At 42.6% G+C, this 107,051-nt stretch overlaps 16 protein-coding genes, 1 non-coding gene and 1 pseudogene across 26 annotated transcripts in view; 8 read left to right on the top strand and 10 right to left on the bottom strand.

The window, feature by feature from the left end:
- The first annotated feature begins 2,380 nt into the window (after positions 1-2,380).
- Positions 2,381-11,410, top strand: LOC127781522 (disease resistance protein Pik-2-like). The gene is made up of 4 exons (XM_052308486.1): positions 2,381-3,439; positions 4,631-5,269; positions 8,657-9,632; positions 9,798-11,410. The coding sequence occupies exons 1-4, from the start codon at positions 2,381-2,383 to the stop codon at positions 10,619-10,621; spliced, it is 3,498 nt and encodes a 1,165-aa protein (XP_052164446.1). The 3' UTR covers positions 10,622-11,410.
- Positions 11,411-12,052: 642 nt separating this feature from the next.
- LOC127781519 (E3 ubiquitin-protein ligase IPI1-like) lies at positions 12,053-16,893 on the bottom strand. 2 transcript variants are annotated; one of them, XM_052308481.1, is made up of 6 exons: positions 16,573-16,893; positions 15,308-15,471; positions 14,995-15,053; positions 13,632-13,657; positions 13,181-13,547; positions 12,053-12,858 (listed from the first exon to the last, which is right to left on the bottom strand). In XM_052308481.1, exons 1-6 carry the CDS (start codon positions 16,727-16,729, stop codon positions 12,351-12,353), a joined length of 1,281 nt encoding a protein of 426 aa, XP_052164441.1. In that variant the 5' UTR covers positions 16,730-16,893; the 3' UTR covers positions 12,053-12,350. The 2 variants fall into 2 exon arrangements, with proteins under 2 accessions (XP_052164441.1, XP_052164442.1); XM_052308482.1 differs by lacking the exons at positions 14,995-15,053; positions 15,308-15,471; positions 16,573-16,893 and adding an exon at positions 14,040-14,988.
- Positions 16,894-18,345: 1,452 nt separating this feature from the next.
- LOC127781521 (uncharacterized) lies at positions 18,346-19,419 on the bottom strand. Its single transcript, XM_052308484.1, has one exon. The coding sequence runs from the start codon at positions 19,219-19,221 to the stop codon at positions 18,700-18,702; it is 522 nt and encodes a 173-aa protein (XP_052164444.1). The 5' UTR covers positions 19,222-19,419; the 3' UTR covers positions 18,346-18,699.
- Positions 19,420-24,654: 5,235 nt separating this feature from the next.
- On the top strand, positions 24,655-28,065 carry LOC127781520 (probable protein S-acyltransferase 7). The gene is made up of 6 exons (XM_052308483.1): positions 24,655-24,818; positions 24,918-25,192; positions 25,954-26,136; positions 26,487-26,792; positions 26,930-27,163; positions 27,259-28,065. Exons 2-6 carry the CDS (start codon positions 25,085-25,087, stop codon positions 27,700-27,702), a joined length of 1,275 nt encoding a protein of 424 aa, XP_052164443.1. The 5' UTR covers positions 24,655-24,818; positions 24,918-25,084; the 3' UTR covers positions 27,703-28,065.
- Positions 28,066-30,240: 2,175 nt separating this feature from the next.
- Positions 30,241-32,943, top strand: LOC127782794 (pentatricopeptide repeat-containing protein At2g29760, chloroplastic-like; annotated as a pseudogene).
- Positions 32,944-33,755: 812 nt separating this feature from the next.
- LOC127782795 (DNA polymerase zeta processivity subunit) lies at positions 33,756-35,707 on the top strand. The gene is made up of 5 exons (XM_052310065.1): positions 33,756-33,888; positions 34,001-34,081; positions 34,182-34,294; positions 34,825-35,014; positions 35,130-35,707. The coding sequence occupies exons 1-5, from the start codon at positions 33,861-33,863 to the stop codon at positions 35,339-35,341; spliced, it is 624 nt and encodes a 207-aa protein (XP_052166025.1). The 5' UTR covers positions 33,756-33,860; the 3' UTR covers positions 35,342-35,707.
- Positions 35,708-36,983: 1,276 nt separating this feature from the next.
- On the top strand, positions 36,984-42,935 carry LOC127782590 (retinoblastoma-related protein 1). Of its 2 annotated transcripts, none has more exons than XM_052309861.1 (18): positions 36,984-37,299; positions 38,049-38,153; positions 38,268-38,395; positions 38,484-38,580; positions 38,695-38,741; positions 38,966-39,158; positions 39,262-39,328; positions 39,438-39,620; positions 39,728-39,921; positions 40,004-40,880; positions 40,976-41,111; positions 41,196-41,268; positions 41,410-41,586; positions 41,721-41,840; positions 41,929-42,064; positions 42,149-42,261; positions 42,391-42,506; positions 42,602-42,935. In XM_052309861.1, the coding sequence occupies exons 1-18, from the start codon at positions 37,183-37,185 to the stop codon at positions 42,753-42,755; spliced, it is 3,033 nt and encodes a 1,010-aa protein (XP_052165821.1). In that variant the 5' UTR covers positions 36,984-37,182; the 3' UTR covers positions 42,756-42,935. The 2 variants fall into 2 exon arrangements, with proteins under 2 accessions (XP_052165821.1, XP_052165820.1); XM_052309860.1 differs by having other exon boundaries at positions 42,146-42,261.
- A 1,683-nt stretch (positions 42,936-44,618) lies between these two features.
- LOC127781127 (uncharacterized) lies at positions 44,619-47,937 on the bottom strand. The gene is made up of 5 exons (XM_052308033.1): positions 47,899-47,937; positions 45,797-46,624; positions 45,506-45,664; positions 45,086-45,350; positions 44,619-45,009 (listed from the first exon to the last, which is right to left on the bottom strand). Exons 2-5 carry the CDS (start codon positions 46,610-46,612, stop codon positions 44,975-44,977), a joined length of 1,275 nt encoding a protein of 424 aa, XP_052163993.1. The 5' UTR covers positions 46,613-46,624; positions 47,899-47,937; the 3' UTR covers positions 44,619-44,974.
- A 4,905-nt stretch (positions 47,938-52,842) lies between these two features.
- On the bottom strand, positions 52,843-52,923 carry TRNAL-AAG (transfer RNA leucine (anticodon AAG)). The gene has a single exon. It is a non-coding gene; the product is annotated as a tRNA-Leu (tRNA).
- Positions 52,924-53,061: 138 nt separating this feature from the next.
- LOC127782948 (chitin elicitor receptor kinase 1) lies at positions 53,062-57,659 on the bottom strand. Its single transcript, XM_052310241.1, is given in 11 exon segments — positions 53,062-53,491; positions 53,590-53,688; positions 53,776-53,914; positions 54,027-54,124; positions 54,212-54,363; positions 54,445-54,538; positions 54,691-54,780; positions 54,983-55,173; positions 55,581-55,725; positions 55,971-56,011; positions 56,769-57,659. Coding segments are annotated over 11 exon segments (1,872 nt in total). The 5' UTR covers positions 57,427-57,659; the 3' UTR covers positions 53,062-53,326.
- Positions 57,660-60,406: 2,747 nt separating this feature from the next.
- LOC127782327 (UPF0481 protein At3g47200-like) lies at positions 60,407-62,501 on the bottom strand. The gene has a single exon (XM_052309483.1). It carries the CDS (start codon positions 62,451-62,453, stop codon positions 60,918-60,920), a length of 1,536 nt encoding a protein of 511 aa, XP_052165443.1. The 5' UTR covers positions 62,454-62,501; the 3' UTR covers positions 60,407-60,917.
- A 258-nt stretch (positions 62,502-62,759) lies between these two features.
- Positions 62,760-67,091, bottom strand: LOC127782326 (glycine--tRNA ligase, mitochondrial 1-like). Its single transcript, XM_052309482.1, has 9 exons — positions 66,429-67,091; positions 65,452-65,834; positions 65,225-65,342; positions 64,850-65,044; positions 64,500-64,724; positions 64,210-64,269; positions 64,006-64,086; positions 63,495-63,900; positions 62,760-63,312 (listed from the first exon to the last, which is right to left on the bottom strand). Exons 1-9 carry the CDS (start codon positions 66,939-66,941, stop codon positions 63,077-63,079), a joined length of 2,217 nt encoding a protein of 738 aa, XP_052165442.1. The 5' UTR covers positions 66,942-67,091; the 3' UTR covers positions 62,760-63,076.
- A 4,841-nt stretch (positions 67,092-71,932) lies between these two features.
- LOC127781150 (uncharacterized) lies at positions 71,933-79,703 on the bottom strand. 6 transcript variants are annotated; one of them, XR_008018930.1, is made up of 9 exons: positions 79,464-79,701; positions 79,278-79,375; positions 79,101-79,168; positions 78,692-78,780; positions 78,368-78,589; positions 76,295-77,317; positions 75,166-75,388; positions 74,269-74,460; positions 74,050-74,174 (listed from the first exon to the last, which is right to left on the bottom strand). XR_008018930.1 is itself a non-coding variant. In XM_052308060.1 (8 exons), exons 1-8 carry the CDS (start codon positions 79,607-79,609, stop codon positions 72,193-72,195), a joined length of 1,647 nt encoding a protein of 548 aa, XP_052164020.1. In that variant the 5' UTR covers positions 79,610-79,703; the 3' UTR covers positions 71,933-72,192. The 6 variants fall into 6 exon arrangements, 1 of the variants encoding a protein (XP_052164020.1); XR_008018929.1 differs by having other exon boundaries at positions 74,051-74,179; XM_052308060.1 differs by lacking the exons at positions 74,269-74,460; positions 75,166-75,388 and adding an exon at positions 71,933-72,836 and having other exon boundaries at positions 73,825-74,160; positions 77,076-77,119; positions 79,464-79,703.
- A 272-nt stretch (positions 79,704-79,975) lies between these two features.
- LOC127781151 (OVARIAN TUMOR DOMAIN-containing deubiquitinating enzyme 1-like) lies at positions 79,976-84,693 on the top strand. Its single transcript, XM_052308061.1, has 8 exons — positions 79,976-80,409; positions 81,774-81,839; positions 81,950-82,033; positions 82,107-82,229; positions 82,875-82,927; positions 83,086-83,135; positions 83,208-83,308; positions 84,051-84,693. The coding sequence occupies exons 1-8, from the start codon at positions 80,167-80,169 to the stop codon at positions 84,303-84,305; spliced, it is 975 nt and encodes a 324-aa protein (XP_052164021.1). The 5' UTR covers positions 79,976-80,166; the 3' UTR covers positions 84,306-84,693.
- A 3,022-nt stretch (positions 84,694-87,715) lies between these two features.
- On the top strand, positions 87,716-96,496 carry LOC127782227 (ADP-ribosylation factor GTPase-activating protein AGD3-like). Of its 2 annotated transcripts, XM_052309328.1 has the most exons (19): positions 87,716-88,117; positions 89,005-89,081; positions 89,307-89,407; positions 89,730-89,800; positions 90,128-90,190; positions 90,283-90,327; positions 90,659-90,724; positions 90,808-90,855; positions 90,955-91,050; positions 91,136-91,177; positions 91,693-91,905; positions 91,989-92,120; positions 92,234-92,461; positions 92,553-92,639; positions 92,733-93,065; positions 93,731-93,873; positions 93,963-94,056; positions 95,282-95,778; positions 95,909-96,496. In XM_052309328.1, the coding sequence occupies exons 1-19, from the start codon at positions 88,073-88,075 to the stop codon at positions 96,021-96,023; spliced, it is 2,496 nt and encodes an 831-aa protein (XP_052165288.1). In that variant the 5' UTR covers positions 87,716-88,072; the 3' UTR covers positions 96,024-96,496. The 2 variants fall into 2 exon arrangements, with proteins under 2 accessions (XP_052165288.1, XP_052165289.1); XM_052309329.1 differs by lacking the exon at positions 90,955-91,050.
- Positions 96,497-97,401: 905 nt separating this feature from the next.
- On the bottom strand, positions 97,402-100,781 carry LOC127782266 (uncharacterized). Of its 2 annotated transcripts, none has more exons than XM_052309392.1 (8): positions 100,678-100,781; positions 100,186-100,590; positions 99,962-100,070; positions 99,839-99,913; positions 98,953-99,126; positions 98,707-98,883; positions 98,155-98,358; positions 97,402-97,964 (listed from the first exon to the last, which is right to left on the bottom strand). In XM_052309392.1, exons 2-8 carry the CDS (start codon positions 100,254-100,256, stop codon positions 97,755-97,757), a joined length of 1,020 nt encoding a protein of 339 aa, XP_052165352.1. In that variant the 5' UTR covers positions 100,257-100,590; positions 100,678-100,781; the 3' UTR covers positions 97,402-97,754. The 2 variants fall into 2 exon arrangements, with proteins under 2 accessions (XP_052165352.1, XP_052165354.1); XM_052309394.1 differs by having other exon boundaries at positions 97,404-97,964; positions 99,839-99,883.
- A 301-nt stretch (positions 100,782-101,082) lies between these two features.
- On the top strand, positions 101,083-101,481 carry LOC127783145 (late embryogenesis abundant protein D-34-like). Its single transcript, XM_052310388.1, has one exon. It carries the CDS (start codon positions 101,083-101,085, stop codon positions 101,479-101,481), a length of 399 nt encoding a protein of 132 aa, XP_052166348.1.
- Positions 101,482-106,182: 4,701 nt separating this feature from the next.
- The window catches only part of LOC127782268 (uncharacterized), a 3,443-nt gene continuing 2,574 nt past the window's right edge, over positions 106,183-107,051 (bottom strand). Inside the window, exons 6-7 of the mRNA XM_052309396.1 lie at positions 106,978-107,051; positions 106,183-106,897 (exon numbers count right to left, since the gene is read on the bottom strand). The exon at positions 106,978-107,051 is cut by the window's right edge and continues 130 nt beyond it. Coding sequence (XP_052165356.1) covers positions 106,688-106,897; positions 106,978-107,051 — 284 coding nt within the window. The 3' untranslated portion in view covers positions 106,183-106,687. The remainder of the gene's footprint in view (positions 106,898-106,977) is intronic.

Genomic DNA, 107,051 nt, shown 5'->3' with positions numbered 1-107,051 from the left:
CGGGGGGGGGGGGGGGGGGGGGGTTTGACGAATTGCGTCGGCGAAGATACGCTAGCGGTCGGGGTGGCGTGGATCCGGTGTCTCCGGCACCTGGGAGACGCTCCGCGGAGAGGGAATGTGGGTGGATCTAGACGGCAGCGACTCCCTCCAGAAATCGAGCACGGGCTCGTGCGGGCGTGGAGAGGAGGCTGGGGTGAGCGGCGATCTAGAGTCAACACTAGGCGAAGGAAGCTTTGGCCGGCGGAGGATCGAGTGAGGAAAATATCCCGATGTCCGGAGGTCGGGGTCCTCTCCCTAGGGTTTCCCCGTGGATTGGGCTGGGAAATCCCTATCTCGTGGGCTTCCAAATGGACAGGAAATAAAGCCCGTGGAAATTTTCACCGCGGGCCTTTCTCCCAGGGGAATGGGCTGGGATCCCCCGGGATCCCGGGCTGCCAAAGGAGGCCTTAGGGGCAACATACGGAGTATTATAGTACTTGCCCTAATGAGGTTGATTCTGGTACTCCGTTTCCTCTCCTCTGTGTAATAAATTCTTAATTAATTTTGATTCTATGTAAAATATTATGGCATATTTGGTTTGTGATTGGTCGCACCTGTGGATTGACCTTCAACTATTTGGCGTTATAAGAATTACATTTCGATTCAATTTCTTTTTTTCTAACATAAGTTTTAAATTTGAGTTAAGAAAATTCCGTCTGTAAAAATTTTGAAATTTCCCAAATTTCGATGATTTCAGCCCCCATGGCAAAGAAAAAGGAACCCATTTCGAAACTACAAACCTAGGCAGGATGCAGCGTCCAAAACCACAAAAAAAAATTGAAGGGAAAACAACACTAGGTTTTACCTTTTCATTGAATATAGCGGAAGAAAAAAACAACCCCTAAAGACAAGAAAGGTAAAAAAAACTTTGTACACTTAAAATATTATGCATGGAGGGGCAGAAGGTCCTGCAAATGCTTTGCTCCTGCCATCGCCCAAGTTCACGCCTCTTCCTTGATCTTGGCAAAGAGGAAAGGTGACGTGGCCTCCTTGTGCTGAAAGATTCGTTGGTTCCTTTCCTTCCATATCTCTCAAACTATGAGGAGGATGAGGGTGCGAAACCTCTCTGAGAAACACCTATTGTATTAGCTAGTGTCTTCCACCAATCTTTGACAGTTTGGGTCGTCCCCCAATGCCCAGGGTCGAGCTGCTGGTAAGTCCCCTAGTCGGCTACCATGCTCCATATACACCTTGTAAAGCACTCAGCTTAATTAAGTCCTTGTTCGCTCTATCTCCTCTTGATGATGAATGCTCACATGCGTCACGCGGACAGCTCCACAAAACCTGCAACGACGTGCATCTATCACTGATGCCAGATGTTCGTGCTAATTAAGAATATGCTATCAACTTTCAACTCGAGATTTGATAACTTTTAACTCGGATTTAAAAACTTTCAAATCGAGATTTGAAAACTTTCAAGTTAAAATTTAAAAATTTTCAAGTCAAGATTTAAAAACTTTTCATCTCAAAACATTCGAAAATACATGTGTTAAAGATTAAAAATAATAATCAGAAAAAAGTGCAAAAGGAAAGAAAAAATCGCGAAAGAAAATAATCGTAAAAGAAAAACAAATAGGGCGCGGGAGGGGGACCAGATGCGCGCGCCACTAAATTGCTGGCGCTAATCACGTTTTTTTCCGTTTTATTCGTTTCTGACGATACCGCCCGTCTCTGATCGACACGTGTACGTGTGCGCCAGGAAAACAATTCTCGGGTATGCGCTAATTAGCGATCCCCTATGTACACACGCAAACTTTGCTTTTAAATTCTCAAAAGAAACGTGTTATTAGTATTTTCAAAATTCAAAATCTCTAAGTTCAAGTTATATATATATAGGTAGTACTCGGTGGTTAGTGTGTGGATAGATTTTGCTCGTAGCAGACAGGCAAAGTATCTTCATAATAACATAATGCGTAAGCCTTTTGCTTCAGTAAAGAGCTCATGTGTGTGTGTGTGTATATATATATATAGTCGTATATATAGACACTCCACATGTGAGGGGGCATGCATGTGGTTTGTTTAATTTATAGCGCAAATCCGACCCTTCGCAGCGACGTTGAGGCATCACTGACAGTCGTCGCGACCTCCAACTATAATGAACAATTTGAATACTTAATTGACGAAGTCTTACTATGAATAACGATTTCTTTAGGGCTTGACACTTCACAACAGGTACCACCCCTGGCAAGTCTTCATAAAAAAAACTTAGCTTACTCTTGGTCTTGTTGCTGGGCTTCTCCCTTTTAAATCCATGATAAGTTTAGTTCTGAATCGGCACAAACACTAGCATTGTCACAAACACACACAAAAACACATTGGGATTTGGGAGAGGAGAGCAACCATGGAAGCCACGGCGCTGAGCGTGGGCAAGTCCGTGGTGAGTGGAGCGCTTGGCTACGCCAAATCCGCGTTCGCGGAGGAGGTTGCCCTGCAGCTCGGCATCCAGCGTGACCATGCCTTCATCAGGGACGAGCTCCATATGATGCAGGCTTTCCTCATGGCCGCGCATGATGAGCGCGACGAGCACAAGGTTGTCAAGGCTTGGGTGCAGCAGGTTCGCGATGTCGCCTACGACGTCGAGGACTGCCTCCAAGACTTGGCCGTCCGTGTCGGAAAGCCATCTTGGTGGCGCAAGTGCAGCCCAAGCATGCTGCTTGAGCGGCGCAGTGTGGCCAAGAAGATGAAAGAGCTGAGAGCCAAGGTCGAGGATGTCAGCCAGAGGAGCAACCGCTACCGGCTCATCAATGGCTCTGGCTCCAAGGCTTCAACTGATGGCGTGCAGTCTAGGATTGCCGGTGCAACGACCATGTCTGAATCTGAAGAAACAAGGCGGCAACAGGACAAAGCTAAAGTGGATCTTCTTCAACTGATTAACTCCAGTGACGACAACCTAAGAGTGATCGCGGTATGGGGAACAAGTGGTGTTAACGAGGATACATCAATTATCAAAAGGGCCTATGATGATTTGAGGATAGGAAAGAAGTTTGAGTGTTGCGCCTGGATGAAGCTTATGAGTCCTTTGAACCAAACAGAGTTTCTACATAACATTATCAGGCAATTCTATGTGAATTCTCTTCAACAATCTGCGGAAGCAAAACAAGAAGCAGCTGATTTGGTGGACCAAATTCCACACAAGATGGCAAAGGTGGATGAAGTTGCTCTGGTAAACAAATTTAAGAGATATGTCAATCAGAAGAGTTGCTTGATTGTTGTGCCTACTGGCGTATCCACCATAGAAGAGTGGGATATGATAAAGAGGTGCTTCCCAAGAGAAAATACAAGGAGCCGAATCGTAGTGTGCACAGAGCATGTTGAAGTTGCAAGAATGTGTGTGTGGCGGGACAGTATACCACCAGAGTACAAGAATTTGTCTGAGACTCTCTATGCTTTCTATCAGAAGGTAATTTTGGAAGAGCTAAAATCTCTAACTGTTACAACCTCATTATTCTTGTAGCTCAACTTCTGAGGTAATTAAATTCCACTTAAATAGGATCAAATATATATATGATACTTAATACTTCTTCTTCTGTCCTAAAATATAACTTTTAAAGTTTAAATTTGCCTTAAATATAACTAAGAGATATAAAGGGTGAATTTTGGCCTAAAACTTCCCATGCTACGTCTATTGATGCACATAACCCACACCCCGCGCGCCCACTACAATAAAAGGTATTTTTTTACATTCCACTACAATCCTTATTTTCACTGCCTCCGTTACAGAATATAAACATTTTTTAGGTAGACACGGGTATTAAGAAAGTAAGTAGAGATTATTATACAATAGTTATGATTATTGAAGAAGAGAAAATAGGTAAAGAGAATGAATATGATTGGTTGAGAGGAGGTGGTAGATGTAGAAATAGCTTAATTTTAAGATAAATTACTGTGCTAGAAATAGCTATATTTTGAGTTGTGGCAGTAACGAAAACTGTAGAGATGGAGGGAATATTAGTTAGTCGATCCCGAGCACCGAAGAACCAGCTCGGCTCACGGCTTGCTTAGCCCAACGTACTCTAGTTGGCATGCTGCTGTTACCCAGATCATTGTTTCGTATGTATATTTGACGACTACATTCAAAGCGATTCACATGAGAATGGAATTTTAATCGAAGAAATTTTCTATCCTCATGCCGTGAATTAGCAACAGCTAAGCATCAAACCTTGCATCTGAACATTATAATTCAGATTCGAAAATAGGACAATCTGATATTTACTAATTTAGAAATTGAAAACGATTAACTCATAAAAAATATTTCGAAGTTGCACATTATAAAAAAAACTGTAATTAATACTTCAGGCAAGCACAACTCGTATTGAGATCCAAACCATACAAACATTATTTATTTAGTTTCTCATATAGTCCAAAATCTTTTAGGCCTTGTTTAGCAGGCCTCATTCCCATCCCATTCTCCCTGGGTGGGCCAGGATTCCATGAGGGATGGGCCAAGATTTCTGGCCTGCCAAATAAGGCCTTATAAGTTTTTTTTTTGAACAACGTAGAAATAAATTTACAAGCTTTAAACACAAGAAAAAAATTGTCTTTGGTTAAGGAAGGATATATATACACCTAATTCTTGTTCACTTGTGTGTAGGGTTCTCAAGACGGAACACTCTTAGTGGAGCCAAGTTCTAGCTCAAACATAACCACCACTAATGGTAATAATAACCTCACAGCTAATAAAAAGCTCGGTCGCATAGAGACGATGATAGCAACCTTGGAGGAATCTCAGCTCATTGGTCGTACAAAAGAAAAATCTGACATTATCAAGCTAATTAAAAACCAAGCGAGTCAACAATCTCAAGTGATCTCTATTTGGGGAATGGGTGGCCTTGGAAAAACTGCTCTAGTCCAAGATATATATCGAAGTCAAGATGTTAGCAATATTTTTGATAAGCATGCTTGTGTTACAATCTTGCGACCTTTTAATTCTGGGCAAGTCATTCACAGCTTAGCTAAGCAGTTTACAGATGAGAATGAGAATGGGAAAGAGAGAGATTTGTCCAAACTCTTAGAAGGAAAGAGATATTTGGTTGTTCTCGATGATATATGGGATACCAAGGAATGGGATGATATAGTGGCGCATTTGCCCAACAAAGCTGGAAGCTGCATCATAGACACCACAAGAGAAGAGAATATTGCTAAGCATTGTTCAAAAGAAAGAAGTAATGCACATATATACAAGCTCAGCGGACTAGAAAATGATCAAGCACTCCAACTCTTCAATAAAAAGGTACGGATGAAATCGCACTACTGCAACGCGCTATTAATTTCACTTGTTATTACATATTCAAAACAAATAAATAATACTACCTCCATCCCAAAATGTTTGACGCCGTTGACTTTTTTAAAAATGTTTGACCGTTCATCTTATTTAAAAAATTTAAGTAATTGTTAATTCTTTTTCTATCATTTGATTTATTGTTAAATATACTTTTATGTATACATATAGTTTTACACATATCACAAAAGTTTTTGAATAAAACGAACGGTCAAACATGTTTAAAAAAATTAACGGTATTAAACATTTAGGGAAGGAGGGAGTATATACGAGCTCGGTAAGCTAGAGAATAATCAATCACATCATCTCCTCACGAAAAATGTACTGAAATAATATACCATGCGCTGCTAATTGTTTCGCTTAATATTACTACTCCCTCCGTTTCACAATGTAAGTCATTCTAGCATTTTTCATATTCATATTGATGTTAATGAATCTAGACATATATATCTATCTAGATTCATTATGTCTAGATTCATAACATCAATATGAATGTAGGAAATACTAGAATGACTTACATTGTAACATGGAGGAAGTACATTTTAGTCACTATTACTGAGCACGCTTAGCTTTGGCAAATATCACCATGCACATTGTGTAAGCAGAACCTTTTTTATGGAAATAATCAAATAATATAGTGATGCAGCCACATCATATAATAAATGTATGTAGGTCATGTATTTCATTTTTGCTACTTTCAACCTTGTCTAATTTTGGTAATGCCCAAATTTGAGTAGGATATAGAAAGATTAGGTGAAGTCTGAATTGAGGCTTTACAAAATTTTGGTAGAGTTTGCTGAAGTAAAAAGTTCCAAAATTACCAAACTTTAGCAGGGTAGCGATGGTAGTGGTGTGTTGGTTCGATGCCTTGCAAATTTTAGTAATTAATGTCAAATTTTGATAAGGTTGAAAAGGCAATACACACACATGCCACAAATTTTAGTAAAGCCCGTAATCCACAAGTTTTGGGATATCTAGTGTATCCAAGGTTATCGGAAACAGATGTGAACAAAACTATGAACACCAATCATAAAGTTAAAGTGATACTTGAGACTATTCGAGGATTATTTTTAACAGAAAGACCATTCGATCGTTTGCCAATGGAATATTTAGGGTGTGTTCACTTTGTTGGAAAAAACATGCTAGTAAACTTTTGACGGCCAAATTTTGGTAAAATTGTGCAGTGTTTGGTTTAGGGCCTTACCAAATTACAAAGCTAACAAATTAAACACACAATTACCATCAAAATTCTACCAAATTTTAGTAACTCCACGACTTAGTACTATCAAAATTCTACCAAAAAACACTACCCAACCTTATTTTACCCTACCAAAATTAAGTAATACCATAATTTGGCATTACCAAAGTTTGATAAAGTTAAAAAATGGTAGCAATACTAAACAGACCCATAACTCTGATAGGCTTGTGTTAATAATAGTGTGTTTTGTATGTTGCCCTTTCCAGTTTTGTTAATGCTGAAGTTGAACATTATTGCAACAAAGTGAACGCACTCTTAATTCATAAATCTTAAGTTTAGTTGTTCTAAATTCTTGAAAATTCTCCTTTTGTTGATTTTAAGTAAGTGGTTTCTCTTAAACATCAGATTTTATCTGATCCAAAAGTGAGATAACAAAATTAAATCGATTGTGCACATCATGTATCGCCCATACTGATATATGCCTCCTAGCATCAAGACCATATCCATATTTATTGGCCAGATTGTTGGGACAAAGTCGGAAGTAAATTTTAAGAATGTTGACAGTGGTGGACCTTAATTAGTTACATATTCACCCTCTTCTTCCTCCGACTCTCTCTCTCTCTCTCTCTCTATTGGTTGGGTTCGGATGAAATGCCACACAATACAATGCACCAGATAAAATGTCACTCAATATGTTGCCCGGATGAAATGCCACTTTGGAGATTTTTATGCCCAACATGTCCCTGGAGAGAGGGAGAGGGGAGGCTCGCCGGGCGGCACCAAAGGCCTCGCTGGGCGGCGGCGCCGGCCGGCGGGGACAACTTGGGGAGGAGGATAGGGCGGACCTATCGCTGCGCGGCTGCTGCTGCTCACCGCGCCGTCCTCCTCCCCCAGCCACCGCAGTTGCCGCCTCCTAGCGAACACGCGGGTAGGCGTGCTCGTTGCCCAGTCCTCCTTCCCCGCGTCGTCGCTTCCTCCTCCCTCTGCCCCATCGTCCTCGCTGCCACTCGCCCGCCGCCCTATCCTCCTCCCCCCGTCGTCCCCACCGGCCGCGACCGCCGCCTCTCGGTGAGGCCTCCTGCGCTGCCCGGCTGGCACTCCCCTCTCCCTCTCTCTCCAGGGACATTTTGGGCATAAAAATCTCCAAAGTGGCATTTCATCTGATAGGCAACGTACTGAGTGGCTTTTTATACGATGCATTGTATTGAGTGGCATTTCATCTGAACTCAACCTATAGAGTGCCATATCGTCCGTTTTCTCACAGAGACGATGGGTAGAAATAATCAGTAACAACAAGCAGGAAGCGGCAATGGCTCCGCGAGCTCGAGCAGCAGTGGTGCCAAGCAAGCAGCAGGGAGCGATGCATGCAAGGTTGGGCGAACAACTGGAGGAGGAAGAAAGGGGCAGTTTGGTAAATGTAGCAAACGAGATAATCCCTCTAACTATATGGCAAAAGAGAATGCAATATAGTCGACATAGTAGAAGAAGGATATATACCATCCAATTACGTGGCAAAGCTGCAATTTCTCAAGGAAGGGAACCATAGGATATTTATTTATAATACCCATATCCCTTATTGATATATCTTCCTCAATCGTTGACCGTTGGATAGGAAGGTCGATGGTATGCATTAGACAAAATTTATATGAGATTTACTTATAATGAATATGCCGTATTATTGATCTTCACCAAAGATTATTTCTTATATGAGAAGGTCTAGCAGATCCCTTTATGAGAACTTAAGTAATAGAAACTAGGAAACTCAATCCTTTCCATTTTCTTCAATTAATATGGAAATTTTTAGTCTCCATAGTGAACGGGTGTCTTCTTTTCAAGTCATCTTTAGATAGATATATAGATATGATAGAGAACCTAATCAAAGAAAATGAAAGTTGGACAACTTGATTAATGAAAAGAAAAAACACCTAAGAGATCGAAAGTCTAATACATGTGTCTGGAAGCCAAACATGATGTCAACAGCCCTCGGTTGTTAACAAGGTGGAAGATATCACCACAAAACAAGGAAGAGATATAGAGAATTCATTAACTAACTGAGTACACACATACGTGCATAAATATTTAATTTAATTTAATTTAATTGGCATGCATTAGTAAAGTACTTCAAACTGTCTCACTTTCAGGTATTTAAGGGAAAGACAAATTTGGATGAACAATATCCTGACTTAGTTGAACAAGCAAATCTGATCTTGAAGAAGTGTAATGGACTTCCCCTTGCAATAGTCACCATAGGTGGTTTCTTGGCAAACCAACCAAAGGCTGCTTTGGCGTGGAGGAAGATAAATGAGCATATTAGTGCTGAGCTTGAGATGAATCCAGAAATCAAGACCATTAGAACAGTCCTGCTGAAAAGCTACGATGGTTTACCATACAACCTCAAGTCATGTTTCTTGTATCTGTCCATCTTCCCCGAAGACCACAAGGTTAGCCGAAAACGTTTGATGCAGCGATGGACTGCTGAGGGTTACACAACGGAGGCACGTGGCAAATCTCCAATAGAAATAGCTCATGACAACTTCACTGGGCTCATAAGTAGGAGCATGACACTACCGGTTGCTCAAGAATCAATTAAACCTGAGAGAGGAATAAACTATTGCCGACTACACGATCTCATGCGTGAAATCAGCATCACAAAGTCAATGGAGGAAAACCTTGTGTTTAGGTTGGAGAATGGTTACAACTCAAAGACACATGGCACAACACGTCATCTTTCCATAAGCAGTAACTGGGAGGGAGACAAACATGAGTTTGAGAGCATAGTGGACATGTCCCGTGTAAGATCATTAACGGTGTTTGGGAGATGGAAGCCATTTTTCATTTCTGAAAAGATGACAATGCTCCGAGTGCTCGACTTGGAAGACACGAAAGGTCTAGTCAATCACCACCTCGAGCACATTGGGAACCTTCTTCACCTAAAGTATCTTTCTCTAAGAAGATGTGATGATATTTGGCAGCTGCCAAGTTCGTTGGGTGACCTAAAGCAACTTGAGTTACTAGATATCAGAAGCACGAAAATATTTATGCTGCCAAAAACATTTATCAAGCTTCAGAAGCTAAAATATCTTCATGCGGGTGGAATAAATTCAGTGGAACAGAAAAGTCTAGCAACAAGATGTGTAGAGGCTTTGAAAATCGAGCCAAAATTGTGTGCAGCATGTTGCGTACCACGGCTCTTGCATATAGATGGCCTCAACAGGCGTGATGCATGCAACTATTCATGCTGCCTTGCACCCAGTGGTGTTATGATGGGCCTACTAGACTTAGACGACGAGCCAATTCCTACACTACCTCGAGGGAGCAGGAAACTGAAAGGCCTGCATACACTCCGCGATGTGCACTTGGCATGGGGAAACACTGTTATACAAGAGATAGAGAGACTCACCCAGTTGTGCAAGTTAGGCGTGGTGGGCATCAACAAGAAGAATGGTCCATCCTTCTGTTCAGCCATTTCCAAGCTCAGCCAGCTAGAGTCATTATCAGTGTGTGGAGATCGGAATCAAGACCTACGTGGATGTCTGGACCACGGCACGTCGTCGTCAACCTCGCTTCCTCCGGAGAACCTGCAGAGCCTCAAGCTGGAGGGCAAGCTAGGCGAACTGCCACAGTGGATCGGGAAGCTCCATAATCTCGTGAAGCTAAGACTACTTGACACCAGACTGGAGGATGTTGATGCCACCATCAAAGTCCTCGAGGCACTGCCAAGCCTGGCCATCCTGCGCCTGTCGTGGAATTCGTTCAACCATGATGTGGTCCATCTCAACTTCCACCGGGAGCAGCAGGAAGCCACCGCAGTAGTATTGTTCCCGAGCCTGAGGGTGCTGCAGCTGCGTGGGATAGGTGACGGCCTCAAATCAGTGCAGTTTGGAGGAGGCGCAACCCCCAAGCTTGAGCTGCTGCAGTTTAGTCATAGCCCCGGCCCATGCGGCGTTGGATTTATGTCGGGGCTAAAAGAGCTCAAAAGTCTCAGGGAATTCATGCTGAGTGATAGACAGTACAGGGACGACTTTGTGAAAGACGTGGAGGAGCAGCTTGCCAACCACCCAAACCCAAACAAGCCCCTTCTCAAGAGGTTCAGTGTATATAACTAACACCAATGGATCGATCGATCGATCGAGGGTGTATTGCTCGCTCGATGTTGGACGGTACGCTGCAAGCCCACTGTAAAGTTTGACATTTGAGCTGTATCTCTTATTCTTATTTATCTACAAGTCTGAGTGTTCTAGTTCAGTGACTCATATTGTATTACTGCTGCTCATATCGTGTATATATACTCCAGTTCAGTAGTAGCAGATGTACTCTCCTTCAAAAGAGAATAGAAACAGATCTTGTGTCTCGCCTTGTCCTAACAATAACATACGCGAGCACTGATCTAGCTATTGTTGTATTCGTGTGTTTAGTCCCGCGTAGCCTGGCATGCAGGTTCATTATTCAGTTATGTGTTGTATTCGTCAGTGAGTGTGTTCTACTGCATATATATATGACTGAGTTATACGTGCATATATTTTGGCAGTCATCTCATGATGTATTGTTGTCTCTATGTTGTCCTTCTGAGTCATCATGTATCTTAGGGTGTGTTTAGTTCCTGAAAAAAGTTGAAAATTTGAAGAAAGTTAGGAGTTTGGAAAAAAAGTTAGAAGTTTATGTGTGTAGGAAAGTTTTTGATGTGATATGATGTGATGGAAAGTTGGGAACGGGGAAACTAAACACGGCCTTACAAACTCCTAGCTGTTCATCTACCTACTGGCTACTGCTCTCTTCCTCAGTTCAATATTTTGAGCAACTAATCAATCTACTACTGTTTCTCAGAATAATTGGATTGCTCAGCTCTGCATCACCTGATGAAACTATGTAAAGTGTAAACATACATACAAGTTCAATTCCAGTACTCTTCCATATCCGTAGCCTTTGAATCGTCAAATTGTTCAGGCGCCTTCCATCGGACGTGCATGCGTTTTACATGCTCGCATATGGAGGTCGATTCCTGGATTTCTTTTCCTCTTCTTTGTATATAATACATTCTGAAATTATTTAGCATCTCTTTGGAGACATCCAATAAAACTGAAACGATGTAGCTGCATGTAAAAGATTGCCATATATTGCCTCTATCATTTGACAAATTTGGGTTCCGATTGTCGATAACAAATTAATACTTACCACTCAACGTATTGATGTGGTTTAATCAGTTGTTATTTCGGCATGTCATCACCATTTTATAAGCCAATATTGACATGTCGAGCTCCCCCAAAAGAGTGCCACACAACTAGTATGTAGCTATTTAGCCACCAAGAGTTCATTTGCACAAAATCTCTCCAATAATTGCATCAGATTGCATTGCAGAGTCAAACATGTTGCAGAATGCAGCTCCAGCACCACAAAAATGAAGTGCAGAGGAATAGATCACCAAACATTTATTTTTTTTTGAACAAAGATCACCAAACAATTTTACTCAGCACTAGCAGTAGTAACTTACTATACATACGAAAACCAGCCACTAGACAGCTGCATCCAGACACATACGATTTGAGAGAAGCACCTGCATCAATGGCATCACAACTATGTTCAACGGCAACAATCGCTGCTTGGTACAGTTTAAGCTTATGTTTCCAAATAGTTTCTGCCCATTGCAACAAATGAGATAGGATAAAGCACAACCCTTAATCAAACCTAGGGCTGCCAGCTAGAAAACCCTAAATTTCGACAACAGAAGCAGCATCATTTCGTTCCTTGGAAACAGCAGCATCTGATTCCTCATTTTCTCTCGGAGCAAATAATTCCAACTAATTTTGAGATATACACAAACAACGAGGAAGATAACCTTTACAAGAATGGCGGCATCCTCTGGGGATGCATGGAATGATATCCACTATCTGGGTGGCTCTGCGGCATTCGCTCCCCGGTGGGTCTTCGAGTAAAGCCTCCATGTGTATGGTTCTGCATGGGATTGAAGGTGCCCCACCAGTGAGATTCACCGTCAGCTGGGATCCAGGGAAATGGGGTAAAGCCCTCCTGGCCCCACCCATATGGCCGATCAACAGGTCTAGAAACAGCCTCACCATCCGAGGAATTGCTCCTGTTCACAGGAGGAGCAAAGCCATGGTGTCCTCCAATCTCAGCTGAGGATGATGCTGCGATGAAAGATGTAATTGTTAAAGCCCTAGGCCTAGCCCTTCTAGATGTAGGGGGGAATGGGCTGCTCTGCAATGAGTGCATTGACTGTTGATACATGTGTCCCCTGGCACCATGACCATGGCCTCTAGTCTCGGCCATAACAGCTGGCACAGACCCTAATGGTGTAACCATATTGCTTCCGTTGCGAGGTGTGGGCCTGTAGTGTTAAACATTACAAGAGGTCAGCAAGGTGGTTAAGATGGCAAAACCTTAAAGAAAAATTGCCATGAGTTGCATTACCAAGCTATCATCTATATTCTTATCCTTAGAAATAGCCTACGGAATCATCAGGCAGACCAACAATTCTGGTTACAGTGCTTATAAATAACATATGCAAGTAGCCAAGTACTTAGGTTATCATTGGTCATCAGGCACTACACTATCTATGTACTGAAGCATCTGTACTTCTGAACATAATAGGGTGAATCTGTCTAGAATGTAGAAATAACAAGTTTTATGATGTTCCCATAATCTTATACCTGTGAACTAGGGGACGGTGATGTGCATATGGCCTTGTTCTCTGTTGGCTGCTGCTGTCATATCTCGGCAATCCTATACCAAATGGAGCTACAGAATGATCAGGAATGCCTGACACAGGAAGATTGCTCATATAGCGGTGGTCATTGTCATGATTTCTTGACTCTGTTGCATGGAAAACTTGTGTATTGCTCAAATCGTGGGCTGCATGGCCTTCCAAGCTAGTTGGATGCCGATGAAATGAACTGCTTTCGGCACCAGAACTAGAACTAGAAGGGACATGCACAGGATGGAGAAAACCACGCAGTGCAAGGTAAGGGCAAACAAGAGAACTGCTAGCAGCATTTGAATGATCTCCAACTGTATGATCTTCATGAAAGGAAAACAAAAAAGCAATGAACAAGATTGAAAATTGAAATCAAAGATGTTAAAAGTTCAAGTAGACATGCTTACAAGAAGTTTGTTCAGCTTCACCCTCCCTGCAAATAAAGTGGCAACTAAATTCAGAACTTGAAATTTTAAAATATACTCGTAATTCTTTTAGAAGAATCTGAGGTTCCAAATTCCAATCCATCATAGAGCAAACAACATAGATCTTGTAACACAGGAACTCCAGTAAATTACAACTAACCAGGGCTATGCACAAATACAGTGGACAAGACAAACATCTTGATATATATATTGTGCTGCCACTTCATTAAAAAAACAAGAGCCGAAATCTAATAACTGACAACAAAATCTAGACGACCATTAAAAAAAAGTGCTTGGTGAAAACTGCAAATCAACAAGCAGGGATGTAATTATGAACAGCTTAACATTAAACCTCATCCCATATCATGTGTAACAACTGAGTTGCCTTACGAATAGTGAAATGGTTGTTCTTGTTGCTTTGGGTATAGCATTGGTAGAACCATCTTCGGGGCATGCTTGGCCAGCTGGATCCAGGTTGGCTCCAAACAACCAGGAAATATCCTTAGCTGTTCGGGGCAGGTGGCTACCTTGGAAGCAGAAAGAGGAAGGTCGGAGGGTGGTAAAACAGGCATTGAAAGAAAAACACCTTTACTGGGTTGTGCATCATGGAAAATACTGAGATGGGCCAGTTCGCTTGGCAACTAAGTCCATAAATCCTTCTTGGCCCTACCCAATCACACTGGACACTTCAGACATGAGACCATCGAGGACCCAAGTGTTGGTGCAGTAGTCATTTTGTGCAGGGTACAACCATGCAGGTTGTCATCAAATCAATGGCATGTTTACTTGTTTTTGACAGGTTACTATTTATGACTTGGTAACTACTACCCCTGAGGCCCTGACCCAAAATATAGAAACCTAGTAATGAATGGGACGTCCTAGTAGTATGAATCTGGATAGGAGGTGTGTCCAGATTTGTAGTACTAGGATACGTCCCATCCAGCACTAGGTTTCTATATTATGGGACAGAGGGAGTACTTATGATCAATGCAAAATCAAGTCGTACCTACATATTTTAATAATAAAAGTTTATCATGGCCAGGTCTCCAACATTTCTATTTATGTTATTAGGTTTCTTCGTTTTAGGAAGATGAGTTAAACTCATCCTGTGGCATTGGCCTTTATTTTAGTGCTCACTGACACGAGTGCAGCAATCAAGAAGGCAGTACCATATAATCTATTTAAAAAACTAACACCAACATTTAATTACCAACATGACATACGACAAAACAGAATATTCTCTTACTAAAATTAGTACTATGACCAAATACCTGCTCTTGCTTGTAAATCATTAATTGCATATTCAATGACCCATACATATTGAGATAAGAAGAGACATGCTTACTCAAATACAGATGCTAGCTGGGTGAATCCACTAAAGGGGCACCATTGAAAACCAAATGGCTGTGAAACAGAATAATTAGAAACAGGAGACAGGTGAAATGATGTCATACTTGTCTACATACCAAAACTGAAACCTGTCTTTTGCAAGGGTAAATTGGATGCAAGGCTGCATGCAACTCATTAACATAAGACAAATAGCTCCAGAGCATATGATATGCAAAGTAATGAAACGTCATTATTTACAAAGGTTGAACAGGAATTGGCATGCCAATTTTTTTCCCTATATGCATATTAACTCTCAGCTGAACACTTACAATATCTGAGGTGATGTCATAGGTTTCACCAGTCACCCAGCCACCTATATCAATATCAGGAGATGGATGGTGGCCACTTGCGTAAAGCCAGCGGCCTTTCTCAATCTTCCGACAATTAGGGCATTGCATGGCCCCTTTTGCATTAAATGCCGATCCAATGCAGTCTAACAGGGAAAAAAATGTTAGTTTAACCATCTGTGAAGGGCGCCAAAGTTTATTTTTATACATGCATGAAGATGTACACAGATGAGGCTATGAATACATGCTTGGCTCATAAACGATCCCAAGCCAGAATTTGAAAAAAAAAACTACACAACAGCAATTTAAAACAAAATAAGTTATAAGTGGCTTTTCACAAAATATAAATTACATGATGCTTCCAGAAAAAGTTGAATTTGTTTAAAGATGGCTACAAATTCAAACAATTCTCTACATTGTATGAGCATAACATATTCATTTGCATGACCGCATGGTGTGTAGTTGTTACCATAGTTCGAAGATGATCAGGCTCATTCTAGAACAATGCATTAGTATGCATTGCATTATATGGTAAAAGCAAGAGATTAGCCATGGAACTTGAAAAGGTCTAATCTGGTGCCCGAATTCTATATGTGCCTTCTTATTCTAGTCCCTCTATTCCCTACATACAAGCATTGCTTGCACCATATGAAAGCATTGCACGCGATGTCCAGCCTACGATCAGCAAACCAAAGAGGCCTTATTTTCATATACACACCATGGATAACACATAGAAGCCATAGATCAAATTGAAACAGCAAGCACCAAAAGCTTACAGCTAGAACAATATCTCGTATTACCACTACAAATTCGCTCCTTTTTTGTGTTTCGACTGTCTGGCTGAGCAGAGATTGAGATGCCACTGTAGGCAATAGACTCAGCACCAACGCTGCCAAATCGCATCAATCGGCAAGGAATCGAACAAGTAAACCAACATAAATTCGCGTCAAATCCATGCTTAAAATTAAAATTACCGATTGACTAATGCCGCAATCCTTATGGTTTTTCTTTTTTTTTCCCCTCTCATTCCACTCCATCCTCCACACATCACATCTGCAGCTCTCCGCGAATTCAACCACACCGATCGCCCTAACTACAATTAAAATTTCTAACCACTCAAATTTCGCATCTACGTCAAACCACCCTCCGTGAGAATTGAGCCAACCCCGACCGTTCTCCCACAGATCCGGTCCAGAAACGTGCACGCCCGGGGAGAGCGCGGGAGCGGGAGCGGGGGGGAATCTGACCTAGGTGGAACTCGTGCCCGCATTGCAGCCTGGCGACGGACCTGCCCCCGGCCACCACCGGATCCAGGCAGATGGAGCACGACGCGCCTCCTCCTCCTCCTCCTCCTCCTCCTCCTCCCTCGGGCGGCGGCGGCGGCGGCGACCTCTCCAGATCCATCACCGCCTGCCTCTCTCTCGCTCGCTCGCGGGAGAGGAGAGGAGAGGAGAGCAGAGGTGAGCTCGTGGAAGAGGAGAGAGAGGAAGGGAAATGGGGAGGTGTGTCCAAAGGAAGGAAGGAAGGGAGAGATGAAGAAGATGGAGGGAGGGAGGAACTAGGAAGAAACGATGGGGGATTATTTAGAATTAGAATGGGTAAATGATGTGTTTGTATCTATCTAATCTCATTTTTATATCCTAATTGGGAGTGTAATTTTTGACATGTGTTTGTTGTTTTTGTTGTTGGGTTTTTTTTTTTTGGGTGTGTGTGGTGATGAGGTTTGTTTTTGTGGGGATGGATGTGCTTGGTCGTTGTGGTGTTAGTAAACGGTGAACGGTGTTATTTTTAGCTTGTCTAAAGTGGATGTGAGCATCAAAGTAGTATCGAAGTTTCAAGTAATATTTTCATTTCATGAGCCGGATTACTTGTGAGGCTATTTCTTGCAGGATATTTAGGCCCTCAATGTTTGCGCATATACAGATAATATGTTATTCAAGGTATTAACAAAATAATAATAGTTTGTGAGTAGATTTTGTATATATACCCTTAACGATTTAGAAACCAATGCTACAAAATAAACTTCAATGAAAAACTTTCAAATCATCTTCAAAATTAAGTTTTGAAATTAAATTTTTAGCAACAATTGGTTTCATATAAGGCAAACGATGGGGGACTTATATTGTGCTCCCCACATACTATGTAACATAAGATCAGATAACTAGATAGTACATCTACAATTGAGGGCACTACTGATAAACGTGGTCTTTCGGCTAGCTCCACAAGGTGGTGGGCTAGCTGACCTGTGTTCGAAATATCACCCTTTCTAATTATTTGATATTAGGTTATTCCCTAATATTCGCGTTTTTAATTCAGGGCACTACTAATACTTCTTTTGTTCCACCCTTAATTTCTTGTCTACTAGCCCTTCTATAACTTTTTATTAAAAGATCAGCATATTCTTTTTACTTTTTAAACCCTATAATAACAAAAAACAATATCTACGTATATAACCCTAACCTACTAGCGGAACCACATGTCAGTCATCCTACCCCATTTTTTCCCTTCCCTTGCCTCTCCTCTCTCTCCATTTCTGTGGGCATCTTCTCCTGCCTCAGTGCCTTCCTCACCTCCCTCTGCCTCTTCCCCTTCGTGAACCAAGCTCGGCGGTGCGCACTAAAGCTCGACAGTGGCGGATTGAGCTCCGATGGCACGGACCAAGCTCCGGTAGCGGGATCAAGGTCAATGGTGGCAAATTGAGCTTTGGAGGCGGGACCGAGCTCTGGGGACGTGGATCGAGGTCATTGTTGCTGGTAGGCTCCTCCCCTGTCATGCTTGTTCTCCCTTCCGCAATCCTATCTACCGTTGGTGCTCGAGGCTCTGTGTTAGAGTTGGGTTGGGTTAGTGTTGGAGGGAAGGGGAGAAGGGACCATGTCATAGGGCCTTGATTGCAGTCAGATCATCCGTGCCTTTGCGGGTTAGGGATGAGGGGCTTTGCAGGGGCACCGCAGGTGCCGACATGAAGGGGAATCTCCTAGCTGACAGAGTGGAGGTGAATTCCATATCACTGTACTATGAATGGCCTTAGGCATGAGACATGATTTTTATAAGAGTAAATTGCATTCACAATATATCATTTAGTGGATGGGTGTAATTTATAGTATAGTAACTTGATAAGTAAGCATGCTTGGAAGGTGATTGCAATCCACTATAAGAAAGCATGATTCTTGTAAGAACAAAAGATCAGAACAGGGATTAGAGCCAGTGGTAGATGACCCACCACTGATCAATTTGCCTCAGCCAAATTAATTCAATCTAAAGCAAAAAAAAAAACAAATCAAAGCTAAAATATCACACGCTGAAATTAATTCCAGACATGATAAATCTTCAGGGTAACTAATTAATGGACTAATCCACCATCACCGACGGGTTAACTAAAAGCTCCGGCGGTTGGCGGCCATGCGGTGGCGGACTCGCCGTATGAACATGTCGGCGGCGTGGTCGATCTCCTCCTCCATGTCGAACTCCTCCCCGTCCCCCTCCCGCCGCCTCCTGATCACCTCCATCACCGACACGGCCTCCTCGCCGCCGCCCTCGCCGTCGTCGTCGTCGTCGAACATCGAGTGTGTCCAGTCGGGGTAGCGCGCGCCGTCGTCGTCGTCGACTTCTTGGAACAAGGTGGCCAGCTCGGAGAGGCCAGCGACGTCGTCGAGCGTCATCTGCTCGTCGTCGTCCTCCGCCGCTGGGAGTCGGCCGCCGTCCGGCGCAGCCGCCGCCGGCGGCGGAGCGTTGCCCGGCATGAGCGCGCGAAGGTGGTGCGAGATCGCACCGACCACCGCCGTCCTGCGGCGGAGCGAGGCGAGGAAGAGGAGCCTCGCCCTGAGCACGCTGGCCTTCCCCCTCAGCGCCACCACCGCCTTCCTCAAGAACTCGGCCACCTTTCTCATCTTCTTCATGGCTAGTAGATCGATCAAAGCTAGACTAACTCTCTTTTCCAGATGATGCCAAATGCAACAAACAAAAGAGAAGAGAAAACAAGATTGTTCTATAGATGATCAGGAGACAAGAAATCACTAATCAGTTTCAGATGTGTAGTACATTACTGAACTGAACTGAACTGAACTGTACTTTGTATAGATGAGACAGCAAGAGGGTTCAGGTTCAGAGACATGTGCCTTGTCCTAAGGGCACATGAGTTCATTTATAGAGGAGAGAAAGTCTCAGCAAACAGGTGGGATTAGTGTGCATGCAACCTGTCATTAAGCAGTCCAAAACTTCAGATTAAGCAAGGAAACTTTTGGAGGCAGAGATAAAAAGCAAAAGGCTCGACATATACCAATTAGAGAAGCATTGTTATATTGGACTTTGACACCAAAAGCTAAGGACACCTGTTCCCAAGATCTCACATTATCTATACTGGTTTTGCATTGAGGGTTCACCATATGGCAATTCAATTAAATTTCTATTGTTGATTTAGTTACTTAAAGCCAAAGGATGCATATTACTAATACTAGTCCACTAAAGGCATTATTTTTTTCACTTATACTTATGCTTATCGGCTAAAATTTAATTTTTCAACCTTAAATTTGGAGCTGATTTTGCCCTTTTTTTCTTCGAAGTTTATTTTCAGCCTTTGCTTTTAAATCGTTAAGAACACATATATAAAAGTTTTATTCACAAATTACTTTTCAGCAGCCCAGTTGATTAATTATTTAATTTTTTTAGATAATTGATTAAACTGGCCTCTACATCTAAAGGATGCACAGTCTAATTATTTAATAGCGTGTTTCATTGTGATTCATGCCAAGATAAAAAACTACACCTTTCATTTTGCTTTGTGCTTTGGATGAATTAAGCAGACTATTATAAAGTGGCTTAATTATCTGACCACCCCAATTTGCTGCTTACGTGAAGCCATGACCTACTGCATGCTGATCACATCTTCGATACGTTTCGATCGATCAGCGTACATAACATGCCTGCCTAACTGCATTCCTTTATCTGATTCGTGTTGCACTTTTCTGTAGCTCCATATGTATCTGAACTCTGATGCAAATCATTGGTCTGCTCCATTGTCAGCAACAAGCTAGAACACCACCGTATCTGGAGCTTGCTTAGTGCAGCAGTAAAGGTGATCACATATAGCAGCAACCATACATAAACATGTGTGTTTTGCATGCTCTGAATTATAAGAAAATTCTTCCTTTCAAGCATGTATGTCTCTGAATTTGTTTTTTCAATTTCAAGCAGTAATTTTGGGTGACATGTTTTATCTTCGCCAAATTTTGGCTTCTGTTTTGGATCAAGTTGGTGATATATCTTCTACTTTGGAGATGATGATGATGGTGCATGGAAAGGGGGAAGAGTTGCAAATGCTTGTACGACAAAGAGTTCCCTGCATGTGTACGTTTGTCGAATGAGATAGAGCAGATCAAGTTCTTCAGCTGTAAAGGAGAAAAGGTGGTTGAGGCATTGCGTAGGAGAGTTTAACTCTATCTCTCTCCCCCGCGTCGCTCTCGCGCGGGCGGCTCGGGAGGCGAAAAACCCTAGCCGCCCGCGCCTCCCCTCTTCCCCCCACCTCGCCGCCGCCGGAGCTCACCGGCGGCGAAGCCGGCAGCGAGCAGGGATGGCAGCGGCGAGGCCCCTCTCTTCTTGGCGTCTTCTTCCTTGGCGCAACGTGGACGGGACGAACGATGAAGACCCCCACCGCGGTCGGAGTTGGCGACGTCGACGTCAGGGCGGTGTGGGGAGGCGGCGGATCTGGAGTCCCCAAGTCCGGATCCGGCCATCCTCGCCTGAATCTCGGCGCGAGGCGGCTAGGGGCGGCGGTGGCGGCTCGGCAGCGCTGTCGCGGCTCGGCGACGGTGGCAGCTCGGCGGCGGTGGCGGCGGTGCCGGCCTGGACGCGGAGGCGGATGCGGTCGGGGTGCATGGCGGCGGCGTGCGGCCGAACCGTGCGGCGGCGGCGGCTCGGCGGTTGGGAGCGGCGGCGGCAGCGGTTGGGAGCAGCAGCGGTGGCAGCTCGGGAGCGTGGCCCGCCCCATGCTGGCGGCGGTGCTGGCGTTGGTCAGCGCCCTGCCACCTCCCCCGCCCCCGCCTCCGCTTTCGCTGCTGCCGGGCCCTATGGCGTGGCTAGGCCTTGACGGTCGGGCAGCCGGGCTGCCGCGGTGCCCTTAGCGGCCAGGTAGCGGCGCAGCGCGGCTAGGTGGGGCAAGGAGGCCGGACAAAGGGGGCGCCGGCGGGTGGCGCCGGAGCCGGAGCGGCAGCGTTTTCGGCATTGGTGCAGGCCCAGATGGCAGTGCAAAGGGAGTTGGCGGCGGTGGGTTGTTTTCCTCATTGTTGATCGGCACCCTCGCCCTTCCTAGAGCTCCTCCCCTTCTTTGTGGGGAGTTTCTAGGCTGGATTGAGGCGGCAGTTTGTCAGTGGGGGAAGCTCAGGCCGCTGAAGTAATGCCACCTAGTCCCGGGTTCTCCTTCGGCCAGATTTGGCGAGGAGGCCGGCGGGTGGTTGAACGGAGGGGTCCTAGGTCAGCTCTTAGGGATGGTGGTTCGATGAAGTCGGCCGACGGAGGGGCGTCGGTTCGGGTGTGGCGGAAGCCATGTGCCGCCGATGTTCAAATGGTGGATTCGGATTGGGTAACGGACCACGGCGATATGGGGTTCCGAGCGAAAGCTTAGCCCAATTTCTTTGGGCCAACAGTGACTTCGCCTTCAGGCATGGTAACCCTCCTGAGGGCACTGTTGAGGTACCCTTCCTCCCTCGGCAAGGAGCTCTGGGTGAAAACCTTGTCCAGTTCTTTGGACGGATGACGACGACGTCTTTCAGCGTCGTGACCCTCGTGAGGGCGTCGTTTTAGAGTCTTCTTGTCGTGGTGGTGTTGTTGGCCCGGTGGCGATCGGTCTCGCATAGCGATGGCCGGTTCGGTGCTTGGCTTCCCTCTCTATAGCGTGTGTTTAGGCGGTTGGCACATGGTTCGGGGCGTGTGCTCTGGTGCACATCCTTCCTCGACAGCCAGCTGTCGATGTAAAACTTTTCTTGTAACCTTTTCTTCCATCTTAATTACATTGAATGACCTCCTTCGGTCATTCCGGCAAAAAAGAGGAGAAAAGGTGAAAGGAAGTGGTTACAATTATCTACTCGGGTACTTCCTTGCTAAGTAGCATGATGTTTTTTTCTACACGTATTTAAAGCAGTTGTGCTGACTACTGACCCAAAGACAGATATTTTGGGCATTTTGAGAACATTTTTCACCTAAAATGGTTTGAGCATGTGGTCTTGTTCCTTTTAGGATGAGTACCACAATTTTCATGAACAATTAGTATGCAGATTTATGTACTTACAAAGCTATATTATGCTGTGACTATTCAAGTAATCTCTAAATACATGCTTAGATGTTGGAACTAACATGTGTTTGTTTTTCCTTTTCTGTAAGAGCTCTGTTTATATTTCTTCTCAAAGCTGGATCATAGAGATCTCTATCTAAAGAAACATCATATGGAGGATAGAAAACATCTGTTTTCTTGATTTGGGTCTTTCCAAGCAGGCCTAATTTTGTTTTTCTACAAAATGACCAATGTCCATTTAGCAATAACATATGTTCACTGTTTCCTGGTCTTTGCCCTTCTTTCAAGTGCCTGTTAGGCTTTCCAGGAAGAAATAAGACTTATTAATCAAAAAGCATTAGCACTATAGACACTTAATTCTCCCTTAACAATGACAACCTGCACTTTCACCAGCTTAATTTGTCCACGTCACCTCTCAAAAAAGAAAAGGTTAGTTCAACCAGAGAACAATCTATAACATCTTGGACATTGTGGTTCATTCAGCCAATCCATATGTGGAATTGTGGATTGTGGTAGCAAGAGAAGGCCTTTGCAACTCAATTCTTATGTACTCGTTGGCTTATCAGCCGCAACTAAAATTTGAATTTTAAAACTTAATAGAGTTGATTTTAAAACTTATCTTAGTCATCTTTTTTTTTTCAACCTTAGCTTTTAAATTGCTAATAGTATATATAATTTTTTTTATTTGAACTTTTTTTGGTTCCCTCATTCTTTTTTCAACGGCTTATCAGTCATAGCTTCTGTTCCTGAAGGCAATTCATCATAGATGGACAGAAATCTTACTTTTGTCCTGTTCATTCCGAGCGTTATACAATAGTAGTACTAAAACACAGTGTCCACTAGCCGATAACCACGGCACTTGTTGCAAGAAAGAGCACTTGACTGATGATGCTTTTGACTATATGCTTTTGTCTTCCTTTTTTTTTTCCCTCCCTCTGTAGAGGTTTGAATTAAAGTGTGAAAGGTGAGTAATGTAATGGAAAACAAACCTAAGTGTAATGAAAAAAAAGTTTGGTACTCACTTTGACTGTAAATACCAATCGTTTTAGACTTGTGCGCGTAAATTAAGGAAACCACTCAAATGACTCAAATTTGCTTCATTTATTATATCATATCTTTTCTACGCACCATTTGTTCATGAGGGGTAGCATTTATTTAGCAAGGTCAAATACGGAATAACAGACTCGGATTTTCTTTTATTTATATCGCATCGAAAATGATGTGTCATTTATTTGTGTGAGAGAGAGGTAGCATTTATTTAACAATGTCAAATAGTACGAAATAATAGTTGCAAAAGTGCCTGGAAGGCTGGAAGTCCCGAAATGACTTGCATTTAGCAAAATAATTGAGAAGGTGAAAACAACATTCATAATCTGAGGGAGTAATATTTTCCTAGTGGCATCGTATACTAGTACTATGATTTATCAAATTAGGTTGGATGATGGTGTACAATGCAACTTGCACTGCAACCAAAGCTTGTTCCCTTTGCCTTTTCTTTACAAAAAACACACTGCTCTGAGTTCATGTCCTCATGGAGGCCAACAAGTTTGCCGCCTTTTTTTTAGCAGCTTATCTTCCTATGTCTTTTCCAACTCAGGTTCCTTCCATCTTTTTTCCTTGCACGCTTGCAAGCACTACTTTACCATTTCTTGAGGATGAAAATGCAAATAATTTACTGCAAACGGCTACTAGTAATCTACTCCCTCCTTTTCAAATTGATCATTATATAATAGAATTTAAAATCTCTTAAATTGATCATTGTATAACCATATGGAGATGGATTTCATTAGAATACAATTAATATAGCATGAAAGAATATGTGCATGTTAAGGTGTAATTGGCATGGTGTTTTAATCGATGTATACATTATGGGAGAACATATGCATGGTGTCTTAGATTGATGTGATTTAAATTATCTCTGTCTTGGTGCATAAATATATATATGATGATCGATTTGAGAATGAAGGGTATCATACAGAAATAGATAGTTTCTGGGGGGTTGAAATGAAAAAGAGGCAGTTCAGTTCAGTCTTCAGAAATTCAGAGCCAGTGGAAATCATTCCACTCCCCTTCAAAACTCGAGTCTTTGGCTTCTTCCTTCTTGCGATCCCAAGGTGACATCACCACCACGCGCCGCCGATCCTCTCGCCGCCTCGAGCTCTCGAGCTCTCGTCCCCCATTGCTTCCGGAGAAGCGGACCTTGTTCTCGAGGTAGGTCTCGCCGTCTCGCGCCGACTCGTTCCATGCGAGTCCCATCTCCTCTCTTGCTGGGATCCGTGAGAGCCGCCTGATTCTTTCTTGATCTTGCAGGTGGTGGGGTGGGTGCCCATTTCGTCAAATCTCGGAATCTTTGAGGTTTTCTCGTGACCTGGGTTTTGCCTTTGGGACGCTGAAGATTTGGGGTTTTGCGAGTTCGATGAGGCTGCTTTGGTGAGCTTGTGGGGGGGTTCTTGGGGACAGTCTTTGCAGGTGTGGAGATGGAAGGGAGGATGCAGGGGAAGGCGCCGCTGTCGGATTCCAACCGGCGGATCATGGACACCGACGCGCCGCCGCGGCGGGTGTACCAGGCGTGGAAGGGGAGCAATGTAAGGAACTTCTTGCTTATTATACTCTTTATTGGTTTGTGATTCTGCAATTTTATGATAAAATTGGTGAATTAAGGGGGAGATAAATCCATGTTTTCTGTGACTCTGTTGAGTGTTGACTGGTATGATGGTGTTAATACATAGGTGCCATTAGATGTTGGGGGTTTTAATAATGGTATCTGAGAATTTGGTCAAGTGGTCATAATGGTGTGGATACTAGGTGCCATAAAGGGTTAAGGTACAGAAGACATGTGTGTGTCAACTGTTTAGGTGTTTGTTGATGTGTGCTGTCAAGTACCATGACATACATGAGATGTTTCGTTCTCATGGAGACTATCATACTGAGAGTGATAGATGGTAGGCATTGATGCATTTATGCATCTTCTTTATAAACACATCAATAATTGGAGCTCTGATGTATATGATATTTATTGGCTACAAAAAATGAGTGAGAAATAGAAATGGAAACTTTAGAGGACTTCTTTTTTATAAACTTGACTGATGCGTATTTTCCTAACCCGGATACTGGCATATTCATATGTTTTCAGGTTAATAAACTCATCTATTTTTGTTCTCTTTATGTACTAGCATGGACTTATTAGATTCATTTCTAAAGATTAGAGATGCAGTTCTTATTAAATACAAGTGGAAATTGGAGTTTAATTAATAACTATATTCCCTTTTTAGCTTTTTATGGTATTGTCTTCTTCTTAATGCTTCTATAGGAAAAGAATTCATGTGTTCTTTGTTTGTTCTTGCAGATATTTTTCCTTGGAGGGAGACTTATTTTTGGGCCTGATGTGAGGTCACTCCTACTCACAGTGTGTTTAATTGTAATTCCAGTGATTCTCTTTGCTGCTGTTATTTCTGGACAGCTCGCCCATGAGTACCACAACCAAATTGGAGGTTGGGTTGCATCAGTAGCTATCATCTTTACAGCATATGTAAGTTTGTGAGACAAGTACATACAGTCAACTACACAACCATTATAGATCGTTTTTATTCCTTTTCGGAAATTTAAAGTCATCTCTCATAGACCTACCACAGCCATGCTGATGCACCATGATAATAATCACATTCTTGTCATATGTTACAAATCTTTCTTAAGAATATCTTGTCATATCATCCTCTAGGAGCATCACTCCTTTGCATTTTTTTCACCATGTTTAGGATAACGCAATCCATAGGGCACTAGGATAGAAGGTCATATTAATTGTATATTTATGGGAAGCAGGATGGCAGCTGCGTCTGTAATTTGGCAATATAACCAATCTACTGTTGCTCTTATGTGCAGATTATTGTCCTTCTGCTTCTCACATCTGGCCGGGATCCTGGAATTATTCCTCGAAATGCTCATCCACCAGAACCTGAAGATGTTGGTGAATCCTCCAACTTATCAGAGTGGCCAGGTGGTCAACATGGTTCGACGGGTTTACCTCTCACCAAAGATGTTCTTGTTAATGGTGTTTTAGTCAAGGTCAAATATTGCCATACATGTATGCTATATCGTCCACCAAGGTGCTCCCATTGCTCAATCTGCAACAACTGTGTTGAACGTTTTGATCACCACTGCCCTTGGGTAGGCCAATGCATTGGAAAGGTATATATTACTTTGTGTCAACGAGATCACTGGCTGTATTATTTTCTCGTAATGTTTAGGGTGTATTGGTCTGCTACAAAATACTAGTAATAATCATGCATTATTCTACTAATTTATGCCTTTTGATTATCTTGCAGAGAAACTACCGATTCTTCTTTATGTTTGTGTCTTCAACAACTTTACTATGCGTATATGTGTTTGCATTCTGCTGGGTCGATCTCAGGATAATAATGGACACACATAGATGCAAATTAGGGAGAGCTATCATGAAATCTCCTGTCTCTGGCATTCTCATATTATACACATTTATCGCTGTGTGGTTTGTTGGAGGGTTGACCTCATTCCACCTCTACTTGATTTCTACCAATCAGGTGAGTGTTTCTTCAGTACATGTACAAATTAGGTTTATTTACAATTTATGTACAAGCTACCGTATTCAATGCTCATCCAATATTAATAATTGCAGACAACTTATGAGAACTTCCGATACCGCTACGATAGGAAAACAAATCCTCACAACCGTGGACTGGTCCAGAATTTCATTGAGATCCTGTGTTCAAGAATCCCCAGCTCCAGAAACAACTTCAGGGCAAAAGTAAAGGAAGATTCTGCCACCTTCACCTCATCACTTGGTATGGGGCGGGCAATAAGTCCGCCGAAGATGAGTGTGGACCTTGAGATGGGAATGAAAAGGCAAACTGTGGCCATGGAAGAACTGGAAGACTTACACAGCCAAATCGGCAGTGCTATGGGACTGGAGCGATGCGGCACTGAACCCCCACATATTGTCGGTCGAAAGGGCTGCTCTGAAATCGCAACCGACATAGAAGCATTTGCTGAAGAGTTTGGCCTGGAACAAAGGTTCACTGAGAGGAAGAAGATTGAGCAACGTACAAGTCATAATCCATAGCAGATTCCTCCCAATCCTTCTATAACCTTCAGAACCTCAACTAAAAGCGGCAAAATCTTGGGAGGAAAGAAAAGTAGGACAAATGTTAGATGATATATTAGTTTTCTCGGCTGAAATTTCCAGCCAATTTTTCTGTCTTGAGCAACTGGTGTTGTTTGTACATCAAGTGGTTAGTGTTTAACAATACAGACATGGTGAAGCATTGAAGCCAAAGGTTTTGCTGTACTTCTGGAATGCTGGGTCTATGTACTGTGAGTCCATCTGCTGTGCTGTATATTTGGCAGTGTGCTACTGAATTTGTATTGAAGTCATAGCCAGAAACATTGATCAGCGAAGTGTATTCTATTGATCAAATTTCCTCTACCCATTTCCCTTGATAATATATTGCATCAACTAGGTAACAACAAAAAGAAAGAATTTCAAATTTGTAATTGAACTGCATAGTCTCATTAACACATATTCTCACAGCAACATATCAATATATTCGCAACTTATGTGGTTGTCATTGTTAGACACGTGAAGTATGCAGAGGAATGTGAGAATGTCAAATTAGACTATGGTTCATGGCCTTTCCTGTTCCATGCAAGGATTTGCTTTGCTGCTACCTGTATGCTCTTGGCTCTTTGCTCCTTGCCAGGGTCAACTTTGTGATAGCAACCGGCCTGAAGATTTTGCAGAATCTCCAAAAGCATTAACTTTCTTGGATGCCTCATGCAACTGTTATCTGAAAGCTACTTATCCAAATCTTTTGTAGTTACTTTCACAGGTATTACCTATACATGGTTTTCCCTCATGCCTCAGCTTTAGTGATGCAGGCTCCGGCTGCATGTTAGTGCACTTTTCTATAACAAACACAAGATAATTCTGATTTAGTGTTCTGGATGAAGATTTTATTATAATGTAAACATGTTATATGCAAATTATCATCTTGCACCTTCCATATTATCTTCTCTAAAATACTGTGAAGAGGAGATGAAGCATTCACCAAGATCACTCATCACTGCTCACTAATTATGCTGTACTGCCTCTACAAGATAAATATTCTTGGTGCTGTCCAAAGTCCAAGCTCCTAAAGTAAGAGACTCCAGCTGGTGCAACTTGGACAAGGATGTAAAAGAATATGAACATCTCTCTGATTTGAAGAGATGACTCACCTGATTTGGAGAATCCATTAGCATCCTTTGTGGCCTTTATAAACCCAGGCATTTGCATGGCTTCTTATCAGACAAGAACCATGAAGTGATATTCAAGGACTTCATCTTCTTCTCCCTCAAAGGTCTCCAAGAGGAGGACTTTGAGGCAGAGGAAGAGGATGCTCCTTTGCATCAAGATTTTCTCAGCAACTGATTTTCCAAAAGATGAACAAAAAGAATGCCGTGTGCACTCAGATTTGTTCATTAGACTACTAGCTATTGTTGATTTGTTATCTCATCACCATCCTTCTGCCATGTGGTTTGGAAGAACTCTGGACTTGTTGCAACTTGCAAAGGTTGTCTTCAACCAGTTTGACAGTCCTAAAAACAATGTATTTTGCAGAGGTATTCTTCAACCAGTCTGACAAAAACTGCATTCGAAGTTTTGTTCTGTAAAAGAAAATTTTGAAGGCAGATTATTTACATTGTTGAGGCGACTTGCTCCAGAAATTCGATTTCCAGCGTAGCTTGCAGTTTTGCCTTTGGATAGATATATGTCACTATGCTGCTGTTAAATTGTTCTTGTTTTGTCTTATTTATCCCTTTCAATTGCTACTTCTTGTATGCTCTTGGCTCTTGCTCATTGCCACTAAAAATATGCCATTTTAGATAAATAACACTACTATTCAAGATATCGGCTACGTACCACTAGAATTTAGGGAAACTGAACCATGCCACTCCGTCGCGTTTTCCGTCAGACTCCTAGACGTGGAACCAACATGTCAGTTCCATCTTTCTCCATCCTCCCTCTTCTTTCTTCTCCACGTATAGTTGAGGCTACGGAGACTTTTGAGGAAAACGCGATGGAGTGGCATGGTTCCAATTTACTCAAATTCTAGTGACACGTAGCCGATATCGTGAATAGTAGTGGTATTTATCTAAAATAGCATATTTGTAGTGGCATAGATCCAAGGTCTAGGTTACCACATGAAATTTTGGAACGTGTCATGTAACTCCGGGTGTTATGGTCCTAAAGTTTCACGAAAACCACACCATTATCCATTTTGACTTTTGACATACTCTTGTATCAAAATTTGACAAAGTGGACGTAGCATTTATACAATGGATAAAAAACTTAAAAAATTGAGATGTGATTGTAGAACTAACAAATGTGAAATTATCGATAATGTGATTTCGTGAAACTTTACAACCATAAATACCTATCTAGGCATAATAGGTGGGGTTTTATGAAATTTACTCCCTCTCTCTTTTTGAGAAAAGGAAGAGAGCCGGATGGGGAGGCCTCGTGGACGGGCTGTAACTCGTGCCGGGCCGTAAGGAGGGTATATGCCAGCCTAGCCTAGCCCATGTAAGCGCACGTGTTCAGGCAGCCCATGATGAGGTGAACCTGAGCCGGCCCAGCCACCAGATCGTCTCTTCTTCCTTCCACAAAAGCAAGAGGTTCCCCGGAGAGCGCGCCGCCGGCGACAAGGACGACGAGCCGCCTCCCCGCATCGCGACCCCGCCCTATCCTCCTCCTCCTCCTCTGTGCGGCCTGCCCCCCTCGCGCGCACGGCCGGGCCGGCGAGGGGTTGACGTGACGCGGCCGGTCGACCTCCTCCTCCGTCTGCAAGGTATTCATTATTGTTTTCTCTTCTCTCGTAGCCACCTCCCTCCTCCGCGCGCGCTTGATGACTGATGAGGCGGCGTGACATAGATTGGAAATCCGTCCGAACTTGGACTGGTTCCCTTAATCTCGTTCCCTCCAGCGCACACATCTAGTTTCTGTTGGATTTCATTGGTTCGTGGTGGTGGTGTTAGACTGTTAGTACAAATAGCATGTGTGTTGTTTCCAAACTAAATATTTTTTAGGCTTCTGCTGAATCCTCATGCCGCACGTTAGGTTCACCTTGATAGTTTTTTTTTTATTTTTTACTTTCTTCAAATATGATGGAAGACCAAGGATTCAAGGATGCAAACAGCCATTGAGTAAATAAAAGCATGCAAATGGACAGAATACCCGCTGACTCCCTTGAGCTAGCTGGCATATGCATATTGGGGGTCTTTGTATTGCTAGAATGTTACTTCACCAATACAAATTACAATTACAATATTTGTTTATCAAAGATCATTGCGTTTTTCCAAGCTGCATAATTTCTTCTTCATTCTTGTACATAAGTGACAAGCCCATACACAAGAAATTATCTCTTATGGCAGGTTCCTTTTCCATGTAGGTTTTGATGTCGGACAACAGTTTACGATATCCCAATAATATCTTAGCTGCAGTATAACACCACTGCCCCCATTCTGTTGCCCTCAAATCAGCTCCGTTTAGAGTGTTTAAATGTGCTTATCTTCTCGGATTCTCAATGGGAAGACACGATATTTCTCCACTCTCAGAAGCTCGCACACTGAAAACAAATGTATCCTCTCTGTCCCAGTCTCATCTCTCACACCATCATCTCCCCATTCTTCTCTCCCGTGCAACCGTCTCGGGTCTTCTCCTTAAGCTACCGCTGGTCCACTCTGTCCTCCGTTCCCTCTCTTTGGGGCCTACCCCATCGCTCTCTATCTCCTTCCTCTCCCTACTTCGCTGCTTTGCCAACATGACACTTGATAACTACTCCCTCAACATTGCCATCTCTGCTGCCGCTCGCCTCCCATCAGTTGTTGTTGGCTCCCAGTTTCATGCCCTTTCTTTGAAACTCAGCCTAGCTTCAGATACATTCGTCCTTAATGCTCTTATCAACATGTACTCATCTTGTAATTATCCAGCTTCTGCAAGGTTAGTTCTTGATTCTGCTCCACAAGGGGCCTCTGACGTAGTTTCTTGGAATACAATCATAGCTGGATACATACGAGGTGGGATGCCTAATAAGGCGTTGCAATCTTTTCACCAAATGGCCAAAGAACAAGTTAGGCTGGACGAGGTCACTCTGTTAAATGTGCTGGTTGCTTGTGCAAGGACAGGCGCAATGAAGGTTGGGAGGCTTTGTCATGCTCTAGTTGTGCTGAATGGGTTTGAGATAAATTGTTATATTGGATCCTCTTTGGTTAGTATGTATGCAAAGTGTGGTATGGTTGAGGAAGCTCGCAGGGTTTTTAATAGAATGCCTGAAAGGAATGTAGTTTGCTGGACCTCAATGATTGCTGGATGTACACAATCTGGTAGGTTTAAAGAGGCTGTTGATCTGTTTAGGGACATGCAAATTGCTGGTGTGAAGGCTGATGACGCTACAATTGCTACTGTTGTATCATCATGTGGCCAGATGGGAGCACTTGACTTGGGACGGTATCTCCATGCTTATTGTGATGGTCATGGTTTAGGGAAAGAGCTTTCTGTGAAAAATTCGTTGATTGATATGTACTCGAAGTGTGGGGATGTAAACAAGGCCTATCAGATATTTCGTGGATTGACAAAGCGGGATGTGTTTACTTGGACAGTAATGATAATGGGCTTTGCTATGAATGGTCTCTGTGTTGAGGCACTAGATTTGTTTGCACAGATGGAAGGAGAAGATAAGGTTATGCCGAATGAGGTCATTTTTTTGGGTGTGCTAACTGCTTGCAGCCATGGAGGTTTGGTGGAACAGGGGTACCATCACTTCCATCGCATGTCCAAGGTCTACAACCTTGTGCCAAGAATTGAACACTATGGATGCATGGTCGACCTTTTGGGACGTGCGAAGCTGTTGGCAGAGGCAGAGCAATTCATTAAAGATATGCCTGTCACTCCTGATGTGGTAGTATGGCGATCATTGTTGTTTGCCTGTAGAGCTTCTGGACAGGTGAGGCTTGCAGAATATGCAGCAGAAAGAATTGAACAGTTGGAACCAAAAAGGTGTGGAGGGCATGTTTTACTCTCTAATGTATATGCTACCACATCAAGATGGGTTGATGTGAATAATGTGCGGACAGGGATGGACAATAGTAGGACGAGTAAGAAGCCTGGTTGCTCTTTCATTGAAGTCGATGGATGCATACATGAGTTCTTTGCGGGAGATGAGTCTCATTTTGAGACAGAAGCTATAAACAACACTCTTTTTGGGATTAATGAGCTACTAGTGGCGGAGTCCTTCCTAACGTAAAAGCTTAGGAGTTCCATGTCAACCAAATATATCCATTTCAAATGTACAATGCTGTGGTTTTTTTTATCAGCCTATGGAATGATGAAATTGAAAATCTGTCTTCACTTTTGCATTTCCCTCCAAGTTGAGAATTTTTCCTTTCCCAGGTTCTTTACAGTGTTGCAACTAGCACTGAGGGGAATATACTTAATGTGGTTCTGTTGGCCACAATTTCTGAAATATTTCTTTTTCATACTGTAGCCCCAGGATATTGCATTTGCATTTACTCCCTTTTTGTGTATAGTTTACTACCACCTACAATTACTAAAGGTGTTTCAATGAGAAGTGAAAACTAGTTAGCGGAACAGTTATTTATAGTAGGCAACTCTGTAGCTGTTCCTCAATCATGTATTCTTACTAACCATTAAACAGAGAGTTAGGGATATCTGATTTTTACGGTGATTGGCGAGATGAATCTCTGCTCTGCGACTTGTGTTGTCCTTCCAGTTTTTTGAATCTTGCCTTTCAAAACCATTTCACGTATAGTCACTTGACTGATAAGATGATATGTTGGCCATAGTTTCGTTCTACTACTATCAGTGAGAAGTGTGACTGTCATTTTGTCATGTTTCATGTTTTGCAAAATATGGTAGGCCCTACATAATAGTCATTATTGTTGACTGGAAGTCTGATATGCTGCAAGGGCTAAATGAAACTAGCAAGCTCTCATTGCATACAAACACTCAATATAGCTATTGCCATTTGCTTGTTCCTTTTCATTTGCTCTTTATCTAACGGTCTTTTGATTTAGAATCGAACTCTTCTTTCTATGTTTTGAATCATCTGGTGCAGTTTCAAATATGCCCTCTGGCTGGTGGATTATGCCAATCATAGGGGCATAATCAACAGAAGTTTGTGACAAATCCCCAAATTCCAGAATTCGCCTGAACTGAACCATATGGACAGGAAAAATCAAACTCCACAAGGTAAAACATACAGATGCTTATAAATAGTTAGACCAGTGGTTCCTGAAGTTAGGTTGATTTTTTTAAGGAATGCCTTTTGTCCTCTCTGCTAAAAGCTGGGTTGACTTAATAGGTCAAATAGCACAAGTGATTGTGGATTTTCTAGAGGTAGCTGTCAGTTGTGTTGTCTTCCTCAAAGGCTTCTATCCTTCTCGTAAGAATTACTCCTATTTTTTACTTATTTCAGATTGTTTGTCAATATTTGCTATCTGTAAAGGCTCAGTTCGATTAAACATTTATCTGACTATCTGTAGGTGCATTTGAGAGGAGAAGGTATATGAACGTAGTGGTCCAGAAAGCAGTGCACCCCCAACTTGCCGGTTATATCCACTCTGCTACTTCTGGCCTCCTCCCTTTCATTCAGAAGGTTCCTCCTCTAAATAATTGACTAATTGTTCCTCGTTGTTGCATTGCCTGAACTAGCTTATTTCTAGGTTGTGGTCATGCGGGTACAACATGGGAAGATAGATAACTAGGCATTCCCTAGATATTGAATTCATTTTGGTTAATGCAAACGCAATTATGCAGTATAATAGGTATCCTGTCTGACAGACTTGAGATTTTCCTTGTGCACATTGTGGTGGTGTTTGATTATACCTTTTTATATTGCATTGGCTGATTGGTTATCACAACTCATTGCAATTTATGAGAATAATAGGGAAACTTGCTAATATATGGATCTCATAGTTCTACCTTAACTCATTATGCATATGCTTTGTTCTAGTATCTGTCATGTGCGAAGGGAAGTATGGCAACAATTTTGCGTACTTATTTCAGACCTGAGTTACAGTATCGAACACTCTTGGCGTTCATATGAAGAGCATTTTGGAAATAATTTGTGCTGATTCTTTTTTTTCCCGACTAGTGAATAACCATAATTTTCTCACAATAATCCAGGGATTGGTTGAGAGGGTTGTAGTCATCTTCTACGACAAAGCGCATGTGCCAGTTGAGAAGTTTGTGTTCAAGCTTACAGTTAACCAATCTTATTGCTCCAAGGTAGAGGAGGCCAACCTGGAATTCGCTCTGCGAGCTTTCTTGATCAAACTGACTGTTGCTGAACCCCTTACTAGACCCCTTCCATCAGGTACTCAATCTACATTACCCTTTTCTTTCCATACTATGTCCATATTTTGCTAGAAAGGGGAACCATGCTACTAGAAGATCTCTCAAGAGATGCTTGCATTCTGAATTGGTGATAGATGGCAGCTGGGAGATCACTGCATACTTCCAATCCCTCCCTCCAGATGGTGAGAAGGAAGCTCAGCTGTGGATCCCTACAGACACCAAGCAGTGGATGCAGCCTCCGCAGATAACCCCAATCAAGTCCATGAGCTGTGATCCTGTGAAGATGCAGCTTTACCTGGAACAACCTAGCCCCAGAGAACCCAGGGATCCACCAACTGAACCCTGAATCCGTGTTCGTCCTGTATATTAATTTGCTCGTGACCTGAACAAACGCTGAAACATTTTGGTGGTAGTTTGATACAGTCATCAGAGGGTATATTTAACTAACATATGCTCCAAATTACAAACTAAGCTAAAAGTTACTGGTTCAGAACTCTTGTGGTCATTTGGATTCCATTTCTGAAACAATTACTCCTACCCGACATACTTGTACTCGTAAGGACAGCATGGTTGAATTTCACCCAGTGGATTATTATCAGTAGTGAGATGTAATAATAGTACAGTACTGATGATAACGTGTGTCTGAGAATGTTCTGCTGCTGCTGGTATTTGGCATCAGTGACCGGACTAGGACTAGCTTCCATTCTCCTGAAGTATCCAATGGATAAAGAAGAGACTGGAGTACGACTGGACCAATGAAAGCAAAGGCAGCCGAATCCAGAAGAGAAGAATCCGATGGCGTGAGTCGTGTCGTCGTGTACGCGACGTGACGCGACGCTGCCACTGCACGCCGTATTGGATTCTCTCCTTGGTTGGGTGCACCGGCGGCGATCGTCGCCGGCGGCCCGCTGCCCTGCCCACGTCTTGCCGTCTCCTTCTTCATGTTCCTTCTATGGCACACGACACCTTGAGCTCAAAATTGAACTAACCAACGTCATATATTTATGCAAGGAGGTACGAGTAGTATTAGAAAAAGTTCAAACAGCCATCGGATAGAAGTTTGCCTAGCACCTCGAGCTTAGAACCGGACATCCAATTCCTTAAACTTTACAATAAACAGTATTATAAAGTTTTAGGGGGTTGGATGCCTATTTTAAAGTTTAGTGTTGACTTTCATATACTCCCTCCGTTTCATAGTGTAAGTCATTCTAGCATTTTTCACATTCATATTGATGTTAATGAATCTAGACATATATATCTATTTAGATTTATTAACAATATAAATGTGAAAAATGTTAGAATGATTTACATTGTGAAACGGGGGAGGTAGAGTTTAGGAATGTATGTCAACTTTTTCCTTTTATATTTGAAGCAGATAGATTTTTGGACATAAGTTTAATATAGAAATAAGATTTTTATATTTTATAATGGAAGGAAAATCTTATAAAATATAATGAAAGTTACGAGTCAATTTAGATAAAATTTTCATTTAAATTTGTATGAAATTTCTATTTTCGTAGACAGAAAATCTTCTATACTTTGATTATGCATCATTTGTTAAGTGAAATTTATTCAATATAAATTGAAAATGTGTTAAAACCGATGTACTGTACTACATTTTACCAGTGCAAATTGTTTTTTAATCATATCATCATCTTTTTTTACTTGGACGCATCTGCACTATGCACTGCATCCGTCAAAGGCGCACGTGGCTACGGATCCCGACAAGCCACGCCGCCCTCCTGCAAAGCGGGACCCATCCTCTGACTCCCCCTTGGGCCCCGCCGCTTTGCCACCCAAATCTCCCGCCATTTCCCACCCCTCTCCCGCCAAAACTAACCAATCCCCGCCCGCCCATCGCCACGTGTCGCCCTCATGGCCCCACCGCTCAGTGACACGGGGATTCTCGTTTTGCCGCGCAAGCCACCCGCGAGAGAGATAAAAAACGGCAGCGCGCGCGCCGCGCGGAATTAGGAATTTTTTTTTGGCGCGCATTCCAACCAAACGCCGCTCGCTTCGCTCCAATCTCCATCTCCTCTCTCTCTCTCTCCATCTCCATCTCCACCGCGCAGGCGAGCGCAACCCTAGCGGCAGCGCGCGTAGGGCTCGTCGTCTCCTCCCACCGCCGCTCGCCGGAGAGACTCTGGTTTTTTGGAGGAGTTTGGTTGGTGGTTTTCTTGACGGGGCATGGAGGGTGCCGCGCCGCCAGCGAGCTCCGGGTCGGAGGTGACGGGTGCGGGCTCGGGGAAGGTGGACTCTGGCGGCGGCGCCGCCATGGAGGAGCGGTTCGCCGATCTGTGCAAGGTACGGCCCCTCATCTGGTGCGGCCTTCGTGTGGTTGTCTTTTCTGGACAGTGTCTGCTGCTCTTTTTTTTTACCCTGGTGATTAGAATTTAGATGAATGTTTCTGAGTGAAGAATGATGGGTGGTACACCTTTTTTCCAGTAGATTTGTTGTTTAATTTGGAGTTTTCTCCAAATTTATGTTGGATTGGGTTCTCGCTTAGTTGTTATCGCCTTTATTTTGGAGGAAAATCTATGAACTTTTTGAGATTTGTTGTCTGTTTTTGGGATTCTATTCTCGTGCCATTGATTTGGATTGTTGCAACAAATTTTTGGATGCGCTAACCTTTCCTGTTCTTGTTTGGTGTTTTTTGCGAGTAGATTTTGGAAATTTTGTTTTACTGTACTCTCCCTTTTGCTCCAATCCCTTTAAAATCCTTGATGGAAAGGCGCCTGTTGATAGTATCTTCGCGATGATTACTTCCGAGTCCAGTATTTGAATGATCTTCTGGTGATAAATTTTGTATAGGTGGCTAATTTACCAAATTTCATAAAAAGAATGATCTTTTTAATGGCGTGTTTTCTTTTTTCTGCTCTAATAATTTGGGTTTTACTGTCTAACTTTACCTTTGATTTAATATGAATGGTGTTTTGGTGCCTGTAAGAAACAATATGGATGCATTCAGTGTTCAATTTCATCTCTGCTGTCTGGCTTGTGATGTTTTTCTGAATATTTTGCTCAATTTCTGAATTCTGATTGCTGGTTAGCAGAGCAAGCTTGGGCTGGACGAGAGCATAACGAGGCAGGCAATGCAGCTGTTCAAGGAGAGCAAGAGCATCCTCCTATCCAGCATGTCATCCTTGGGCAGTGGATCGGTAAATTGCAAATTCCTCATCTGTAGTTTATAAACTTCATGCTTCCATTCTGCCACAGGGGTTACAACTAAATAACTAATGTATGTGTTTCTGCAAACCATGGTGTTAATGTAGCCTGAGGAGATCGAGAGGTTCTGGTCTGCTTTTGTTCTTTACTGTGTGTCAAGGCTTGGCAAAGCAGGCAAAGGGAAGGAAGATGGTGGCATCTCACTGTGCCAGATATTGAGGGCATTTAGTCTGAAGTAAGGATATGCAAGTTTTGGTTTGCTGAGGATCAGTCATGTTCTCCAATGCGCTAATTTGATTATTGACTCTATTGTTTCTTTGCAGCATCGTCGATTTCTTCAAGGAGATGCCACAGTTCTGCATAAAGGTTGGGTCTGTTCTGGCTGGTCTATATGGTTCAGATTGGGAGAAGAGGCTTGAGGTACCCGTCCAGATTTTGTAGTATGCTCCCCTGTTTGAAATCTGAATTCAGAACTGAACACATGTTTGTGTTTGCCCTGTTACCGACTAACGCATTTCTTTCCCTTATGATCAGTTGAAGGAACTGCAAGCGAATGTCGTCCATTTAAGCCTGCTAAGCAGGTAAATCTGTATTTTTATGTCGCATCTGTCTTTTGCCTGTATTATTGTTTCACCTGTGGCTACTTGTAACCTAATTTGTCCTCATAACAATTATGTTTGATGTACCTTTGTTCATTTCTTTTTGTGCTTGTCTCTGTTCTGGATTTGCTTTTTCATTAGTTTCCTTTCTGTGACCATTATGACTCATGTGTTGGATAAATTAAAACAATGCTTGTTTTGTTCAGGTACTACAAGCGTGCCTACCAGGAGCTGTTCCTATTAAATGATGCCAAGCCACCAGAAAATTCTGCAGAACCAAATGCACAAGCCTCTGACTATTATCGCTTTGGATGGTTACTTTTCTTGGTGTTAAGAATCCAAACATTCAGCCGATTTAAGGATCTTGTTACATCCACAAATGGACTAGTTTCTGTGTTGGTAAGGATTTCTACCATGATCTTTTTTCATGCAACAAGGTAATCGATGCATTATGTTAATAAAAATGTAACCAATGAATGCTGTTTATTCCATACGCATGCAGGCCGTACTTATTGTTCACATTCCTGTGCGGCTAAGGAATTTCAATATCAAAGAGTCTTCTAGTTTTGGTAATGACAATCAACTCTTATTTTTTACAAATGTGTTTGCTCTCTGTACTCACATGTTATGGCAGTTATGATTCGAAACTAACGGATAGTGTTTCTTGATCTGAATCAGCCAAGAAGTCAGACAAGGGAGTAAATCTTATTGCTTCCCTATGTGAAAAATACCATACATCAGAAGATGAGTTGAGTAAAGCAATCGAGAAGACAAATACTCTCATAGTGGATATTCTGAAGAAGAAACCATGTCCAGCTGCTTCAGAATGTCAGCAGGATAGGTTGTCTTTTATTGATCCAGGTATGAATGTGATCTGCAAACACAATTATTTCCATAGTCGAGGTTTGTGTTTCAGGAACTTGTTGCCATCCATCTCAACTTCCTTGCTTCTTTGTTGTTTGATGCAGAGGGCTTGACATATTTTAAGAATTTGCTCGAGGAAGGCTCATTGAAATTAAGTTTGCTAATGCTGGAAAAGGAATATGAGAATGCAATTAACACCAAGGGAGAATTAGATGAGCGCATGTTCGCAAACGATGAGGACAGCTTGCTTGGCAGTGGAAGTCTGTCAGGAGGTGCCATCAATTTACCAGGCACAAAGGTAATTAGTGTTAAGCCTACACATGTTCATTCAACTTAAAACCCCAAATCTTATGTTTTAACTTTACCTGTGGGTATTGCAGAGAAAGTACGATGTTATGGCCTCACCTGCAAAATCAATAACAAGTCCAAGTCCGATGTCTCCTCCACGGTTTTGTGCATCCCCTACTGGAAATGGCTACTGCAGCTCAAAAATGGCTCCTATCACCCCAGTGAGCACAGCCATGACAACAGCCAAGTGGCTTCGGAGCACAATCTCTCCCCTTCCTTCAAAACCTTCCGGGGAGTTACTGCGCTTCTTCTCAGCTTGTGATAAGGATGTGACAGATGACATTACACGCAGAGCCGGTATTATACTTGGAGCCATATTCACAAGCAGTTCTTTCGGCGAACGTATATGTACCAGCGTGCGAAGCACAAACAGGATTGATGCTATCTGGACAGAGCAAAGAAAAATGGAAGCACTTAAGCTATATTACAGGGTTCTGGAATCAATGTGCAGAGCAGAGACTCAGATCTTGAGTGGGAACAATCTTACATCGCTTCTGTCTAATGAGCGATTCCATCGGTGTATGATTTCTTGTTCTGCTGAGTTAGTGCTGGCCACTCACAAGACAGTCACAATGATGTTCCCAGCTGTGTTAGAGAAAACTGGCATAACAGCTTTTGACTTGAGCAAAGTCATAGAGAGTTTTGTTAGGCATGAGGATACACTTCCACGAGAGCTGAAACGTCATTTGAATTCACTTGAGGAACGGCTCCTGGAAAGCATGGCATGGGAGAAAGGCTCATCAATGTACAATTCTCTGATTGTTGCCAGGCCAACACTATCTGCAGAAATAAACAGGCTAGGTTTATTGGCTGAACCAATGCCATCACTTGATGCCATTGCGGCGCACCATAACATTTCACTCGAGGGGCTGCCACCTCTTCCCTTTCAAAAGCAAGAACATTCACCAGGTAGCCCACTGGCATGCTACCTCATGTTTCATTGCCTTTGACTTTAAAATATATGAAAGAATGGTTGAACTTACAAATTTTGGTATTTCTTGTAGACAAGGATGAAGTTAGATCTCCCAAAAGAGCATGCACTGAAAGGAGGAATGTGCTGGTGGACAACAATTCATTTAGATCACCAGTCAAGGATACCCTCAAATCAAAGTTGCCTCCTCTCCAATCAGCATTTTTAAGGTTTACATCCCTTCCTGATTCCTCTTTAAAGTCATCAGCTGGTTGCTCAATTGTCTTTTTTTTTTTGCATGTTCTTGATTTCAGTCCAACAAGACCTAATCCTGCAGCAGGGGGAGAATTATGCGCAGAGACAGGAATAGGTGTATTTTTGAGCAAGGTGAGTGTCTGACCATACTTTTTGTTCAAAAATAAGTGTCTGACCATAATTTATGTTCAAAAATAAGTGTCTGACCTTAAAGTGCCTTAATATGCACTAAAATTCTTACTGATCGCACTGCAATGTTTTTGTCCTGCGCAGATAGCAAAGCTTGCAGCTATTAGAATCAGAGGTCTTTGTGAAAGACTGCAACTTTCTCAGCAAGTCTTGGAGCGAGTGTACTCCCTTGTGCAACAAATCATTAGCCAACAAACTGCTCTATTTTTCAATCGGCACATCGATCAGATTATACTATGCAGCATATATGGAGTTGCTAAGGTCTGTCTAGAAATTACTCCCCTTGCAACAAAGAAAGATTTTCGCTTGTTATGATTGCTAGTATATCTATCAATTGCTGTTTTTCCAGATATCTCAGTTAGCACTCAGTTTTGTTTATTGGTCCATGTGTGCAGATATCTCAATTGGCACTGACATTCAAGGAAATTATTTTCGGCTACAGAAAACAATCTCAGTGCAAGCCACAAGTTTTCCGTAGTGTTTATGTTCATTGGGCATCACGAAGCCGCAATGGGGTAACTGCACTTTCTTTTCAATGTTTCAAGAATTTTTTATGTTTAAATCGCAATTATTCTGAAAGTGTGTTTACTCTAATGGCATCAGAAAACAGGGGAGGACCATGTTGACATTATCACTTTCTACAACGAAGTATTTATTCCTACTGTGAAACCTTTGCTGGTTGAGCTAGGGTCTGGTACTAGTCCAAACAAGAAGAATGAGGAAAAATGTGCTGCTGATGGTATGCTAATGTACTTGAAACAAGTTTGATCATTGTACTGCTAGAATTTAAAGGCTTTTCTGAAAGTGCTTGCCATATTAGCAGGTCCATATCCAGAATCTCCTCGGCTATCTCGGTTTCCAAACCTTCCTGACATGTCTCCCAAGAAAGTTTCTGCTGCTCATAACGTATATGTTTCACCCTTACGCACATCAAAGGTACGCCTCAAGAAATAAACTGATCTCTCTTGTGAAGTTTAATGTTGCATTTATACTGACCACCTGAATTTTAACTGTAATGGTAGTCCTTGATCAATGCTGTGACATTGCTATAACTGAATGTTTCAGATGGATACTTTGCTTTCCCCAAGCTCCAAGAGCTATTACGCCTGTGTAGGGGAGAGTACTCATGCATTTCAGAGCCCCTCCAAGGACCTTAAGGTTATAAACAACCGCCTAAACAGGTAAAACTTGAAAGAAGCTGGAAAAGAAGTCATTTTATCCTTATTTCACTAGTGAGAGGAAAACTTGATGTCCAAACTATTCTCAATTTGTGCAGTGGGAAGAAAGTCAGTGGAAGACTGAACTTTGATGTTGTCAGTGATCTGGTTGTTGCCAGAAGTCTCAGCGATCAAAATAGCGCATCAGCAGCAGCAACAACAGCAGATATCGCCACAAAAACACCAGTGAAATTGGAGCAGCCAGACTGCTAGTTGTTTCAGTTATACTACATCACCTGCCCAATACAACCTACTGACGGAAATGCTAATCTGTTAGGTTTCAGCTGATCTAATAGTTAGATGTTCAGAAGCTCCATTTTCTCTGTTTATGTTTCCTGACATGGGGAAATTTCCTCAGTGAGCAGCTCTTGTCTTCTGTCACATATAAAAGAGCTGCCCTGAGATCTCCCTAATTAACCTGCCTCACTTTACTTATTTAGCCTTTTCTCTTTGAAGAGTTGATACTACAGTCATGTAATGTAGTAGTAAGTTTAACAGCTTTTGTAAATGAAATTTGGTTCTTGTCATGCCGGCTTAGTTGTGAATTTTTCTTGCTGGTTTCTTTCGGTTCTGTCATTGTGTGTTACTTTTATTGTTACCTGTCAGCATCTTTACAGTATTCAATCTGCATATTACAGCAGGACGTTTTTTTTTTTTCATGGGATGAGCTTTTACAGGTCGTTCCAAATCAGATTGTACGACTATTAAGCTGTGGTTGTTTGCTAAGTCAAAACCAAGAAAATTATGCAGCATTATTAATTCGTCCTTGTATTTTTCATTGCCTTGTCTTGCAAGAACGCTGATACTGTGCCAGCGCTACATACATTGACAAAATTTGCTACAGGATATTTAAAAAACGTGTAATTAGCTGATACCCGCAACATTATTTTATTATTTTGGAGGAAAAAGGAGAGAGAAATAGCTATGTAAATACGGTTATACCCTTTAATTTTTTTTCTTTTTCTTTATTCTTTTCTTTCTCATTCTCTCTCCTCTATGTTCTTTCTTCTTGCTTCTCTCTGGATCCCCTTTCTCACTACGCGAGTGCAGGAAGCCCCTAGCGAGGTTGCCGGCGAAGAACGATGATGCCGGAGTGAGATGAGCGCCGGGCCGCCGCCGCTGCACTTGAGCACCCACTCCGACACAACCGCGGTCCTACTCATGTCCTAGCGCTCCGCCATGAGCACGACAGCGTCGCTCATCGCCGAGCCAAGCACACAGATGAGCGCCGGCGGCCGGCAGCGCGTGGCGGCGAAGCCGAGGCCACGACGACTTGACTGCACGTAAACCCCCCCCCCCCCCCCCCCCCCGACAGCGAACGTGGCTGGCACCACCGCCGCGGCCGCGGATTGCTACTCCGCCACCTGGCCTGTCTAGGAAGAAGGAGAGGGAGAGGGGACTTCCATGTGGGGCCCACGTTGGAGTTATTTGAGCTAAGGGCAAACTTGGCTTTAATCATTGTTTCTATCTCCTTTTCCTTCAAAAATAATAAAATAATGCTGCGGGTGTCCAGCAGCCAATTACTAATTTTTTGATGCCATACAGCAAATACACGTTTTTACAGTGTCCTCTAGCTAATTACACGTTTTTTGGATGTACTATAGCAAATTTTGCCATATATATTTCCATCAACTTGTTTGGACTTGATGTTGATGGCATCAGGAATAGTTCGTTAGCAGATAATTGACACAATTAAATTAAATAATCGTCTTAGATCAACGCACAAATCATCCTAGTTGTCCCTTTCCTGCATTGTTCTGGTCAAATCTGTCACTGTCTGGATGACACAAGGCATACAAGAATGAGAAGAAATCTAGGACAACAACTGGTTGCAACACGTACGATGATGTCTATCTGAAAGTTTCTTTTATTATTAATTTATTATTTTTTTAAGGAGACGTACTATGAAAGCTACAGAATCATTTCAAATCAAAAAAAGGGCTACAGAATCATACTACAAAATGATAGAGTTTGGTGGCTAATGCACTTTTTTTTTACGCAAGCTAATGCACATTTCAATAGTGTGTATGTGGATTTTGATGTTAAATTTCATTGGTCTGCAAGAGCTCAAGTATATAGATCATGTTACATGCATACATAAGCCAGTATATAACTATTCATTCCATTACCTAAAAACTATATACATAAATACTGTATACACCAGTATATAACAGTACAACAGTACAAGAGATTGTACATCTGGTTCCCAGTACTATTATGTGGAGAAAGATGTCTGCCAATGCCATTGTATATGACCCAGTTTGATATATTAGTGCCGTAGTGCCACAGATCATCAGAAACTACTGATGGTTCATCAAAATGACAGTTCATCAAACAACTACTCCTATGGTCTGCCATAGTTCAACAAAAAAATCCAGGCAACTTATTTGCTTACATCTATGCATCATCTTCTTTAGGTCCAACTTGAACATTCAGAGATTGCTCGTCAGCCATGTCGGTAAGCACCCTACAAATGCGCAAAATCAGCATCAAGATTGCAAGAAATGGGGCATGAACCATGTTGATGATTTTGTTCAACTTACATGGAACCGGGAAGCTGAAGCACAGAGCAGGCTTGGGAGCTGGCTGTTCTTGCTCTGCAACAAGGATGTAGAGCAGGCCCATGACGCCGGTGTGCTGGCGGTCACTGCTGTAGTTGGAGACGACGGTCAGCACCTCGCCATCACTGACCTTGACAGATCCCGGCTTCGGGTAGCATGTTGACATGCCGACGATGTAGTTATCTTCATTGCCAGCCTCTTGCCCATTGCCATAGCTCGGAATCGATGCACAAAGCAGACGTCCATCCTGCAGTAAGTAGAAAATGCTGTCAGTTTGTCGTTCAGAGATGAGAATCAAAGAGATTTCAGATAAAAATCTGTCCGGATTGCGACGAGTTCCATATAGGATACGTCAAGTGATGCATAAGCAGATTGGTTAAGACATTTGTGTTTATCCATTACCTGACCGTGTAAAGAGGCACCAATTCCACCTGAATGCTGGTGCGCGACACCAAACACGATATCGCCTCCACGGGGTATTACTTCTTTGGTTACTTTAACATCAATGCACTCATTCTTGGCCCGGTTTTCTGGACTGCATTCCTCAACTTGGTACTCAACCTGAACAAACAACATTTAAAATCATAAACAATCTAATCTACCGAATGTTTGACAATGCAAATTTCAAGCAATGAGAGAAGCTCTCAATATGTGAAACAGTACCGATTCCATATTAAACTTTTATTTGCATACCTTGCAGGCAGTTCCGGATTTTTCATCAGGCGGAGAAGTGTCAGTAACATCAAATATGTAAATCTTGACTGGCACAACCGCATCACTCCAGTCAAGCCACGTCACAGTGTACCGCAAGAACAGCTTCCGTAGCTCACCGTTGAAACCTTCCTTAACCTTGCACTGCGTCTCATCATAGCAGCAATATAAACCACCAATGTAGTCCTTTGGGAGTTTGCGCCCATACTCATCGATCGTCATGTTGTAAAGATCACACTTGCACTCGGTGCATCCTAGCTTGTCGATCGCACCCCTAGTGTCAATGGCATGCACATTGATCAACCATTTCTCCTCATATCCTTCAGGGGGGTTCTCTGGATTACCAATCTCTATGCCGTAAGGATCAGGTACCCATGTGGCGGTGTGGCGAGTCTCAGAACCAAGGCCGTAGTACTGGCCTAATGTTTTCTTGCACACACCGGAGTTCCTTGCAATGATCCCCTTGGGTAGCTTTTGTGCGTCGGCGCTATCACTGTTCTTTAAAGCATAGTATGGTTCCACAACCCAGTGATGCAGGTAAGTCTCATGGAGCGGAACAGGGACGCCATTCTCGTCTACGACTTCAGCGTTAAAGCTCTTGAGAGCAAGGTGGCCTCTAGGGAAGGGGACATCATAGTAGAACTTGTTTGAAACTGATCCAGGGTGCAGGAAGAATGCCGGAGACAGAAACGTCTTGGATTTCAGTAGATGGCCTCTTACATTGAGAGCTTCCAATGGAAGGGGAGCAATAACAGATAAGAGTGCAATGAGCAGTACAAGAATGGTCACCCTTCTCATCGTGCCCACAAGCTACAAAATTTGGTAAAAATCAAATTAATTAGGAACTAAATGACAACTAAACGAACTCTTCGGTATAATAGGGATTGATTCATGCAGAAATTAGCAAGTGGGAATAAGAGAAACTATTGAAATATCTGGCAACTTTGGATCACAAACATCATGTGCTGATGTTACTTGATAGGACCACTTTATACAACTATTGTACTATATCTATGTGGTTCTCTGTCAAGATCAGGGTTCGAGATACTGGTTTGTCTAGAATTACCAGCACCCAGTGAAATCCAGATACCAGACCAAAAAAATATATAAATATTTTGACCTGTACATCCAGTTACCAACCAAAGAAGTTCTAAATTTGAATTTTGGTCTGAATTCATAACATTCTGTCTCTACTTCTCTACGACGTTGTAGAGGCCCATAACCCATTAAAGACTTCATTATCCAAATCTAAATAAATTCCTGGAGAAAAAGAAATACTTCACGATCCTACCGTACTAGCTATAAACATAACAGATGCTAAATGCTACTAATAAAGGATACTGAATATATCTGGGAGCAAATTAGGAATTAAAGATGGCTTGCTGCAACCAACAACTGTAGTAGTAATTACTAGCCATGGCTGTATGAAAATTATTCGACCTCCCTATAGCTGGTGTGAAAGAACTTACCAAATGTACTTCTAATAGTATTAAAACCAAGAACTTTCAGTGTAACCCGGGACCCACAAGGGCACAACTACTGCAATTTTTTAAGGCAAAAATATTCAGATGCTTTGATAATTCAGACAGAATTTTAGCATTGGTGCCGTGATGATTCCATTTCATATTCCCCCAGGTCATTTTCGCAGACCACTTGTCAATTTAACTACTTCTACTCTCGAACTTCAGGAGTATATAATATCATTCACACACACACACAAAAAAAAAAAGAAATGATAAATTACTACTACCTCCAAGAAAAGATCCTACTACACCATCACACCATGGCCAACTCGTCCTGATCAACGAGGAACAGGGAAAAGGACACCTTCACAAGATGCAGAACCAAAAGCTACACTCCTAAGTAGGAAACTAGTATAGATGAATACCACTAGTAGCTATATGAACTGGGATAATCCAAAGACTCAAAATCTTTTAATTCCCCTTGCCAAAAAAAAAAAAAAATCCTATCAGCACCTCATGAGAGACCGCAGAACAACAACAACAACAAATCATATGAACCAAACATCACACAATATAAGAGATAGAGAGATGGGAAAGGAGATGGAGAGTGGGGAGCCATACCGGAGCGGAAGAAGAAGAAGAAGAAGCAGATGAGCCGCCCGAAAGAGGGAGGAAGAAGAGTCTCTCAAGTTTATAGGGGGCAGTGGGGTGGGGGGTGCGGTGGGGCCCACCGTGCCCGCCACGTGGCGCCGATTACGCCAGTGCTTGCGTGTTGGGCTGGGGGCTCTCTTGCTACTCACCCTGAGTTTGCTACTACTCGCTTTGGCTGATTAAATTTAAAAATCTGGAAAATAAAATAAAATCAAATTTAATTAATTTAAAAAGTAAAAAAAGGGAGCAAAGTATGAGAAAACGGAGGAAGTAGTGATCCGTAGGGTGTGGCTAGTTAGCAAAGTACTCCCTCCATCCCATAATATAAGGGATTTTGAGTTTTTACTTGCACTGTTTGACCACTCGTCTTATTTAAAAAAAATTAGAATTATTATTCGTTTTTTTACTTACTTTATTATCCAAAGTACTTTAAACACAATTTTTCGTTTTTTATATTTACACAAATTTTTTGAATAAGACAAATGGTCAAAGAATGCCCCAAAGAAAAAAAAAACTCAAAATCCTGTATTACGCGACGGAGGGAGTATCATGTGGAGAGATTTACGCGGATATGCTACGCGTGTGCACGATTGTCCATTGCCTTCTAGAAGGATTTTATTGCTGCTAGATATATGTCTTGGTTTTTGTCCATTGCTCCCATTGTTTTGTTTATCCGAAAAAATCACGGCCATACATATTGGCAAACGAGATACATATCGTTTTCCTATATAATGTAAAAAATACATTACCTATTATCTCTCTCCATTTATTATTTAGTCGTTTTTATTTTTTTCTAGTCAAACTATTATAATTTGATCAAGTTTATAAAAAAATAGCTGCATCTACAACATTAAATTAGTTTTATTAAAACTAACATTTAATATATTTTTATAATATGTTTATTTTATGTTGAAAATGCTACTATATTTTTTATAAATTTGATCAGACTTAGAAAAAGTTAACTTAAAAAATTTAAAATGACTTAGGAGTAATAAACCGTAAGGTTGCAATTTTGTTAGGAGCCTAATACTTCCATGTTAGCTACCATATTAGAAAACATATGGCATATTTAGTTGTTGCAACTTCCAACCTTCCTAAATTTTGATAGAAACACACTTTAACAATCACAACTTTATTAAGTTTTAGCAGTTAAGCTTCCTCTCTTAAAACTTAACCAAGATTTGGTAAATGCATCAAACCAATCAAAGCTAATGATGTCAAAATTTGGTAATGATAAAACATGTTAAAATTTGGTATTACTAAAATTTGATATGATTAATTTGACCAACATGGTGAACAAGCCCATATTATATGGCTTTATAGGCACTGACAGTATTGCAAATGTTCGTAGTGCGTAACAACATCCACTGGTAGAGAAACCATCTTTGGTCGGTCGATCCAAATCCCCAATAGTCTCGGTTTCATTAAAAACTGAGACTACAAATGATTTTTAGTCCCGGTTAATAAGAGAAAAATCTTTAGTCCCGGTTGTTGTTACCAACCAGGACTAAAAATCATCTTTAGTCCCGGTTGATTCCATGTCAGGGCCCTAGGATCTTTAATCCCGGTTAGTAACACCAACCGGGACTTAAAATAGGTTATTAGTCCCGGTTGGTGTTACTAACTGGGAATAAAAATCAAAACACACTATATAATCCCTAGTACCGATCCTCTTTTCCCGTCCACACAACAAACTCCTCCCTCTATCTCTTTTTTCCTCACTAACTTCTTATCTCTTTCCTTATCTCTAACTCCCCTCCTCTACTTCCTTTTTCCCTTCACCCCATAGCACCCTAGTCTCCTTCCTTTTTTCCCGAAGAAGCGTGCAGGCGGCCGGCGCGGCGGCACGGGGGGCCACGCGGCGCCGGCCGGCTGGCGCGGAGGGGAGGAGGGAAGGCGGCAGTGGCCGCTGGCCGATTTTTTTTAGATGTGAATCTGTGATTTATTTGTGTGTGAGATGTGAATCTGTGATGAATTTTTTAGAACCTGTGATGTAATTTTTTTTAAGAGTTTGTGATGTATTTGGAGATAATCTATTTTTTTAAAGAGTTTGTGATGTATTTGGAGATGATCTATTTGAGGATTTGGAGATGTTCTATGATATGTCATGATTTGGATTTGGGAGGGGATCTGGGAGGGGATGGTGTGAAATCAATATTAAAAACAGAAAAAGAAGAAAAAAATATCTTTAGTTGTGGTTGGTGTTACCAACCGGGACTAAAGATCAATCTTTAGTCCCGGTTATTTGAACCGGGACTAAAGATCGCGATCTTTAGTCCCGGATTCGTAGTCCCGGTTAGAAAACCGGGACTATAAGGGGGTTACGAACCGGGACTAAAAAACACTTCTCCACCAGTGATCCTGCAGAACATCATGTATAACCTCAATTGTTTTTCACCATAATATATCTTCTTCACCAAAAAAGGGCAAAAAGGGTATACTCTCACTTGGCCAAATAAAACGCAACGACAACGATCTTATAGTAGCACCAAAATTCGTCTTGGCAACCATATTGTCCAAAGGTTCGAGCAGTGAAATGACACGACGATGGCATATACTTGATCCGTTTCACAATATAAGTTATTTTAGTATTTTTTATATTCATATTGATGTTAATAAATCTAGATATCTAGATAGATATGTTTAGTTTCATTAACATCAATATAAATGTGGAAAATGCGTTGTGAAACGGAGGGAGTATATATTAGTAGCATCTAATCTGTGTACTGCTTTAGATATACTACTACTGACACACATCAACTTATCCTGAGATACAATATCCACTTTAAAGTCTGTTTTTTCATCTTGTAATTGATATTCACAGCCTAAGCTATAATGGGTCGTCAGTCCAGGTCATGATCCAATCCTATAATCCTCTTCATATTGTTACGATCGTTACAGTTATTGTCCCACACATCAATACATATAGTAGTGTTATTATTGTAAAGGAAATGACCCCTCCTTCATCTTTATCGTGTCCGTACGTTTTATTTTCGGCAAAATTTGCTACAGTACATTCAAAAACACGTGTAATTAGTTAGGGGATACTGTAAGATCACGTATTTGCTGTAGGGCATCGTAAAAATCTGGTAATTAGCTCCTGGACACCCACGGTATTATTTTATTATTTTTGGAGGAATAGGAGAGAGAAACAGCTGTGTAAGTACGCTTATACCCTTCGGATTTTTTTTCTTTTTCTTTATTCTTCCTTATTCTTCTCTCTCTCATTCTCTCTCTCTGCTATTTCTTCAAGTAAGCCCGAGGAAGAGCGAGAGCCCAAGTGGAGGCTACCGGTGCATCACCCGCCGCAGGCGTCGGGGTCGGCGAAGGTGGTGGTGGGGGTGAGATGATGATGAGCGCGGAGGAGAAGTTCGTGGCGGGGGAGGTGGTGGCGGCACTGCGGATGGTGGAGATGGGGATGGAGGCAGCAGCGAGGGTGGTGCCGGTCACTGTCATGGCCAGGATTGTGGCGGCTCTGCGGGAGCCGGCGATGGCAAGGCTTGAGGCAAAGGTGTTGCTGGATGTGGGGTCCACGTTGGATTCATTTGAGCCAAGGACAAACTTATCTTTAATGATTATTTCTCTCTCATATTCCTTTGAAAATAATGAAATAATATCGCGGGTGTCCAACAGCTAATTACTAGTTTTTTCAATGACGTATAATAAATACGTGTTTTTACAGTGTCCCCCGCTAATTACATTTTTTTATGTCCTTTAGTAAATTTTGCATTTATTTATTTCTTGCCGCCACGTAATGATCGACGGGAAGTGCCGTCGCCGCAATCCGCATAGCTAGCTGGTCATGCTTTCCATGCTTCACGTGTGAGATAGATGCACTGTGTATTATTCGAACACAAGGATTTTTACATAATTAATTTTTTGGTAATTAGTTTACTTTTCATTAAATTCTTCAAAAAAATCCTTCATTTAAAAGGAGATATGATTAGCCTAGCTAGTTTGAAAAACAGGAGCTTTTTTCGCTCCCACAATATTTAAACTCTTTATTATAGTGGAATTCGAAGAACAGAAAGAACAAAACTGAAAGTAGACCCTCACATGCAGCAGCAGAAATTGTAATGCAAAGAGCACATCGGGCCAAAAATGGGCATTTGCAAATTTGCCACTGGTTTTTTCAATATTGTAAGGATGCCACTCGAATGACAGTTCTAGTGGCATTTTTGTAATTTTCTAGTGGCAGTTTTACAATATCAATTCAAAATAGTGGTAAATTTGCAATTGTCCCTTTCAAAAACTTATTATGAAACCGTGCTAAAAACTTATTTCAAAAATAAACCGTGCCATCGGTTTTGATGCAGAAATATTGGACTTCAGCACTAAACCTGATGACGTTGAAGTCGTGATTCATTTTTTAAATAAGTTTTTGAAAATGGTTATATTGTTAAATTTTCGGCACAACGGGAGAGGAGGAAGGTCAGCCAGCCAGCCAGCCTATTGGGCCCAATTGACGGGTAATCCAATATGGGCCGTGTTGGCATCGAGCCCACTAAGCTGGCTTCAGAGCATAGGCCCATGAAACAAATCGGCCCACGTAGCGCTCCTCACGTTGCTGGGGGTTCTCTTCTTCTTCGGTTGCCCTGCGCGGAGGCGCCGGTGGCCATGGGGATCCTCGTCGCCGGCCGGCCGGCCGCCTCCGCCGCCGCCGCCGCCATTGACGCGGCTCTCCTACCCCTCCCCCGCCGTAGGGGACTGGAAAGAGAATAGGGAAGTCGAAGCATAAATAATAGGGTCTGCAAAATCCACTGTCCAATCCAATAAATTTACACGATGCCACGGAACAACAATGAAATTTACTGCTCATCCAAATTTGCATGTCCTGCACCAATCCGAGAAATTTGTGAGCAGATAGAAAAGATGTTTTGTTGGCAACAGGGGAAATAAAAAGAAAAATAATAATGTTGAGAGTGGGATTTGAACCCACGCCCTTTCGGACCAGAACCTTAATCTGGCGCCTTAGACCAACTCGGCCATCTCAACAGTTGATGATACAACTGATGGATCAATAATTTTATTTTCTGCATCCATCATTTGCCAGCAAGTGAAGCATCGCATGAGCAATACAAGGTTCAGTGGATCCTTTTAAAAGGCTGCTCAAGTAGGGGGAACTATAATATCTACATGATACTCCCTCCGTTTCACAATGTAAGTCATTAACAATGACTTACATTGTGAAACGGAGGAAGTAATATTTATTTATTTCCATTGGAATGTAGAAGTCAATATCTTACATATAGCCTTCCAGATGTCTAAGGTCTCTAAGTAGGAACAGCAAAAAAGAAAAGAATAACAAAGATGACAAAACAATGTAATGGCTGTCATTACACACTTCAGATGAGCCTGAATGTACAATTTTCCCAGTGTGCAGGCGGCACCAAAGTCACTATCTCCCGGACATTAGGTTGACCAAACCTTGGTTCTCATACAGGTTGTTCATGTCCCAGAACTCACTTGTGGATGAAAGCGTCATCAGCGCGACGACCACGGATCTCATTGAAGGCCTTAGCTTGGGGTCTTCTTGTGTGCACACCTTTGCGAGTTGTGTCAGCTGCAAAATGCAATGGATTTCTTTAAGCCTTCAAGTATTTCATCAACCACACAGGAAAAGCGAATATGCAATGGCATTTTTTTCTGCATGGTTTTAACCTTGAGAATGGAATCAATAGGATAATCTTCTCCTAGCTTTGGATCAATCAACGTCCTAAGGCCTTCCTTGGGATCTGGCGAGTTGAGGGCCTCCTCAAACTGCAGTTTTCAGTGCTGTAAGTAATGGACTGTTTCTTGAAAGAACAATGGCAGAAAGTAACTAGTTAATTGAGCAGGGAAAATCACCAGATAAACCAGCCCCTTTGAATCACTTGAAGATTCGGTTGATCTGACTATGGCTTCTTTCGCTGAAATAAGTTCGTAGAGGACAACACCAAAGGCGTAGACGTCAACCTTAGGAGAAACATCTCCATATCGAGCATACCTGCAAACAGCATGTTCCATGCATATAAGCTTCCAACGCAGATTCACAGATGGGGTTGCTCTGCAATTTTGCACCCATATCTAATGGGCAAACAAAAATTTAAGAGACATACTCTGGAGGCATGTAACCAAATGTACCAACAACACGTGTGCCTGTGGGCATTGATGTACCACCAACTTCTGTAAGCTTTGTTAAACCAAAATCTGCAACCTGAAAGGTATACATAATAATTACATGAAGGATAAAGCAAAAAAAATAAAAGGAAAAGGAACACGTGAAATCGTGAATTATTCCAACCTTTGCCCGGTAGTTCTTGTCTATTAAGATGTTTGCTGATTTTATGTCCCGATGTATGTATACTGGAACAGTATGTTCATGAATGTATTCAAGACCTCTTGCTGAATCTAGTGCAATTTGAATCCTGGCAGCCCAAGACAAAGGTTCATAACCTATTACAAGAGTGAATAAGATTAATTTGCAGAAAGCATCAGAATTGGCATGACCAACTTATTCAAGAGGCAACACAATACCCATTCCACGCAAATGCTGGCTCAAGTTGCCATTCTCGATAAATTCATAGACAAGGAACAAAGAGCTCTCGATGCAATAACCAATCAAACGCACCTGTATGAAAATATATCAAACATTGAGAATGGAAGAAAAGAAAACAGATTAACCTGAATGCAGACTACCTATATGTATTTATGCAAGGGAACAGGAGGGGTGGAAAAGATTCTTCTGATGCCTAGGAAAAAATATATTAAAAAATCACTTACCAGGTTCAGATGATGAACATGTGTCAAAACCTTTAATTCAGCAAGGAATTCATGAGTAGCCTGCATGTCCATTTTCTTGATGGCAGCTTTCTAGAGAAACAAGAGAAACAGGGAAGTCATTTTAGAGCAAAGACGATAACAGTAGCAAATGATCACAATGAATGGATCATCATAACTGTGTCTTATTTTGCTAGTACATGTCCAACCATTAGATGATGGCATGACTAGAAGATGATTTTGGATTGGAAATGTACTTTTGTTACATATTCATCTGAGAAAATTTTGAGCTAACCTCGCCTCTAAGTTCAGCATAATAGACAGCACCAAAACCACCTTGCCCTATTTTATTGCCAATACTAAACCCCTGTGTAGCATTAGAAAGTTCATCATATGAGAACTCTACTGATTTGTCAACTGTAATGCCTGCAACTGGTGAAGGGCCAACAATTGTTGATGGGGTAACTTTATCCATGGATATCGTACCTGCTGGAACAAAAACAGTAGTATGTTAGAAACAGAGGAAATTCCATTCTATTGTACTCATCAGGAAGGAGAAAAATCACTCAGGGAAGAAGCACATTCAAAATTACACTTATAAGCCACACAAGAAAAACTCTGGAGTAAGAGTCCCCTAAAACAAATTCATGGGTACCAAAAAAAATCTACTTACTCCACTACATCCCCAGGCCCATGAACAAAATAACCATTTAAATCATTGCAAAATAATCACTTAAAAGGACAGTACCAACAAACTAAGCCATTGCTGATATGAACAGAGGGCAAAATTAACTTGCAGGTAAAATCAGGGCTTGCATACGCCTTTCTAAAGAATAAATATCTGATGAAGGGTCAGAGACATAGAGTTCAAATCTACATAAGCTTATTATTACCAAGTTGTGTGGAATCTTCAGATGATTGAAGCAGGGTGGCCTGTTTTGCCTTTCTCCTCCTATAGAATATGATATACAAGAAGATGGCAGCAAGCACAACGACACCAGCCACAACACCTCCTGCTATAGCTCCTGCAGAAGCTCCCTTTCCTGATCCAAACAGTTCAGAGTTAAGTATAGCATCATGGTTCTCTTGCAAGAATCAACGGCTTCCAATTTTGCTTAGCGGAAACCTTCATGCAGACGCATAATTAGCTTGCAAAGGACAGAAGCTGCCTGTACTGCACAAAATGAGGATACTTATCAGCATAACTGCAAAAAGAATAAAAACAACAGGAACAATAGCAATGCAATCCAAGTGGATAGGACTATACAACAATCTATCAGCACTTACCCTGGTGATTTCAGAGGTCGGTAACTTCCACTGGGATCTGAAAAACCAACCACAGTAAACCATATTAGCAAGATTACATCAATCCTACAGAGTATATAATTTATGTTAATTGTTTTGTTGAGAGGAAAAGGAGATGCAATTAATTGAATTGAGCCTCAATTATGCCAACTGAGTATCAGCAGAAGGATCATCGATGATCACACTTGGAATCTTATAGAGCCATATCGGGAGACCTTTGGTTCCATTTTACTAAAACAAAGTAATTCCAGTCAATTTTGTTTCTCAAAATTAACAGTAATGCCAAGATGATTCTGAGCCTCATGCTTATTGAATTAGCATGCAGGTAGAATTTCCACGAAGCATAAAAGTAATTCCAAGCTATTTGAGCGTCAAAAAGGGCATATGAAGGATGATAGTGTGTGGGGAGTACCATAGACAGAGTTCAATCGATCAGTTCAATTGTGCAATAACGCAATTGCAAACACAACCAATATAACTCCAACAATATAGCTGCTATGCACTTCCCCCTTTCTCCCAGGTAACTAATCCAAATCAATTTCAGGGCACCCAGTCTAAAACTGCTTCAAATAACCGCTCATTTTCTAGCTAGTACAAACCTACCAACAAAAAAAATCCCCTCAGTCCCCTACAGTAACTAATTGCCTAATCCCTAGAATTCCTCAATTTTTCATCAAAATGAACTAATGAAATGCTAAATTTGAACCGAATTCCCCACAATTCACATGAAACAGAAGCAGCAGCAGCATCCATAAGAGGAAGCTGCGAAACCTCACCTTTGACGGGGATGTACACGATTCCGCTCCCCGTGGCGGTCTCCATCCCGGGGTTGTACCTCCTGACCACGTCCAGCTGCGACGAGAGCCCGTAGGTCGCCGCGACGGAGGCGAGCGTATCCTCGGCGCGGAGCGGGTAGGTGAGGAACAGCCCGTAGTCCGGCGAGATGCTGGCGTCGCCGCAGGAGCAGTTGACGGTGGCGTTGATGACGGCGGTGTCCGGGATGTTGTTGGGCGGGTAGCTGTTGGTGGCCTGCAGCCACTCGGCGGTGGTGAGGTTGTTGTATTTGGCGGCGACGGTGGTGTAGGTCTGGCCGCGGGACATCTGGAAGGGGAAGGCCCCGGCGAGGTAGGTGGCTCCCGGCGAGCCCGGTAGCGAGCGGCAGCCGCAGGTGAAGTAGACGTTGACGCGGCCGCCGACGTTGATGAAGTCGAGGTTGGGGATGTTCGGGTTGTAGGGCGCGAGGCTGCGGTAGTTCGCCGCGCCGATGCCGAAGAGATCCGCCATGTTGGTGACGTTCTGGTTCGGCGTCACGTAGAAGGAGGCCAGCGCGAGGTCGCACCCGGCGCTGCACCCGTCCCCCGCCGCCGTCACCGTCCCCGCCGCGAACGCCGCGGCCGCGAGGACGAGGACTAGGAGGGAGGTGGAAGCTTCCATGGCGGGCGGGAGGTCGCTCGCGACGAAACCCTAGCCGCGGCTGAAGCGTGGAGCCATTCGAGGCGGAGGTGGAGAAGGAAGAAGGAAGAAGACGACGACGACGACCAAAACGCGGGGGAAGTTTGACTCCCGCTTCCTCAAGTGGGCCCCGCCTACTACAGCGCAACGTATCAGGCTGACAGGTGGGGCCAGGGGGGAGTGAGCTAATCAGGGCACGACGCGTGGCAAGGGTGGTCGGCGCCGGGGAAGAAAGGGAGGAGAAGAGCACAACGATGGCGGCGGCCGCGGTCAAAGCAATTAAATCGTACTACTACAGATCATTACAGCTCACTCTGTGTGTTCTTTGCTTACGGATGCTTAGCTTAATTAGTTTTTTTTGGTTAAATGATTGAACTGCTTAATTAGCACGGGATGGTGTCTCATTCAGCCAGGAATAATGTGTTGCTTGAAGACAAGAGGATAATCGTGTGCTTAGCCACTAACCTTGACTCCTTAAGTATTCTATATTCGAGGTCTGTTTGACACAGCTCCACTCCGAAAGTTAGAGCCCAGCCAAATAGATTCAGCTTCATCTAAAATAAAAGCAGAATTAGATAGAGCGCTATCACAAAACAAAATAAACTAGATATATGGAACTGGGTTTATACTGCTCCACAGCTTTTCTTCAGACCCAACCTCTAAAGTTAAATTTAGAAGTTGAGGGTCCACAAAACAGACACTTCTAATTACGGAGTAGATATTTGCATCCGGATTAGAGAACGCACAAGAGCATATCGTATGGTAGATGCTGGGTTGTCGGTTTCCTCATTGGCATTGCTGACGCACACAATTCTTAACTTCTGTCCTCTGTTCAGGACTGGTATGTCACGCACGGATTTGGATCCGGTGCAGAACAAGTGTGACTGCAACACGCGTGGCCGTCTGCATCACTGTATGCTTGTGAGCTCTGTTGTCTTTTTTTTTTTCGAAAGAGATTGTGAGCTCTGTTGTCACTGTCTGTCCATTGGATTATAGCTAAAACAAATTATGAAGGTTGCAACATCTAATATAATTCATGTGCAATTAAAAAGGAACTTTTTTTTATAAGTTGCAGGGCCTGTTCACTTTGATGCCAAAAAAATCCTTACCAAATTTTGGCATTGCCGAAATTTTAGCAACTATGCCAAAATTTTGACAAGATTTGTTATATAGTTACTAAAATTTGGCAACAAACTAAATGTAGCCACTTTTTAGCAACTTTACCAAAATTTGGTAAGGTTGAAAATGACATCAAAGTGAACAGGCCCGTAGTGTGTGTTAATGTGCCAGTTAATTGGTGTGTGTAGTATGCAACAGTTAAGACATCGGCTTTGATGACCTGTGTTTGGGTTTTCACTTGGACCATCCGGCTGGAAGAAATGCAAATTGTACAAAAGGAGACAAGCAGCAGTGAGGGTGGCGGCTATCTGGAGCCAAGCTTTGACTGTAGATCTCCTTCTTCTTCATCTAGCTTCTTATCAACACCAACCTTGAGTTTTATCTAGACTACTACAGCTATTCACTTAGTTTGCTACTCCCTCCGTTTCACAATGTAAGTCATTCTAGCATTTCTCACATTCATATTAATGTTAATAAATATAAATATATATATTTATATATATATATATATATATTTAGATTCCGCACGGTGGCCGAGGCAATGACTGACAGAAGATGGATCCAGGACATCAGTTCCGCGTTGGGTATTCAAGCGATCCTAGAGTATTTCAAGCTTTGGGATTGCCTTCGGTCAGTGCAGCTTTTCGAAGAGCCGGACTCTCTATCTTGGCGGTGGGAGACCTCAGGAGAATACTCTTCCCGCTCGGCTTATCGTGTTCTCTTTTTTGGAAGAACTCGTCTCCAGCACAAGCCAATTTAGCAATCTTTGGCGCCCCCTTGCTGTCGCTACTTCCTTTGGTTGGTAGCTCTTAACCGTTGCTGGACAGCAGACCGTCTCCGGAGTCGTGGTTTGTCGCACCCGGATCGATGTGTTCTGTGTGATCAATGCGAAGAGACGATTGATCATCTCTTGGTCGCATGCCCGGAGTCGCGGCAACTGTGGTGGGTTGCGCTCAGAGCTATCGGGCATTCGGAGTGCTTACCGCTCAATGAACACTATTTCCTCTCATGGTTGTGCGACTATCGCAAAAAGATGGTCAAGGAACATCGCCGGGGTTTCGACACCATCGTGACGTTGGTTGCATGGGCGATCTGGAAGGAAAGAAACAATCGAGTCTTCAACCAGAAGAAAAGAACTTGGGCGGAGGTTGCAAGGGTTATGACGGGTGAAGCGGAGTTTTGGCGGCTAGCTAGAGCTGCAATCTCCGTTTTGGTAGCTCATGTTAGTGGAGAAGGGTCGCAAAATTTAGTTGGAGATTAGGCTTTTGTTTCTTGGTTCTCCTCCTGTACCCTGTCCCCTTCGCTTTGTCTTTTTGGCCCGCTTTGTACATACATTTATTCCTTCTTAATACAAAGATGCGCTCCTTGCGTATTCCCAAATCTATCTGATTCATTAACAACAATATAAATGTGGGAAATGCTAGAATGACTAATATTGTGAAACGGAGGAAGTAACAATCTGGTATCAGAGCTTCGTATGCTCATCTCACTCTTTGGTATAGCATTACAATTCCTAGGAAGAGGCCTAGATACATCACCAAGCAAGCTGCCATAACAAGCAAGTGAGTTGGATATAATGTCAAGGCGGATTAAGGAGTCAAGTTGAGACAGGTGGAGGTAGACTACAAAATGAGAACTGTTAGCTCTCGAGATGGAGATAGAATTGTGGATACACAAATCCAGAAGATGTTCTTAGTTAGGACTTGAGAACGTGCAGTCCAAGGTGATGCCCAAGAAGTGTTGGATGATTTGCTATTTCAATCGATATCGTGTCCAACCTCGCCAGTCTATAGTGGTTACATCCATCACTACTACTATGGTTTTTATGGAGTACCAAGGCAAGGTCGTGTTCCAAACTATAGTGTGGACAATTTCTTATTAAGGACAATTGCCAACATCAAGCAAGACATACTAATACCCACCAGGGACACCGGGTGTTTGTGAATTGCCATGGGTATAACAATAGAGTTAACAATACTAAGGTTGTGGGCTTGTGTTACCCACCAATCTTGAGTTGTACTCAAAAGCTTATAGCTACCGCCTTAGTTAAATTGGGTTGCTAACAATAACCTCTGCTCTACTAATTCCTTTCTCCAAACATATATAGGATTTTAGATGGATGCATGTTATACATCTGGGTACTACGTGTAGGATGTATCACATTTATCGAAAATCTCGAATGTATCCAATCTATCTAAAATACATTATAGTTTTTGGACAAGATAGTACTACATGTGTAATTAAAAAGATGTTACTATTTTACAAAGTAGGATTATGTGCTAATGATCTCTTCCAAGAATGGGATTACAAAAAGGTAGTACGATACGATACATGTAATAGTGTGTGAATTGTGATTAGGTGGGATGGTAGTAGGGTAGAACGGTGTAGACGGTCTGGACGACGGTGAGGAGGAGGAGGAGGACGGCGGCGGCGGCGGACATGCTCGTCCACGGGTTGCTGAAGTAGTCGTGCGCCAGCACGGCGCGGTGGCGGTTCCAGCTCCGGCCGCAGTACTCCCTCACGCCGCCGTACACCTCGCCGTAGCAGTTGTTCACGGCCTCCGGCGGCGGGCACAGGTGCGCGTAGAACGCCGCCGCCTCGTCCACGTCCCCCCCGGCGAGCACCCCGGCGCGGTGCAGCGCCTCGGCGTCGCGCCGCCCGTCGGCGAGCGACGCCATGAGGAGCGCGTAGCTCGCCACCCGCTGCATCTCCCGCCGCCCCCGGCTCTGCTCGTACGCCACCAGGTTGGCGAGCATGGCGCGGTTCGCGTAGTTCTCCGCCGTCGGGATCTCCATCACGCCGCCGCGCCGGTCGAACGTGACGTCCACGAGGCTGCGCGGCGACGCCTTGGCGCGGAACGTCACCCCGGCGTCCTGCAGCTCAGTCGCCGGCGGCATCTGCCATGGCACTCGCTCGTGGATTGGCTTCGCCAGCCACTCGTCCCAGAACGCCTCGTCCTCCTCCTCCTCCTTGCCGGCGGCGGCGCCGCCGCTGTCGCTCGTCCTGTCCTCCGGTGGCAAGAACCAGTGGTAGTAGAGGTGGAGGAGGTGGAGGATCTCGCCGTCGGGCGGCCGCGCCGTGGCGGCGTCCTGCGGGGTGTCCATGGTGAGGTACTTGGCGAGGAGGTTGGTGACGAGGTAGTCACGGCCGAGGCCGCCGGTGGCGATGTCGTAGAAGCGCTCGACGACGAAGAAGGGGAGCTGGTTCTCGAGGAGGAAGAGGTCGTTGTACACGTTCTGCATCGCCCACGCGGCGTCGACGAGCGCGTCGGCGGCGCGGTCCTCGCCCTTGAGGAAGAACTCGACGATGAAGCAGCCGTCGAGGAGGAGCATCTCGGCGAACTCCCGCGGCGGGAGCGCGACGGGCTCGGCGTAGCGGCGGCGCGCCGCGGGCTCGAGCTCGCGGGCGGCGCGGGCGTAGGCGGCGAGCGGCGCGTCGCCGGGGTTGCGGGCGAGGAGGTCGCGGAGGTAGCGCCACTTGTGCTCCTCCATGGCGCGGAGGCGGGCGGCGCCGCGGTGGAAGGGGCCGACGGAGACCATCTGGGGCTCGTAGAGGTGGCGGTTGCGGCCGCGCATCGGGCCGGCGACGCGGAAGATGGTGAACGGCTCGCTCTCGTGCGCCTTCCCCGGCAGCGCGTCCACCCGCCGCTGCATGCTCGCCGCCATCTCCTCGGCCTCGGCGTCCGCGCTCTCGTCAATCCGGCGCTGCACGCGCGCCGCCATCTCCTCGGCCTCGGCGTCCGCGCCCTCGTCAAGCCGCCGCTGCACGCGCGTCGCCGTCTCGTCGGCGTTGGCATCGGTTGAGCTCTCCTCGGAGTGTTCGTCGGTGTCGGACACGACGGCGCTGCTCTCGTCGCCGGCGGCCTGCTCCGGCCAGTCAGTGGGACCCATCGTGAGACCAAGCAAGCAGTTCAAGGATTATGGCGGGAATGGTCACAAGGTGCGGCAAGTAGTAGGGGGTTAAAAATGCAATGGAAGAGAAAATTGCAGCCTTTATAGTTGGACTAATCGAAAACAATATGGCTTAAGCAGCCTTCCTTGCTGAAATTCTCATGTCACGACAGTGAGAAATCAACGGAGTGAGTGCAAATTCTCCTCATGTTAGATATGATTGAATTTTTAGGCAGTCAAAAGATTCACCTTAATCCTTAAGCAATACTAGAGACAAGACAATCTGAGTACAACAACTAAGAAAAGTAATAACTCAAAGCTTCAGCTCGTTTGTTGGAACTTTGAAGGTAGGTGAACAATTCTTGGTGCGACCTTACAAGTTAACAGGACGAATTCAGCAGAAAATCAAATGCTATGTTCTGTATTGCGAACATGTAAATCAGGTGAAACTTTTGAAAGAGAGCAAAAAGAACAATGGAGAGATGTAAGGGCGTCCAAGAGTTGTATATTTGTGCATGACAAACTTTGTTCTTGCCAGATTGCATGAAACCAGGAAGAACTATTTCTCCTCAAGTCAATCAACGGCCATTTGGGGTGCTTCTTTGGAACAGGGTTCAGGATTTTCACTCCTGATCACCTTGGGGACCAATATGACTGGGATACTTGAATGAAACATCCGCCCAGGTGCTTTGCCCGTCTGTCAGCTGCTTCACCACTGATGCCACCTCGTCGATGCCAACTCGGATCTGCTCCTTGCTGTCCCTCTCCCGGATTGTCACACTTGTTGCAGAGTCGACTGTTACCGCAAAAGGAACACCTATCTCGTCTGTCCTTGCGTACCTTCTCCCAATAGAAATGGCTGCACAAGCACATGACATACATAAGCTCATAGAGTAATGCATAAACTAGCATGAATTTGCATATTACACTTCCCATCATGGTAATAATTTTGAACTCAGATGTTTTTCTTTATTGTCAATTAGATGTTAATAATATCTTCAAGCAACAGTGGGAGAAGCTATTTTCATATTATATACGTACCAGTAGTGTCAATAATATGTGAGATGCCTGCTGTTGTTAGTGCTTTATCAATAACTTTCGCAGCGTCGTCAAACTCCTGATTCTTCACCAGGGGGAACACAGTGCATTTGATAGGAGCAACAATAGGAGGGAACCGGAAGACATTCAGTTGTTCCTCTTCTGATTTGCTAGGTCTTGTGTAGAAGGAATGCTCAAATAGACAGTAGATTATCCTCCCAATGCCAAATGAAGGCTCAATGACTGATGGGGTGAAGACTCGTTGGTGTTCCAACTTCTTTTCCATACTGATCGATACCATTTTCTTGGTTATTACCACATCCTTTCCAAGAGTACACACTTGGAAATTTGTTTCTCCCTTAGATTCAAGAGCAGCTTTCATGTCCATTGCTTCTTTCTCTCTCATAGCCTGTCAGACCGAGCATGAAGTCCATAAAACAAAGTTGTCATTTTGGTAGAAATAAGAAAACTGGCAAGAAATATAATAAAGACAATGGCACCAAAAAAAAGTTACCTCCAATGCTTCAACCACCATCTTTTGGTTCCCCTTAAAAGCAAGCCCCAGGTCTTTCTTTGAGGGCACTATAACAAGTTTCTGCAATGGAAAATAGTAGCAACAGCAAGCAACTTAGCACAAGTCTAATACACATTATTTAATATGTTACAAAATGACTCCTGCAGAAGAATACCAAAGAATCAGACATGACAGTTAACTCACCTCAACCTCTCTAGGCTTTGAGAATTTTTCATGAGCAACAAGTGGAACACCACTTTTGTCCTGTGGAACAGCAACAAGGTAAGCACAATCAACATTAGTACTAAAATAAAACACGAAACAGTGGTCAGTAAATATAACATGATTGTTAGCATATGGACTTTGCATATGAAACAAGCAACATGAACTCTGGATGCAACATAACCAATGAGGAACTCAAAATCCAAGTGCAGCATATCCAAAGAGCTACACATAATATGTGCAAAAATATTCAAGAGATGTTGTAGGCTTACAGAATGAGCTCGCAAATCATACGCAGATCTGTCAGCAATGCCCACACATTCTATCCATCCGTAAGAGCACTCAATCTCTGCATCCCAACAGTCAGCAGCATAATGGGCCATCTCATTAGGTAGATGCTGCCTGAAGCGTAGCCGGTTTTTATCAATACCCAAACGTGTTAGGAAAAGATAGACCCTCCCAATGAAGTAACCAAGTGTCTCATTATTAACAGTTCCCTGTAGAAGCAAGATAGAAGTTTTGAATAAGACAGCTCGGAGAAGTAACACCTCTTAATACAAAAAAAGAGAAACATGTCAAATTCAACAACTGCAAATTGGTCAGCAAGGCAGTGATGATGTACCTTTGAAACTGCTTCCCCAAGCTTCACTAACTTGGCTGACTCCCCTGAAAGTTGCAGCTCTCTTGGAAACATCAAAAACTCCAAATCAGCAACATCAACAAATTTTGGGTGAGATTTATCCTCAGGATCCACAAAGTGCTCAATCTCGGCTAATGTGAATTCACGCACACGTAGAAGACCTTGTCGTGGAGAAATCTGATTTGCATGGTATAGAAACAGTGAGTATAACACAAAAGAAAGAACCCTCTAAGAAACCATGGCATAGTGGAGAGTTTCCTAAGCATAGTTAGCTATAGACCTATAGTCAATAAGTCTAGACTCCAAGCATATAATCGAAATGCAGAACGCAAAGACAAAATGTATCAAAACACATACCTCATTACGGAATGCTTGCCCGATTTGAGCTGCTGCGAAAGGGAGCTTTTGCCCATTGTAATAGTACAAGTCCTTGAAGTTGACAAAAATACCCTGTGCTGTTTCTGGTCTCATATACCTGTTTGTTCACACAAAATTGAACACATTCAGCCAATCAGCATAACAACAGAATTAAACAGTGAACATTAATCTCTTGGGTTAAAAAAAGTGAACATTGATATTCTTACCCCACATTAAGACCGGTAGGGCCAATGGATGTCTGGAACATAAGATTGAACGGGTAGGGATCAGAGAGCGGGTTCTTAGTATCAGGGGCAACAATCCCATATTCCTTAATCTTTGCGCCAAGTTCATCTGCTGAAAGGTCATCCAGGACAGCAAGAACATGCTTCAATTCAGCTGCCTTCTCCGGGGACAAGGTGAGATCCTTCTCAAGCTTCTCCTTGCAGTGATCTTTCAACAGGTGGTCAGCACGGTAGCATGTGCCTGTCTTCTCATCCTTAACCATGAGGTCAGTAAACTTCTCGACATGCCCCGATGCCTTCAACACAACCTCAGGCGTCACACAGGGGCAGTCAACCTCCAACATGTTCTCCTCCAAAACGAAGTGCTGAAAAGAAAAGAATGAATTTGGTGACTAAAATCTTTAGTACCCAACATAAGTAAAATCAAAATAAAAAGTTATCAAATACACAAAACCAATTCCAAACATATAAAAGCTATTCTTGCAAAACATAGCAATCAATAACACAGTGTCACATGGTTAACTAAATAATTCTACTTTCAGGTCACAATCTCCTATTGGTAGTGCACATTCACTGGCATAAGTTGCATTTTTATCAGAACGAAATATATCGGACTAGATCAGTGCTACGGAGTACTCTCTAGTTAATCTAAACAAACCTGAACACGTCAATTGAGCTGTAAGAGCAGACACATTTAACCCTCAACAAATGAACTGAACAAGCATGAACAACAAGTCATATTTGTGAGATTAAGTGAATAAGTTAGTACACATTCACTGGCATAAGTTACATTTTTATGATTTTATCACAACGAAATATATCAAACTAGATTGGTGCTACGGAGTACTATCTAATTAATCTAAACAAACTTCGGATACATTTAACCCCCAACGAATGAACTGAACAAGCGTGAACAACAACAAGTCATATTTGTGAGATGGCTCCGCTCGCGGCCTGACCTGCCTCCAGAAGGCGAGCACGTTGGCCTTGACGGCGCAGCCAGGCGGGCCGTAGTCGTACAGCCCGGCGACGCCGCGGTAGATCTTGAAGGAAGGGATGTAGAACAGCTTCCTCTCCAGCGTGTTCACCACCGCCTGCCGCATCTCCTCCCGCGCGGCCCCGCCTCCTCCGGCCCCGACGGCCGCCTGCAGCCTCCGCGCGGCGGCGCCCGCCTCCACCTTGAGCGCCTTGAGCGCCTCGACCGAGGCATCCACCTCGGCCTTGGCCGCAGCTGCCCCCGCCGCCTTGAGCGCCCGCACCGCCTCCGCCTGCGCGTCCACGGCCGCCTGCCTCTCCGCCAGCGCCCGGCGCAGCGCGTCCTCCGACGTCGTCGTCGAGGAGGCCATCGAGACGATCCGGCGGCGAGCGGCGGCGGCGGCGGGTGGGGAGGCGGCTAGGGTTGGGGTTCTGGGTTTAGAGGGTCCGAAAAGCGAAGGGGAGAAAATCCGGGGGCGGAATCGCATAAAGACCATCGACTCGATGGCTGGCGACGACGACGGTAGAAAAGATCGTCGCGATGTTGCGTTTTAGTCCCTGGGTTTTGTCATATTTGCGTGTGAGGGGTACGTGGTCCTCGATGGGAGGAGTGATCTGGGCCGTTGGATCCCTCGGATTGGACGGTGAGGATGGAAGGAGAGAGGGTTTGTCAAAAAGAAGGGGGGAAAAAAGGCGAGTGGTGCGCAAAAGGGATCTGATCCGATCCAATCCTCCGTTGATATGCTCTCCATGGTTTCTTTCATCCCTCCTCTTGCTCTTGACGAGTGTGACGTGATTCATTTCATCTTCTCTTAATTCTTGGACCGTGCAGACAGTAATTCTCTATTGCCACCTCCGAATTTTGTTAATATCCTTTATATTCCATAATCGAGAGAGTACTTACTAGCAAGGTTTACAAAACCGTACGGTTATTGCGTTGTTATCACGTGTGGTAACCTTCTCGGTTTTTAAATCACGGTATACCTCGTTGTAATCGTGCGTGTTTCACGATAACCGCCGAACTGTGAGTTGGCGGTAATCCCATCCTCGATGTTTTTGTAAATTCTGCTTGGCTGCTTATCAGCAAGCCAAGTGCTCTATTGTTTGCTCTTTAACTTTTTGTAAATCTTAATGTTAGAGTTAATTATGATTTTTTTAAAAAAAATTATAGTTTGCTTCCTTCGTCTTGTAATAAGTTTTTTTTAGTTCATTCCAGTTGTACCAAAATATGTTCATTTTTAAGTAATTATTACATCGGAGTTTGTGAAAGTAAGAAATAATTATATTAAAAGTAGATAAAATGCGAAATATAGTATCGTTGAAATTTCATGAAGTAGAGGTATTATAGTCTTTTTGTTTTTTATTGGTATGTCCGTATGTGTGAGATGAGTGAAAATGAATTTATTTTAAATCGGAGGAAGTGTTTTTTTAGCGTTGACTTAAGTCCTCATAATACATACATAAATATTTTACTTTTAAAATAAATTTTTTATTAATAAACGTTATGGGCTGCAAATATGTATCTTATTCGTTTGTAAGAAGAAGAAAAACATAATATAATCAACTTAACTTGAAATATGCATCATGCAGTGCCATTAATCCATTATGGTGGTAGTAGTAGTAGTACTCCGTAGATTAGATCAATGGCAGCAAGGATTTGACCATTTGAACGTGTACTTGCTTTCAAGTCAAAGTTTAGCGAGGCAAGTTGACAACTAGTCAAGACAATTAGCCCTGTACGGTCAATCTAGACCATGCATACGACCTTGATAGCGCACATAGGGTCACACAAACAGTTAACCAGTACTATTATGTCAAGATAATGACAGCCGTACAAGTCAAAATGCACAGCCCCTATAAAAACAAATGTCAAAGGAACAGTTATTTAGAAACTTAAATTCTAAGATGGAGTCTCAAGTTTTTTTTATATAATAAGATGGAGTCTCATTTAGAGGCATAGTTAGATACAATCATATTTAGAGATGGAGATAGTACATTCCCAATGACACTGGCCATGTGCATCGTTGAGGGATATAGAGGTCAGACTAGTATTTACTATATTATCTAGAAATATTGGAAGAACAACTATGTTTGCGGCTGCATGTTGCTACCGGTTGATAGCCGTAATATCTCTACTATTATAAAAATTGAAGATGTTTTTCCGGTATTTTAGTACGTCATCCATGTATGGGTCGATTTATAAGTTCGTTTGCTTTTAGAAATACATATCCGTATTTGAGTCGTTTTTTAAGATTGATCACTTTTGGTAATATAGAAGGAACCATATAAGAAATCTGTGCTAACTTGAGACGGTTGGACTCCTAACTGCATCTCATAATTTTCTAAAAATATATATATCCAAGCGAACTCACACAATATGAATTTCATCTTAACTAAATCATATAACAATAATAATATTAAAATAGACTTCATCCGTTGCAACGCACGGGTATTTTTTCTAGTAAAAAAAAGTAAAAGGAGATATTGCTAGATTTTAGGTGGCTGAAAATTTGTGAAATTCAGTTACCTAAAAACTGCACAATTCTAAGCCTAAAATTACATGATATGCAATGTGTAATTTTACCTTTTTAACTACAAAGTTATTGTATTATATGGTTTTACTTTATTTTTAGTCGAGTTTAAATTTTCCTACATACAATTTTGTAATATTTTATGAAATGAAAATATCTTTCATGTGGTTATGTTTTTCTTTAAAAAAATGTAAGTTAGAATAGTTTTTTTTTTGCTTAATCTACGAAGGAGCTATGAGAACCGTAGTGATTATGCAATAAGAAAAGTGATTGACATTTTTTAAGACACCTTAAGGACTTGCTCATTTTGTCGCCGCTTTCAATCTACCATCGTTTAGCAATACCAATTTTGATATGTTTTATTTTTTTTGACGGTTTCTGATATGTTTTATTGTTACCAAAATTCAGTAGCATTGCAAATTTTGGTTGAGTGCCGTTTGAGAACAGGGGAAGAAACATGCACGGGCAGCTAGGCTTGAGCCCTATGCCTGGCTCCATGCATGATCCCCATTGTATGTAATCTTGAAAATACCATGCAGTTTCTAAAAATATTTGAACTCCAATTAGTTTAACCTTACGCGTGTAGATTTTCTAGCTCCGCCACTGTTTGAGAGTGCAAAAATTCACATTTGATACTCCCTCCATGCAACCTAGAATAGAATGAGATCCATTGTCCTAGGATAGGTTTCATACCATTCTAGATTGCTATATTTTTAGAACGGAGGTAGTACAGTAACAATGATAAGGATATGTTTGATTTGTTGGCGTAGGGTTGCAATTGAAAACAAATCAAACAAAAATCTTAGACACGCCATAGTAAAGATATTGGTACCCATTATATCTATGCGGATATATAATACATGCACTAAAATATGGGTGTGTGCAGCTAGCAGAAACTCAGGCCTCAGGGTGCCTGCCTAGCTTGGTTTTTGTTTAACCGCCCTAGCAGGCTGGCACAGATATGATTATTAACGATCATATACACATATATTAGGAAATGATCTAATATTAAATAATTAAAAAGGGTGAGCACCATGTTATATAGCTAGCCAGAAAACTCGTTATTAACTATCATAGATTAATCAACAAGTGATGATCGAGTCCAGATTAGACACTATTACGACATGCTGGAGAGATAAGGATATGATGCCCTCACAACACACACATCTTATCTTGTTCAGCTCATCTCCTCCCCGGACGATGCATTGCATACAGAGATCAATCGTCAGTAGATCCTTGCAAGTTGTAGTAGTACGTGTTATTATCGGTCTCAGCTCAGATTTTTATTTCCCCGGGCATTATATTCCAGTGGGCGACAAGTACTGGAATTAGTTACACATTAAATTCCTCCTATCTTCATCAGACTTTAATATGTTTTACCATCTATTTTATTTCTAACGTCAGTACACGCGCTATTTAACGTGCACATGCGTGAGTGTTCTATTGTTCCGTACGCGTTACATGAATAAACCTTAGGATAAGCTCAGTCTCTTTCTAAAAAAGGGCATATGATTCATTTCACTATTTTTTAAAACGGTGCAGTTCCGCACCATGATGTTAATTAGGGTTTTCTTCAAGTTTTCAAAACCTGGAATCAAGTTTTTTTTTTTTTGCTTGATTTTGAACGAACGGAATTGAGTTAAGTTGGAGGGTTTCGACTTGACTCAATGAAGGGTTTCTTTGAAGAAAGATGGAGGAAACTGAACACCGTGAAATATCCCGATTCTATGTCCTTTTTCTAACGTGTAGGTTTGTATATCTTGATCTTAGGTTTAGAAGCTAAGATTAGGTATGTATTTTTGAATTCGACTAGGGAAATGGACTTGCCCAAGCACTTGCTCGAGATCAGATCCGAGGACAAATCAGACCGGAGCGAGGTCATGACTGAGCGGATGCCTCTCAGAGAAGTGAGCTTGGAGACCATATCAAATAGTGCGAAGTTCCATATTAATATAATAAAAAAATACAAAACTATAGGAAAAACACACCAATACATGATGTCTATTCCTTGATTCCTTGGTTACAGTTTCTTTTAAGGCAAAAGCCAGAATAAATTTCACTATTAAAAACATGATGATGACTACCGAATGCAGCTAGCTCTAACAAACGGCACAACACACCGCGTCCTAGTACACTGTACACCATCCCACCTGATCATCCCACCAAACCATCACAATTCAGTTCAACATAGGCGAAGACGAAATAAGGATCATCCCACCAAACCATCACAATTCTATTCAACATAGACAGGACGAAATAGGGAGCAACGAAAAAGGAACTCGTCTCTTCCCAAGCCATGTAAAAATTACACTACATTTACTTTAGCTTTTGTAAAATTTTAAAAGATTACTACTGTTGACTCATACCAAATAAAATTCAGTGTTTCTGGCTCAACCACTTACTCCGTTTCCAAATAAGTCAATATTAATAAAAATGTGACAACATAATTTGATAGATCTAAACATGTTAACTTATTTTAGAATGAAGTATATACTAGTGCAAGTACTTCATTCATCTCGAAATATTACTACCTAGTCTCTGATTGAACATTGTGATTCCTTGGATTAGAAAGTATCCAATCGGAAACTACGTAACAACATTATATGACAGAGGAAGTACATAATCTGAGGGTGTATTTAGTTCACGCTAAAATTAAAAGTTTAGTTGAAATTGGAATGATGTGACGAAAAAGTTGTAAGTTTGTGTGTGTAGAAAAGTTTTGATGTGATGAAAAAGTTAAAAATTTAAAGAAAAAGTATGAAACTACAAAGACGTACGGTACGGCTGGATGATGGTGAGATACATAGATATACTAGATGCAGCCGTTGGTTTCCCCCCTTTGTTCTGAGTTGAGTGAGAGCGATCCACAGAAATTCTCAGTCCAGTTTCAAAGGCATCAAGCCATCAAAGGCATCTTTGTCTCTAAGAATCAAGTGGATCGATGGAGCCACTTACTACTACAAAGTACAAACAATTAATTCTCCTACTTAATCTACATTTCAATCCAAGCACTGTTAAGTTGACATAATGAAATGTACACACTGCACTGTTCTATCTATTCATCTTTGCTACAAGATGATACTATCTATTTTCTGATTATATTAAAATTCGTGAACCATTTCCATTATTACAAATTAAGTTGTACTCCTAAAATGCAGAATTTCCCCCTGATTTTGTAAAGGGTTATCTATCTATGCTAATTTGAATAATCAGTAGATTAATTAGATGGTCCAAAGGGAGGCTTATAGTCAAGATCCTCGGATGGCGGCGACATCGACAATGACGACGACGACGACGACCGCCCAGCTGTCGTCGTTAGTCCGGCAGAAACCGCGGCGTGGAAGTCGTACTCCAGGTCGCCGCTCTGCAGTATGTGCGCGTAGCTGCTGAGGTCGGGGAACTCCTCCCGCGGCGGAGCGGCAACGGCGGCGGCTGTGGGCGCCGGTGTGGTGCTCTGGCCGCCGGCGAGGCTGAAGTGTGGCCTCAGATGCGCCGGCACCGGCAGTGGCGGTGGCAGCGGCGGCAGTGACGTTGGGGGGTGGTGTTGATGATGGCGTGGCAGCTGGACGGCGGCGATGCTGGCGCCGGCGACTTCGTCGGGGAAGTTGACCTTGGCCTTGGAGCCCTTGAAGCGGACGGCGGCGGCGTCGTAGGCGCGGGCGGCGTCCTCGGCGGTGTCGAAGGTGCCGAGCCACACCCGCGCAGCCTTCACCGGGTCGCGGATCTCCGCCGCCCACTTCCCCCACGGCCGCTGCCGCACGCCGCGGTAGCGCCGCCGTGGCGGCTGCTGCTCCGGCGCCGTCGCTGCTGATCCGCTCGACGACGGCAGAGGAGGAAAGCCGCGCGGCGGCTGCTGCATCACTGCGATCAACCCATCATGATTCATGCATATATCATGCATGTGCACAGCACACTGCACACACGGAAAAATTGAGGTAGAGATGGAAAGAACACTGAGACGTATCAAAATGAAGAATAGAGACATTAATTTAACGTCAAATTAACACTATTGCTGTCATGCAAGCATCATAGTACAAAATCTACAAGGAAGAGTCCACATACAAAGTCGACAGCTCTGTCTCACATACATACTACATCAATCGACACCAAACCGTACCTGGGTTTACATCTTATAAGCAACAATCCAATAATTCACTGCCATTGCCACGTTGAAGGCTAAAGCGAGCTACGTGTGTGCTTCACTTGCAAATAACAACGCATTATTTATTCTTTCTAGCTAGAAACTACTCCCTCCATCTTAAAATGTTTGACGCCGTTGACTTTTTTAAAAATGTTTGATCGTTCGTCTTATTTAAAAAATTTAAGTAATTATTAATTCTTTTTCTATCATTTAATTTATTGTTAAATATACTTTTATGTATACATATAGTTTTACACATTTCACAAAAGTTTTTGAATAAGACGAACGGTCAAACATGTTTAAAAAAGTCAACGGCGTCAAACATTTAAGAAAGGAGGGAGTACTAAAGCAAGTTCTATCCGCAACCACTGTACATTGTCACAAGCGCACCCTTTTGTCCCAAAGTTGATAACAGTATTTTGTCCCAAAGCTCATATGATTTCCCTGAAATTTTCTGGGCTATATAGACAATCATATATAGTATCTGCTCACTAATTTGAGCCTATGTTATTCGTCAGCATTAGTAAAAAAATTATAACAATTTCTTTTTGTATGTGTAGCCTTTTCCATTTGGTAATGCCTCCAAACTAGGTGATTCATGGCGAAGAAGATCGAATTATCTGGAGAACTACAATATACAAAGACAGAGGAAGTAGAAGCCATGTGTAATCGATCACAAAACCAAGTATCCAATATCGATCAGCGTACCTTGCTGTCCGAACATGGTAGCCGTGGCAGCTCGCTGCGGCGCAACCGTCACCGGAGGAACGGCCGTGGTCACCTCCGCCGCCGTGGAGCTGATGACGTGCGTCAGCGCCACGACGATGACGGCACTTTCGACGTCCTCCGCGAGCACCGTTGAGTGCCACTCGGCGCCGCCGGCGCCGCCGTGTGCTCCTCCTGTCACCACCGGAGACAGCGGCGGCGGCGGTGGCGGCTCGTCGTCATGGCGTGGAGGAGAGGAGCGGGCCCTCTTGTGCCGACCACGATGATGCCCTGTGTCACTAGCTTCTCGTAGGCGATCCACCCTGGTACCCTTGATCGCTGACGATGCAGAGCTGCACTGGTAAGAGGAGTAACTGATATATCCAGAGAAAACAGGACAAAGCCCATATATTATAAAGCTTTTGTGATGATGTGTCCAGCCCTCACTCGTGCTGCCTTAGCTTAAGGTCTAAGGAGATGGGAGAAGTGATAAGGATGGGACTCAGCTGCTACTGGAATAGCTTAGCCAGTCAGTGGGGGCACTTCAAGAAGCTGTTTCCTTTATAGCCAACCACTTCATGGTAAACAGCAGTGTGTACAGTGTAGTACTTAGCTGCATTGTAGTACCAGCTGGATCGTCTGTATATGAATTGATAAGACTCAGCTCTTCTCTCGTTTTCCATCTTTATCTTTGAATTATATCTATTAATTTATTTACGTACAGAAAGGAGTATACAGATTTATGTCCTATATGTATGCATGTGTATATCTAATAGAATTGAGTATACTGTATTTGAATCTGTAAATATGTATAAGCAGTCGGTTGCCGTGGACTGCAGGCGCCATGTATGTAGAGGAACCACATGCGATGTTTGTATGTGATGGTCCATATAGATAAGCATGTAACTGGTGTGCTTATCCAGTATACATGAAAACATTACAGAGCCAAATAGTTCTAATATAGTTCAAATTCAAACAAAACCCTTTCCCAGATATCCATCTACACCATCCATCCATACCCTTAAATTTCCTTATTTCCACTTCTTTATTTGTTTCAGTATGCACGTTTTGCACCAAAGAGTATGCTCGGAATCAGGAATATATTCTCCAAATTTTCAGCACGTGTTTACACAAATATGGTCTCAGATATTCAGATGGATAGTGCAAGAGCACCTCAATCGCTTAAATGAATACAATTATGCTAACTTGTAAGTATGATAGTGCAGAAAGCCAGAAACTGACAATTGATGCGTGGAAGACATACAGTATGACGCTTTGTCAATTCAGACCATACAATTATAGTAGCTTTGCAAGTAGATTAAGGTCCATAGCAAGATCACGTACCTAAAGTTGACCTCTTGATTTCCTTCAATAGAATATTGGCAATTTGCATTTAAATCTCTTCAAACCAATATTTCCTTGTTAATAATTTCTGATTGGAGCGAAGATAAGCTTTCATACAAGGCCGTGGGCATCCTCTGAGTTTGTATATGACTAAAGTACAAGACAAAGATGTGGGAAGTTTCTGCGAGGCTTCCTTCTCAGGTTAAGCCATTGACTTGAAGTCCTGCATGTTCACACAAGGTCAAACTATTTAATGACGTGCTTTTCACAGAAGAAAAATTACATCTAAATGGATTCAGCACTGCTTTCCCTCAAAGAAATGATAGGAAATGAATCAGTATTACGTATGTCACTTGCCGCTGCACTGTGAGTGGAGGAGTGAACTGCCATTGGTTATCTTCCCAACATTCAAGTGGTAGTCCAGAGCCCACATGCTCAGATACCAACCAATTATTCTTCCAATTTATCTAAGTGTACTGGTCAAGATGAAAACTAGGAGACAACCACTAGTACTACAGATTATTAGTGCTATGGAGTAATGAATATGACCCATGCAAGTTGAACATCTTGTTTAAGTGTTTTCATAATCATAACCCGTGGATAATTGGTGTACACTCAACAATCTTGGTTGATTACGCAACTACGCATCATGGTGTTCTCAGAGTAACTTTTTAAACACAAATCTCATTGACTCTAATCAATAGTTGCTGGATTCTGACTCTTCTAGAAACCAAATAAATAGTGCATCAAGAACCAAACAACTCCATATTCAAGAAATAATATCTAGACGTAGCTCTACTAACCTATAGTTAAAATAATCAGTCATCATAGAAGCATCCAGTTTTTTACCCAACTCTACAGAACAGAATCTGTAACTGTAATGTAATGCCTAGTGACAGATGAGCTCAATCATTAGTCACTACTACATCACTCACAATTCGTTACCTCCTGAGCATCATAAATTCCATCTATATAATCTCATGAATTTTAGAATTGCGACCTTGTGAGTATATTCAATTTAAAAATGACATTTTAGAACTAAAATGTAGGTCACTAGTTTTGTAGACACAATTCTCGTAATACGCAGGCAGAGGAAATTGAAAGTGTCTTTGCTACTATTTGAACTCACCGAAAAGTCAAAACAGTACGCAGGAGAAACAGAAGGCGGGCCAAGATGCATTTCTGTACGAGAGCCAGCTTCCCTCCACAGAGCCCAGCCACCATGCTGACTGTGAAATCCCATCTCACCAAGAACAGTTTCTTCTTTATCGTCAGCATTGCTCTCTATCGCAGTAAAATTCTCATCCATATTTGCACATCTGAAGATTCTGAAGTCACATATTAATTGCTGTTGATCAAACGATGGCAATCTAAAGTGGCCTTCGTTGATGGCGATCTAAAGTGGCCTTCGTGTTACAATTTGAACTCACAGAAGCACTGCTCAGGAAGGGCTGATCCCCTCCCCATGATATATTCCTCTCGATGGGCATCCCACATGGCCATAGCTAGTTGCTCCCCTGAAAGTCCAACAGCTGTGTAGTTTGCATAGGCCCTCCTACTCAAGACCAGAGTCTTCTGGTGCCCTTGCATTGTTCTCATCGCAGTTACCATCTTATCCATATTTCCAAAGAAGGTGGCAACATAAGCATCACTGCTGACTGAAACATAGTAATCAAGAGCGGCTTTTGTATTGCCATGCATCTTCTCAAAATCATCATGAGTTAGGAGGGATGATTTAGTGTATATATTTTTGTAAATGGAAGTGAAGCCCTCAAGTTCCATTAGCCCATCGCCAGCAGCTAAATAAATGTTTGTGTCTGTGGGAATACCTAATGCTTTAAGTATAAATGCTGTTTCACTTGGTGTTAGAGGGCACTTGCCACGGTTCCTCCACAGAAGGGCAGCCTCACCAGTCAATGCCTTCCTGTCCTCCCCACGTGCAGCTTCAATTGCACTGAGTGATTTAGAAGACAGACCAGTGTATACACATCGACTGTAGGCAACCATATCTGGTTCAAATCTCAGGTGAAGAGACAAGAAAGGTTTTGGTATGGCTTGGAGAAGCTCAATAGCTTTTGTTTCCACATTCTTATTCAACCGCAGTGCATTGTAGCAGCCTTGGCAGTAAGAAGCTTTCGCGTATGAAGGATTTCTGAAAAAGAGGCATATACATCAGCTTGAAGCAAAGCCAGACTAAAAAGAATAATTATGGTAGCAAATAGTTCAAAATAAAATCATTGGCACCAGTATAAAAGCTATAACCCTATAAATAACACTAACTATTAAACTATTATCTGTCTTATGCCATTGTCTCACTCAGAGTGCATTCTGTGGAACATACTAAGGGTGAGTTCTTTTCTACCCTTTCCCAACTTCTAATCCCCCGTTTTCCACGGCACGCTTCCCGAACTGCTAAACGGTGTGTTTTTTGCAAAAGAAATTCTATAGGAAAGTTGCTAGGAAAAAAAATCATATTAACCCATTTTTCAAGTTTTTTTAGCTAATTTTATTTAATCATGCGCTAATGACTTTGCTCCATTTTGCGTGCATGGGAAGACTTTCTCAACTGGTGGAAACGAACACACCCTAAAAATATATTGGGCAGATGGCAATCTTTACGAGTAGAACAGTGAAAACTAAACGTAAATTTACCAGGGCAAAAGGAAAATAAGAGTAGGCGAGTTGAAGTTGTTGCTGCTGTCATAAGTACTATCTGCTAAATGGGCACACTCCTAGCATTATTAGAACTGAGAAATATCCCAAGCAATGAAAGCGACAAAAAAGTACCCGTTTGAAGACATGATTGACATGGTCACATCAAACACCGGACATCAACATCTAAATGTACATAACAAGGCCAAAATAATTTTCGATGCTGGTTGGTGCTACCAAGTCCCACGTATGATACTTAAGAATCAGTCATGAATATTACAAATCAAGTCAAACTACGTTATGTATTGAACTCTTATAATTACTGCAACATATCACACTGGAATTTCCTATGGTAATACCTCGCCAGCCTTATCCTACCCATCCCTTGCAGTATATTAAGAGCATCAACAACAAACATGATTCAAGACAACTTTTATTAACACTGAACAACATAAATTGGGAACAAAACAAACCACTTGGAGGCATGATTAGGATAATCGGTATTAAAGAACTGGACATCACAATTCACAACTAGATGTTGAAATAATACCTGTCTCTTCTTTGGCTCATGGCAGGTGTCAGTGAAATATACTGATGCTCCAAGAGAGCTGGAAGCACCGTTTCCACGTAATCAAAATGTCCTTTTCGTTTGCTGCAATCAACCTTAAAGGGCTCTTTTGATGCTATCTCTTCAGGCATGTCCTTCACAACTTCCACATAACCTCTGGTTTGCTCAATGAAGTAATCAACATCGAAAACGTCTGCAAATCCACTGACAGAGAATACCAATAAGTGATGAACTACCTTTTGAACAGAAATAAACTGCATAACTACAAGTAGCACAGTCGTTCATCTTGTAGAGTGATTCTCATACCTAGATTCATTCCAGTAGGCAGCAACCTCAAACTTGGGCAGAACCATTGTTGCGTTGAGAAGGCGCGCAACCGCAATTCCATCACATAGCTGAAGAAACATTCGGAAGAATAATGACAACCAGGAGTAACATAATAACATAGCCAGTTGAAATCACATTCGCCTTGCAATGTGAAAATTTTCATAAATAATCTGAAAATTTAGTTATGCCACTATATATCATGCAACCTGCCTCCACGACATTTTAATCATGGAGTAGAAGATAAAACATATGATCCCCCTCATTGACCCTACTATCTTACTACTTGTGCATGGCCGAACGATCTAACAGCGAAATCCAGAAAGCCAACACTCATTTGATCCCACTAACAACGGAAGAGAGAAACGCTAGCCGAGATCGCTTAACGTACATCGCGTCGCAGCTGGTTGAGCCCGCCGTAGCAGTCGATCCGGATGTACCCATTCCTCCTCGACGGAGCTGCAGAAGAAGAGGAGGTTCAAAACCGCAATCACCACCACAGTCTCAAGCAGAGATGTCCACTACCCGGATCCTTAAACCCAAACCACAAATCACGGCGAGGTCTCACCCGGCATTGCCGCCCGCCACCACCCGCACGGCCGCCACTCCGCCACCCGCCGCTGCGCCCATATGACCCGCGACCCCGACGCCGACGGCGACACCTCCCTAAAGACCAAAAGCGAGTAAGCGAGATCCGTAAGCTTCTGGAACAATCTCGAGCATCAGCTGCAAGAGGTGAGGCTGGGCCGCGTACCTGGAGGTGGGAAGAGTGAAGAAGAAAGGCGGAGAGGAGGGTGGAGAGAGGAGGAAGTAGAGCGCGGGGGCGAGGAAGATGACCGGTAGGAGGATGCGGACGCGGCTGCGCGCCCACCACGCCGCCGCCGACGCCGACGACGACATCGCCTCGCCGCGAGAAGCACTGGATCTGATCGGCCGCCGCCGCCGCCTCCACGCCGGAGCGGAGAGCGTATATAAGCTCGTCAGAATGTGGGCCCGTGGCTATGTGGGCCCACCATGTCATCGACGCTTATCCAGATCGAGCGGTGGCGTGAGGAAACCGGTAGGGGTGGGGGGGCTAACCAATCGGAAACGCGTAATAACTCACCCGCGGTTCACTTTCTCCTTATGACACGTGGGCCCATCTCTTCCTGGACCCACCTGTCAGTGACCCTACGGCCTCCACTCTGAGGATCTAAACGTAAAAACGAATTTATCGGAGGGCTTATCCGCGAGGGGAAAAAAACGCGCACTTATTTCTCGCCTTCGCCGAGATCTCGGAAGAGAAGAACACGCACCGCGGGGAGAGGGGAGAGAGAAGCGGAAAGCTCCACCGAATCGAAGCCCCCACACACGCGAAGCTGGCGCGGGAGGCGGCCGACGCGAGCGCCCGGAAGCGCAAGGCGGCGGACGGCGGCGGGGAGGGCGACGCCGCGGCGACGGTCCCGGAGGAGGCGGTGATGGGGGAGGCGGCGGCGGCAGCCGCGGCCCCCGAGCCGGTCGTCGAGGGGGGAGGAGGAGGGGGAGGGGAGGGGTTGAATCCTAACCCTAGCGGCGGTGGGGGAGGAGGTGGTGGAGGGTGCTCGGACTCCGTGTCGGTCGAACTCTCGATGGGCGGGGACTACTACCACTCGTGCTGCGGCGACCCCGACCCCGACCTCCGCGCGCCCGAGGGGCCCAAGCTGCCGTACGTCGGGGACAAGGTGAGATGTTGACGCCTCTCTCTCTCTGTCTCTCTCCCTCGCTTTGACTCATCTGCGCTTTGACTCATCTGCGGTCGATAGATTTGTTCATGTGGTAGAAAATGGGTCTGAATCGTGGTAAGACGCCCAGTGTTGCCATGCCAGTATCCGCTAGTTGTGCCAGCAGGTGAGGCGATAGATCAGTCCTGTTAGTCTAGTTGGATGCTGATTGTTGGTCATCATTACTGTTGTATTGGTGCTCCATTTCTATGTGAATTGACATTTTAAGGCGTCTATACAAGCAGTGGGGACTAGAATTTGGATAACAAGTAACAATTTCCCCTTATTGCGTCATCTTAAAGGATAAGAGGAGTTATCAGATGCTGGATTTTCTCCTTTATTTTTAGTCGTGGTGCCTGGAATAATGGAGATAATAGGCTGAACAAGTTCATATCAGTTGTGTCCATTTTCATCCTCTGGATGGTCAGTCCTTAAGTATTGTCAGGCGCTATTGTTGGGAGTTGTAACTATTGTACTTGATTTTTTAGCTTCGTTGGTGAACTGATGTTTGGAGGTTCATGCAGAAGTCAGAACCATGGGGAATTAGAATTTGGATGAACAGACAGCAATTACCTTTCGTGTTCTCTTCTAGGAAAAGAAGGGTTTATCTGTTATCATTTGCTGGATGTGCTCCTTACTTAATATTTATGCATGGAATAATAGAGATGGCCAAACAAGTTTGGGGCTTTTAACTATTTGCCACTTTTAGATTTGGCAAATAACTATTTGCCACCTCTATCTCAATGACATGTGGGTCCACATGTGTCTATGACATGTGGGTCCAGTGGCAAAAAGTTAATTGCCACATCTAAATGTGGCAAATGGTTAAATATCTCAACAAGTTTGCTCCATAGCGTATTATGATTCTAGGATAAAAGTGGTGTCATCCTTTAATCGTCACACCTAGGACAATAAATGTGAAGGACGAACTTGTTCATGCAGAATAATAGCCTATGCTAGTCAATTCAGCACAGAAACTGAGGTTAAATGTGTCCCAAAAGTTTCAGTTAAGGTTCACACTAGGATTTACACGAACAGAACAAATCTGCAAATATAGTCCGTATGAGAAGGTGGAGAGCTACATACACACAATTTCATATGAAATGGAAAATGATGCTGGCACTAAACTTGGATTTAGGTCAATTAGTTAGATATTTGATGCCTCAAATTCATTTTGTTCTGTTAATTGCAAGCACCTTTTCACAATGGAGGACACTAATGCATTGCTATGATTATCTCTGTGTTTGTACAGTTATTTTAGGCTATCGCATGACTTTCTTCTGCTTTCATTTGTGTTCATTATTGATATCTTTTGAACCTTGCAGGAACCTCTCTCCACTTTAGCCGCCGAGTTTCAGTCTGGCAGCCCCATTTTACAGGAGAAAATAAAGGTCCATATGGATTTGGCAGTTATAATATGTAATAGACATATTTTGGTTGATCTATCGTATCAATGGATGGTGCTTCAATTTGTTCTTATAATTTCTTGCTTGGTCTGCAGTTGCTTGGTGAACAGTATGATGCTTTAAGAAGGACACGAGGAGATGGAAACTGCTTTTATCGAAGCTTTATGTTTTCCTACTTGGTATTATTTTTGGTCTGTTTCCATACAAACTTTGACTATTTTATAAGCTGATGATCTTATCATTTGCTTCTAGGAACATATCCTAGAGACACAAGACAAAGCTGAGGTTGAGCGCATTCTAAAAAAAATTGAGCAGTGCAAGAAGACTCTTGCAGATCTTGGATACATTGAGTTCACCTTTGAAGATTTCTTCTCTGTAAGTCTTTATTGTTACTTTGTGTGGCCCTCCTTACTTATCCTGTTCAATTGCTGTTTTGCAACTTATGCCAGATGTATTCCCTCTGAATAGTATGAAGATCTGTCCGATTATTTTCATGTATGCTTGTTTGCATTTCCTTTTTAGATGTTCCTGGAATAATTTTTGTATGAGCTAGTTATAATGAGAGCTTGTGCATTTTCCTGTCATACAACAAATTAAATACTAGTGTCTAATCCTTGTGCATTGTTAATAACTTTGAAAATGATTAGCCTTGAAGATTGGTCCATTATATATATGTTCACTTGTTTCTTAGTTAGGATCACTCACCAGTCACCCTTCTGAAGTTCATAATGTATCACTTATAAGTAAGCTAGCAAAACAAAATTTGGACTGTTTGTAGCCACCCAGAACCCAAATAGATGGATTTCACATTATTTTCTACTGGCTTTGGGAGTTATTTGATCGATGCTGGTACAACGTTGAAATTTGGGTAGTTGAGATGCATTTTTCACAAAGGACTCCTTTATTGGTGCTTGATCTACAACTGGTGTTTTACTTTTTTACAAAAAAATGTAATCTCCTTGCAGTGCACTCAAATTATTGCAACCTCCTTCCTTATGTTCCCACCCTCATTATTTTCAGATATTCATTGATCAGCTGGAAAGTGTTCTGCAGGGACATGAATCCTCCATAGGGTAAATATCCTAGAGTTATATTTGTATCCTTAATGCATATGACCAATAATCATGTATTAACAACAAAGCAATTTTTGTAATTGTTTATAAAGTATGGCATGTCCATCATAAATGTTTTCCTTCTGTAGTGAATCTATTTTGTTTTCCTGTATCCTTAGGGCCGAAGAGCTTCTAGAAAGAACCAGGGATCAGATGGTTTCTGATTATGGTTTGTACATCCAGATATGTGTAGTATGCCTTTCTCTGCTTTGCTCTCATTATTTAACTATGTCTTCTTTAGTTGTCATGTTCTTTAGGTTTGTCACCTCTGGTGAAATCCAAAGGAGGGCCGAGTTCTTCGAACCATTCATCTCTGGCTTGACAAATTCGACTGTGGTTCAGGTTAGCTCCATACTTCCATTTTATGAGGGTTTGTACAGTCGTTGGGTAGGTATTATGAGGTACAATACCTCCAGGTACCGGGAGGTACCACACATAAGCATAAAATGTGTGGTGCCTCTCCAAGGACCACAAGAAATCTCTTCATTATATTTGTAATGCACAGAGCAGAGAGTACAGACAAATAGACCTGAACTCTGCATTTTCATTAAGTATTTAGATGTGAGATTATTCTATGTTTTATCTCTCTTGTTAGTATTTTTTGCTCTGTTTTATAATGGAAGTTCATTTTCTTGGGAACTGTCATTCACAAAAAAATGAGTTATTGTACCCTGCCATTTAGTAGGGAATTTGGTGGTAAAAAACCATTAACTTTTTCTTCAATTTTGTGCCTTCTGCACAAGGTGGGATAGGGCATACATTGTGGAACAAAAGAGTGCACAATGACTAATTATTTAGTATGCATCACACTGGAGTATGATATACTGGTGGAAAGGTTATGGCAAAATACCATGATAGTAGCTTGATAGATTAGCAGGTCCGTAAGTATTTTTCCAATGATAATGTTTTATTCATTAAACTGTAGCAGGATAAAATCTACTTATGCACCTTTTTTTCATGAGTAGCAAACAATGCACTCTCTGGTTTGAAAAACTTGTTCAAGTTGCAGTGTGTTATTCCAATCCGTGTTTGTGTGACAAGCAATTGCTGGAGTTACTGATCCTGAGTTCAATTCAATTTGCAGTTCTGCAAGGCTTCCGTGGAGCCGATGGGCGAGGAAAGTGACCATGTCCACATAATTGCCCTATCAGATGCGTTGGGTGTGCCAATCCGTGTGATGTACCTAGACAGAAGCTCATGTGATGCTGGAAATATAAGTGTGAACCACCATGATTTCAGCCCTGAGGCCAATTCATCGGACGGTGCTGCTGCTGCTGAGAAACCTTACATTACTTTGCTCTACCGTCCTGGTCACTACGACATTCTCTACCCGAAGTGATTCTTGCCCGGTGAAGCATTGTTGGTTTTTTCCTCATGGCCAGTTTGAGAAATCGCTGTCTAGAACTCTGTAGTTATGGTGCTCGTGCATGCCACCAAAGGCCGGCCTTACAAAGAAAAGGACTTGTGCTCTTGGTCTTGGGTGGTGAACTGGTGATCAAGGCATGCTTTGCTTGCCACTACCCAAATATCTCAAATCGGTAGTTTTTCCCTGCGTCAAGTCTACTCTGGTACAAACGATCTTGACATTGTGGTGTTGACTGTTGAGAAGATTCTGTTGATACTGTTACTAATCCTCTCTTACTCACCTGCATCATAAATTGATAGTGCATGCTTTGTCATGGCAACTAATTCCATTTTCCTTATTGAGCTTGTTGAGCAATTCTACAGGTTGCTGTGTTGAGTTGTGCCGTACTATCATTGAACCAGGTGCCTGTTAGCCTGTACTACTACAGTGATGTGAAATTGTGAATAACCTGGCACTGGCAGGCATGTCCCATCTTGCTCGGCAAATTACCCGAACTTTCTGGCTTTGGCCTTGTTTAGTTCTAAACTTTTTCTTCAAATTTTCAACTTTTCCATCACATCAAAACCTTCATACACATATAAACTTTCAACTTTTTCGTCACATCGTTTCAATTTTAACCAAACTTTTAATTTTAACGTGAACTAAACACACCCAAATGTCAATGAAATCTGTTCGTATCTGTACGAATATATTGGGATTTGCGAGAGATTTCTGATTTGCACGAAATATGCATCTGAAAGGTCGTCGACAATTTGACATTGAGCTCCCAGTCTCTTCAGTCTCTTGAAAATCCATCTTCATCATGCGTGCGTGTACAGGGAGGCATGGGTCTCCTGGATGCACACTGGCACGCGGCGAGCACCGACATGGCGACATGAAGCGACACAAAGTAAAACCCAGGACAAAACCTCTTTAAGGTAAAGAGATGGTAAACAGGGCTGCATTTTATGGTCACCCTGGGGCAGGTCCATGGTCTGCAGTTGGAGAGGAAAAAAAGGTTGACAAGGGTTGACTCCCCCCTGGAAGCTGGAGCTACGTACTCCCTCAAAGGAAACAGTAACACAGCTCTCTAGCTCTCCAATCAATTTCTACAGTAAGGGAAGCCATGAGACAATGCAATATTTTCAGCAAAACTATGTTGAAAAAAAAAAGACGGTGTGTTTTGGACGTGTGCTTCCAATCATGAAGCCCAACACATGGCTGGATTTATGTCAATTTTGTCTTCAGGGGGACCTGAAAGTATCCATCCATCCCCACTATCCGCGCGCATGAGCGTGACGCCCAGTCGCGTATGTCCCGATCCTCCTTAATCCGCCAACACATGTGCGTTTCTTAATGCAAGGAAAGGGACAATATGGCTGCAGCATCATCTATCCTGACAAAACCAAACACAAAGAAAAACACATCTGCTAGTACTACTAGTATATCGTACTGGATGAGCTCTAGGCCCTGTTTGGGAAGCTTAAAATTCTGAGAATCTGCTGGTTGATAGCCAGCTTTTGAGAATCTGGAGAAGCTGGGTTTTCTAGCTTCTAGATTATAGTTCATTTTTTTGGATTCTACAACTACATATTCTCAGAATCTGAGTGACAATCAGGACTGTTTGGGGGAGCTGAAATTCTAGGAGAAGCTGCAGCAGCTATAAGCTCCCCAAACAGGCCCCTAGTTGATGTTGCTGCTGTTTGCTCTGCCTTGGCTACCAGCCAACCTCCTGTGTCATCCAACTGCTTAATTGCAAGTAGTCGGAGTACTACAACACAAGTGGCCAATCATGGATACGTTAGTTCTTGGATCAGGCGATCGATCTACTATTGGTTTTGGATTTGTCTGCTGATCAGCTGATATCATGTGTACAGGAAGGAAGAACAGTAGCGCCCAGATGCATGCATGATTAGTGCCTGCATTAGTGCTATAATAATAGTGTGATGGTCGTAGTAGAAGCATCATGAGCAGCATCTGACTGACTGAATGACAGATTTTTTTTTTTCTTCTTCTCTTGGCGGGAACGAAACGAACCCATCATTCGCACCGCGGGCCGTAGAATCTTTTGAATGGGCCGGATGGTGGGGCCCACCCGTCAAAAAGCCAAAACTCAAGGGCCGCATCCCGGGCCCACGCACGCGCATTCTGAATGAACTCTGAAGGGCAAGAAAAAAAGTCTCTGAATTGCCTTTGTATTGAAATTTTTTGGCAGAAATTTATGAAGCAGTAGAGTAGAGTAGCTTTGTTTGTTTCATAATAGGAGAATATATATATGTGTGTGGATATGGTAGATAGGTTGCCGGCGTCATAATCACTGTCGCATTAGTGGCTGCCCACTGCTAATCTCTCTCCATCTCTTAGTGACTAACAGTGATGAGAGACAGAGACTGGAATCTATCAGCATCATCCAGTAGTATTTTGCATCAGCTTTTCTCTGCATGCCATGCCACTCTTGTTTGTTTGTTTCGGTTTCCTTTTTGTAAGTGGAGATCTCAGCACGCACTTACTTGCCCAGTGAGGCAGTGACCCTGTAATTTCACGATCTAATAATGCTCTATCTCATCATCTATCCAGTGCCTGTTCCTATCATTAGGAAATAATAAAAATGCATGTAGGAGTAATATTTTCCATAGTTGACTTAAATTTTCGATGGTTTTAGATTAACTTGACTAGGTTAATGAGAGAAGTACCATTATACTGTAACTCAGTGGTGGAGCTGTGTGTAGACTTCATAAAACGAGTTTTATAAATGTAGGTGCTCACAAATATTAACAATTTACGGATGTGTTTTATAATAAGATGTTAGTGATGGTAAGTGTGTTATATGACACACTTTATGGACGTGTGATTATGATAGCGTGTATAATGGTATATGTACCCATACGTATTCCGTGTAATAAAAAATAAATTTAATCAATTTTTTTTCTGCTTTTTTAGTTTAAGAAAAAAGACTACAGCTAACTCATAGCCCCTTCGTTTCACAATGTAAGTCATTCTAGTATATATGTCTAGATTAATTAACATCAATATAAATGTGGGAAATACTAGAATAACTTTTATTGTGAAACGGATGAAGTAATATGTTATCGGTGAAAACAATGGATATGCATACTCTGGCTAACCCTAGATGAAAAATATATGTTTCTTAAAAAAAAGCACATTAAGTAATTTTCTTATGTTTTATATTTTAGTTAAACTTGTAATTCTGTAGTTCGTACTACATTATCTATAATAATTAGCCGTACATTTTTATATAAAAAAAAACAAAGACCACAATAATTTTTATTTTTTTTAAAATCAAAATGTACATGTTTCTCTCTCTCTCCTCCAGGAGAAGAAAAAAGGAAAAAAAAAAACAAAGAGTAGCGAGAGAAAAGCGCAACGTTATTTTCCATTCCGCTCGTCGCTCCCACTCCTCTCCTCTCTTCTCGCCGAGCCATCCGACCTATTCCCCCCCCTTCTCCCCCACGCGCGAATCGCCCAATTCCGGCGACGACGCCACCGCCATCTCTCGCTCTCTCTCTCTTGCGCGCTCGCGCGGACGCTCCACCAACCAACCAACCCACCCCCACCCGCGGTTGCTGGAGGAGGAGGAGGAGGAGGTGGCGGCGGCCGCGGAGGAGGAGGAGGTCAGGCGGCGTCACGCGGCAGCGACGAGGAGGAAGAGGAGGGGGGGGGGGGGGAGGTGGAGGTGGTGGAGATAGGGTGGGAGGTGGTTGCGGCATTGGAGGTGGTGGTGGTGGTCAGCAGCGGCAGCCATGCTTTTCGCCAAGCTCGATGACTCGCCCATGCTCCGCACGCAGGTGAGCCTCCTCCTCCGCCTCCGGGATCTCGAACGGCTTCGAGGGGTGGGGCTCTGGGTTGGAATGTGGTGGCGCGAGGTGGGAGTGCGCCTATCCCGTGGGGGCGGGTTACCGGGTTGCCTCTCTCTCAAGCGTGGGGCAGTTTCGCTTCAATGCTTTGCAATGGCTTCTCGATTCGGTCTCGCTGCATATGCTCTTCTTCGGAAGAGAGCCAAAAAAACTTTTGTGCTGATTACATTGTTGCGAATGGGTGGGGGAATGGCTTTGCTCTTGATTTTTGTTTTTTTTTTATCGGAAAGGATTTTTGCGCCTGATTTTAGCGCAGTGTTTGGAATTCATGGTTGATTTGGCGCTTCTTTTTTTCTTTTTATTTTTTTTGATGATCCAAATGTGTTTGATCAGCTACTTTTTTTTTCTTTCTTTTTGTAACCGAAGGCGAATGTTCCTCATTGGTGAATGGTGATAGGTCTGGATTGTCGTATCTCACTGGTTTTATTATTACGCCTATCTGCATTGTCCTATGTTACTCACTACCTTTTGAACTTGCGTCGCTGTGTTTGTTTCCCCGTGCCGTCTATGCCAGCCTGAAAATTTTTGCTAGCTAGCCACATACTGCTCCTATAACTGAATGCTTGTTTCCAAGCAATTGGGACAATGAACTGTTTCTCATCATGTAAACGGATTAAGAAGTATCCATAAAGCTCTTGAATTTTTTATTGATTATAGAATGGGAGATTTCCTCATTAAAGAGATGCAATTGTTTGGGTATAATCCATTTCAACACATATTTGTAGCACAAACTTCTTTTATGTGACCTTTTTTTTTCCATGTTGGATTTGCTTGATTCATGAACAATGTATGCATTTTTTTGGCATTCTGAAAAGCAGATACAGTCACTGGAAGAAAGTGCTGAAATTCTCAGGGAGAGATGTTTGAAGTTTCATAAAGGTTGCCGCAAGTATACGTAAGTGATCATCTACATCTAATCGATTTGTATTTCTTCACAATACCTGACACATGATATGGTTGAACTGCTTCAGTCAAAAAAAAAAAAGAGAGAGAGAGAGAGAGAGAGGTTGAACTGCCATTCATTGCATTACACGCTTATATTTAAACCCATATTTACTCGTAGTTTTCTGCCAACTTGCTGCTATCCAGGACACATTAATTTACATATCCCTTTTTTCAGGGAAGGATTAGGAGAAGCTTATGATGGAGATATTGCATTTGCAAGCTCACTCGAAACATTTGGGGGAGGCCACAATGACCCTATAAGTGTTGCTTTTGGTGGTTAGTCATGTTATTCTCCTGCATATCTTTTATCTGATGTTTTCGGTGATATTTGTTTTGTTTAAAATTTTCATATGAGTATGCAAGGTGTTTTCTTTATGTATTTCATGTGTGTTTAGTTAATTTTACAAAGAAAAAGGGTATTATCTAACTAAGCTATACAGATTAAAGCCAACAACAGTTGAGTAAAGAGTTTATCCATCTACTGTATTAAAAGTTTACTTCTCATCCCTTAATTACTGTTTTTCATTTTACTAGAACTGTCTTGTCTTTAGTATGGTCATTTCCTCTAATATGCATACTGAACATTTCTCCTCTCCAGGACCTGTTATGACCAAATTTACAATTGCCTTGAGAGAACTAGGCACATACAAGGAAGTCCTCCGCTCCCAGGTAGTGGCACTTCTCATCATATTTTCTTATATATGTGCTGTTACAGGATTTCAGTCAAATTCTTATGCTTTCTTTTCATGTGGGTGCTTATCAAATTTGCTTCTTTGATGGAGTGCTGATGAAATTCTAACTCTTCTGTCCTTTTCTCCAACACTTGAGATGTTTTCATCTATGAACAACACAAACCTACATGTTTATGAATTTTAGATGAAGTGATGGACACTATTTTGTGATCCCAACCTTCACTTCAGCCATTTCATTCTAGGAACACGCGGCCTATGTTTCCTTACCTTGCTGTCATCTGTGTTAATGTCTATTTGCTGGCAGGTTGAGCACATGCTAAATGACAGATTGCTGAATTTTGTGGACATTGATTTGCATGATGTTAAGGTACCAGTATAATTTCATGTGAAAACAGAATTTTGAAATTCATGGTGAGATTAATTAAATGACATGCCTTTCTGCTTCATACATTTACTCAGGATGCACGGAAGCGTTTCGACAAGGCTAGCCTCTTGTATGACCAGGTATGTTATTCGATTTTTTCTATTGCCAAAAAAGATAACTAATTTTCAGGTCACACTTTATTATGATAAATTCGTGGTTCCTCTGTATTTGTAATTGGTCTCTCTCTCTCTCTCTCTCTCTGCTTCTTGCAATCAAAGTGACAAAGGGGTTCATTTCGTTTTGTTTTGTGATATGTCAAATTTCAATGAGCTAATGGTTTCTTCCTCTCAGCTAATTTTACTTCTTTGTTATTTTCTTTGTTCAATCTACTGCCATACAGTGTGTGCTGCTTATTTAATGTTATGGAGGAGAGACTATTATTGATTAGCCAGCTGGCTGATTTGATCGCAGGTTCGTGATAAGTACCTGTCACTGAAGAAAGGCACACGAGCCGACATAACAACTGCCATTGAAGATGTAAAATCTTTTCCCTTTCTTACAAAACCCTTTTTAAGGTAAGGCAACTTCCCCCAAACTGACTTACACTTGGCCTTACCCAGGAACTTCACAACGCTAGATCTTCATTTGAGCAAGCCCGTTTCAACCTGGTATGTGAAACAGTTGATCAGACTTTGTTCTTGTATTTTCTTACTGTGTGCCTTTTTTCTTATCATATCATCATTTGCCATACCTGCACTAATTTTTAGGTCACTTCAATTTCCCATATTGAGGCAAAGAAGAGATTTGAATTTTTGGAGGCTGTTAGTTCAACTATGGATTCTCATCTTCGATATTTTAAACAAGTACCAGATTGCATATTTTTCCTCTTTCTGCTACTATGTTATGCAAAGAGTGAGACTTATCTTATCTGTTGCTATATTCATTCAGGGATACGACCTATTGCATCAGATGGAGCCATATATTAATCAGGTAACTTGACCACGCTCGCTTATTAGTTTCCTAGTCTTCTAGTATACAAATAGTTTTACATTGTAGCTACAAGATCATGAAATGCAAATATTAGTGCCCCAGATTTCTGCCCTCAATTCATCTCATTGAGATTGGATTTATTCTATAGCTGATCAATATTTCAATTATCAAGAAGGTTTGACATTTTCATCCTGGAAAAGTTCAGTTGTTTAGTGCTTTATGCACCTTTTGGTAGCTTTTTCAGCCTAATATTGTTTTTTTTTTCTCCTGGAGATAAATACATTCAGATTATCTAATTACTGGATTTTAATTGGTTCTGTCCTTGGTTAACAATTGCCCTTGAGTGGAGAATAGCAGTTTTTTAATCTTTTTGTAGAAATCGCTGCATCAATGATCATATTGATCTTTTTAAGACGCAGCGAAGCTGCTTACTTTTTAATGCTGCACGCACAAACTTCTTATGTTATGAAGTGGACAAGAATTTTTTCTTTAGCTGTTCTTTGGTCCTCCTGCAGGTTCTTGCTTATGCACAACAATCAAGAGAAAGGGCAAACAAGGAGCAAGCCTCTCTTGTAGAGAGAATGCATGAATACAAAAAGCAGATAGATCGGGAAATTCGTTTATCAAATGGTTTGACTGATGCCCATAATGGTGATGGAATTCAAACGATTGCTAGAAGTTCACATAAAATGATTGAGGCAGTGATGCAGTCGGCCTCAAAAGGCAAGGTACCACTTCCTGGTTCACTAGGAATTAAAGCTTCATGCAGACATTCTAGTACTGTCATTCCTGAAACAAAGTATATGTTCAGGTCCAGACCATTCGTCAAGGTTACCTCTCGAAAAGATCTTCAAACTTGAGAGCTGATTGGAAAAGAAGGTTTTTTGTCCTCGATAGTCGAGGAATGCTGTACTACTATCGCAAGCAAATTAATAGGACACCTGTAGGTCCCCCTTGCACTAGTGAAATACTCATGCAGCTGCAGGATTCTGTCCAAGATGTGCAATATACTTAAGTTCCTGTCCTTTATTCTTTGTTTCACTTTTGGTCTTCCAGGGTGGTTGTTCCAGTCACCCAAGAAGCATTGGCAACCCCACTGAACATGGTTCTGGGTTGCTGAGCAGACTATTCTCATCTCATTACCATGGCATTATACATGATGAGAAATCTGTTGCACGGCATACTGTAAATTTGCTGACATCAACCATTAAAATGGATGCAGAACAATCAGATCTGAGGTTTTGCTTCAGAATAATTTCACCCACAAAGGTCTACACACTACAGGTATGAGTACAATATTGAAGATGATATTGTCTTCATGTTGAATATAATTCGATATTTCCTATTTAAGTGACACCATCTATTTTTTGAGCAGGCAGAGAGTGCAATAGATCAAATGGATTGGATTGAAAAGATTACTGGTGTCATTGCATCTTTGCTTAGCTCACAATCCCCAGAACAGGTCACTATTCGATGACCCAGATTTTATTGTTTATGTATTTGACATGTTGAATTTTCGTTTACCAAAATGTGATGGTCTGTACTTCTGTTTCAGTGTTTTCTGCTAAGCCCTAAGAGCTGTGGCCATGATGGCAGTGCCAGTGAAAGTAGCTCCTTTACTAGCCAGGATCTGGAACCTTCCATGTATGATGACTTAACATTGGAAAAGAACACTGGAAATGGGCAACATGATGTCAGAGGCACACATTATCACAAGACCAACATGAAACCTGAAAAACCAATTGATTTGCTTAGGAAAGTTGATGGCAATATCATTTGTGTTGATTGTGGTTCTATGGAACCTGATTGGGCATCATTAAACCTTGGTGCACTTCTGTGCATAGAGTGCTCTGGGGTACACAGAAATCTTGGAGTGCATATATCAAAGGTAATTAAGATAATTTTATCTGTACATTCTCCTGTCTCCTTGTGTGAAATTCCATGCAGATCACTTTCTACGTCTGCATTTGTAATATTTGAGTCTAGAACATCATAGCTTTTTGTGTATTACATGGCATGCTTGGGGACTATGTTACATGGGGCAAAACAATGATTGTCCTTTTGGCCAATATGCTACCTGGGGCAAAAAATGATGATTATTCTTTGGCCAATAAGAGGGTTAAAACAACAAAAGACTCAAAATTGTAACAGCAAATTAGTCCAAAACAAAGAACTAAAAGCTCTTAGAAACGCAAAGCATTTTGTGAGTTGTATTTTTGCGGACATATTCCCAAGGACTGCTATAGGAGCATTTTTTTCCCTTACTGAAAATACATATATTGCTTGCATCATTCTTTCTGTTTTCTTAAACAGCTTTCTGGTGGTCTTTAGATGAAACTCGGCCTCATGGTACAATTATTGTTGTTGCAGATTATAGGAAAAATTTCTTATGGTTGACATCAATTTGTATATGCATATCACCAATCAGATTCTATCAGTGCCTATATATTTCATTGAATATTCAAATGTCGTTGTGCATTTAGGTTTAGTCATTTCAGTATCATTAACTATTAATAAATTTTTATAGAACTTAACTGTACATTATATTGGCAGGTAAGATCTCTGACGCTTGATGTCAGAGTGTGGGAACCATCTGTAATCAATTTCTTTCAATCATTAGGCAACAAGTTTGTCAATGATGTTTGGGAAGAAGTTTTACCTTCGTCAAAAAATGGTGAATCTGATGACAAGTTGCGGTAATATTACAATTGTTGTAAATTACTTTACATGTTTTTGCTGCCTTATCTATTTCTTTCCAGTTAATCAGCACTACATTGTTCCGCAGCGCTCATGGATTAGATACGGCATGGCACTTTACTGTCAGCAAGCCTAAACACTCAGATCCTTTCTCTGCCAAAGAGAAGTTTATCCATGCCAAGGTACTTACTACCTTTTTGCAATTGAGTTTCATGATCAGCAAAAGTAATGTGAGAACCAAATGGTCTTTATGGGTGTTCATTGGAAGAATGATTGGATAAACATGATTCATGATAGTTAACTTCTCAGGAGTAAAGGCACTTCCTTGTCTAACCATGACTCTCTTTCCATAATGATTAGCAGTGATCTAGAAGAATTTCATAATAAGTCCTCTCTTGATTCAACACCTCACATATATTTGAGAGATGGCTTTGCAACAGTATATACAACTTCAGTGCTTATGTTTTCTTTACTTATTCATCCCCAAAATTTTCCCACTCCCTGCCAGTCCACTACATAGGATGGTATGATGGTAGGAAAAGTGAATGCCAACCACATAAATAACATACACTAAACCATAGTTACTCTTGGAATTGGAAAAGATTTTAGTTGTTTTATACAAGCAGTGTACTCACAATTACAGAGGACTTTATGTCTTTTCTAGAATCACAAAGTGGCTTCCTTCGCATGAAAATTATCAAGCAAGGAACTCCCTGCTGACAGTGCCTCTGCACATAATCACATATCATGCGAATACATTGGCCTTCTATGGTCTTTGTATGTGTGCTTGTGTGAGCCTCACTCCATGATCTTGTGAATGGCTTGCAAACCTAACCAAGAGAAAACAAAGGATGTTGGTTGAGGTTAACTTAGGCTGATGTAGAGGCAACATACTCATATGCAGCTTTGGTTCTTTGTTACCCATGGGTTGGACTTATTATTAATTTGACAGGTAGTTTTACTTCATTTGCTTGCCCTATAAACTCTTTTATCTTGTTCATGGACTTATTTTCTGCCACATATCTTATATGTGACCTAAGTTGTCGTCTGATGCTATGATACATATTGGCAAACAATCACAATGAAAAGGGGAAAACTGTAATCCTGAAAACTGTAGCATTGCATATAAATCAATACCATTTTGGTTACATCACATGTTTGATAGTGCACTTGTAGTTTAACAAAATAAGAATAAGTTTTTAGTCACTGTGATAGTCAGTTGACTATCATGGACCTTATGTTCAAGTTGCCCAAGAGATTATTGAAAATTACAACTCATGAGCCAGACAATCTATAATGCTTTGTCAATAGGTTTATTATTTATTATTGTCCTACTTGTAAGTTGAGCTTAGGTGCTCCTTCAATTGCATAAAATATACTGAGTTTTTTATGTTTTAAAAATTCCAGTATGCTGACAAGGAATTTGTACGAAAGTATAGCATGGATGAGATTCAGCTAGCTCAGCAGATGTGGGATAATGTAACTGCAAATGACAAGAGAGCTGTATACAGTCTCATCGTGCAATCCCGCGCCAATGTAAATTTAGTTTATGGAGAGATGTCCTATAGTTCGCGTTCGACTACTGGAAGATCATCTCAGCAAGAGCACTCTGCCTCACCATCTGATGGAAGCCCTGTATTTTTCGATTGCCATTCACATGAAAAAGTTTCTCCTAGAGAGCCCCTTTCTCCTGCCAGCACAAGTTCACGTGTAGATGATGGGGACGAAAGATGCGAAGGTTTCTCGTTGCTTCATCTTGCATGTCATGTTGCAGATGTTGGAATGGTTGAATTACTTTTGCAGTACGGAGCTAATGTAAATGCAATTGATTCAAGAGGCCGGACACCCCTTCATCAGTGTATATTGAAAGGAAGACACGTACATGCTAAGCTTCTACTCTCCAGGTATTTCAGTACTTACATCTTCAGCATTTATCTTGCTTTATATGCCCCCTAATCCAAAGACTAGTCCACTGCAAAAGATCAACTACATAAAGGTGGTCTCACTTTTCTTCGCTCCGCAAAATTTATGCAGGGGGGCTAATCCACAAGTTGCGGACCAAGATGGCAGGACGGCATTACAGTGTGCCATCGACGGTGGAACAAGCGACGACGATATTCTTGTGTTGTTAGAAGATTATACTAGATAAAATCTGGTGGGGAAAAAAGCCCTCGCTTCAGTAGCATTTCTTCTGTGACACAGACCACGCCCGTTGTGAAGTCAAGAGTAACCCGGCTCCAGGCTTCTCCCAGCTTGTGTTGCTCAATGACCCAAGTTTGTGGCGTGAAGTAGCCTATGGGTTCTTCTGAAGCTTCAGCAACATGATGTGCCTGCTCCTTTTCTTCTCCTATATATATACCATTTCGTTGCCGGATTCTCTTAGCGTAGGCTATACTTATTTGTATTCATCTTGCAAACGGCTTGGTTTTTGTTTGCAGATGATTCATGCATAGTATGTAAGTTTGTATATCCATCATATCGAGTTGCTTCTTTCTCTGTTTTTTTGTATCATCTCAGAACCTGAAGTAGGTCCACTAGTTTCCATGAAGGATGGTTGGATGTACATACCGAGATGTGCCATTGTGATTTATTATGGAATGTGAAATATCACCTTTTTGAAAAGGGGGGCAATTTCGTTCTTGCCTCTACTTTGATGTCCAATATAGATTTTGCCACTATTTTTAGGGTTTTCGTTTTTGTCCTTGTTTTGTTTTTTAAACGAAGAAAAATTTTGCCCCTACTTTGGATGGACATATTAACGGTGTTAAATCTTTGGGGAGAAAACATTCATACCCTTACTCATGTTGCACACTTCTCTTATTTTTGTTCATCGATTGAGAATTTGCTCACATTTAGCACATGAATCTTACAATTTTGATAAACTTTTACAAATATGATAATTCTGAATAATATGAAACGGATGAAGTAGCTGTTATGGTGGATACTGTGGCATGCAATTCTATGCATCTGTGACTTGCTCTCAGGCATCGCATTTTGATTTCATTTATATCCAACCTAATCAGCTTTGCTGTGCACAAACCTTGTCATGAGCATCATACCTCTAAACCAAAGCCTGGTGATTTGTTTAGAAATGTGTATATAAGGAATTCAGTTTCTTTATTTCCATCTAAATTATTGCAACTGGAAATCGAAGAAGGCAAAGTGGCTGTAGTGGTCGAAATATGTACACCAGATTTTGGTATTCTCTTTTTTCTGTACTGAAGCTTGGTTTTAAAGCTATAGTATCCCAGAGAAGTAGGTTTTTGTTTCGTTTTAAGAATATCATCTAGATCTAAAAAAAAAAGAGATACCTGTAAAATAGATAGATTATCTATCTGTAGTGAAATGACCCATAAGAGACCAAAAAAAATTGAAACAGAGGAATCCAACTATCTAAGAACGGTATTTTTTATCATCAAGTTGACTTTCTAGCATTGCCCATATTCATATATATGTTAATGAATCTAGACATATATGTGTGCCTAGATTCATTAACATCTATATAAATGTGGGCAATGCTAGAAAGTCTTATAACCTGAAACGGAGGTAGTAACCAATAACGGTAGGTCGCCAAAATAACAGAACTCTGTCTGCCTAGATAATTCGGCTAATTAAAACCCCAATTGTTCAAATTTTTGCTCCATTCTCTCCATACACCACAACTGTGTTTAAACCAGCAACCAGCTATATTACATCATACTTCATCCGTTTCACAATGTAAGACTTTCTAGCATTGCCTATATTCTTTTAGATGTTTATGAATTAGGCATATATATGTGTATAGATTCATTAACTTCTAAATGAATATAAGCAATGCTAAAAAGTCTTACAATCTAAAACGGAGGGAGTAATAAGGAAATTTCTTCAATGGTGAAACACCTCAATCATTACCAGCTTGATTGACCTCCCTCTTGGCAGCTTCCTGTGCCGCCGCCTCAACCAAGAATTGCATGTGTCTCAGCTTTTCCTTCTTGATACTGTAGGAACACACTAAGTCATTCCAGATCTCAGAGACAGCAGTCTTATAGATCTTATCCTTGTATTTATCTGCATCTTTCTCTATCTTTAATAGCTCATCTGATGAAAACATCTGAAAGGAAAAAACATACAAACTAAACTTCAATCCAGCCTACAGGTATATATGAAACATATAAGTCTTAACAGTAGAAGTATTTTTTTTTTTTGCCGATGTATATTAAGGAAAAGGGGAAAAATGTACAAATGCAGTGCGTCAGAGCACTGCCTTTACAACAGATAACAGTAGAAGTATTATGGTTCACCTCAGGGGGGTGCTCAATTTCTTCTCCAGGGCGAGTTATCTTATTCAGAGCAGTTACTAGTTTCATAGTATCCCATTCGGAACTGTTCAACCCAGATATTTTCAGAAGGTGATAATCTGACAAGTGAAGGCCCTTGGAATGCCTCTTTTCAAGAAAGTCACAATGATATAAGTAGCAAGCTGTTTCCACTATATCATTGTTGATCTGGATGAACACAAAAGGGCACACATTACTTTTTAAGACCAAATGCCCTGCCCTTTTATTGAAAAGATAACATATTTGCAGAGAACAAGATAAACACATCCCTATGCCATAATGGGAAACATCATTCTTTCCTTAAATCTAAAGACTAACCTAAAAAACTAAAATGAATAGCCAATACAGATTAATAGCTAAATGAGTTTCTAGAAGAACTGGCGAGTGGCGAGTCTTTTGTTAAAGAACAAAAAGAACTGATCAGGGTTTCAATCCAAAAATTGAATCAGTACATGACACAGCTATGAATTATGACAGATATGTACAGGTAAAGACATGCTGTGAACAAAAACTCACCATCTCTGGCTTAACATCAAATTTATAACGGTGCAGGATCATTTCCAATCCTTTACTCACTGGGAGGCGCTCCTCCTTGGTCAGCACCTTTTGTTCTTCAGGCACTAAAATGTGCATGAGATTCTTGATCCCCCACATCACCTCCGTCACAAAATCATTATACAGGCATGTTACTCCCTGCAAGTGCAAAGACCAGTGAAAAATGTAATCGATGTTATTCGCAAACACATGTAATTAATTGATTACCTTCAGCTCCTGATCAGCTTCGATTATTTCTTTGTATTCTAGGCTTCCAACCATTAGCTTCTCCCCACGACGGCACCAAATCTTCAGCATATCTCTCAGTTCTTTGCCAAGACCAGTAGTACAATTAATAGCAGCAGACTTGTCCTCAAACTTTTGAAATTGTTTCAGCCAGAGCTGATAAAGCACAAAAAGATGACCACTATGAGAGACTTAGGCCTGGTTTAGTTCCAAACTTTTCTTCAAACTTCCAATTTTTCCATCACATCAAAACTTTCCTACACACAAACTTCCAACTTTTCCGTCACATCGTTCTAATTTCAATCAAATTTCCAATTTTGGCGTGAACTAAACACACCCTTAAGAGATAGATAGAATGATAGATAGATAGAGTTCAACCAACATGCAAAATGTCTCAATTCTCAACTGTGGCAGGAGAGAACAAATCCAGTCTTCAATTTTATCAAAGATCGAGTAGTCTTTCAGCAGACCTCAGAATTGGTCCATATATTACAGTAAAAAATGGTTTCTAGTTTTGGAAAAGCAGCCAGTGTACCGTCTTAGGGATCACATCCCTCCAGCAGAGACAGGTTGTTACAGTAGGAAATTGGTGTGCACCGCATTAGGTGTTGATACATAGTGCATTGCTAGGAAATCAATTTTAATTTAAAGAAAAACTAGCAGCATCACACTAACTAGAGTCAGGTCTTGTACTAACTAATTTATCATAATTATTGAGCACTTGTTGACATAACAAAGTTTAACAACCCCAAGTAATCATGTTGATGAGCATGAAAAAAAAATTTAAACAAGAAAACCAAGGCGCGATAAGGCACATATTGCGCCTGAAACACATTAGAGATCTACAGAGAGAGATATATATACTAACACAGTTTTTTGCCATATAGTCCTCGACGAAGTTGGCCCAAATGTGCTGCATGAGTAGAAACAAGAAACCAGTAAACTTAATTAGAAATATTAAAAATGCAGACGCACAATATAAATATATTACCTCGATTGCATTCTCTTCTTCGAAGATGTAGCTATTGAAGGAAAACATTGCGAATCCGGAGGGCGTCTCGAAAAGCAACCAAACTAACCAGGGCATCCCCCTAAGATTTCTGCCAAGCAATCAAAATATAAAGATGATGGACGCGACTTTGGCAATTAAGGGATTTCCTTAATTAGTTCTTAATTTCATTTCTAGCTAGCGAGATACAGTAAGATGGTACTCACCTAGCGACGTCGACGTCGTCGGAGAAGGAGGCGGCGGCGGCGTCCTGACGCTGCTGCTTTCGTCGCCCCATCGCGCGACGGCGAGAGAGATGCAGCCCGGAGTGGATGAAACCAGTTTTATAGTGGTTATTGACACAATGGGCCGGCCTATGGGCCGAGTAACGGACCAGGGAAGGTTAGGCATTTATATCTTTATCTTTAGGAATAAGTTCACTTGAGGTCCCTTAACTTGTCAACGAATCTGATTTTCGTCCTTCAACCGGAAAACCAGATACAATAGGCCCCTCAACTATTAAAACCGGTGCAAAACAGGTCCCTCAGCGGTTTTGATGGTGGTTTTGGCTGATGTGGTGCCTACGTGGCCGGTTTGACTTGGTCCTCGTCCTAAGTGGCGCTGACGTGGCACTGGAAGGAAAATATAAAACTTAAAAATGAAAACAAAATGTGGGGCCCACATGTCAGTCAGACAAAAGGAAAAAAGAGTGAACCCACCTGTTAGTGGGTCCCACCATCCTCTCTATCCACGGACGATTGGACGACGGGAGACTGGGAGAGGGAGCGACCGACGCCTTTTCTCTCTCCCTCCCGGCATCCTTCCTCGCCGGCCGGCGAGCGCGCACGGAGAGGGAAAAAGGCGCCGGCCGGCGAGGGTGGCGACAACGGCCGCTGGGCGCCGCCCGCTGCGCGCCTCTTCGGCGGGCTGTGACCGCCCGTCGCCGTCGAGCCCCAGTGCCCCACCCACGGCGCCCCGCCATTGCCGGCCACCCTGCGTGTCCCCCGTTCGACCCATGCAGCGAGCCGCGCCGCATATGACCTTGAAGATCTCTCTCTCATGCAAAGCACAGTGCACACACGATCTCACCACACTAGTACTAGCTACGTTGAGAGTGTAGTAGGATGAGCCAGCAAGGGATCTGGTATGGCGACGTGTTCCCGGTGACCAGAAGCCTCGCGGCCAAGCCCATCGCGCCGCGGGACGCGGCGACTTGCAGTCGGCGCGCGGAGAACCTCGTGTTGGGGAAGACGGTCAAGGGCGGCCCGGCCGCCGCCATGGAGTCCGCGGCGAGTCGTAACGAGGAGATGGGCGTCATCGGACATGACCAGTCCACGGACGCCACCGCCGAGCATGGCGTCAACGTCTCCAATACTCTCGTCCTCGGCGGCAGCCGCATCGTCACTGAGTTCGTCGCCGGCCAGGTAATCACACTGTTGCATGAACACAGTTCGTCGTTGCCGTCTCTCCGATTGTTCGAGCAGGATGATGGCGCCGCTACCCTCCGACTCCCGCAACCCTAGCTCCGCGTCGCAGACCGCCGAAGAAGTGCGCAGTGGGCGGGGGCCAGCTGCCGCCGCCGCCCCACTCGCCGGCCGGCGCCTTTTTCCCTCTCCGTGTGCGCTCGCCGGCCGGCGAGGAAGGATGACGGGAGGGAGAGAGAAGAGGCGTCGGTCGCTCCCTCTCCCAGTCTCCTGTCGTCCAATCGTTCGTGCATAGAGAGGATTGTGGGACCCACTGACAGGTGGGTCCACTCTTTTTTCCTTTTGTCTAACTGATATGTGGACCCCATATTTTTGTTTTTTTTTTAACTTTTATATTTTCCTTTCAATACGCAAACCGGACACGTAGACGCCACATTGGCCAAAACCACCATCAAAACCGTTGAGGGACCTGCTTTACACCGGTTTTGATAGTTGAGGGACCCGTTGTATCTGGTTTTTCGATTGAAGGACGAAAATCGGATTCGTTGGTAAGTTAAGGGACCTCAAGTGTACTTATTCCTTATCTTTACCTATTATAAAAGTTTGATGTTTTTGCCAGAAAATTTCGTACGTCACCCTTCTCGAGTAGGTTTCGTATTCCGCACCCGCTGCGCCCCACGCGTACACGAGCGAACGAGGGAGGGACGTCGGATTTCAATGGGCGTGAGGCGTGTAACTTCTGGTTTCTTTAGAGGAAAAAATGGTGTCCGATTTAGAAAGAAAAACAGACAACCGGAAATTTCGTCACTTGATATATGCATATGAAATTTCCAAATTAATTGGCATGAACATATATCCAAATAACAACTTTTAGGCCCTGTCGTGTTGACTCCGAGTCCGTTTAAAAAAAAATCCCCGTGCAAGATTGGCCCAAATCAATCAATCAACCAAAAACAACACGGAAATACCATATTTAATCCCAAGAAACCTAATCCCCCAATCCGATCCATCCGAGACAAGACAATACATAAACGATAGAAAATGAATCACAGATCCAGTTAATCACGAAATCACAAATGCAAAATCATCCAAAAAAATTATATCACAAAAACCTAAATCATCGAGGACGCCGCTGCCCCGAGGCCGTGGTGGCTTGGCGGGCGCACAGCCATGCGCCGGGACGAGGGTGTCGCCACCCAGGCGCAACTGTGAAGAGGGTGCCACCGCTATGCCGGATAAGAGGGTGATGCCACCGCGGAGAGGGCGCCGCCTGCCGGGGGAGGACGCCGCGCGAGGGCGCCGCAGCTGAGGCGCCGCCGGCCAGGGGGAGGACGCCTTGCGAGGGTGCCGCCCGCCGGGGAAAGGACACCGTCAGCTGGAGGGAGAGCAGGGGGAGAGCGCCGTGCGAGCGGGAGGAGGAGTCGTGCCGTCGGTGAGGGAAGGGGGAGGGGGAGCAGCGAAGAGGCAGGACGTCGTCGGCTAATAGGACTACGGGAGTGCGCAGCGGAGGAGAGAGGGCGAGCGAACGGAGGACCAGAGGACAGAGCGAGAGGATAAGAGCGGTTGAGGAAAACGAGGAGACAAGGGGGACGGAAGGGTCGAGACGCGCCGCTCTCTCGCCTCGCTCTGATGGGCGGTTTTTCAAAAAAAAAAAAAAAAAAAAAAGGTACTCTCTGTATGGAAAAAGAACCGGCACATATGCTGTTTTTGTTAAGCGAGATTATTCATAACTTTTTGTTTTTTCTCTGAGCCACGTGGGCTGGAAAAAAATTATTTTGTGTCGTACAAATAGAATAATTTACCCGATTTAATGGGAAATAGGCTGTTTTGAAAAAAAAACACCTGGCGTCTAGAACTTAATAAGAGATTGTTTTCGCGCGCAACATGAATAATATTTTATTAAAGCACGTCCAATAGTTCGGTTTTTTTTCCGATATGATCCGCTACTCCAGCCGCCACCCGAGCCGAACCCTAGCGTCGCTGCCATGTTGATCTGCCTCCATGTGCATTTTCTCACTCAATTCATTACAAAAATTGATTCTCAACTCCTTTCTCCTCATTTTCCCCATAATTTTATCTTTCAATTCGGTTTTAATTTACCGGATTTAATCTTCGTTTAACTTCTGCCAGAGCACCATCAACATATTACGTATAATCTCTCTTCAAAAATTTGTTTTTTGGTTTGTTAAACTGAAAATAGGTAGAAAAAACATATCTCTCCAAGAGAGAGTCTAAATTTTATCAAAAACCCACGGTCGCCGACGCCTGTCGTTGCCAGATCCATCGCGTGAGGGAGGTGAGAGATAGGGGGGAGCGGCGCCATCGGGGACGGGGAGGGGGCCGTTCCCTGGCCGCCCACACTATTGGTTCGCTTGTAATCTCCTCACAGAATAAGTTTACTTAATGTCCCTAAAGTTGTTCCCGAATATGTTCTCAGGCCGCCCACACTATAGGCCACCTCATGGGCCTCGTGTACGCTCCGCACGGAATAAGTTCACTTGAGGTCCCTTAAGTTGAACTTTTTTTTTTATTTCATTAGGAATAGATTTTCTTAAAGAGCTCATATCATATAAAACTAAACCCTAATTATCTAATATTTTTATATTTGGTATAATTTTAGTTTACCCGTTGCAACGCACGAGCATTTTTTCTAGTAAGGAAAAAAGTCCACTTAGAGTCCCTTATTGTTCACCGAATCTAAATCGTGACCCTTAACTGGAAAACCGGGTAGGACGACTCCCTGAATAATTGAAACCAGTGCAATTTGACTCCTTCAACGGTTTTGGAGGACGGTTTTGCTAACGTGGCGCTGACATGGCGGTGCTAACCCGGTATTCATTCCACGTGGTGCTTATGTGACATTAGAATTAAAAAAATATCTGTGGGACCCATATGTCATTCACACATAAAATACATTGTGGGACCCACCGACATGTGGGGCCCACATGTCATCCTTTCTCCCCTTCTTCCTCCTCCCTCTCTCTCTCCCTTCTCTCTCTTTTCTCTTCCCCGTTCGGACGCATCGGTGGCGGCGGTGGCCGGGGCCGGAGTGGCGACAGCGGCCGCGCCACCGCCTGCCCCGCCTCCAAGCCAGCCCGCCTAGCTTAGCTGCTGCTTCACCATTGGGTGAGTGATGGAGCTAGCTAGCTAGTGTTCTCTTCTTTCTTTATAAAAACCACAACACCACCGCCACAGACGCACGCACGCACGCAACGATGGCGCCCAGCTTTGCACGCTCCATCTCCTTCCCGCTTAGTCCCTCCAGGTCGTCCAAATAGAGCTCTCCACTCGCAGCGCCGGCGCCGGGTTACCATGCCGGCTCCATCAGCCTCCCATGCTGCTCCCATCCAATCCTCGCCCACCTCCACACCCACATCCACGCCGTCCACTCCTGGGCGCTGGACCCCACCTCCGTCGCCTCCGGCCTCGCCCACGTCGACGCCCTCCACGCCGCGCTAGCGGACGTCACAAAGATATGTACTGAAACATTCAAAGAGCATCGTGTGCAACATTTTAAATGACCTAATGAAACATTAAATTATCACAATACCTGATGAAACATTCAAATAGCACTGCATGCAACATTTAAAATGACTAGGGGTGAAAACGGAGCGGGTATTTCCTGCCCGCCCACCCGACCACATTATTTCTGGATAAATTCGGGTAAAAAATTTGGGTACCCGGGGCATTTCATGGATATCGGATCCGAATACAGGTATTTTTTTGATAGATATGAGATCGGATTCGAGAACATAGTACCTGATGGATACGAATTATCCAGTAAAAAATTCAGGTATTACCTGTATAAATATACGAATATTACTCGCATTATGCTTTTGTGAGGCACCTTTTGGTACTATACATTGGTACTACTATGAGCTCGTAAGGTCATAATTGCCTAATATAATCGTATTATGGATATATGGAATTGCTGAATGGTTATTGTCTATGTGATATATATGATTGTTGCTTTGACTTGATATCCGAATAAGTATTCGTAACCAATAGTGTACATATCCATTTTTTTACGTATTCGTTCCGTATTTTTGCCCGACATTATCCGAGTTTATATCCGTATTCAGCATTATCCGTGTCTGACCCGATTCCGGTTACAGAATGTGGGTTATGATATGGGAAGGATGAGATCTGACCGAACCCGACCCGTTTTCACCCCTACAAAGGACATAGTGAAACATAATAAATTGTTTATTGCATCATTTAGAAAAGCATTGTGACAAAAAAACCTTAAAAATAATTGTTAGCAAAATATAATCATATGAAATCTTATTATGAAGATTTAATTGCAACGAATATCACAAATCGGATAATACAAGAAAAAGTATTTAAAGTTTTGCTATTAAGTTAGTTCATGAAGAGAGATTGGGGAGAGAGGTGGGAGGGTGTATCGTACGCATGTTAACTATTGATGTGATGACATGTGCAATTAAAAGAATAGGACGAGAAAAATGTATATGTGCTACGGACGTCTAATTTTTGTAGTTGGAATCGGGCGTTCGGGAAGAAGCATTGCCAACGAGAGGTAGGTCAATTTCAACTTTTCACGAGATGGTTGGCTGTAAATATCAAGATGTGTCATTGTGATTTATTATGAAATGCGAAATATCAGCTTGTTGATAAAAAAAAAATGTTCTTTGATAGTTGGATTCCTCTGTTTCAATTTTTTTTTTTTTGCTCTCTTATGGGTCATTTTACTACAGATAGATAATCTCTCTATTTTACAGGTATCTCTTTTTTTTTTAGATCTAGATGATATTCTTAAAACGAAACAAAAATTTACTTCCCTGGGATACTATAGCTTTAAAAACCAAGCTTCAGTACAGAAAAAAGAGAGTACCAAAATCTTGTGTACATATTTCGACCACTACAGCTACTTTGCCTTCTTCGATTTCCAGTTGCAATAATTTAGATGGAAATACAGAAACTGCATTCCTTATATACACATTTCTAAACAAATCACCAGGCTTTGGTTTAGAGGTATGATGCTCATGACAAGGTTTGTGCACAGCAAAGCTGATTAGGTTGGATATAAATGAAAATCAAAATGCGATGCCTGAGAGCAAGTCACAGATGCATAGAATAGCATGCCACAATATCCCACCATAACAGCTAACGGCAGGTCGCCAAAATAACAGAACTCTGCCTGCCTAGATAGTACGGCTAATTAAAACCCCAATTGTTCAACTTTTTGCTCCATCCTCTCCATACATCACAACTGTGTTTAAACCAGCAACCATCTATATTACATCACATCATAATAAGGCAAGTTCTTCAATGGTGAAACACCTCAATCATTATCAGCTTGATTGACCTCCCTCTTGGCAGCTTCCTGTGCCGCCGCCTCAACCAAGAATTGCATGTGTCTCAGCTTTTCCTTCTTGACACCGTAGGAACGTACTAATTCATTCCAGATCTTAGAGACAACTGTCTTATAGATCTTATCCTTGTATTTATCTGCATCTCTCTCTATCTTTAATAGCTCATCTGATGAAAACATCTGAAAGGAAAAAACATACAAATTAAACTTCAGTCCAGCCTACAGGTATATATGAAACATAAAAGTGTATTATGGTTCACCTCAGGGGGGTGCTCAATTTCTTCTCCAGGGCGAGTTATCTTCTTCAGAGCAGTTGCTAGTTTCATAGTATCCC

The sequence above is a fragment of the Oryza glaberrima genome, chromosome 8 (assembly GCF_000147395.1).
Source record: "Oryza glaberrima chromosome 8, OglaRS2, whole genome shotgun sequence".
NCBI classification, from domain to species: Eukaryota; Viridiplantae; Streptophyta; class Magnoliopsida; order Poales; family Poaceae; genus Oryza; species Oryza glaberrima.
Note: the sequence above shows the minus strand (reverse complement) of the source record. Positions and strands in the feature narration are given on the sequence as shown.

Bases quoted from the DNA above. Each gene is read 5' to 3' on its own strand.
- LOC127782227 (XM_052309328.1), top strand. From the start codon at position 88,073: ATGCTTTTCGCCAAGCTCGATGACTCGCCCATGCTCCGCACGCAG. The intron at 89,408-89,729 runs GTTAGTCATGTT...TCTCCTCTCCAG, and splicing joins TATAAGTGTTGCTTTTGGTG to GACCTGTTATGACCAAATTT. The intron at 94,057-95,281 runs GTACTTACTACC...TAAAAATTCCAG, and splicing joins AGAAGTTTATCCATGCCAAG to TATGCTGACAAGGAATTTGT.
- LOC127782327 (XM_052309483.1), bottom strand. From the start codon at position 62,453: ATGGGTCCCACTGACTGGCCGGAGCAGGCCGCCGGCGACGAGAGCAGC.
- LOC127782590 (XM_052309860.1), top strand. From the start codon at position 37,183: ATGGAGGGTGCCGCGCCGCCAGCGAGCTCCGGGTCGGAGGTGACGGGT. The intron at 38,396-38,483 runs GTAAGGATATGC...GTTTCTTTGCAG, and splicing joins TTGAGGGCATTTAGTCTGAA to CATCGTCGATTTCTTCAAGG. The intron at 41,587-41,720 runs GTCTGTCTAGAA...CCATGTGTGCAG, and splicing joins GCATATATGGAGTTGCTAAG to ATATCTCAATTGGCACTGAC.
- LOC127783145 (XM_052310388.1), top strand. From the start codon at position 101,083: ATGAGCCAGCAAGGGATCTGGTATGGCGACGTGTTCCCGGTGACCAGA.
- LOC127781150 (XM_052308060.1), bottom strand. From the start codon at position 79,609: ATGTCGTCGTCGGCGTCGGCGGCGGCGTGGTGGGCGCGCAGCCGCGTC. The intron at 77,120-78,367 runs GTATTATTTCAA...TAAATCACTCAG, and splicing joins ATGAGCCAAAGAAGAGACAG to TGCAATTGAAGCTGCACGTG. The intron at 74,161-77,075 runs GTGAGGCTGCCC...CTGCATCGTCAG, and splicing joins GGACAGGAAGGCATTGACTG to CGATCAAGGGTACCAGGGTG.
- LOC127781151 (XM_052308061.1), top strand. From the start codon at position 80,167: ATGGGGGAGGCGGCGGCGGCAGCCGCGGCCCCCGAGCCGGTCGTCGAG. The intron at 80,410-81,773 runs GTGAGATGTTGA...TGAACCTTGCAG, and splicing joins TGCCGTACGTCGGGGACAAG to GAACCTCTCTCCACTTTAGC. The intron at 83,136-83,207 runs GTTTGTACATCC...TGTCTTCTTTAG, and splicing joins TCAGATGGTTTCTGATTATG to TTGTCATGTTCTTTAGGTTT.
- LOC127781519 (XM_052308481.1), bottom strand. From the start codon at position 16,729: ATGGATCTGGAGAGGTCGCCGCCGCCGCCGCCGCCCGAGGGAGGAGGA. The intron at 15,472-16,572 runs GTCAGATTCCCC...TTTCCCTGTTAG, and splicing joins CGGGCACGAGTTCCACCTAG to ACTGCATTGGATCGGCATTT. The intron at 12,859-13,180 runs GTATAAGATTAT...TTAACACTACAG, and splicing joins CACCGTCCCCTAGTTCACAG to GCCCACACCTCGCAACGGAA.
- LOC127781521 (XM_052308484.1), bottom strand. From the start codon at position 19,221: ATGAAGAAGATGAGAAAGGTGGCCGAGTTCTTGAGGAAGGCGGTGGTG.
- LOC127781520 (XM_052308483.1), top strand. From the start codon at position 25,085: ATGGAAGGGAGGATGCAGGGGAAGGCGCCGCTGTCGGATTCCAACCGG. The intron at 26,137-26,486 runs GTAAGTTTGTGA...TCTTATGTGCAG, and splicing joins CTATCATCTTTACAGCATAT to ATTATTGTCCTTCTGCTTCT. The intron at 26,793-26,929 runs GTATATATTACT...ATTATCTTGCAG, and splicing joins TAGGCCAATGCATTGGAAAG to AGAAACTACCGATTCTTCTT.
- LOC127782266 (XM_052309392.1), bottom strand. From the start codon at position 100,256: ATGGGGCGACGAAAGCAGCAGCGTCAGGACGCCGCCGCCGCCTCCTTC. The intron at 99,914-99,961 runs GTAATATATTTA...TTTCTAATTAAG, and splicing joins AAGAAGAGAATGCAATCGAG to TTTACTGGTTTCTTGTTTCT. The intron at 98,359-98,706 runs GTGAGTTTTTGT...GTGTTCATCCAG, and splicing joins TTGATGTTAAGCCAGAGATG to ATCAACAATGATATAGTGGA.
- LOC127782326 (XM_052309482.1), bottom strand. From the start codon at position 66,941: ATGGTCTTTATGCGATTCCGCCCCCGGATTTTCTCCCCTTCGCTTTTC. The intron at 65,045-65,224 runs GTATGTGTTTTG...CATGCAAATCAG, and splicing joins GGCAAGCATTCCGTAATGAG to ATTTCTCCACGACAAGGTCT. The intron at 63,901-64,005 runs GTAACTTTTTTT...TCGGTCTGACAG, and splicing joins TGGTGGTTGAAGCATTGGAG to GCTATGAGAGAGAAAGAAGC.
- LOC127782795 (XM_052310065.1), top strand. From the start codon at position 33,861: ATGGACAGGAAAAATCAAACTCCACAAG. The intron at 33,889-34,000 runs GTAAAACATACA...TTGACTTAATAG, and splicing joins GAAAAATCAAACTCCACAAG to GTCAAATAGCACAAGTGATT. The intron at 35,015-35,129 runs GTACTCAATCTA...AATTGGTGATAG, and splicing joins TACTAGACCCCTTCCATCAG to ATGGCAGCTGGGAGATCACT.
- LOC127781522 (XM_052308486.1), top strand. From the start codon at position 2,381: ATGGAAGCCACGGCGCTGAGCGTGGGCAAGTCCGTGGTGAGTGGAGCG. The intron at 3,440-4,630 runs GTAATTTTGGAA...ACTTGTGTGTAG, and splicing joins TCTATGCTTTCTATCAGAAG to GGTTCTCAAGACGGAACACT. The intron at 9,633-9,797 runs GTCTAGCAACAA...TACTAGACTTAG, and splicing joins AAATTCAGTGGAACAGAAAA to ACGACGAGCCAATTCCTACA.
- LOC127781127 (XM_052308033.1), bottom strand. From the start codon at position 46,612: ATGAGAAGGGTGACCATTCTTGTACTGCTCATTGCACTCTTATCTGTT. The intron at 45,665-45,796 runs GTATGCAAATAA...TTGTTTGTTCAG, and splicing joins AATCCGGAACTGCCTGCAAG to GTTGAGTACCAAGTTGAGGA. The intron at 45,010-45,085 runs GTAAGTTGAACA...GCGCATTTGTAG, and splicing joins CTTCAGCTTCCCGGTTCCAT to GGTGCTTACCGACATGGCTG.